General features: G+C 41.1%; 1 protein-coding gene, 1 long non-coding RNA gene and 2 pseudogenes across 34 annotated transcripts; 3 read left to right on the forward strand and 1 right to left on the reverse strand.

Annotated features, from left to right (window-relative positions):
• Positions 1–8,307: 8,307 nt before the first annotated feature.
• On the reverse strand, positions 8,308–84,661 carry LOC141419724 (uncharacterized). 33 transcript variants are annotated; one of them, XR_012444373.1, is made up of 12 exons: positions 84,539–84,661; positions 84,281–84,392; positions 84,080–84,176; positions 83,407–83,485; positions 75,253–75,352; positions 74,974–75,068; positions 73,780–73,858; positions 57,489–57,536; positions 54,469–54,503; positions 52,003–52,047; positions 43,747–43,814; positions 36,851–36,906 (listed from the first exon to the last, which is right to left on the reverse strand). XR_012444373.1 is itself a non-coding variant. In XM_074063241.1 (11 exons), exons 2-11 carry the CDS (start codon positions 84,333–84,335, stop codon positions 36,903–36,905), a joined length of 660 nt encoding a protein of 219 aa, XP_073919342.1. In that variant the 5' UTR covers positions 84,336–84,392; positions 84,539–84,661; the 3' UTR covers positions 36,161–36,902. The 33 variants fall into 33 exon arrangements, 10 of the variants coding, with proteins under 10 accessions (XP_073919342.1, XP_073919339.1, XP_073919341.1 ...); XR_012444369.1 differs by lacking the exons at positions 43,747–43,814; positions 52,003–52,047 and adding an exon at positions 8,308–26,785 and having other exon boundaries at positions 36,762–36,906; XR_012444368.1 differs by lacking the exons at positions 52,003–52,047; positions 54,469–54,503 and adding an exon at positions 40,972–41,186 and having other exon boundaries at positions 36,161–36,906; positions 43,747–43,915.
• On the forward strand, positions 34,339–35,988 carry LOC109702809 (heat shock transcription factor, Y-linked-like; annotated as a pseudogene).
• LOC141419728 (ribosomal biogenesis factor-like) lies at positions 56,288–56,583 on the forward strand (annotated as a pseudogene).
• LOC141419737 (uncharacterized) lies at positions 84,166–88,955 on the forward strand. The gene is made up of 2 exons (XR_012444399.1): positions 84,166–84,351; positions 84,561–88,955. It is a non-coding gene; the product is annotated as an uncharacterized lncRNA (long non-coding RNA).
• The last annotated feature ends 55,224 nt before the right edge of the window (positions 88,956–144,179 follow it).

A 144,179-nucleotide genomic window follows, 5' to 3' on the forward strand; every position in this document is an offset into this window, starting at 1 on the left:
AAGTAATTATGCTAGGCTTCCTTACAAGCTTTATTTTGTTCCTGCATCTCTATCCCAAATCATAAGACAAGAACTCACCCCAAAATTCTCACATACTTTCTCCTCATAATTATGCCAATGCCATCAAACCACCTGTTGTTTGCTCTGATTGTGCATCATGAGCAGTGGAGCCTTCTAATCCCAGCACTGCACTGACCCTCACCAACACTTACACCAGCAACCTTATGCTTGGGTTTGTAACTGAAAAAAACTTTGTGCTGAGTTTGTAACTGAAAAAAAAGAGCTCTCTTCTAAAATGCAGGGATGTCTTGGATAATGGGTGGTCTGTGACCAAGGTGACAGCTATACCTCAGGGCCATCTTCCTCTTCAGCAGAGCATGTGTCCTGTTGACTTTTGTATTCTGTGTGCTGATCTATGCTTGGAGGTCTTGCAGCTTCTCCATGGCAGAATGGAATTGGGGGGGCCCCTTTCTTTGTTCCTAGGATCAAGAAAATATGCTCCTCCTACTGCTGCCGCAGCCAGCTGTATTTTGGTTAGGCTCTCCACCATCTCCACATCCTCCCCTACTGCCACCCTCTCTATCTCTATCAAGCCTTTCAGTGCATTGGACCAACAGGAGGAAATGGAGATCCTGTCTCATTACAGCCTCCAGACCCTGAATGCCAGCTCAGTCCTCCCCAGCTCTGGGGTGTTGCTCAGCAGCCTGAGTATGGCCGCTCTAGCATGACCACCAATGTAGAATTCATTGCTTGCTCCTCTGGAACCCCACAGAGAGAGTCCACATTTCCTTTACTCACCATGCAGGGATACTGGCCCTGAGAACAGCTGTGACCAGGGCAACAGGCTAATAGAGCAGTAACCCTCTGGAACTCCTGGGAGACTGCAGTGGAGGTGGGTCTTCAGGGATTAACCCCTCTCAAATGCACTTAAATCACCAGTTGGGTGATGGCAAGTCCTGCAGGCTGTCACACTTGTGGTTGGCAGATGAATGCCTTCTTAGAAAAGTGGGAAGTTTCTTTAGGTACCAGTCAGCCTCTGTTTTGGAACAGGATGCTGAATGACAGTACCATGTCCAGGAAATGACACTGGTGGGTCTGCACTGAGTAAGAAACTGGAAACAGTGGGTCTCTGAACAGTAAAATTCCATGTGTCTGGTCAAATACATATTTTCTGTGTCATGTCACAGTGCAGCTAATGGCAGCCTAAACAGTGTAGAACAAGTTTGAAATGACATGGTTAGTTTTCACAGGACTGCCAAAGAGAGGGGTTGGTGCTGGTTTCAGCTTCCTGCAGTGGAATTCATCTGGACAAGAGGGCAGATAGCTGTCAAGACACTTTCAGGCTGAGAACCCTAATGGTCTTAGGGACTGTTCCCTTCTTTTGCAAAAACAAGATCCTCATGCCCAGTGGTCTTAGTTGTTGCTAAGTGATGATGGAGATTCTTGACTGCCTGTGTTCACTTCACTATGAAGCACCTTGTGGATGAGAAAAAAGGACTCTTGCTTTTCGTAGAATAAATGGATGTGGCAGTGCCTCCTGGGACCCCTTCTCATGGTTCTTGACCTAAAAGAAGTGTTCTTGTTCATGTCTGAAACAACAGCATACTGCATGTTTGTAACTTGTGTTTCCATGAGAACATGTCACCTGGGATTGATACAGATACTGACTGATGTTCCAGGATGGTACCTCATATCCACATTGTGTGAGCATGGCCTGGTGCCATGACTCCTGCATGGACTACACGTATGGATCAGACACTCTGTCATGGCCAACCAGGAAGATTCTGATGGTGAGTCCAGGTTGATAAACAACGTGAATTGCAGGAACCTTGTCTGGAAGGCATGACAGACAGATGCAGATACAGATTAAAATATCGTGCATTAGGAGAAATGAAGAATGGAGGAAAAGGAAATGGGAGAAGCATGGGGAGACAGCCCACATAAAAACTCAAGGTGGCCTGGATTCTTGATTGGAAAACACTTCTACTACCCTGACTTCCACCATGGGCAGAAAGGACATAACACCCAATGATATCCTCAAACACCCTCATCGAAAAACTCAAAATTTCCCAACCTAAAGGAAGTATTCGTGGAGCAATGTGCATGTTGTTGGCAGGGTTCAAATGTCCTCAGAGAAAGAACATTATACACCCAACTACTTGAAGTCAGGGAGTAGATAGAGCCTTTGTGGCAATATGTGTAGTGACATAGTGACAGAAGGCTCTGACTCCAGCACTTGCTGCTCACCCATATTATTCTCTATTGACTCTGAGGATGATATCATCTTCCCTAGGATAGTAGTTCAGGGGATTAAGCCACAAGTCTTTGGTGATGTTCTTGAAGGGAATGGTTGTTAGGTAAAGGAGTTGGCTCGTTATCTTGGGACTTCCCAAAGTCTCACAAGATCACATCTAGAAGCCCAACCTCAGCAATTGTATTGGAGCCTGAAATAAAGGTGGTGACAGTGTCAGAGTTCATGCACTGTTAGTTCAAATACAATCCCCAATAGGTAGGCATGCATCCAGGGAGAACTCTTTTCCTAGTAATGCTGAGATTATACTCCTCAGAAATCACAGGGTCCAAGAAGTAGGATTTGTCACAGAAGAAAAACATCACCCTTTATAAGTGGTTGGCCTGGGGCAGTTGTTCTACCTGTGAGACTAGAAAGGATGCAGGGCAGTCTTCTCCAGGTCTACTCTGTGGAGAGCTTGTATCCTGGTAGGACTCATTTCCTCTTCCCAATTCTCCATGATCAACTCCTCACCTCCAAATTTCACATAATGTTGAGCAGCAAGTCTTCAACTTGGTTGGTGACTATGGCTGACATCTCAGATTTTTCAACAGCTGCGTTTGGTCAAGGAGCCTACTGAGTGAAGGAAGGAATTCTAGAAGAAACTGAGTCAATCTGCTGAGAAAGGAGTTTGTGGGTCAGATGTGCTCCAGAACTGGTCAACAATGAAACTTTCCATCAGACACCAGATCATTGAATCACCTCAGAGCTACAGGACCTTAAGGACCAATGTTGCTATTATGTTTAACAGTAAGGGAAGCCATGTTAGGTCCAGACTCCCTCCCACTACAGGTGGTTTACTGGAAACACCACAATGCACACAAAGGACTAACAAAGGGATTGTTGTTAAACATTGTCTTTGGGTGGCTAGGACAGTTGAGTGGACTAATGATCTAACCATAGCTTATCTCCTTTAGTTGCACAGGAACTGCATTCTTTAATGACCCACAAGAAAATTTCTCCATACAGCATCCTTCCTCTTACTTTTCTACCTGATTTTCCTGTATCTAATGTAACCCTGTACACAGCAGTGCATTCTAGTTAATGCTGGAAACCTACCTCAGCAGGCTGAATAAAGCCTGTGCTGATGTGGAGCCATCTACTGATGCTCCTTCTGTGCCTCTCTTTCATCTAACATTTGGTGACAAAACCTGGGACTGATGTGTGGGTCACTTGTCAGAACTTGCAGTGGGAAGCAGTTGGCAGCAGTAGCTTGTCCCATACAAATTCCAAAACCTTGAGCAGAGACTGGTGTCATCCTCCCCTGTCCTCTGATGCTTCTCCCTCTCTTTTCATCACTTGATCTCTCCTATCTTTTTCTCTGTCTCCTTTTTTTGATGGAATGTCAGGGACCACACCCCATCCCTGGACGCCCATCCAACACCAGGCAGCCTTCAATTTGGTGAGTTTTCCCTTTTCCAGGTTTCTCTCACACTGACTCTCAGAGTCCAGGACTCTATCTCAGAAATCCCAATGCTGGACAAGAGACTCCTTCCTTACTTGGTGTACTTACCTGTTATTTTTGAAAGCCACTCAAAAAATTCAGGGGAACTCCCTCATAGGCATAGGTTGGGAGGATATTCTGGCCCTCTGATATGTCTGTCCTACTAAGTAGGACCACTGAGGACATTACTCACTGCTTTTTCCACAAAAATGGGCCAGAACTCTGGTTGTGATGGACAGTCTGCTGGGATGTCTCCTCAAAAGCCTCCAAACCATGGGTCTCACAGAAATAATTAGGCACAAAGGGCTGATTTTGTACTGCAACACAATGGGTCCTGCTATAAATTAGACAATTGTAACTATTGACAAGAACAGAACACTTTCAATTTCCAAATTCAGTGCAATCTCAAAAACTACCTCCAACATTATGGGACATGGTCTAAGGTTCCCTTCTATACAGGCCTTTGTTTAACTACACTCTAGACCCTTCACCTGTCTTTCTTGTGTTTCTTTATTATATTCTCTTCCTAAAGAAAAATCCTTCTCTGCTTTCTCCATCTTCCATTAAAAAACCCTCCTCCTCATATTCTGACTTCAATCCAGTTCTATATTAACCTTTCCCTTTCCGTCGTGTCAAAAGGTATGAAAAGAGTTGAACTCTAAAACACTTCTCTCTAAAGATCCCTTAGCCATGATGAAGGCCTCTTTCACCACTCCTACTAAGTAGCCTGTTCTTGTCTCCTCCCTGGACTGGCCATTCCAGTCAGGACAACAGAGACAGAGAAGGTTGGGGAGAAAAAAAAAGTCCTACTTGAATTACATTGTCAGTGTTCTCAGCCTCCCCATTGACTCACAGCATCCCAAGTTTAAAAACATAAATTCAGTTAAAAATCTAAATCTCAGCATATGGCTGAGGATTGGAGCTGCTTTTCTGTCCTGATCTACTAAACTTCTTGTACCTAACTCTAAACTTCTAAATCTGACTAAGCACTCTAGTAAAAATTTTTTCCTGTAAGTTTTGTCTTTTAAGTCTTGCACTTGAGATGGGCTGTTGTCTCACTGCAGACCTGTCAAGATTGGGAGATGGAACAGATCCTATCCAGGTCACTGCAGGTGGTGACCCTGGAGTGGCAAGCCTGCTGTCTTGGCCAAGGTACCACACAGTTATGGTTATGGAACCATAACCTTTAGTGATACCTATACACAGGCTACAGAACCAAGGAAAATATTTTAATTTTCTGTCTAAGCTTTTGTTTATCTCCTACAAGTGACCCATGTATTTAAAAATTGGGAAGACAGTCTTACAGATTATGGCCTTAGCTAAAAAGCAAAAGGACAGTATTCCTGGCTTCTACTATGGATTCAGTAAGGCTTTGGGATTTTGTTAATATTTAAAGACCCATTCTCGGAAATTAACTTTTTTTGGGGGGGGGGTGGCAAAAAGGTTTTTATTTCTGTTCATAGGGCTGGAGTTACACTGTGGGGACACACCAAGGCCAAAATTCAGCTGCATCTTGAAACCCTGCCTGGTGGGGGCGCTGTGACCTCGGACCAGTGACCTATCCTCTCTGGGCTTCATTTCCTCTCTCTCTTTTTTTTTTTTTTTATTCCTATGTGCATACAATGTTTAGGTGTGGTGGTTACACAAGAGACCAAAAGTAGTAGGCTCATGGTCCAAGAATGGTGTCAGGGAACAATACAACATCCTAACTGAAAACCGCCTAATGTCAAAAAGGGCAGAGAACATCGCTCAGGTGGAAGAGCGCCTGCCTAGCAAACTGGAGAAGACCCTGGGTTTTTTTGGCAGTCTCAGTACTGCCAAAAATAAATAACCTTGAATATAAATTAGTAACTCTGAATATAAATGTTCTTTATTCTCTGATTAAAATACAGAGTTTTCCTGAATTCTTCATGGCCCGTGTATCCTGGGTGCTGCACAGCCACTGCAGATGGCCTTCCCAAGGGTATGTGTCTTTTTGCCTGAATTTACTTAATTCAGTGTCTGAACAGCCCTTGATGGCTATTTCTGGAACCACTCTGACACAAAGATCTCATAGCTCCTAGACATACATTCATGGATGCTGCCTTTAACTAGGGCCTACATATCTAGAGCACATGCCTTGAAGCTGTGACTCCAGACTTGACCAACTTTCTTTTTTTGGCATTAGGTAATAGGACTAGAACATTTACAAGAGTATCTATGCAGACTGCTGTTTGTCTTGGTCAATCCAAAGAACACATGCCCTTCTAATGTATGCACTGAATGAAGGGTGCTTTATATTATACTTCCTTTTGTGTTTGACCTTGCCTGCCAGTCTGCATCCACAATTGCCTATTACATACAGGGCAAGAAGATCCACACACAGATTTTGTCCATGTTTTTCTAACTTTGTTTTCAGCCCATCACTATTCTCAGACACCTGGTTTTAGGAGACCACCCTGAGCCAACTAATATTCTTCCTCCTCCAGGATCCTCAAATCCCCCTGCCTGATTTGTTGCCATCATAACTACATTTATGTAAGGATACACTTTTGCTCAGAAGCCAGTGATGCCCTGGAACATTGCCCTTCAGGATTGACTGTGGGCCAGCTGCCTCTGTGACCATGCATTGAACCTGCTGCGATGGGCCTTCACCCAACTGAGTTCCTGCTGTCATCCTCTGCTTCTTGCTCCAATTATGTGTGTCCTCAGCCACTGTCAATATGTTCAACAATAGTACCACTTCCTATTGCACGTTATCGCCTATTCTCTCTCTATCGAAGCCTCATGAAGCTATGGAAACACCCCAGTAAACACTGGGCCCATGTTATCTCATCTGCAGAGACTCAGTCTGTACCACCCAGTCTTTAGGCCTTTGGTGTGTCCTCCCTCAATAAGGTACCTTTCCAGGACTATGAGGTCCCAGAGTTAGTGGATTGTCCAGCCACCCTATTTGCTTGTTACTGTCCATGAGGGCATGATCCAAAGCAGGAATGGCTGTGACATGACCAGGAGATGGAAACTGTAGTCTTTCAGACTTGCTATAGCAGACCAACACCCCCATGTGTGGTCAGGTATGATGTGATTTTCCTGAAGTCTCTTGGTGATGGGCAATGGTATATAGGAATTTGTGTCCTTGACTAAGGACACAAATTTGCTTCAGTCATACCTACCAGCCTCCCCTTGCAGTCACAATCAGTGAGTGTGAGATGGACATTTCCAGCTTTTGATAGAGGGTTACAGAACTTGTGTTTCAGCAAGCAGAGTAGTTGAGTTCTCTAGGGATTCTTCTGATACTCTGCCTAGTGCCTTGCATTGGGAGGATAGATGAATGGTTGTGTTTTTCAACTGGGGTGAAATCAATCATGAAGCAGAATTTTATTACTCATGTAGGAGCACATTTACTCTCTACAGGTATAACCCTAATGTAACCATGTAACACTATTCCTGAGGAATGAATTCTAGACTGCATGCCCCAAAGCCTCACTTCTTCATTTATCCCTTTAAATTTCCTTTTTGTTTTTAGGCCACTTACAATGCCATAAATTCAATTGCAGTATTTTATTTATAATTTAAATGGTCAAAATAAGGATGTTAGGAATGAACATACACTGAGGAAGTTTGAATTTAATATAAGACCAGTGATTTGAGTGCTGATTCCCCCTTAAGAATGGTGATAATTATAAAAACAACAGAGTGCATATGTACCTTCATTTTTTTGAAATCACAATCAGAAGTAGGACTTCAAATTTCCATGTTGGAGTTGAAATGTCACCTTGTGGTACTATTCTATGATGACCGTATTCAGAGTGTATATATTCTTGTGCATGTGTTGCCATTGTAGTGAGTAGTGAGTGTGCCCCTTCAGCTTCCTTTTAAATTCTCTTTCTGTCTGTGCCTTTGTTATATGTGCCTCCATGTTCTGTAGGACATGATATGTATTCATAACACTAGCACCATGTGCTTGTATTCATGCTTTTTGGCACTTGTCTGTGATTTTCCTCTTGCATGTTCATTCCAAGAGCATAAAACTCAATTTATACAGTACATGATGTAAACTGACATATCAACATCACATATTTTTGTGGGAGTATGTACTCTTCAGTCTAAGTGGGTTCCTTTCTGTTTCTCTCTCTCTCTCTCTCTCTGTGTGTGTGTGTGTGTGTGTGTGTGTGTGTGTTTGTCAGTGTTACCTAGTGATTCCCAGTACCTGAATAGTATAGATATTAATGACATCATCATCCTTTGTTACAGTGATCTTGACTTTGCATCAGCCTGTCTAAGATTGTGTTTTGTTTTTCTTGTCTGTAACTGCACAGCTCTTAGGCTTTGGATGGATATTAACAGAAGTTCCAGTGGTTGATAACTCAGAACTAACATAGACCGAGTGTGACTTCAAGTGGTTTTCATTCTTGTGACTATCATTTGTGTTTCTGTTATGACGATCAACTGAGTACATGTGCCAGTTTTCCTCAAAGAGATGTACAGATTCATTGCATTGGATAAAATTTAAAAGACTTTCTGTACCTTGTTCTAACCCCACAGTATAATTTATTTGAAAGACAATGGAATTATAGTGACTAGAACACATCTATTCTTTTAAAAATAAAATTTATTAGATACAATTTTACCAGTCAATATATACATGTAATGAGATTAGGGAGTTTAAGCAATTTCAAATGGTGAACAAAGGTAGAGAAATAGTACTACCCACTGTAAAAGAAATATTGTGCATCTAAAGTAAGTAATAGAATGTAGGTGACAGAGTCACTGTCACATAGAATAGAATATAAAGGAGATAGGTAAGTGCAAAGGATAGAATCTTTGGCATCACCAGTAACTTCTACCAGACATTTGAAGACGTATGTATATCATTTCTATAAAATTTTCTAATATGGAACTCTTATATAAGGTTAGAATCATTTTTATTCCACTGTAAGAAAAGAAATAAAATGACCAACATTTATAATAAATATTGATGAAAATCATTACCTAACATCTAGCTAAACCAATACATGGCATCCAAAAAGTGTACTTAAAATTATCAAAGTGTCCTTACTTCTGAATTTGAAAAAGGCCTCAATAGACATAAATTAATGCAATATATCATCTGAACAGCAAGAGAAGGGGAACATATGGTTACATTATTTGATGCCAAAAAATTTAACCCCATTTTAGAATAAAAGTATTTACCACAATAGGAATGGAAAGGAACTACCTCACTGGACAATCACAAACTATAAAAAAACAACTAAACCCCACAGCTAACATTATGCTCAATATATGATACTGAAAGATTTTTCTGCAAGTTAAGAAAGAAATTCTGGATATTACCCTCCACAGACAAGAGGCTTAACATTGGTGAAATGTCTGTGCTACTTAAGAGGATTCTTTAAACAGGATGCAATATTATTCAAAATCTCACTAATCTATTTTAAGAAATTATAAACAAATTATAAAATCCATTTTGAGTTCCACTAACACCATAAAACCAATCAATCATAAATATAACAAACTAGAGACCTCACAGTGTGTAATGTGAAAACACAACATGGCACTGTAATAAAGGAAACAGCTCATCACTAGCATAAATATGAATGTAGACCAGTGGGACAGAGTAGGCCAACTGTAACTACACCCCAATATATGCTTAGGTAATTTACAAATCACAGTATGTACCCCACTCAATGGAATATGACAGAACTTTGTACATATTAATGAAAGACTGGATATTCACAATTAAAAGAATAAGAATATACCACAATCTTCCACTGACAATAAAAATTAACCTAAAATTGATCAAAGATTTAACCACACATGCTGAAATAATAATTTTCATAAAGGAATGCTGGGGGAAAGCTACATGACATTGGATTTTTCTATATGTCCTTCAAAATGAAATAGAAAATCAAATTCAAGTTACTCTCTGCATCAATGCTAGTCTCAAAGTGGACATAGGGCACTCAAACTCCTTCAAGGACTCTGAGCAGGTACCTGCAGCTTTTAGACTCGTGTAAAATACAGCATCTTCTGGGCCTCAGTAGCCAATGGACAATATCTGCTACTCAACGCTAGCCTCAGGCAGTGCCCTTATTAACAGACAAATGTTCACGCATGCAGATCTAGAATTTCCCTGGCCCAAAGGCAGAAAACTGGGCATCCATAAAACTGACTTATGTTGCATCATTTACAAGGACTTTGGTCCCCCTTTGGGACTTCATATCTAAGTTATTTTGGTGTAAATCAGCTTAAAATTAGCCCACATGGCCCCTACCATCATAACCTCAAACCATGAGGTGATAATTGTGGGGGGAAAATACTATATTTTAAGAGTAGGACATGAAGAACTAAAAGCACAAGGCTTTGCGCTAACTTTAGTGACTGCCTGGTGAATGCTAAAACTGGGCAGATCCTATTGACCCCTATCCTGCCTGGTACAGAGCTTAAAGTATACCACTGGTGGCAGAGGAAGACATGCAACTCTATTCTATCAGACTTCATTTTCAACCAGAATCATCTATGGATGTTTCAGTAGTCTTAGGCTACAAGGACACTTCAAAACTAGGCAGCATTGGCATTAATCTCCTCCATTGTCGTACCTAATTTGACAGATTATGGACTCAGGGTATGTCAATGCAAGATTGCTGGCTGCAGACATGATATAATATCCTAGGCTTATCTGTGTCTGGTAATTCATGCCAGAATCAAGAAAAATCCTGCAGTAGTGATTGTATGTAGTGAATCTGAGCCTAACGTGGCCTTAAGGAGAGGACTAGGGAGAACTAGTACCTTTTCTAGGTCCTCTAACTTTCTTTCTGAGATGTACATCATCTCTGAATTTGAGGCAAACATGCAATTAGGGTGCTCTCCAGTAGCCAGGTGTAGTAGTTCATTTCTGCTATTTCTTGCTGCTCCAGAAGAGAGACAGGAAGGATCAGAGTTGAAGGCCAGCAAAAAAATCTCTGAGACCCTATTTCAACAAATAACACCTGGGCTATGCAGGAAAACTAAAGAGGTAAATCATGTACAGGTCTTCCAGGACACAAACATCAGCCCCTATATGCTTACTACATATCCAAGCTCTAGCAGGCACCTCTCACAGAGGGCAAACTCATACTTTTTTGCCAAGTCCTTCTAGAGAGAAAAGTGACTATTGTTATCAGGCTCCAAATGTATCTTTTAATAGTTTATGCTCATGGAATTATTTTTAAATGGGTTCCACTACACAGTTTATTTAACTGGATACATTTACTCCCTCTGTTTTCTACTTTATAATAATGTTTATAGTTTTAGACTTAAACAAGTACTTTTGATTTAGCTGTCACTCCTCTGTCCCGTTCTGTACTAATTTTATCACTGCCCCCAAAAAACCCAATTCCTTCAAGCTTTAAAAAAAAAAAGTTCAAACATAAAAAAATTATAAGAGGTACTTAAACTGCTTTTGCTGAAAAGCACTGACTCCTGACTTGGGTCCACAAATTAACTAAGAATAGGAAAAAACATGGCATCTCTCCACTTTGTATCTGTCTTTGCTCTGAGCAATTCTCTCTGCAATCACCTTGGAAATAATGAAGGACAAAAAATAAAATCTTCATGACAACAGACTCACACTACCCCAATAGTAGATCCTTCTCAGGATGGACCACCCCCCCCCCCCAGATACAACCCCAAAACCTCTGCCAATACAAGAACTGAAATAATGGTCAGCTGGAACACACCTGATGATCTGTGGCTGGAACTATTTAACCATGCAAACCTTTGTCCCCGCACCCAGTTTTTTGTAGGTTTACTACAGCCCGTGTCTACCCCAAAGATTCCTTGGTTTTACTTCTCAAGCTGATAACCATTGGCCCATGTGTATGTATCTGTATGTCTCACTTTTGTCTCCCAAAGGCTACATTCCTTTACACAGATCAACGCTCAAAACCATGTTGACAGTGTGCTCATACTTCGACAGAAAAATGCTGTTTTATGTCAACCAGTCTGAGGTCATTCGTGATGCCACTGATACCTCAGAAACAGGTGGCCAGTCTCTGGCAACAAGCAGCAGTTGACTGGAAACAGTGACTTGCCTGGGCTAACTGGATGCTGTGAAGACCCTCTGCTGGGACCCCCTTAATTTTTTCTGCATTCTGCTATTGGACCTAGTTTCTTGTATTTGTCCATTGGAAGGTATATATAAAGAAACACTGCAGGGGTGGGCAGTGGTGGCTCATGCCTATAGTCCTAACTACCCAGGAGGATCACAAAACCCTTCACAAAAAAAGAAAATGGGCCAGTGGAGTAGCTCAAGGTGTACGCCTTGAGATCAAGCCCCAGTAATGAAAAAAAAAATTTTTTTTCAGTCAGTTTTTATAGATGTTACTTGAGAACAGAAAAATACTAAGATAGACATTATTATAGATACAGAGAATTAAGTTTTAGTTTTACATCAGCACACTAAATTGTAACCTTAGATAAGTTTTTAGGCAGTTTTTAAATTATAGTCAACTTAAACACACACATAAAGTTGATAGTCCCCCCCCCCAGTGGTATACTGGGGTTTTACATTTAGATTTTTTAAGTTTTATCTCCCTGGTAGGTCATCTTCCCCTTTACCCTCCCCCCACCCCCCCACCCCCGACTACATTATCAGAACATGGACTTGCTTATTTCTTTCTTTGGTCTTCCTCGCTGTTACAGTAGCAAACTTTTATTGAAGGGAAAAGAAGGTATAGGTGCCACGAAAGAGAAGGCAGTGAGCTCCGGCAGATGTCACAGAATCCCAGATCTCTTTTTAAAGGGCAGTTTATAAGTTTTAAGGGCAAGGGATAGGAATAATCTGGCCAGTCTTTGCAGGAGGGATTTTGGATAACTGACAGGTACTATTCACAAGGTCTTGTTACATGACATGGCATTCTGCCTATGTGCTTATGCTAATAATTGTATGTGTGAGATGAAACCAATAGTCAAAGGTCTTAAGTGGATGGCTTTACCTGAGAGGTCAAATTGAAGACCGATTTCCCTTTACTAGGCATGCACCGTTTTCCAGTCTGAACTGGCCAAGAGCCTCCCTTGTCTTTTGGGGAACCTACTGCTGCAACGGAATTTACAATTGAAAAAGAATTTGCAGTTGCAGTGACCATTAGAGGAGATGTCCCAGGATGATACTGGGCAGGGACAAGGAGGAATTCAGCATGGAGCGAGCTTTTGCTGAGGTGTCCCGTGATGGCTTTTTTCTTTCCCTGTTACTAGCCTGCCCCAAGTTTCCCCTGTTAGACAGTGTCTCAAAAAATCTTTTCGGGGGACTGTTGAGGGAGGGGACGTATCTATCCTCTGCATCTGTTTTTGAAGCTGCCAAGGCGCTGCAGACCCTGATAGAACTTACCTATCAGGGAAATTGCACGTCTGTCTCTTTCTCTCAGGACTCATTTGGTCACCAGATGGTTCCTGACATCTGAATCTTTGCCCAGCATGCTCATGTCTGCTCATGGGGATCTCAGCCATTTGCAGAGATGAACAGATGCAACAGAACCCTGTTGCATCAAGACTTGAGCCTTAAAGGCCTTGATTCTAGAAAAGATAGATCTGGTTAGCAAGTTCAGCAGGCAAGGCCCCGACGAATAGAAGCATCAGAAGGGACCTTACCAGAGGCAACAGCTAGGATGCCCAATTCAGAATCTTAAACCATGATCCCCAGGATTTGGATAATAGTTGTCAACTTGTGGAAGCCCTGTCAGCTAACTTTTTTGCTGTCTTTCTGCTTAAACTCAGGTGATTTTACACTAAAACAACATTCTTTCTTCAGGAAGATCTACCTTTCACAACTGTGAGAGGATTTAATCTTCTCCTGTTTTGAAGAATGACAGCTGCCAGAGAGTCATTTTGACTCTGAAGCGTGACCAGTGTTTTTGCTTTTTTCTTCCAGGCTGTCGGAAAGGTCTTTGGGTAATTATCGATAATATAAGAGGGTACCTACTTCTGCAGTTATCCCCATCCCATATAGGAGAGGGATGAACTGAATGGCCCTTTTTTGTCTGGGGGACTTAAGGACTGATTATTTGGGCGCATTGTCTCCATTAGTGGACAGGTGTATCTGGCTACAGGGATGCCTGTCCAGTTAGAGGGTAAACATCGATAGGACTTAGTCCCACCCAGGAAGAAGACTCCTAACGACTATCAGAAGTTGAGCTCTGTGGAAAACATAAGAGCAAATGTATATTTATTATTCTCATTTTCCCATGTGACAAGGTTTCAGCCAAAGTAGCCCCAGTAGTTTTACTTTCCCAGTGGTGGGGGTGGGGTGGGGCGGGGCAGGAGATACATCTTTTGGTGTCCAGAGGAAGCCACTCGGGGATTGTTGCATTTGGGAAGTGACAAGTAGTCAATGATGAGTGACTCTTCACAGTTCTCCCAAGAAGAAATTACTCCCTGTGCATCTAATGCACAGAGCATGATATTTTGGCAGTCATAGTTTGCTGTTGGACTTTTTTGTGTGTATTTTGTTTAACTTATTTGTTTGTTTGGGGGACTAGTGTTTTAACTCAGGACTTTGGGCTTGGCAGGGCAGGTGCTGTTCCGGTTGAGCCATGTCTCCAGCCCCACTCGAGGCCTTTTTTGAGGTTTTTGAGATTTGGAAATTATAGAGATCATTTAGAATTACAGATTGGATAGGCTGGTCTCCTTGACATCTTGGGTAAAGGGACATATTGCTGAGGTCCCACAGTCTTTCTGGAACTGGGAGGACCGTGCACTCGCTAGAGAAAGGCACAGCCAGCAACTCTTGGCTAATTCAGGGTTTGTTTTATTTAGAAGTTGGTGTGTGATATTTAGGGTAGTTAGTTGATAGGTAGAATTAAAAGATACCGCTAAGGGATGACTTAACACCAGGTATTAGTCCCAGGAGAAAAACAGGCTGAACAGTTGAAGGAGGAGTCTTAAGAGTTTTGGGGTAAACAGGACAGTTGAATTTTGGAAGTGGGTTGGGAGAGGCCTAGGCACAGCCGGGTAAACCATATCAGAAGTATGCCTAAATGGAGAAGTCCTCGGTGTGGGACCCATTGTGTGTGGAAGAGGAGTGAACGGAATAGGCATATAAATCTCTTATGGATTTCCTGTGGTGAAGCTTCTTGGTCCCTCCAGAAGAGATGTTTTAGGCCTTCTATTGGCTTGCAGGAGTAAATGTCCTCAGGCTGTACTTGGTCAGCAGAAGGTTCCCCTGTCACTTGCTTTGCCTTGGAAAGATGAATCCTTCTATCCATTCCTTGTAGTTTGATGGCCATGGGAAAGGCCAGTATCACTGGGTAGGGACCCTTCTAATTGGGCTGGAGTTGATCAGCTGGGGTTCCTTCTTTCCAGGACTTGATCAACACCTGTTTTCCTTGTTAATTCTGAGGTCCTCCTCTTTTTTTTTTTTTTGGGCGGGGAGGAGAGGGGGCAGTAGAACCTTGTTTCTCTGTTCCTATGATTGCTTGATATGTTTCTAGGTCTTTTTTATATCTTAGAAGATTTTTCCATCAGGATCTATCACCAAGTCATTGGCGAGACATGGCCTCCCTCAGAGCATTTCAAAGGGACTTAGATGGATCTTGAAGGCCTTCCCTATCATGGAAACCACAACTTTGACCTGCCTCTTTTCCTTACTCTGTCCCTTACAGACCAGAAAAGCAGTATACATCATCTCAGCTTGGTTTTGTTATTCTGTGGTCCCAAGAACAATTTCTGAAGTATGCACCCGATATCTGGGACAGATTGAGTACTGGCCCAGGAGGGCAGCACCCTCTCTAGAGGTGGGATCATTGCTGGTGTACGTCCTAAAAGCTTCCTTCCTCTCACACTGTCATAATATGGCATAGGATAGGGCTTTCTTTCTCTTTCTGAAAAATTCTCCCTACACTGTCATAGTTTACAGGCTTAACAATCCTTGATCTCATTCCAAGAAAGATTGCCTCTAGCATGTTAGCTGTCTTTTGCATGCTCCCTGCACCACATCCCACCCGGCATGTGTTGTCCCAACTAGTAGCAGAGGTACTAGCAGTCCCGGGTTGGTGGTCCTGAGGATTTCTGGAAAATGTCTCATCTGCTTTTCTACTGATGGCAGTGAGAATTCTCTCCTTTTCTATGGGAGTGCAGCAGTTAGCCAGAGGAGCTGAGTGCCTCTCCAAGACAGAACAAAAGCCAATGTCAAGAGTTTGGGAACCAGCTACAAATTTATGTAGGCGGCTCAGAATACCTCCCCCATTTTTTTTTTCTTTTTTTTAAGTGGTGCTGGGGTTTGAACTCAGGGTCTCACAGTTGCCAGGGCAGGCACTCTACCCCTTGAGCCACTCCACCAGCCATTTTATATGTTGAGTATTCTCCAGTTGGATCTCAAATACTGTTTGTGGGGGCTGGCTTTGTACACCGATCCTCCTGAGCTTTGCCTCTGGAGTAGGTAGGATTATAGGCATGAGCCACTGGCTTCTGGCAGTATTTTTGTTTTATCAGAATAAATTAATTGTGCATAGATGTTTCATTGTTTATTTTTCATACATACTCTTGTAACCTGCCTCCTGCTTTTTAAAAACAGTATGCAGTGAGTTTCCTGTGCTGTTTTCATATATACAATGTATGTCAGTCATGTTGGCCACCAAGTAACATCTTCCTGCTCCTCTGTCTTGCTGGTTAGTCCTGTCAGAGACGCCCCCTTCTACAAGCTCATGTTCCTGTAACATCGTCATCATCACCAGTCTTAGGTCTAAATTACACATACGAGAGAAAACTTGCAATATTTGCTGTTTTAATTGGGCTCAGCATGGCGATTGCTGTTTCTGTCCTTTTTTTTTTTTTCTTGATGAGAATGATTTTGATTGGGGTGAGATGGAGTCTCACTGTCACTTTGATTTACATTTCCTTATGGCTAAGGATGTTGAACATTTCTTCATACATTCACTGGTCATTTGTATATCTTCTTTTGAGAGCGGTCTGTCCGTTTCATTTGCTCATTTATTAATTGTGTGATTCTTTTGGTGTTTAAGTTTTTTGAGCTCTTCACATGTTGTAGACATTGATGAATTGTCTGTTGAATAACTTGCAAAGATTTTCTCCCATTCTGTGGGTTGTCTCTTCATTCTGGTAATTCTTTCCTTTGTGTGGAAGCGTCTAAACTTTTGTACTATCTCTTTTTATCAAGTCATGCTTTTATTGTCTTATTTTTCAGGGCTATTAGAGTCACAGTCAGAAAGTTATTCATTGCCTATACCTAGATCTTCAAGTATTTTCCCTTTATTTTGCTAGTGATTTCAAAGTTTCAGGCCTTAATATTAAGATCATTTGATCTACTTTGAATTGATTTTTGTACAGGGTGAGTGATAGGTGTTAAGTTTCAGTCTTCTATATGTGGATGTTCAGTTGTCCCAACACCATTTATTGAAGAGGCTGTTTTTCTTTATTTTTGTTTTTGTTTTGGTTTTATCCTGAGATGTGTTTTTCACTCCTTTGTCAGAAGTCAGATGGCTGGTACTTGTGTCAGTTTATTTCTGGGTCTCTGATTTTTTTGGTCTGTGTGTCACTTTTTTTACTCAGAACTAGGGTGGTTTTTATTACTTTGGCTCTGTAGAACATTTGAAGTTGGGTAGTGTGATACCTTCAGCATTACTGTTTTTGCTCAGGATTTCTTTGGCTATTTGGGAACCTTTTATAAGTCTCTATATGAATTCCAGGATTGATTCTCCTATTTCTGTAAGGAATGACATTGGGGTTTTACTGGAATGTCCTTGACTCTGCAGATTGCGCTCAGTAGTACATCCATTTAGACAACAGTAATTCTGACAGTCCATGACTATAGGAGGTCTTTTGCATGGTGGCATCATCCACCCTGATGGGCCAAGTGGGAGGGAGGCAGGGAAAAGGGAACCGCTTGGCCTTAAGACTATTTGCTTGCTTCCGAGGGAGGAGTTTGTGGAAAATTTAACCTAGGCAACTGCTGCTTACAGGTAAATGATGAAGGAAAGGTCATAGAAGAAATCACAGACAGAAGGAGAAAAATCACCCAGGTCCCAGTCCAGACTTGGAAAGGTTTGAACCCCAGAGAATTATTTGGAGGATGGTTTTCAACTTTGGGGGGGATTCAAAACCCTCATAAGTGTTATGCTTTTGATCTTAGGGGCTTGCCTGGTTTTGCCCTGCCTGGCCCCCTGATTGTAAGGTCCGTCTCCAGCCTCATCGAGGTCACAGTTCAGAGAAAAACGGCGTCCCATGTAATTATGCTATGGAAATACAATCCCCTAAATCAAGATGATGCTCTTTGACCCTAAGTGGGTCCAAGCATCAAAGCGGGGGAATGATGTAGCAGGGAGAAGGACCAGCAGAGAAACAGACAGGCCTGTGTTCTGATAAAGTAGCAGGGGGGAAGGGATGGCACAGCAGAGAGATAAAACCAGCAGAATCCAAACGTGAAGAAGGTCATGTAACACTAGGGGTAGAAGGGCACTAGCACTTGCATAGAAACCTTGTTTTTCAATTTTATTGCCTCTATACCTTGCTTGCAAGGGTACGTAAGGTGAGAGCCCTTTGTTCTCAGGGCTCAGCCTTTGGGCACTAGTCCACTGAGTCTGTGCCGGCACAATAAAGCATGGCTTCCTTGCCTCAGAGTCCCGTGTCTCTGTTCGAGTTTCCCATAACACTCCCAAAACAAGGGCTGAGATAATGATCCAGCCCAAACACGCCTGTGACCAAACTGCTTAAGAACTATGCATACCTCTCTCTCCCCCAATCTCCAGTTTGACTATTTAAACCTATAGCTCTGTGGCAGCACCATGGCAGAGGTGGTAGAAGCTTTCTCCACCAGCCCCCATGATGAAGAGTCTGGATAAAGAAGAGACTAAATACAGAAGAGTCAAAGAGAGGACAGCACAGGAGATACAAAAGGAGGGATAGGATATCTGAAAAACAACAGTGAGTCAAAAAGGTGACAGAGAAAACAGCTTGCAGCACCTGTCCCTGCTCCCCCTGGGTGAAGGGGAAGCCAAAACCTCCAACTCAAGGTAAGCCAAGCAGCTGCTGCAACAGACTGGCCAAACTAGCTCCGGGAGAATATTTATGCCAACCTCAAATCCTAACCCCAATGTGCAGGGATATCGTGAGATACTCATTTTCCCCCTGTGCCACAGGCCAGTTGCAAAACAGGACAACCCCTTTGCTGAGTCTGCCATGTTGAGACACCTGGCTACTGAAAGGCCTTGACTTGCAGCAAGTTGAGAAACTTAAAGGAGGCTGAAATAGGGAACTAGAAAAGCCCTGCCTAGCTGCCTGAGGAAAATCTCCAAAGCAAAGCACCAAGCTTTTGCTCCAGAGAACGCAGATTATCTGAAGCTCCTTGAAGACCGGCCTCCTTGAAGAATGCCAATTCAGGAAGATTTAAAAAATCACAGATCAGAGATTGCTGGATTTCCCACCTACAATGCGCTTGTGGAATCCTGCCACCAGAGACAGAACATAACAGGCAGAAAAACTGCAAAACCTCCCAAAGGTCAGAAGCCCCATCCAATCCTGCCACAAAAGCCCCACTGAATAATAAGGTCAATTTAAAAACCAAACACACAGCCCCCACTAACCGAGAACTCCAATTAGAGTAGCTGCTTGATTGCAAGCCAGAAGCAACAAGCTCCTGACTGAGCAAATCTGAGATTTAAAACATTGTAGCCTGGCGTCATTACAGGTCTGTAAACCAGTGTCTGCTTGGCAGTCTGCCAACAGAGGCAGACAAAAAGAGAAGGATGTACTGACTTAGACTATCTGAAAATCAGCAAAAGGCACAGAAGGTGGTGGCCCTGCCCTCTCAAGCTATCTGCCCCCCAAACTCACAGAAGGAGTGGCCTTGCCACTCCACATTTCCACAGGAAGTCTCACCACCACCAGTTCCCCATCTTCAGAGGCCATGGAGACCCAAAAAACTCACAGGGCTCTTCAAGAGAATTCGCCTGGAATGGATAAATCACACTGGCTCAGCGGCACTTCCTTGATGCCCGTGCTACACCCAAAGCTACAGGTACAACTCAGCCTTTCTGAAGCTGTTTGCAAAACAACCGGGGCAAGGACAAACATGTATCTCTCCAACAAGAAACAGAAGTGGTTTTGTTTGCTTGTTTGTCTGTGTGTTTGATTCTTGTTTTGTTTTTTGTTTTGTTTTAAATTTTGTCTTTGTTTCTTTGTTTGTTTCCCTTCATCCAATCGGTACTTGTTTGGCTGTTTTTCTCTTCTCTTTTTTTAACCTTGATTTCTAATTGTTGAAATCTTTTTTTTTTTCCCTCTAGCTCTCTTTCTTTCATTTACTTTCCCTTCACGCTATCTCCCAAGCCATTCTCTATTTCCCAGTTATAAATATATAGAGCTCTCTCATACCATTATCTCTTACATCAACCTCCCCCTTCTCATCATCCCACTTCCCTACCTTCCCCACACCCAACCCCCACAAAGACTCAATTTCCAGTCCTCACACCTTTCAACCTGGTTAAAATGATCTTTCCCAGATCATTGCTCTGGGAAACAGAATTTTGCCCCCATGCAACCTTACTGGGGAGACAGATAAGGGTTCCAATTGTTCCTTACTTGTTTTATTGCTGAACTGTTAATCTTGCTACTGTGGTAGGTTCTCTACTCACCCAAGGAAGAAAAGGAGACTTAAGATCGACAGATGTGTAAAACACAGCACAGTAATTTAAACATGAAAACCCACGGAAATGTCTCAATTCCAACATCTGAATCCAAAGATAATGAACTGGACAAAATGTCAGAGAGAGAATTCAGAAGACTACTAATAAAAATTATCAGTGAGCAGAAAGAGGATTCAAATAAAGAGATAAATGAAGTTAGAAAATTGATACAAGACTTAGACAAGAAAGTCAGCAACACGGAAAAGGAATTCAGCAACAAAATGGAAATCATGGAAAATAACCAAGTAGAAATGCTAAAAATGAAAACCTCAGACAAGATCAAACAGAAGAAAGAATATTATAGGTGGAGAACTAGATCGAGGAATTACTTCATGCAAACAATCATAAAGATTAAAAAAAAAAATGACACACAAGAACTCTGGGACACAAACAAAAGACCAAACCTGAGAATTCATGGGATGGAAGAAGGAGATGAAATACAAACTAAAGGCACAGGAAACTTACTTAATGAAATCTTTAGCAGAAAATTTCCCAAAATCTATAAACGATACAGACACTGGAGGCATTTGAAAATCCAAATAGACGTGATCAGAAAAAGAACAACCCCATGATACATCATAATTAAAATGTCGATCCTAGAGAACAAAGAAAGGATATTGAAATCTTCATGAGAAAAATGACAGCTTACATACGTAAGAATCACCTGAGACCTCTCAGCACAAGCACTGAAAGTCAGGAAAGCAAGCAGCAATACAATTCAGGCTCTGAGAGAGAGTACCTGACAACCAAGAATACTTTATCCAACAAAGCTGTCCTTAAGCCTCGATGGAGAAATAAGGCTCTTCCAAGACAAGAATAACTTAGAGCAGTTCAATGTCCATCAATCCTGCATTATGAAGGACACTCAAAGGAATGATTCACATGGAAGAGAACAAGAAACAATCACAGATAAGAGGAGAGGCTAGGAAAGAATAAAACTCAAAATGGCTACTGACAAACCTGCAACAGTTAGGAAAGTAGCAAGCATGATCAACTCAACAAACAAGTAAAACCCAAACCTGAACAAAGCCAAAAGTAAAGAACAGTCAACATGACTGCAATAAAAACACAGGAATCAGTAAACAACTCTCAATCACAACCCTAAATGTAAACGGACTTAACTTTCCAATCTAAAAGACATGGATTGTCTGTTTGGATCAAAAAAGCAAGATCCAACAATTTGTTGTCTACAAGAAACACACCTCACAACCAAAGACATAAACAAAGTAAAAGGTCAGCGCAAGATTTCCCAGGCACGTGGAAACAGAAAGCAAGCAGGAGGAGGTATTCGCCTATCAGACAAAGCAGATTTTATGCATAAATCAGTCAGAAGAGATAAAGAAGATCACCACATACTAATAAAGGGAACAATCCAGCAAGAAGTTATGACAATTTTAACTACATATGCACAGAACATCAGTGCCCCCAAGTTCATAAAACAAACACCTGTGAGCTTAAAGCAACAGACAGGACCAGATACAATCACAGTCAGAGATCTCTCTTCCATGGACAGAACATCCAGACCAAAAGAAAAGGAAAAAAAAAAAAAATCAACAAACATATCCTAGAACTAAACAATACCATAGATGAAAGTGGAACTTAAAAGACATTTGTGAATTTCATTGTACACATTTGTCTCAACAGGCCATGGAACTTCCTCCAAAATAGATCACATCCTAAGTCATAAAACAAACCTCAACAAATACAAAAATAAATTTTAAACAATTCCCTGTATCCTAACAGACCATAACAGAATAAAATTAGAACCCAATAGCAAGGAAAACCACAGAAACCATTCAAATACATGGTGACTGAACAATACACTTTTGAAGGACAATGAGTCAAGAAAGAAATTCCAAGTTTCACATAAAAATGAAGACATAACTTACCAGAATCTGTGGGACACAGCCAAAGTAGCCTTCAAAGGGAAGTTTATAGCCATGAGCACCCACATCAGAAAATTAAGAGAGACCTCAGATAAATAATCTGATGATACATACACCTCTCAGATTCTTAGAAAAACAAGAGCAAGCCAATGCCAAAAGTAACAGAGAGAGACTGGTGGGTGTATTGTGTATTCATATATTAAAATGGAAGAAATGAAAACTTGTTAAAATTGTTCTAAGAAGGGGATTAGAGGGGCGAGGGAGAATGATGGCCTGGGTAAATCTAACTAAAATATATTGTAAGCACATATGTAAACATCACATCACAATGTATCCAGCTGAACAAATACAGTATATGCTAATAAAAAAATCAAAACCAGGTGCCAGTGGCCCAGGCCTGTATTGCTAGCTACTTGGGAGGACAAAAGTTCGAGGCCAGCCTGGGAAAACAGTTCCAGAGACCTCCATCTCCAAAATTACCAGAGCAAAATGGACCGGAGGTGTGGCTCACACATTAGAGTGTCTGCTTTGCAACCTCAAAGCCCTGAGTTCAAACCCCAGTTCCACCAAAAAACAGGAGTGAAGGAAATAGGGTAAATTGAAAGAAATAAAAGGGTACAAACAGGAGAAAAGGTCAAATTATAGCTATTTGCAGGTGACAAGATCCCATAACTAAAAGGTACTAAAGACTCCATCAGAAGACCCTTAGATCTGTAAGGGTCAGCAAAGTGACAGCATCCAAAATCAAATTAGAAAAATTAGCTTACACATCAATAATGAATCACTGAAAAACAAGTCATGAAAACAGTACAATTCCTAATAACCATAAATAAGTAAATGCATACATACATTTATGCATGTTTATGCCTAGGCATAAACTTAAAAACATTATCAAAGATCACTACAAGGCCAAGTACGAAGCACCAAACATAGAAACTGAAGAAGATACTAGAGAATCAAAAGACCTCTCATATTCATGGACTGGCAGAATTTCTAAAGTGTAAACAGCCATACTGATGTAACAGTCCAAGGAATACAGGTTTACTATGAAGACTGGCAGGGGAGATAAGATCCAAACCTCACCCAGATGGCCCACAGGTCACACTTTCATGGTTAACACTTCAGTTCTTGTCCCCTGCATCATACAAAGTGGGGAAGGGGTGCAGAGTGAAGGCAGGTAACCTTTGAAGTGTTTTTCCTACGTAAGGCTTCATGAATATTACTTCTATCTCATGCATACACTTATAACAGAAGTGAATTATGGGGAGGGACATGCGCAGACAGAAGTTAGTTACTGTAACATTTGGCTGTCAAACAAATCTGCTAATTACCTTAATTCCACCCAGGTTTCTCCTGCCAGCCTGATCTGAACCACGTAAAAGCCAGAGTAGCCAAGCACCATTGGCTCACACCTATAATCCTAGCTACTCAGGAGGCAGAGATCAGGAAAATTGAGGTTCAAAGCCAGCTGGAGCAAATGGTTCTCAAGACCCTGTCTTGGAAAAAACACACAGACACACACACACACAAACACACACACACACACACACACACACACAAAGGGCTTGGTGGAGTGGCTCAAGGTAAAGCCAGCTGGGGCAAATGGTTCTCAAGACCTTGTCTTGGAAAAAACACACACACACACACACACACACACACACAAAGGGCTTGGTGGAGTGGCTCAAGGTAAAGCCAGCTGGGGCAAATGGTTCTCAAGACCTTGTCTTGGAAAAAACACACACAGACACACACACACACACACACAAAGGGCTTGGTGGAGTGGCTCAAGGTAAAGCCAGCTGGGGCAAATGGTTCTCAAGACCCTGTCTTGGAAAAAACACAAACAGACACACATACACACACAGACACACACACACACACACACACACACACACACACAAAGGGCTTGGTGGAGTGGCTCAAGGTAAAGCCAGCTGGGGCAAATGGTTCTCAAGACCCTGTCTTGGAAAAAACACACACAGACACACACACAGACACACACACACACACACAGACACACAAAGGGCTTGGTGGAGTGGCTCAAGGTAAAGCCAGCTGGGGCAAATGGTTCTCAAGACCTTGTCTTGGAAAAAACACACACAGACACACACACACACACACACAAAGGGCTTGGTGGAGTGGCTCAAGGTAAAGCCAGCTGGGGCAAATGGTTCTCAAGTCCTTGTCTTGGAAAAAACACACACAGACACACACACACACACACACACACACACACACACACACACAAAGGGCTTGGTGGAGTGGCTCAAGGTAAAGCCAGCTGGGGCAAATGGTTCTCAAGACCCTGTCTTGGAAAAAACACAAACAGACACACATACACACACAGACACACACACACACACACACACACACAAAGGGCTTGGTGGAGTGGCTCAAGGTAAAGCCAGCTGGGGCAAATGGTTCTCAAGACCCTGTCTTGGAAAAAAGACACACGCGCACACACACACACACACACACACACACACACACACACACACACACACGGCTTGGTGGAATGGCTCAAGGTATAGGCCCCGAGCTCAAACACCAGTGCCGCAAAAAAAAAAAAAAAAAAGCCAGAGAGACCCCCGACCACAGTGCTCTTGAGCTGTTCTCCCTTCACAGCATTACTTTCACCTTCTGCTTTCAATAAACTTTGCTGTTTTGCCCCACACTCCTTATCTCTTGGATTAATTCTTTTTTATGACTCCATATAAGAGCCTAACATGACTCCCAGGCCCTGGTAACAACATTACTAAATATGTTCTAGAGACTCAATGCAATCCCCATCAAAATTCTAGTGACATTCTTCACAGAAATAGAAAACAATCCCAAAATTCATCTGGAAATATGAGACTGAGACGCTGAGGAGCTAAAGCAGTACTATGCACAAACAGCCCCTGCAAGAGCTATCCCAATTCCTGACTTGAAACTATAATCCAGAGCATGGTACTTGTACAAAAACAGACAAACCAATGGAATAGAAGATCCAGAAGTACATACATGCAGCTGCAGCGTGTAGCCATGACATACACTGGGAGGAAAGGGCCTCTTTAGGAAGTGGTCCTGGGAAAAGTGAATACACACACATGTAGAAGACTGAAACTAGAATTCTGTCTCTCACCCTGTGCAAAAATTGACTCAAAGTGGGTCAAAAACCACATGGTATGTAAGTACATGGAGACGTATTATTCAGCCATAAGGAAGAAAGAAATTATGTCACTGGGGGAAAGTGCATGGAACTGCAGAACATCATGTTAGCTCATAGAAGCCACACTGGAGAATAGTTACCACATGTTTCCTCTGACATGTGAATTTTTAGCAAAAGTGACACGAAATAAAAGACGGCACTGTTAGGTCTGTGGAAGGAGAAAAAGGGATTGGGAAAGTGTGGAGAGGAAAGGGAAACAAACTGATCAGCGGTGGCTCGTGCCTGTGATCCTGCCTACTCGGAAGGCTGAGATTGGGAGGGTCACTGTTTGAGGGCAGCCCTGGCAAGAGAGCTCATCTCCAAAATAACCAGAGCAAAACAGACAGAAAGTATGGCTCAAGTGGTAGAGGGCCTACTTTGCCAGCGTGAAGCCCTGACTTCAAACACCAGTCCTACCAAACAAACAATGCTGGGGCAGGAGAAGCACAAGTTCAAGGCCAGCTGGGGCTTCACAGTGAGTTCAAGGCCAGTCTGGTCATAGCATGACCCTGTCTCCTCCCTCCAAATAAAGAGTGCAAAACTTTAAAAAAGCAGAATGAATATCTGAGAAGTATAAGACAATTACACAGAGAGCAAAATCCTGTAACGGTAATAGAAGAAGGAACAGAAAGCACACACACACAAGGTTTGCAGAGAGAATTTCAATTATCAGAAACCCAGTCACAGATCAGGATGGGTACAGACCTTGGCATAACAGCTGCCAAAAGAAATGAGGAAACTGTACCTGGAAATACATTCAAAACAAACAGGAGGAAAAAACCTTAACGCAAGGCATAAAAACACTTTGCCTATAAAAAAGCATCTATGTCTTATTCTCAGGAATCACACAAGCAAGAAGACCCAGGAGCAATATAATAAATGTGCCAAGAGGGCAAATACACACTAAACTACAACTTACATCTTGTCAATTGTCCTTTCAAAGGGAAGCAGAAGTACAAGGATGATAATCTTCTAACTTTAATTTACAAATTAAAAGGAATTCTAACCAGACACTGGGCAAGAAATGCTAAAAAGACACTTGTCAGAGAGAAGGGAAAAAAATAACTTCTTAACTGATTTAAGAAATTTACCTAAACTAATAATAATAAGAATATATTCAATGATCACAGTTTATGTGCAAGTGAAATAAATGAAAGTGACACAAGGGACAGGAAGGAGGAATCAGAAATATTTTGCTACGTTAGGCACTTGCACTACACTTTTGAAGTGGTATAGTACATTTAAAAGTGAACTTAGATTAGTTGTATATGTGTATTTCAAATTTCAGGCAACCACTTTGAAAAGTTTTTCAAAGAAGTATAATTTCTGCAAAACAGAGAAATATGGTGTCATACGCAATACACCCCAGTAAAACAAAAAGGTTAAAGGAGCAGAATACAAAAATAGGGACTCAAGACAAGGTTACCAAGCTAACAAAACACAGTAACAAATAAGGTAGAAATTAATCCACGTGTATCACTTTATATCACTTTAAGTGTCCGTGCTCAAAACATGCTGCCGGAGTGACTCAACTGGTAGAGCACCTTGAGTTCAAACCCCAGTACCGCCAACAACAAAAACAAACCAAAAAGTCAAAGATTTTCTGGCTAGAAAACAGACTGCACTCTGCATGGTCTACACAAAGGACTTTACATACACTTCATATGTGCAGATCAACGATAAAACAATGGAAAAAGCTCACCGTGCTGACACAAGCTGAAGAAAGGCAGGGTAGCTCTATTAATTTCACACTGAGGAGATTTCAAGCAAAGCAAAATTGTAAAAGTTATAGAGGGGGGCATTGTATAAAAGCAATTATCCAAGTACTTCTAAGAATTCTGACATTGCTGTGCCACACAACAGAGTTTGAGGCAACCATGAAGCAAAACTGGTAGAAATGCAAGAAGAAATAGATGAAGCTGCTATTACAGGTGGCTACTTCAATATCTCTTTTTATCAGAAATGAATAGCTCCAGCAGACAGAAAATTAGGGTTGAACACACCACCACCATCAACCAACTGCATATAATTAAAACTGGTAAATTACTTCATTCAACACCAGTCCAGTACATATTCTTTCAAGCACACATGCAACATTCACCAAGAAAGACCACTTCTGGGCCATAAAACATTCATTAGTAAATTTAAAGCAACAGATATTATGAACATCCACACTCACACCACAGAAAGATTAAACCAGAAATCACTAACTGAAACCTTAAAAGGCTCAAACTATGTAAAGACTGAACAACACACTTGTGAATAGTACATAAATCAAAGAAGAAATGTCGAGAAAATAAATATTTTGATCAAAATAAAACCTAATTTATCAAAATTTGTAGGAAGTGGTGCTTACAGGGAAATTTATAGCATCAAGTACATATATTAAATACGAAACTATTAAAACCAACAACCTAAGATTCTAACCTTAGAAACACTTCTAAAGGAGTAAATCAAGTCCTAATAAATGTCAATTAGGACACAAGTCAAACTAATTTAAAAAAAAATCAGCACAGAAAGTCGGTAAAACAAAAACCTAGTCATTTGAAAAGATGGGGCTGATTAATACTAGAAATGAAAGATGCCACTACAGAGATCCCATGGCCATTAAAAAGATAGGAAGTAGCTGGGCATAGTGGCTCATGCATGTAATCTTGACTACTTCTGAGGCAGAGATGAAGAGGATCATGATTTTGAGGACACCTCAGGCCAAAAAAAAAAGTGTTAATGGAACCATCATCTCAGTCAGTAAGCCAGGTATTGTTAAGAGGTTAAGGTTGGTAGATAGGACGCAACTATCTGCTCTTTTCACTCCAAGAAGGAGACAAGTCAAGGTAATTAAGGAGAGACTATATTCTGGAGAGAGGAAGCGCTTCGGAACAAAGCACACAGGGTTGTAAGGTGAAGACTGGCAGGTTTTGAAGGTGAAGGTTTGGCACGGATCCACCCCCCGACCCCCAACCCCTTAGAAATGCCCCCCCTTTCATGGTTAACGCTTCAGTTCTTGTGGACCCCTGCGTCTGCATCCTGCAAAGTGGAAAAGGGGAGTAGCCGGCTCAAACTAGTTCTGAAGGCACGTGCCGCTCGCTGTAGCCCACCTGGCACCCTTCCTAACCTTTTAAGTGTTTTTCCCTACTTACGACTGCACGAATATTATTTGCCTCTCATGTATATACACTTAAGAGTGAATTACGGGGAGGGGCATGCGCAGTCAGAAATCAGTGCTACACCATCTGGCTGTCAATCAAATCTGCTAATCACCCTAACACCACCCACAGAACCGCCCAGGTTTCTCCCACCAGCCTGGCGCAAACCACATAAAAGCCAAGTAAGATCCCACAGGACCGTACTCTCCGGCTGTGCAGGTCCAGACGACCATTTGTCTCCTGCAGGAGTTACTTTCACGTTCAACCCTCCTTTGCCCCACACTCCCTTTTTTCTCCGATCAATCCCAATTCCAGACAAGAGCCTGACGCCACCCCCAGATTGCCGGTAACAAAAGTAACAAAAATCACATGCATCAGAGAAAATCTCCATAATGTCCAAAGTCCAACTCAACCCTCCTAGGGTGAGAAAGGGAACCAGAGACAGCCACCAGTTGAGACCCATGTGAACACAACCACCTGCCAGGGATTTAGATTCTTCACAGACACTAAGCTATGTGAGTGAGCCAGGTGAGAGCTGTGTGCTCCGCGCAACTGAAGGGCTCCAGTGGTGAACGTCGGAGCAGAGTGGGTAGCATGAATCTTAGGCAGAGTATGTCACTCCACTGCTACCTGTTGGGTACAACCCCACTCACAAATGAGAGCCATATCCACTCAGACCTCTGGACTATTCAACAGCAAAATGCTTTGTTAAAGAGAATTGATTGCCCTAGAGTGTGCCACCCAGGAGCCCCAAGGTGATCCTCCCCTCCCTCCCTGTTCCAACCAGGTTGTGAAACTCTGCTGGCACCTGAAGCTACAGGAAAAACCTCTTTCCTGGAAAAACCTCTGTCCTGGAAAAACCTGCCTGGCAGGCCAGAAGCCTCCAGAAGTGAAACCCCACCCGTCTGAACCTGTTCCCATAGCATCTATACCAAGAGAGCCTTCAGAGTGCAAATCACTAGCTAGAGGAACACCTCTAACCACAATAGGGACAGATGTTTGTGAACCAAAGATTGAAGGACAATGCTGGAATGCTGGACACTGAGACATAATCCAAGCACTATCACAACTTCTCTTCGGTGAGAAATGTAACCTTTAAAGCAAAATTTGTTTTGTTCCTTTAAAAAAAAAAATTTGTCTTCTGTCACAATTTTTTCTTATTAAGTTTCACTTTTTTTTTTTTGCTGTGTTTGTTTTTTCCCTTATTTCCAAACCATTCTTTATTTCTGTTATAACCATACTGTGCTCATCATACCATTATTTCCTATACCTAATTCCCCATCCCTATTTTTGTACTTCTCTCCTTTTCCCACCTCCATCCCTTACATTACTCAATTCCCAATTCTTCCATGTTCAACCAGTGTTAAGATTCCCAGATCATCCCTTAGGAACCAGAGTTTTGTTTGCATACAACCTAGGTAAGGGTTCCCAATTGTTTCTTGCTTACTACAGTATCTGGTTTATGCTGGTTGAGTGGCTCAAGTGGTAAAGTGCCTGCCAAGCAAGTGTGAGGCCCTGACTTCAAACCCCAGAACTGCAAAAAAACAAAAGAAACAAGAAAAATCTGAACTGTTGACCTTGTTACTGCAGTAGGTTCCCCTACCTAACTGAGGAAGTACAAGAGAAACCCAGGCCAACAGATAAGTAAACCACAGCACAGAAATTTAAATACAAAAAACTAAGCCCAAACCACTCAACAACTCAACCACTAAATCCAAGGGCAATGAACTGCATGAAATAACAGATAGGTAAGTCAGAAGTCTACTGTAAAAAAGGATTCAAATAAACAGATAAATGAAGTTAGCAAATGAATTTAAGACCTAGACAAGAAAGTCGGCAACATGGATGAGAAATTCAGCAAGGTAATGCAAATTAAAAAGAAGGAAAAAAAAAAGGGGGGGTGGGGGAAAGAAAACCAAAAACATAAGTAGAAATGTTAGAAATGAAGCCCTCCATAAATCAAATAAAAAACAGTATGAGCAGTAATATTACCAGACAAGAACAAGCAGAAGAAAGAATATCAGAGACGGAGGACTTTATCACCAAGGGGGAAAAAAAAATCATAGCAGAAAATATCCCAAATCTAGATAATAATATAGACAAAGTCCCTCATGACCAGAAAACAACAACTTCACATCATATAATTAAAATGCCAAGACTGAAGAAGAAAGCATACAGAAAGAAAGCTGCAAAGGAAAAATGGCAGCCTGCATACAAACATAAATATGTAACAATCACCTCAAAGCTGTCAGCACAAACCCTAAAAGCTGGGAAATCATGAAGTAGTATGTCGTGCTCTGAGAGAGAATTACGGCAAACTAAAAATATTATATCCAGCAATGCTATCCTTCAATTTTGATGGAGAAACAAAAACCTTCCAGGAGAAAGGATAAGCTAAAGAAGTTCATGTACACAAACCTACACTGCAGAAGACAATTAGTGAGTGTTTCACACAGTCTCCACAAACACAAGAAACCAGGAAAGAATAAAATTCAAAAGGGATATTGGTGAACCCATGAGAGCCGGGAACATATAAAGCATGTTCAACTCAGTAACACAAAATACAAACAGAAAAGGGAACCCATAAATCAATCCAAAACATACCGGGTCAACTGCTTTTTGATAATGGCACCCACAAGAGTCGATGAACCAGCTACCCAGAAGCCAGACCTCAAGAAGATCGCACCTCAGCCTTGTGCCTTACCCACCAATAAACCAGGCATGGTGGCAAACCCCTATAATCCCGACTACGTGGGAAGGTAGAGGTAGGAGCATCGTGGTCTGACGCCAGCCCTAGGCAAAAACAGGAAACCCTACTTGAAAAAACTAACACAAGTAATAATGGCTGGGAAGTTGGCTCTTAGTAGTAGCACCTGCCCAGCACGTGCAAGCCCTTAGTTCAAACCCCTCAAAAAAGAACCAATGAAGAATGTACAGTTCCAATAAATGTTCTTGGAAAAACCGGATTTCCACATGCCAAACCAATGAAAACAGACCCTACCCCAAACACAACAAAGAAAACAGAGTGGTTCAGGAGGCAGAGCGCTTGCTCTGCAAGCCTGAGTCTCTTGAGTTCAACCCCCCTAACTGCAAAAGACAAAACAAAGCAAAACTAACCAGAAACACCTAAAAGTAACAGTAACAGCCGAAAACCAAAAACACTACTAGAAGCAAACACAGGGGAAAATTTCCTTGACGCTGGCCTTGGCAATGTCTCTTGGGTATCATACCAAAAGTTCAGGCTGTAAAGCAAAAATAAACTTACTGCAACTACACCAGAACAAGTATCTGCACAGCAAAGGAAACAATCACCAATCAAAGGATGAGACAAGTGATGTGTACCCTCAGGACTACAGAAAATAAATCTGCTGTGCATTTGGGATTCATGATGACCAGATTTTTAGTTGATCTTGCTAAAAAAGAAACCAGCAACCGTGTGCTGATGCAACTACGTGCAATACTGGATGTTAGTATTATGCATCACAAAACCATCCACAATGTACCTCATATCATCCTTCAGACTGTATACCTTAACGACACACAATAAAGTTTATTGTCTTAAAGGCATCCAATTAAATACAGTAAGAATCTACACGTAGTTACTGCCTTGAAAACTATAAAATGCACATATAATATTGCACATATAATTATCAGAATCAATGCATAATCAATTACCAGTTGGATCTCAGCAGGAATAATCATCAGCATACTGGGTTCAAAGATCAGACCCTAGTGAAGCTGGTACAGAGGTGCAGAGGGTTAAGGAAAACAGGAAGGGATGGTGAGGGACTCAAGAGAACAGCAATACTGAGGAGCTCTCAACAACACCTAGGAAATACTTCTGAATCTGTGAGAACTGCATCTGTCCAGGAGGGACTATGTGCAAGGTTGAGTTCAAGGAGAGAGAAAATAGGCCTTGTTCCTCTTTCCCATTACCTTCTGATCTGCTAATGCTTCCCACTGGCACATCTTAACTGCTCAGGGAGCCTGGATGATAAATTTAGAGATCAGACACACTCGGGCACAGTGAAAGCAGAGAAGGGATTAGGACAGGAGGAAACAGCAAGGGAGAGCAACCAGAATACAACCTCAGAAGAAGACAGGAAACAAATGCTTAAACTACTCCTTACAGGTCACAGGAGCCTCACAATGTGGCCTGGGATTTGAATCTAGGACTTCTACCTCCAAGTACAGGTCCCAGCTGGACTCGACTCCTGTCTAGGAAAGAACATTCTACTGTTCTCTGTCAAACATATCCCTCTATTGGACTTTTATTCTGCAAACTAATTCTGCTTTGTTTTAACTATAAATGATTTTGTCTTTCTTTCAGGGGATTTTTGTTATTGTCGTTGTTGAGGTTGTCTGCAGGGGTAAGAGACTGAACTCAGGGCCTTGCACATAACACGCAAGCTCTCTACCATTAAGCTATAAACCCTAGGCCCAGTACCTGAAGTTTGGGGGTGGAGGCAGTACTGGAAATTGAAGTCAGAACCTCGCCCTTGCTAGGCAGGAGCTCTACCACTTGAGTCCTACCCCCAGCCCTTCAGGCTTTAGTTGTTTTTCACAGGGGGGTCTCAGGCTTTTGCCTGAGCCGGCCTGGACTGCAATCCTCCTACCTGTGGGGTAACAGGTGGATACCACCACGCCTGGTTTATCTGTCGAGGTGAGGCTCTTGCTAGCAACTTTGCCCAGGCAGGCCTCAAATCAGGTTCCGGCCAATCTCCAACTCCTGAACAGCGGGGATTACAGGCAAGAACCAACATGGCCAGCCCCTCAGCTCCCTAAAATTTTAAGGTAAAACTCACGTAATATAAAAATTACCCATTTTAAAGTGTGCGATTTAGTGGCATTTAGTATATTCACAATGATGCACAGTCATCTCCACTCTGCAATTCTTAAATATCTCCATCACCCAGTAAAAACCCCTACCCATTAAAATTTTGTTTTCTCCAACCCCGGAAGTCAGGAAACCACTGACCTGCTCTCTAGCTCTATGACCCACCATATTATGCAGCCTCTGCACAGATTGCAGTTTCAGACTGATGGTGTTTTTCCTTTCCTTCTTCTCTTTTGCAGGTACTGGGGACTTAAGTCAAGGCAAGTGCTCTATCACTTAAGCCACACACACACCGCCTCCCCCGCCCCCACCCCAGCCCTTTTTGCTTTTAGTTTTTCAGACAGCGTTTTGCACCTTTTCCTGGCACCAACCTCAGGCAAAGCCTCTGCTCTCCAGCAAAGCTGGGAGGAGAGGCCTGTGCACCACAGTAACAGAGCTTTTTAAATCATGCATTTCACTCTTTGTTTCGTTTCATTTTCCTGGTATTGTTCAATAGTCTGACCCTGTGTTCCTCATCCCAGCCTACTAAGAGTGTATGCAAGGGAGAAAATAACTTACATTTGAGGGACTGAAAAGACTGGAGAGACTGACTGACTCATCAGAAAGATTCTGTGGGAAAGAGATACTGAAAATATCTTTCTTACACACCATGTTAAGTCACCAGTCTATATTTTACTTTAAGTGGATTGATTTCACAGTGGGAAGGAACTACTAGGCTGAATGTTAGATATTAATTGCTAGGAGACAGAAGTCATCTTATGATGTCATAGCTGCTCAGCTTGGGAACCATTATGATGGATTAGGTGAGTCTGTGCAGATCTACTGGCGCAGCATTTGTGAAGCTGCAGTGTTCAAAACCATGCAGATAAGCGTAGCTAAGGAAAAATTTACTTGAGATGGCACAGGTATCTTTAGAACCTCCAGATGGTTCTCCCAAGGATGAGTCCACTGGTTCAGAGACCCCCGTCACATCTTCATTGTGTGGTCACACATCCACTGAGGACTCAGAATTAAGGTCTATTATTGAGGAAAAGGCTTTTCGGGCTCTGTCTCAGGGTTCCCTGATAAAAAGACCACATCTCACTTTTTGAGTCTCTGAACCAGATGACGACAATGACTTTCTTTCCCTGACTTTTCCCAAAAAACTTTGGAAAACAGTAAACAGTGACAAATTTAAGTCTATTTGGTGGGATGAAGATGGCACTTCTATAGTGATTAACGAGGAACTCTTTAAGAAAGAAATTTTGGAAAGAAAGGCTCCTTTCAGAATATTTGAAACTGACATTATGAAAAGTTTTGTTCGACAGCTTAATCTTTATGGATTTAGTAAAATGCGGAAAAATTTTCAAAGATCTGCTTCTCTAGCCGACTTCCTGGCAGAAGAAAAAGAAGTCTCTACCTTAAACAAGGTATTCATTTACATTTCCTCACTTACTAATTATGTACTAATTATGTGATTTTATTTTGTACATCAATTCATGATATTAATGTTAAAATCAACTTTTTCAAATTAATCTGCAAACTAAGGACACACTGAACATTAAACATTTAGGGTTTTAAGAAATTTTGCTAGCAAATTCGAACTCTGGATAAAGGCATTTATTAACGGTTGTACTGACTGTACTACAAATATACAGCATGTATATTCACTTGAAGAACGATCATATTTGAATGCCTGTTTCCCAGTAAGTATATACTAAGAGTTTCAAGTAGGTTAATGAGATTCACTGCATGGGCTGAAACTAAAATCTGTGATTTCATACAGTAGGCTTGTTATTGTCTCTTGGTTATAAAATGTCACTAAGTAACATTCTCCTTTGGTTTCAGTTACAGTTCTATCGTAACCCAAATTTTAAACAAGGCTGTCCCCAGCTTTTAGTAAGAATGAAACGAAGAGTTGGGATTAAAAATACTTCTCCAGTAACTGCTCCATTAGTTCCAGATCCCCACAAGAAGCACCTAAGAGCAAGGGGAAATGCGGATAACCATAATTCTGGTTTAGCTGACGAAGCTAGTAGAGAAAGTTTATTTTCAACCTCTACAAATTTAAGTGTGCCTCTGATAAAGAAGCCTTCTTCCAGTCACAGAATTGCTAACACAACCAACCTAAGGACAAGTGATTTTTCTCCTCCATCAATTTCAGCTAAACCATCAGAACAAAGTGTCACAGATCAGCATCCAATTTTCAATCAGTTGACCTCTTTTCATAGGCACTGACTGGGCAGCTATATACTCAGGCAAGTGCCCACATTGTGAATTTGAATTTTGTTACAACTTCTTCTTCTAAATACTACATCCTACCTAACTTAGAGAACATGTTTTCTGGACTAATGATGGTGCCTTCTACTTTCCCAATTAGATATCCTGACCTATCAACCAGTGAGGTTTCCGAGTCTAACCAGCTAACAGCAGGCAACCCACAGTACCCAGTGCCCACAATAACTGATACATCTGCTGCCTCACATTCAAAGTCAACTGATAAATATGAAGATCAAACATCTTCGTTACAGCAACAGCTTCCTAACAACAGTCTAGCAAGCGAGTAGCAGATTTTGCAGGATGAATTTCGGCTGACACATACGTAAAATGTGCCTGTAATTCTCTTATGTGAACAATAAAACTATATGTCCACCATTGTGGCTTCTCTTTCCTTATTTTTCAGAAAATTCAAGAGTAAGATGGTGTTTTATTTCAATGCAGACCACTGTACTATTCATCCTTTAACATATGATCTTCTTAGTCATTTGACAGGAAATGGGTCACACACCCGTCTAACTAAGTAGAGCTATTTTTTAAAATAAAGAAATAATGAGAGCAAAGAAAACTGCAGCGAGGAAAATTAGAGATATAAACTAGTCCGACAAGGGACTAAGGAGGGTATAAATCAGGAAGAGAATTTCACAACTGGTAGTAACAAGGGCCAGTTTCTTTGGAATGAGGCATTCCAGCTGGTTTGTGCCTTTCAGTTCCTTTCACCAGAGATGACCTTTCATGTTTTCTAATGCACTCTTTTATCATATTGGTACCCTGCTCCATCCCAGGACAAAGTTAATTCCTTGTGCCTGCACTTAACACTGTTTAGGTTCTGAGCCAAGATCCTCACATGGCTAACAAATTCTGTCAAGATCTGGCATCTCTGTACTTTGCAGCTTGTCTATCTGTTCCACCACTGCTCGTCTGGAGCTACATTCAGGCAAACTCCTTCTAGCACACCCATTCCCATCTTGTGACTTTTGTCTGTTTCCTCCCTGGGGTTAAACGCCCTCTCTCCTTTGCCCACTGTATTAGTTAGGACGTTGTGTCAGGACAACCACAGTACCTAAGAGAACAGCACTGAGAAGGAAGGGTTCATTTTGGCTCACACTTTCAGGGGATTCAGTCCATCACTGTGGCGCTGCTGTTTCTGGACCTGTGGTGAGGCACAGCATCATGGGAGCAGGGGCATGTGGCAGAGGCTTCTTCACCTAAAAGTGGACAAGAAGCAAGAGGGTGAGAAAGAGGAACCCAGGACAAGATACAGCCGCCAAGGACGTGAGCCCAGTGACCTTCTTCCTCCATCTAGACCCACCCTCCCTAAGTTTCTACCATCACCGAAAAGAGCGTCACCAGTGTACAACATAGAGGCCTGTTGAGAATGTTTCATATTCAAACGCTAACACCTACTTAAGTACTACTTTACCCTTCTCAAGACAGATACCACTTCTTCTAGGAGGTGTTTTTGGTCTACCGTGTTGGTTTCCTTGTCTGTCTTGGACACCCAGTACTGACCTAGGACAGGGCCTTCCACATTCACAAATCCCTTTTCAACGTTTACTGAATACTGACCTAAACCCCCTAAAATCTGCTCGCACTCCCCAAAATGACACACATCTCATGGCACTCAATTATTATTTTTTAATCTGTGCTCTTCCCCATGATCTTTCTTAAAACGCTAGGTCACAGTAGTGTTCAATAGAGGTGGAATGATTTTTAACTTACTGCAACTAACATAACACCTGTTTACCACTTTAAGCAACAACTACCAGGGTCTCTTTACTAGTTGTCAGTTGATTTGCAAATGATGTACACAGTAAAACTTCCAGCAGTACCACCAGAGTCTTTATACCAGCTCACTGATATGTACTGATTATTCCTGTGCTTCTTCCAAAATAAAATGTCTTTTCCATTTTCTGATGTGGCTGGCAAACCCTTTCCCTGAGAGAACCTGCTCTCTACTTACCAGTCCTTTACCTAGAGCACAGCTATAAAGCTTTGTGGATACCACCTGTACAACTTTTAAGCAGCAGCACTGAAGGCCCGGTGGAGTGGCTCAAGCAGTAACGAGCGCCTACCTAGCAAGCTTGAGGCCCCAAATTCAAACCCCAGTGCTGCCAAAAAGGAAAAAAATATATATATTTGCTGACAAAAGCAGCATCTATAGCAAAGACTGTACAACACTTCCAGTGTTATGAACCAAATCCCTAACAAGATTCATTCACTCAGTCATCTGGGATGGCTGGGGTTGGAACAGGGTATGCTTTTGGACTCCCAAAACACCTATTGCTACCATCCTTCCAAAATACATGTGTTCAAACTATACCCATGTAAGGAAAGAGTTGGAATCAGTGATCTACAGAAGGAATCCTCCTGTAGATGTCCTGACATCTCATGACACAAGACATTTTCTGCCAACATGACACTAATGTATTATCTCTAGCTCTCAGAACCTTATTTAACTTGGCTCAATAAACATTATTAAATGTGGTCATAAATGAGTGTTTCAAAGTTGAAGCTTAGTCATGAAAAACAGGTGTTATGCTATGACAGAGCAACCATTCAGGACATGTGAGGTCCTGGCTTCAATATAAGAGAATGGAAAAGAAAAAGAAAAAGGGGAATGGAACAGATTAGGTTGAACAAATAGTGAACAGTGTGACAAGAAAAAAATGATGCAAGTGTCAAATTAGATTAAGAATGTGGGATAAAATACTGTAAGGTTATGAGTAAAGTAAATGAAAAAGAATAGATAAAGTTGGCCAACTCGACTGGGCTGAGAGACGTCTACGAGATTAGTAAAACACACTTCTGAGTGTGCCTGTGGGGAGTTTCCAGAGATGGGGCAGTAAAGGGGTGGGTGGGGGAGGTGGGGGGTGGAGAGTGAACACTCCCTGAATGTACCCAGCACCAGCCAACAGGTTTCTGAGAACATGCCTTTGAAGCGTGCATCCTGTCCCAGCCCCCTTCCCCTCTGGTACTCTCTCTCTGCTTCCTAGCCACAGGAGGCACGAAGCTTGGCTCTGCCCTGATCTCCCCCCACCCTCCATACTTTCAGCCTCACCTCAGACATGCAACAATGGGGCCAGGTGACCATGGGCCAAAATCTCTGAAGCCATGAGCCAAAATAAATCTTTCTTCCTGTAAATTGTTTCTGTCAGGTACTTTGTCATAGGAGAGTCTCAATAACACACTGGGCTTGGTGGTGTCCCAACCTGGTCTGCACAGCAAGATGTTCTCTAAAAAAACATGTAATATACATAAATGGCTTATACATGTTGTTATCTATGTATCTGTGGTATACACAGTACACATATTTATATATAAATATGTGTGTGTGTGTGTGTGTGTGTGTGTAGTATGTGTATGTATATACCTATGCCTATATGTGTCTCATAAGACTCTGAAAGGTCGAGTGAACAAGTAAACCAATGAGGGAACTTAAGACCCAACTCACAACGAAGTAGGTGAGTGAATTCCCTGGGTTTTCTTTTTTGCCTCATGGAGCACAGGTGTGGTCCTTAAAAAGCTGATAGTCCCAAAATGGAGCTGGATTGGATGGCATACACCTGTAATCCAAGCACTGGAGAAGGAAGAAGCAGGAGGTTCAGGAGTCTGAAGTCAGCCTGGGATCACACTATGAGTTGGAGGCCAGCCTGTGATATGCAGGGAAAACCCTATCTCAAAAAAAAAAAAAAAAACCAAAAAGGCTGGAAGAGGTGCCTCATCCCTGTAATCCCAGCTACTGTAGAGGCACAGATTGAAGGATGCCAGTGCGAAGTCAGAGTGGGCAAAGTTAGCAAGACCCTATCTCAAAAAACAAAGTAAAAGCAAAAGGGCTGGGGCACAGTTCAAGTGGTAGAGGGCTTGCCTACCAAGTCCTGGGTTTGATCCCCAGTACTGTGAAAATAAATAAATGACATGTATGTCAGGAAGGAAAAACAAAACTGTATCTACTTGCAGATAACATAATTGCCTACTTACAAAATCTCAAACAGTCTCAAGAAACTCAACAAATGAGTCAGCTCAACAAGGTCACAGGATCAACAGACAAATACACAAAACAGTTATACTTCCACAAACAATGTAAAAACTGCAATTAAAAATAAAAATATAATACCACTGAGTGATTTTTGGCCAAGATTCAAAAGCAACACCAATGGCGGAAAGACGGTCTTCTGACAAATGGAGAGCCACCGGCAAAAAAGAAAAAGGAACCTCAATGTAAACCTCACACCTTAGAAAACAATCAAGTCAAATGAAACACGAAACCGGTGTGACGGAGTACACCCGAAATCCCAGGGAGACAAAGGCAGAAGGATCAAGAGTTTGAGGTGTGTCCAGGCGAAACTGGCAGAGACCCTTTCTCAAAAACAAAACACAAACAAAAGAGCTGGAGGTGTGACTCAAGTAGCAGAACATTCACCTGGCATGCGGGATGCCTTACATTCAATCCCCAGTACTGGGGAGGGGCCAAAGGAATACTTCTTTAAGCCAGAACATGAGTTTCAACACAAAAAATGAAGATAATGATATAAAAGTGAAAATGATGAAATATTCTTATATTTACTTACCTTTAAAGCAATCACTGCCAATTAACATTATACAAATGAAGCAAGAAACACTAATTTCTATCTTATTTTTTTCCTTATGCAGTAAGGCGAATAAAAGGTGTTAACATTGAAGACACCTATTACATAAACGACAGACTGTGTCACATGAATACACACACCTGAGCCTCAACAGAAATCGCTTCTGGAACATACCTATTTCTCTTATTAATCGCTACAAATCTAGTAATATGCATACACTGTCTGGTGGCTGTTCTCATAAATCTCAGACATGAACTATTTGCTGAACTCCTGTAATCTTCTGACTTGATTCTGACATTAAATTACACATAAATATGTTTATATGACAAAAACATCAAGAGAATTCTAAAGACATGGAAGTTCTGTCATCACCTTTGCTTTACGCCACAGATAGACTGGGAAGGTAGTTCCAACACTGCTGCAGAATTGCACATTAAACCGATTAGAAGGCTACTTAAGCTACACAGCTCACTTTATCAAAGTGCAGGAAATTTTGAACCCTGTTGTTTGTTCTACTGAGACTTTCATCCTCATTCTCTCTTGCGCTCTGTGTGTGTGTGTGTGTGTGTGTGCATGTGTTTGTGACAGAAAGAGAGAGAGAGAGAGAAAGAGAGAGAGAGAGCGTGAGTGCTAGAGCTGGGGGGACAGAGAGAGAGAGAGAGAGATACTGGGATTTGAACTCACGGCTTCCCACTTGCAAAGCAGGCTCTCTACCACTTGAGTAACACCTCTGGTCAATTTTGCTGTTTTATTTTGGAGATGGGCTCTGGAGAACTGTTTGCCAAGGCTGGCCTCAAACCTCAATTCTCCCAATCTCAGCTTCCCAAGTAGGTAGGATTACAGCCGTGAGCCACTGACACCCAGCCAGAGTATTTCATGGTCAAGGATTCCTGGTGAAGCTTAAGAAAGGTACAACAGACTGTTGAAAAAAAAAAACTTGTCTTTCCATGTAAGTTAATTGTCTAACACTATTCTACACTGTCTTTGCCATACAATCATTCCAAAGTTAACTATAAAATTTGGCATTAAAAATTCCAAGTCTGTTTTGCTTTGTTTCTGGAGACAGGGTTTCACTATGTAGCCTAGGGTGACCTCCAACTTTTGATCCTTCTGCCTCAGCCTCCCCTAAGTGCTGGTATTCCAGGCATGTGCCACCACACCCACCCCAAGTCTCCCTTATGAATGGACATACTTGGCATTAAGTAGAGGACAAATGTCACATGTGGCTACTCATCACACCTCATGATGCACACATGTGTACATCATATGCAATCTCTGTACAAATTGCAATAGCATGCATGAGTCCTACTATCCTACCTAAATAGCAATCCAATCCTAAATATCAATCCTCCACTGCTATTTGGACAGAGTCATGTTACGTAAGTCCAGGCATTCCGACCCTTCATGTGTGAATTCAAACTATGGAAGTGTTGTGAGAAACACACTGTCTTAAGGGCTCTTGCTGCTTCACAGGGATGGTGAGAGGGACACCAGACTCTACATCTGTTTTGTGGCTTTGGCATCACTCCAGGTATGTGAGCATTCAGATTACTTCTCAAGTCTCCAACAATGTTGTACAAGTTACCCAACTTCATTTTCTTTTAAAAACGTTGCTCCAGTTGTGACTAACGTGCATATACCTACGTGATCATGACTCTAAGGACACAAGGAACAATATAAACCCAGTAAGCTCCTACGTGCCCACTGCCAGTCATAAGACACCCTCAGTCCCTCCCTCCATGTATGACTCCATGAGACAAGTTTTTTGTTTTCAGTGGGGCATGAGATTTACTCGGGGCAAATGCACACAACTTCAAGTGTACCTAGTGATAATTTTTTTAAACATACTCTCTGACTGAGCCACATCCCCAAAGTCTTTACCCCAAGCGTTACTCAACCCTACCCCAAGACAAGTGCTCTGTATTCTGCCGCTGGCCATCAAGACAAGTTTGCATGTTCTGTGGTACCCCTTAGTAATGCGGACTTCTCTGGGGGTTAGCTTCCTTGCTCTAAAACACTTCAGGGATTCATTCATGTGGCTCGGTATTTAGTAGCACTTTCATCTTTTTTGCTGTCACTTCCTTTCTGCTGCCTCTTCTGATTTTCCTGTGTATCGTGAGAGCTACCTGACAGCATTCAGAACATAGCCACGTGTATAATTATGTTATCTGTGCACATAACCTCTTCATGAATACTCTTGTGCACTGGTTATCTGGTTTGTTCTTCTCCTGTAGATGTCAGGAGCTATTTATTGATGACCAATTTCTAGGAGTTTCAAGTATTTATGTGAACGTACAGCCCCTTAAAGCATGGCCTCAAGACCCTTTCCAGTGATAGATGAAGTCAAAAGTACTTCCATAATACCAAGATGCTATCTGCCCTTTTCCCCATGCTGGTATTTGCACCAACGCTACAAAAACACTTAAGTTGTGAGATTCCTGGCTTCATACAAAGCACGGGTGAAGACAGCAGCACCAAACTGTACTTACGGTCATCTGGAATCTTCACTACCGTACACCCTCTTAAATGGTAAGTAAGTCGTTAGATTAAAACCAAGTATTTCACTTAATGTTCCTGACACACAGGGAGAGCACCACGGAAAGACTGGAAGAACAATGCCACAAGCCAAGGCACCACCGGTGCTAAGAGAAAGGCTTACAACAGATCCTTCCCTACACATTCAGAGGGAAAGCATGGACCTGCCAACTCTTCATTTTAGACTTCTGATCTTTAGAACTGTGAGATAACGAGCATATTTTTAACCTTTTAAGAAAAATTTTTGTAGTCTCTGTTTCTGACAACCTTGCCAAACTAACACAAACATGACTTTGAAGCACACTGCTGGCCAACTTCTCATTCTGCTGACCCCCAGCTCAGATGTCACCCCCCACTCAGCCTTCAAGACTACCTTATCCAAAGGGGATCCCTTTGCTCTCTACCCCTATGCTGCTTTTTGTTTTGGGTTTGTTTGGTTGGTTGGTTTGGGTCTGAACTCAGGCCTTGGGCTTGCTAGGCAGGCACTCTACCACTTGAGCCACTCCGCCACCCCAACCCAACACTGTTTGACTTCTGCATAGACTTGCCACTGACACAGCCTGGCTTGCTTTAGTTGAGCTTTAATTATTTGTTATCCACAGCAAAGCTTGTACCATGTGAAGCCAGTGTCTCCATCTTTTCTGTCAGTGCTTGTCACTAGTAGTACTAAAATACATCTGTTGCAAGAACCAGACAGTCACATTTAATTTGGGCATGCATTACTCGTGTGTGTGTTCAGAAGCTTCCAGACACTCCTGGACTACCTTATTTGCTTCCTGCATCTCTTCTTCCAAGCCTCCCCTTTCTTTTCTTTCTTACCCTTGGAGGGCCTTCAGAAAGTACCTGGATTTGCTGCATGCACACAGACATGGCTCTTGCTGTGCATGACTTGCATGGGTGACAACATGGCCTGTTTGTGCTCACCTGCTAGTGAGATACAGGGAGACTGAGAGGAAATGATAAGCAACTCCCGGAAACACTTCATGTTGTCTCTGAGTTGTGGAAAACAGGGAGAATGAGATGAAATGATAAGCAACTTCAGGCAACACTTCGGATAAACATTCCTGAGACAGAATCCTCAAACAGGAGTTGACTGTGGGAACAAGGAAAAAGATTCATACAGTTGTTGATCTATTTGCTGTCCAATTAAATATTTTTATTTATGTGTAATTTACTGATTAGAAACAGGGTTTAAAGGGGAACGATTGGTTCAAGGTGACAGCGGAATGGAGAATGACCCCAGATTCTCAGACCTGAGTGTCTCTCTCTCTCTCTCTCCCCACGCCCTGCCACCCCCCCACACACACAGCCTAGAGGGAAAAGAGAGTGAGAGCTATACTGCCTTGAAAACTCAGCACACCCCATGTTTACAGTGGCACTCCCTATTCACAATACCCAAGCTGTGGAATCAACCTAGTTCCCCATCAACTGGTGAATGAATAAAGAAAACGTGGCACATAGACACAATGGAGTATTATTCAGACATAAGGAAGAGTGAAGGGACCAGACACAGTGGCTCACGCCTACTACTACTACTAGTAGCAATCCCAGCTACTTGGGAGAAAGAGATCAGGAGGAGCCTGGCTTAAGGCCAGCCTGGGCAAAGAGGTAGCAAGACCCCCACCTCAACACACACCTATACTCTCAGCTATGCAGGAGGTTGCAGGTAGGAGGATACTAGTCTGAGGATACTGGTTCCAGGCAAAAAGTTAAAAGAACTTACCTGAAAAAGAACTAAAGCAAAAATAAATTAAAAAGTCAGGGGAGACACTGGGATGTGCCTTAAGTTACAGATCTCCTGACTAGCAAGTTCAAGGCTCTGAACTTGAGTACTCCAGTGCTCCCTCTCTTTCTCTCTCTCTCTGTTTCTCCTTCCCTCTCTCCCTCTTTTTCGGTTTCCCTTCCTCTTTCCCACCCTCAGTCTGTCTCTCTCCATCTCTCCTTCCCTCCCTCTCCTCGCTCTTCCTCCCACATATCCCTCCCCCTCCTCTCCTCTCCTCTGCTTCCTCCCCCTGTCCTTCTCTCCCTCCTTCTCTGGCTCATCCTTCCTGCTCCTCTCTCCTTCACCCTCCATCTCACCTTCCCTCCCCCTTCCCCTCTTGTCTCTATTCTTCCCTCCCACCTTCTATCTCCCTCCCTCTCTACCTCTCCCTTTCCATCTCTCCTCTGGCCCCCTCATTTTCCCCCTCCCTCCTTCCTCCTCTCTCCATCACTCTCTCTCATCTTACTCCTTGTCTGTCCCTCTCCTTCCATCCCTCCCTCTCCCTGTCCCCTTTCCCACATCTGTCTCCTTCCTTCCATCCCTCCCTCTCCCTGTCCCCTTTCCCACATCTGACTCAATCCTTCCCTCTCCCCCTCCCTTTCCCCTCCCTCTCCCCTCCCTCTTTCCCTTCCTCTCTCCCCCCCTTTCTCGCCATCTGTATCCATCCCTCCCTCCCAACTTCTCACCTTCTCCCTCTCTCTCAATTCCTCTCCTTTCCTCCCCCTCCCCACTCTGTATTTCCCCCCTCTTCTCTACCTCCCTCCCTCTCTGTTACAGAGGCACTGAGCAAAAGCAGTAGGAAACCCCCATGGTGGCCGACAAACTCCAGTATTGCTAATAAATAAACAAATAAATAAATGTAAAATTATATTGTTTGCAGGAGAAATGATGGAGCTAGAACTCATCACCTGAATTGAAATAAACCAGACTGCGAATGATAAATACCACGTATTTTCTCTCATAAGCCAGGCTTGTCCTGAAGTATATTTTGTTGCTGGGCAGCCTCCTCTGTCTGTCTTCCTTCTCTCCCTCCCTCTTCTCCCCTCTCTCCCTTGTCTCTCTCTGCCTCTTGTCTTCCCTGCTGGGATGAGTTCCTGTCTTAAACTGCTCTCACCAACACCGCCTAAGCACTCTGTTGAGGCATCCCAACCCCGACGTGCACACTGTGCATGCTGGCTTACTGTGAGAAATTCCTGAGATGCATCTGCTGCTCACCAAACTCTCCAGCCCTCTGAAAGTGTACAAAAAAGCAGTCAAATCGAAGCAGTTTGTACCACCTGGGGGAAGCAATGGAGGCTACGGTTGATGCTGAGTGCCTAGCCTCATCTCATAGCTAGCTTCCCTAATCTTAGCAGAGCACAGAGCCACCATCTGGTATTTTCTCCTTGCATCCACAGCTGGATCCACCCAGACTCTCAGGTGGCTGCTTGCTACACCTGTACACGGGAGTGTTCTTTGGGGTTTGGAATGCAAAAAAAGCAGAATCTTCTGCTTTCCCCATCCAAAACGTTTGACAAAGACACCTCCTGCAATGACTTCCCCCCACTTCACCAGCAACCAAGCTGGGAAGTGTTAGCGAACCTTGCACTAGCACTGGCTTGCTCCGAGATGCGAAGACATCCCATCTTAAACCTTATGTTTTTAAACTCTGAGGACTTTTCCTGATGCTTGCTTTTTCCTTTCTTTGTGGCCCCACTTGGGGGATTTTCCCTCTTTCCTACTACTTTGCTCAGTGCTCTTGCAACAGGTACTTACAAGCTACTTTTGCTATTGCAACAGGTACTTACAAGCTACTTTGCTATTGGCGGGGAGAGGGGGGAGAATGACTCCTTTCCTGGGGTCCATAAACTAACTAAAAGCAGGAGAAAAGCTTGACATCCCTACCTCCATTTTTGTATCTGCCTTTGCTTTGAGACATTCATCTTGCAGCCACCTTAGAATCCAGAAAGGACAGCAACTTTACAAGAAGAGATGGAAGAAACTGACCCCTAGGAAAGGAAGAGACCACCTGCCAGGCAACAATGACTTGCTTATCCTGACCACACTGCTCCCCTCAAGTCACGACAGCAATAGCAACTTCTCCAGAACCCTCCCAAAAAAGATGACCAGGTCACCCCTTGTGACTGCGACTGTTTAACTATGCATGCCACATACCCCCTGCTCTAATGTTTTTTCTATTTGAACCAAAAGTTCATGTCTGTACCAGGAAAATGGGCTGAAGGGTCCCCTGCCACGTGATAAACCTCCTTTCTCTGACCTTCACCATTACTTGTCTCCTCTACTTGGTGTACTGCAGCAACTGGCTGGACCTGACACGTGGAACCTCTGGAGCTTGGGCCAGTGGTCTAAAACCCCAGTTTCACTGTTTTTTAAGGTTCATTATTTCTTTTACAAATCTAAAGCTCCATAGTTCTGGTTTCCATATGGTTTCTGTCTACCGTTTACTGTTTCCCTCCCTTGCTTTTCTAGGTCACCCAACACTCAGAGTCACAAACCTGGTGACTTTGTTTCAGATTAGACTAGCACAGGAAAGCACTGGGTGTCTCTTATCCACCATATTAACAACTGCCCTACAAGTATTTAATATATCTCAGCAAGTACAAAGCTAATCACTACAACAAAATACAAAACCCTCCCAAAACCAAAAGAAATTCTGTATATAAAGTAAGGTGAAAATGTGAACGTCTAGAGAAAAAACATAGCAGACACTACATTATACTTGCAACTGTAAAAGATTTTCACAATACGGAAAAGGAAATTATTAGTTAAGTACAAATGGGATTAACCTACCTATTACAAGAATGCAATTTCCAACATGGCTCACAATGCAAGTCCTAAATGTATCATTTTTCTATGAGGCACATCTGAAATCAAATTACTTAGCAGAGGCAAAAGGATAAAATTGGGAATAGGAATACTAGACTAAACGAGAAAAACAACAGCAATGACATGAGGTCAAGCAGAATTCAAGTCCCCTGAAAGCATTACAACAGATTTTTTTAAAAAGGTGGTTTGTTTGTTTGTTTTTAAAAAAACATGAAAGGCCACAACGCACAGTACTACTCTGACATGTATTAATACTTAGGCGAGAAATAATGTAGCAACATTTTTGTGAAGAAAAATTATGGAATATTCAGGAAGACACATAAACATACAATTTAAAACATTAATGCACTATTTTCATTGCAGACGGACTGAAGGGTAAAACTCAATCAATCTTTCAGGTTAAAGGGGCATGACAACATGGCCAGGCATGGTGTTAAACAACTGGAATCCCAGCTATGTGGGAAGTAGAAAATGGGAAGATTGAAATTCAAGGCCAGCCCAGCCGAAAAAGTTGGCAAGACCCTATATCAAAACACAAGCTAGTGCTGGGGAAAGTGACTGTTTACAGACAGAAGACTGAAACCAGACCATCTCTCACCCTGAATGAAAATCAACTCTAAATGCACAAAAGATCTCAACACTAAGACCTACAACCCTGAAACTACTACAGGAAGACTCTGGAAGATTCATATATTTGTTTTCTGACTAGGACTCCAATTGCCCAGGAAATGAGAGCAAGAATTGTCTAATGGAACTGCATCAAGTTAAAACTTTGCTGCACTTCAAAAAAAAAGAGGTACACCACAGAGTGGGAGAAAATCTTCACCAGCTATTCAACACATAAGGGATTAATACCCAGAATATATAAAGAGCTAAAAACACCAAGTAGCAAAAGAACAAATAATCCAACTTAAAAATGGGCAAATGAAACTATAGACAGCCCTCAGATGAAATTCAAATGGCTAATAAATACAGAAAGGCATGTTCATCATCCTTACTCATAAAGGAACATGCAACTCAAAACTGCACAAAGACTCCATCCGGCCCCAGCCAGATTGGCAATCATTAAGAAAAAGGCATGGCAGTGTCTCAAAATGCTAAAAAACAGCCTTACCTTATGACTCCACCATACCACTCTTGGGCATGTATCCAAAGGAGTGTAAATCACTATACAAGAGAGATACACGTTTATTGCAGCTCCCTTACAATAGCCAAAATGATGGATTCTCTGCTGAATTCTATCAGACCTTTAAAGAAGAACTGATACCAACCCTCCTTAAACTGTTCCATGAAATAGAAAGGGAGGGAAATCTGCCTAACACATCTTATGAAGCCAGTATTACCCTTATCCCAAAACCAGGCAAAGACACCTCCAAAAAGGAGAACTATAGGCCAATCTCCTTAGTGAACACTGACGCAAAAATCCTCAACAAAATAATGGCAAACCAAATTCAACAACACATCAAAAAGATTATTCACCACGACCAAGTAGGCTTCATCCCAGGAAGGCAGGGGTAGTTCAACATACGAAAATCAATAAATGTAATAAGCCACATTAATAGAAGCAAAGATAAAAACCACTTGATCATCTCAATAGATGCAGAAAAAGCCTTTGATAAGATCCAACACCATTTCATGCTAAAAGCTCTAAGAAAACGAGGACCAGAAGGGAAGTACCTCAACATTATAAAAGCGATATATGACAAACCTACAGCCAGCATTATACGTAACGGAGAAAAACTGAAACCATTCCCTCTAAAATCAGGAACCAGACAAGGATGCCCACTATCACCACTCCTATTCAACATAGTACTGGAATTCCTAGCCAGAGCAATTAGGCAAGAAGAAGGAATAAAAGGAATACAAATTGGTAAAGAAACTGTCATGATATCCCTATTTGCAGATGACATGATCCTATACCTTAAAGACCCAAAAAACTCTACTCAGAAGATTCTAGACATCATCAATAGCTATAGCAAGGTACCAGGAAATAAAATCAACATAGAAAACAAAAGATGTGAATGACCTCTACGAGGAAAACTATAAACTTCTGAAGAAAGAGATTGAGGAAGACTATAGAAAGTGGAGAGATCTCCCATGCTCATGGATTGGTAGAATCAACATAGTAAAAATGTCTATACTCCCAAAAGTAATCTACATGTTTAATGCAATTCCCATCAATATTCCAATGACATTCATTAAAGACATTGAAAAATCTACCATGACATTTACATGGAAACACAAGAGGCCACGAATAGCCAAGGCAATACTCAGTCAAAAGAACAATACTGGAGGTATCACGATACCTGACTTCAAACTATATTACAAAGCAATAACAATAAACACAGCATGGTACTGGCTCAAAAACAGACATGAAGACCAGTGGAACAGAATAGAGGACCCAGATATGAAGCCACATAACTATAACCAATTTGTCTTTGACAAAGGAGCTAAAAATACACGATGGAGAAATAGCTGCCTCTTCAACAAAAACTGCTGGGAAAACTCGTTAGCAGTCTGCAAAACACTGAAACTAGATCCATGTATATCACCCTATACCAAGATTAACTCAAAATGGATCAAGGATCTTCATATCAGACCACAAACTCTTAAGTTGATAAAGGAAAGAGTAGGAAATACTCTGGAGTTAGTAGGTATAGGTAAGACCTTTCTCAACGAAACCCCAGCAGTGCAGCAACTAAGAGATAGCATAGATAAATGGACCTCATAAAGCTAAAAAGCTTCTGTTCATCAAAAGAAATGGTCTCTAAACTGAAGAGAACACCCACAGAGTGGGAGAAAATATTTGCCAGTAACACATCAGACAAAGGACTGATAACCAGAATATATAGGGAACTTAAAAAACTAAATTCTCCCAGAACTAATGAACCAATAAAGAAAGGGGCAAGTGAACTAAACAGAACTTTCTCAGAAGAAGAAATTCAAATGGCCAGAAAACACATGAAAAAATGCTCACCATCTCTAGCAATAAAGGAAATGCAAATTAAAACCACACTAAGATTCCACCTCACCCCTGTTAGAATAGCCATCATCAGCAACACCACCAACAACAGGTGTTGGCAAGGATGCAGGGAAAAAGGAACCCTCTTACACTGCTGGTGGGAATGCAGACTAGTACAAACACTCTGGAAAAAAATTTGGAGGCTACTTAAAAAGCTGGACATCGATCTACCATTTGATCCAGCAATACCACTCTTGGGGATATACCCAAAAGACTGTGACACAGGTTACTCCAGAGGCACCTGCACACCCATGTTTATTGCGGCACTATTCACAATAGCCAAGTTATGGAAACAGCCAAGATGCCCCAGCACTGACGAATGGATTAAGAAAATGTGGTACCTATAAACACTGGAATTTTATGCAGCCATGAAGAAGAACAAAATGTTATCATTCGCTGGTAAATGGATGGAATTGGAGAACATCATTCTGAGTGAGGTTAGCCTGGCCCAAAAGACCAAATATCATATGTTCTCCCTCATATGCGGACATTAGATCAAGGGCAAACACAACAAGGGGATTGGACTTTGAGCACATGATAAAAGCGAGAGCACACAAGGGAGGGGTGAGGATAGGCAAGACACCTAAAAGATTAGCTAGCATTTGTTGCCCTTAACGCAGAGAAACTAAAGCAGATACCTTAAAAGCAACTGAGGCCAATAGGAAAAGGGGACCAGGAACTAGAGAAAAGGTGAGATCAAAAAGAATTAACCTAGAAGGTAACACACACGCACAGGAAATTAATGAGTCAACTCCCCGTATAGCTACCCTTATCTCAACCAGCAAAAAGCCTTGTTCCTTCCTATTATGGCTTATACTCTCTCTACAACAAAATTAGAAATAAGGGCAAAATAGTTTCTGCTGGGTATTGAGGAGCTGGGGGGTAGAGGAGGGGCACAGTGGGTGGTAAGGGAGGGGGTGGGGGCAGGGGGAGAAATGACCCAAGCCTTCTATGCAGACATGAATAATAAAATAATAATAATAAAAAAAGAAAACAATGCAACATGACCACTCCAAGGGTCAGCAGCTCCCCACCAATGGACACTAATGACAGTGAAGTGAATGATGTCCCAGAGAAAGAAATCAAAACAGTGATTACAAGAATGATAAACAAAATTAATGAGGACATGAATATGAACCTGGATGAAATTCCAAGACAACACACATAAACAGCTGGATGAAAAACAAGGAAGACAATGCAGGAAAAGAAAGAGGACTTCAGTAATAATATACACATCCTGACAAAAATCAAGCTGCAATCTGAAAATGAAAAGCTCAAAAATCAAAGGAAAACTTCATCATCAACTGGATCAAACTGAAGGCGGAACATCCAGCATATCACAGCTTGAAGACAGGATGCTGGAAGTAGAGAAAATAAGTCTGGTACTAATACTCAACAGTCCTTACAAGATTCATACAGAAGATTCCTTCCAACACAGACACAAGAAAAGTATTCTTATTTTAAAGCTTTAGGTAAAGAGGGGCTTGTTTATGGTTATGTCTGAGAGATTTTCACTAGAAATACAATACAGGAAATATTACTATCTTTTTTGGCCAACGTACCTGCTTACTTTGCTTCTATGACATTTTTCTCAATATATATGGACATTCTGCTCCTGGGGTTAAAAAAAAAAGAAAAAAATACCAGGACTTCAAGCAAAGACAGACAAGATTAAAACATTCAGACAAAGAAAACAGTTGAAAGGTACAAGTGGGACAGGTAAAACCTCTGGGACACCACTGAAAGAAAGACCGATCTTACAAATTGTGGGCATAGAAGGAGGAGAAGAGGCACAAGGTACAAACTAAAGGTATAGAGCACATATTCACAAAGTAACAGCAGAAACTTCACAAATCTGGGGAACAAGACAGGTCGTCTGAGTATAGGAGGCTTTTAGGATTATAAACAGACAAGTGTTTAAAAAAAAAAAAAAAGAAGAGAAAAACCACCCACAATTTCATACTACAATTAAGTCATTACTTATGTAGAAGGGAAAAATTTTGAAAGCAGCACGAGAGGCACCACATTATATATACAGGCAGACCCTTCAGAAAACAGCACATTTCTCAACAGAAGTGTTAAAAGCCCAAAGGGAATGGGATGATGCATTACAAGCCCTGAAAGGGACTACCTGCTAAGCTGTCCTGCATAAGTGAAGGAGAAATGACAAAGAAAAGCTAAAAGAGCTCACGACCACTAAGGAAGATACTTAAAGGAACCCTACACACAGATGAAAAAGAGAAATGCAGCCAAAAAACACAAGGCAGAATAAAGCTCACTGTACAAGCCGATAAGCAAATGAGCAGGAGAAAAGAATCAAATGCTACAAAACAACGAAGTGGCAGAAATGACTACGTACCTTTCAAAAGTAACTCCAAACATTAATGGTTTCAGTATTCCAATCAAAAGTCACAGACTGGTGGGTTAGATTAAAACACAAGCCCCAACCAATTGTTGCCTACAAGAAAGGCACCGCAGTGGAAAACAAACACAGCCTCAAAAGTATGGAAAAAGATATTGCAAAGCACATGGAGAACAAAGGCAAGCTGATACAACAAACTTCAAACCCAAATTACCCAGAAGGTTCATAAACGTCACTTCACACTGACAAAGGAAATGATGCATTAAAAAGAAAACAACTTGTGAAGAATTTGTTTACAAAAAAGATGCACACTGAATGTCAGTGTACCTAATTTCAAAAAACAAATACTTCTGGACATAAAAACACAGGTAAAACACAACACAGTGACAGGGTGACTTCAATATCCACTCTCATTAATATGCATGTCATGCTGACTAAAAAAAAAAAAAGAAAAAATTAGAGATCAGAATTAAATGATGCCCTAGATCATATGGACAGAACAGACATCTAGAAATATTCCACGCAGCAGCCACAGCATACATATTCTACTCAGCAGCCCATGGAAGTTTTTCCAAAATAGGTCATATTTTGGAACATAAACCAAGTCTTAACAAACACAAGAAAGCTAAAATAACATCCTGTATTTTACCAGACCACAATGCAATAAAACTACAAGTTAACAGCAAGAGAAGCTATAAAAAATATACAAACTCCTATACTTTTGAATGATCAGTCATCAAAGAAATCAAGTGAAAATGAAAACACAATTTACCAGAACTTTTGGGACACCACAGAGGCAACACTAAGATGAAACCTTATACCTCGGCGTGCCAACATTTAAAAAATTGGAGAGATCTCAAGTAAGGGACCTAACCACATATTCCAAGCTCTCAGAAAAACAAGAGCAAGAAAAACTCAAATCAGAACGTGGAAAGAAGTAATAAAATTAAGGCAGGAATTTAATGAAATGGAGATTTTTTAAATAATGCAGTCAATGCAGCAAAAGTTGAACTTTTCAGAAGATAAACTAGATAGACAAACCCGTAGCCAAACTAACCCAAAGAAGGAGAGAAATGGCCCAAATTAATAAAATTAGAAATGAAAAGGGGGACATCACAACAAATACCAACAAACTTCAGAGGATCATTAGGGAGCACACTGAAAACCTGCATTCCAGTGCACTGGAAGATATAGGAGGAATACATAAATTTTTAGAGCAATGTGACCTACCAAAATTGTACCAAGACAATATAAATCACCTTAACCAGCTCTACAGTGAACAATGAGATTGAAGTTTCTAACAAAGAAACCTAGGACTTGATGGATTTACTGCTGAGAATTATACCCAGACCATTAAAGAGGAACTAAGACCACTTCTCCTCAAGTTATTCCATAAAACAGAAAGGGAAGGAACATTACCACACTCATTCGTGAAGCCAGTGTCACCTTGATACCCACAGTGAATAAGGTCACAGCAACAACAAAGTAAGTCAGAGACCAACGTCCTTGCTGAACACAGATGCAAACCTTCTCAACAAAATACTTCCAAACGGAATACACTGTCATCAAGATGGCCTCAATCCCAGGGACGCAAGGATGGTTTTGACATACACAACTCAGTAAGAGTAATACAGCATGTAAACAGAATAAAGAACAAAAAAAAAATCATGTCACCTTAGGCTGGAGGAGTGGCTCAAGTGGTAGAGTGCCTGCCTCGCAAGCGTGAAGCCGAGTTCAAAGCCCGGTACCGAGAAAGAAAAAAAAAAAAAAGTCATCTTCAATAGGCACAGAAAAAAAATCTTTGATAAAACTCACCATGCCTCTATGATAAAAGTCCTCAACAAACTAGGAACAGAAGGAAAATACCTTAACACGATAAAGGGGTAACATCACACTAAATGGAAGAAAAGAAAAACAAACAAACAAACAACAACAACAAAAAGAAAGCATGTCCTCTCACGTTACAGGTAGGAGAGAAAGAAAGGTGCTCATTCTTCCCACTGTGGAAAGATAGTGCTTGAATTCTTAGCCAGAACAATATGGCAAGAGAAAGAAAGAGAAGGGATGAAAGTAGGAAAGATGTCTAATTATCCCTATGTGCAGATGGTATGATCCCAAATATAAGACCAAAAAGCTCTCAGTTTTTAATTAACACTTTCTGCCAAGTAGAAGGATACAAAATTCAATGCAAAAATGTCAGTAGCTTTTGCTTACACCAATAATAAATAGGCTGAGAAAACAAATCAGGAAAACAATCCCACTCACAAAAGCCTCAAAAAAATTAAATACGTAGCAATGACCCAACCTAGAAAGGGGAAAGAGCTCTACACTGAAAACTACAAAGCAGTGAGGCAAGAAATTAAAGAAGATACTAGAAAATAGAAAGAACACCCATGTTCATGGATGGGCAGACTTAATAGTGTGAAAAAGGCTACATGTCAAAATCAAGCTGCAGATTCAGTGTAATCCTTATTAAAATCACAATGTCATGCAGTATTCCCAGAAATTGAAATCAATCCTGCAATTCACATGGGAATGAAAGAGTCCAAACAGCCACCAGATCCTGAGCAAGAAGAGCGACGCTTGAGGTATCATAATACCTGACCTCAAAGTACATCACAGAGCCACAGTAACATTAACAGTATAGTACTGGCCCCAAAAGAGACACAGACCATTGGAACACACCAGAAGATCCACAAACAAGACCACACTGCCAGAGCCATCTGCTTTTCAACAAAGTTGCGCAACCCTTTGCGAAAACTGGAAAAAAAAGACAGCCTCTTCAACAAATGGTGTTGGGAAAACAGCACATCTAAAAGTGAAACAAGACCCCTCTCTCACCCTGTACAAAAAACCAACTCAAAATGAATCAAAGACTGCAATGTAAGGCTCAAAAACCTGAAACTACAATAGGAAAACACAGGAGAAATGCCTGAGCATAGGGTCATAGGCAACCCCTTCTTTTTCTTTTTTTTTTTTTTTTTTTCTTTTGGGTAGCACTGGGGTTTGAATTCAGGGCCCCATGCTTCCTAGCCAGGCACTCTTGCCTCTTGACCCACACCACCAGCCTGGCAACTACCTTCCACGTAAGACTCCAACTGCTCAGGAAATAAAAACAAGTACAGACAAATGGGACGGGCATCACATTAAAATATTCTGTACATCCAAAGAAACCATCACTTCCCGGGAGCATGCTGATGATGGTGTCACTTGGAGCCTGGGCTACTGCATGCAGGGGTTGAAGGTCTGGTGAGAGGTTAATGGAATTTTTCGGTGGTCTGGGTTAAAGCTCGCGGGGGTTAAGGGCGGACTGGGTGGGTTGTGTGCCTTTCTGACCCAGATCAATCATTTGGCTTCAGGCAGCCTTACTAGACAGCAAGCCAAGTGAACCAGCTCAAACCCACGTGCCATTCCTTGGCAGGTTCCAGGTTTTTGCTTCTATTATGAATTTTTCTATTAGGAATTTTCATAATCCTCACTCCAACTAAAGACAATGGCCAAGAACAAACTAAGAGGGCAGAAGTCCTGGAATGTAGTTCACATAGCCAGCCAAAAAAAAACTTTAAGGCTAAAAACAAAACAAAACCAGCTACCATGAATCTTAAGAAGATAAAACATTGGGAATGATGAAAAAAGTTAACAGAATGAATAAAACTTTCGTAAACATACAGAAGGAATTTGCATACTTTTCAAAAGGCCTTTTACTTGAACCTGTGCAGAAAGAGCTGATTCCTTGATAATCCACCAGTTAATGTTGATAAAGCTACAAGATTAATGGCTCAGCTGTAGTATTTCTCCTGAGAGACCAATAAATTAAACGTTTTATATAAAAAAAAAAAAAGGAAAAGAAACAATCAGGGCTGCTGGGTGTGGCTCCTGCAGCGGACTGCCTGCCTAGCGGGCCGAGTTCAAACGCCAGTACCGAGAAGAAAAAAAAAAAAAGGAGGGGGGAGGGTGGGTGGCACAGGTCCGCACAGTATCTCTAGTGTGTGCTGACTTCAATGCCTTCAGATAAATGCCCTGCAGTGGTGGAGCAGGATCATATGCTAGCTCTCTTTTTAGTTTTTTGACAAACCACCCCATGATTTCCAAAGTGGCTTCAATAATTTACACTCCCACCAAAATGTACTGGTATTACTTCCCTGGTCCCCATCCACAGCAGCGTCTGTTTTTGTTTTCCATGAAGTGAGATAAAATCCCAATCATTTTGATTTGCATATCCTTTATGACCAAGGATGTTTAACATTCCTTCTTGTATTTACTGGCAATATGTACTTCTTCTTTTGAGAACTGCCTGTTCAATACACTTGCTCATTTATTAGTCGGGTTATTTCTTGTTCTCTGTTAATGTCTTGGTGTTCTTTCTATATTCTGGATTGGATACTATTCCCTTATCCAATTAATAGCTGGCAAAAAATTTTCTCCCATTCCTTTTTGGTTTCCCTTTTTTCCAGGACTAGGCTTTGAACTCAGGACTCAGGACCTTGCACTTGCTAGGCAAGCGCTCTAACACTTGAGCCACAACCCCAGCCCTTTTGCTCATTTACTATTTTTCAGGTAGGGTCTCACGCCTTCTGGCCCAGGTGGCCTGGACGGTGATCCTCCTGCTTACACACACCTCCCACATAGCTGAGGTGACAGGCGTGCTCCTCCTTCACACTCAAGACTATTTGTTGAGATGGCATCTCACTAACCTTTTGCCACAGCTGCTCTCGAACCACAATCCTCCAGATCTTCTTTGCCTGCCAAATAAATGGTATTACAGGCATGAGCCACCGCACCCAGACTTCTCTCGTTCTTTCAGGCTGTTTCTGTAACCTCTCCCCTTTCATAGTGTTTTGGTCAAAGCTCTGTGTTGGGGTTCGTTGCTTCTTTTCTAAGTCCAAAATTCAATTAATTCTGAATTTCATCTGCATTCTGTCCACTGCCTTACTGTTGCCTTCCCTAACTTTTCCTCACCACAGTCCTCTCCCTCAACCACAAACCTGATGATTCTGTTTCAGGTTCACGGAGACACAGAAAGTCCTTTTGTTTGTTCTGGTATTTCTTGATTTCCTCTGGTCACCAGCACTGTTTCACAGCAGTGCCAATGCAGCCCTTTCTAAATCGCCCACCTTTCCTTGTAGTCACATACCTTAGGCTTTACTTCAGATTCATGGAGATGCAAGACTATGGTGCACGTCTGTCATCGCCATCTTGGAACTTTTTAAATGAAGTAAAGCTTGACAAATTGAAATGTGTATCATAATCCATATTGGCCACTAAGAAAGTAAAGCCAAAATATAGTGTTTTTAAAAAACAACAACAGCAACAACAAAATTAAGATAGTACACACATAAATTATTACAAAGAAAAAAAAACAGGAAGGAACAAAACAGATGAGACATTCGGAAAGCAAATCACAGAATGGTAAGTAGAAATCCAACTACATCAACACCACTGATGATGTGACTGGATTAAACAACGCAAAGCAAAGGCAGACTCAATTTTTAGAAAAAGAAGATACAACTATATGATAGCCATAGAGTCAAACTTTAAATTCAAAAGTCCAAACTGGACAAAATAAAAGGATAAAAAGATAAATAATGCTAATGTGAAACATAACAGAACATAATAGAACTTGAGTGAGTAGTCACACTTTATTTTATCTAAGAAAAGACATAAAAAAAGTGATTGTTTTTTTCATAATGATCAGGAAAATATAACAATTAAGAACGCACATGCACTGAACAACAAGGCCCCAAAACATATGAAGCAAAACTCAGAGAATGGAAGGGGCATAGCCACTTCGACAATAATTGTTGAGTACTTATCTGATCAACTATCAGTGACTGACAGAACACGTACAGAGAAAATTAGGAAATACATTGGGAGTAATCCAAGATGGCTGAACAGACAACCAGCACTCACCTCTTCCATCACACACACAAAACCAAACAGTCAAGGGGTACAAATGACTATACCCCTTGAGGTGAATGATCATGGCATAACTCTAGAAATCAGCAAGGGAGAGACTGGCACCTTTAAAATGGAGAGTCCTGGAACAGTTTAACAAGAGAAACAAAATACCTCATCATCTACCACCTCGATTCCACAGCCTAGGGAGAAAGGAGTCTCCCCTCTGTCAGAGAAAGTGAGTGGATGAGTGTCCCAGTAAACTCTCATCAGTGTGGATGTTCGCAGTCTCACCTACCGGAAAATTCAAATACCTCACAGGCATCAACCCACTGACATAAGTAATCTGAAGTCTACACCTCATCCTTGCCTTGAAAAGAATTTTCACGTAATTTCCCGTGAAGCCCCAGGGTGCTACACCCAGGAACCATTTTAAGAAGGAGACTACTGTCCAAATTTGGTTTGCTCCAGTAGTTTAAAAGAAAAATCCCTGCATATCCCCAGTCTCTTGTACTCCACAGACATTCCAATGCACTTGTCTGGGGGGAGGCTGCCTCACAAACCCTAGCAGCACAACAGTAATTTTAACTCCCTGGGTGTCCTGCAGTGTAGGCCACAGACATTACAACGTGGAGGGAAAAGGAGGGCACTACCCTTGAGAACCAGAAAAAATGGTGGGCTTGCCCTCTGAGACCAAGAGAATGGCCAGCTACGTGTGGATTTCTGCTGATGCTACAACTGAAGGCAGATGTAGCATCAAGACGTAGCATCAAGGAGACTGAAGGTCTCCTTGCCCCTCCCCCTGCACCACCCTCAGGTGCCAGTTCCTGACAGGACATGGTTCCCATCACTACCAACACACTTGAGCTTGTGGAGGCAGACCTGAGACCCTCTTATTGCTCTGGCTGTAGACCCACTGCTGAGTGCACAGAGCTAGAGGGGCTGAGTTCACCTACGCCTGGTTCTGTTTGAGGTCCTGCTCCCAGGTGGCCACTACCACGGTAGCAGCAGAGAATACCACAACTCCTGCTGCCACTGACCTACACAGTTCCTGCCACTGTTTCTGACCGTGGGCGGCTAACAGGACTATATGTGAACACCAGGAAGAGGGTGCTGTATTTCCTGCCACACAGGTCTCCATGCCCTATCTGGGGACCAACCCTAATGATTTGGTCATAGGAGAATCCCTGAGACTGCTATTAACCATAGTAGTGTTGCCAGTGCCACAGGCACCTGCTAATTGAAGAGCTAGCCTCAAATGTGCCTGGGGAAATTAAGGTAACATGATAGGGCTAAAACACACCCACTGTAACAGCAGCCACACAGGGTGCACCCAGACACCCATACCAACTGCTGTCTGCACCACATCTACCAGAACTGCTAGAATATCTCCTCTCCTGGATGTCGCACAGGAACAGTGGGTCTTTGAAGCTGCAGTATGTATTTGCTATGCCAAATTTCACTAATCAGGGACCAGTAAGAATCAAAGCCAACACTGCATAACAAATCAAAATCCCAAGTCATGTTTTCAGGAGAAAACCCACTCAATAGGAAGGTCAACTGGTAAAAGTAAGAAATACGGCTTATGCACCAGATGGACAAATCTCAACACAGGAATGCAAGAAACATGTAAAAATGAGATTATCAAAGTAACTCTCCAGCAACAAATATCAAGGAAACTAAAAACAAGATCCAAAGACTGTAACAAAGAATGAAACAGGAATCTTGGAAATCCATACTCCAATAAGTCAAACAGAAAAACTGCCAACAAGGAAAGAAAAAAGAGTAAAAAGAAAAGAAAGAAAAAAAGAAAGAGAGAGAGAGAGAGAGAGAGAGAGAAAAGAAAATGCTATCCTGCAATAAACAATCAAACAGCAAGATGAACAAGAGATGTCAAACAAGAATAAAAACTATTCAAATCAACTAGAAGACAATGAACAAAATGACAGCTGTAAGTCGTACCAAAAACTGTCTATGGATAAAATGCCCAAAAAGCAATTCAAAGGGGTGGCTGTGAGGGCAATCAGGCTGTGACATCTGTCACTGCACTGATCGCTAATCTGGCTGGCTAGGCAGGTGTTCCTTTCCTTCCTCAGTGCTCCATGCGTGCCTCTCCTGAAGCTACACACTTGGTCAAAGGGTCTGGCCTTCCCCAGTAGAGGAGACCCATTCTTCAGGCAAAGATACACGAGTAGCTGCACTCCACTGCTACAATCTAGAAACAAGCTCTCAAGAATTCAAATGGAAGCGAGGCACCAGTGGCTCACACCTGTAATCCCAGCTACTTGGGAGGCTGAGATCAGGAGGATCCAGGTTCAAAGCCAGCCTGGGAAAATAATCCTCGAGACACCATCTCCAGGACTCTGGCATAGACCACTAGCTTCTGAACTGCTGTGCTCCCAAGCCAAACAGCTGCAGAACAATAAAAAATAAAATATACCAAAACTGTTGTAGCTTTAGTATCAGTTTAAAAAAAAAAAAAACAAAACGAGAAAACTCTGAAGTCAAGCAAACAATGATAGCCAGAATGAAGAGACAGCCAACAAACAGCAGATCTTTCCCACTTACTCATCTGACACAGGACTGAGAAGGAATAACGCAATTAATAAGCTAGCAAGTGAACTGAATAGACAGTTCTCAAAAGAAGTACAAGTAGCGGGAGGGAGGGAGGAAGGGAGGGAAGAGAGGGGAAAAGGAGGGAAGAGAGGGGAAGGCAGGGAGGGAGGGAGGCTGGAACTTTCAATGCACTTAGCCATAAAGGAAATGCAATCAAAAAATCACACTAAACTTTCATCTCACCTCACTATGAAAATCAGAATGGAGGTCCCTGAAAAAACTAAACTAACTCACTGTGTCAATTGTTTCCTTTGCTGTGCAGAAGCTTTGAAGTTTGTTGTAAGCTCATTTGTCAATTTTTGCTTTTGTTTCCTGTGTTTTGGGTTGTTTTGTTTTTGTTTTTTTTTTCCAAAATATCACTGCCTATTCCAAGGTCCTGAAGTTATCCCCCTATGTCTTCTTCAAGTAGCTATAGAGTTCCAGGTATTACATTGAGGTCTTTCATCCGTTTAAGTTCTTTTTTTTTTTTTTTTGAGAAGATGCAGCGTACCTGTCAAATTTCAATCTGATGCATGCTGACATCCAGTTTTGCCAGCACAATTCATTGAAGAATCTCTCATCTCACCCTGTATGTTTCTGCTGTATTTATGGAGACATCTGTTGGTTGCTGGTGCAAGACTTTATCTATGTGATCCCTCTCTTCTCTTCGCTTGGTTTGTGAGGCCACTTTAATTCTAGTATCCCTGTGTTTAGCTTCCCATGTCTCTACTGGTAGATCACCTGCCTAGCCAGCATGAGTGTAAACCTTCACTCCAGTGTGGCTTGGCTCACCCCTGTGATTCTAGCTACTTGGAAGGCCAAGATCAGGACAATCATGGTTACAGGTCAGTCAGCTGGGGCAAAAAGTTCTCCAAAACTAACCGTAGCAAAATGGACTGAAGAGTGGTTCGAGCAGTAGAGAAACTGCTTTGCAAGCGTGCAAAGAACTGAGTTCGAACCCCAGGCCTACCAAAAAAATAAAAAACAAACTCCACTACTGCCAAAAAAACAGAATAAAATTATACTGTGTACAGGTAAACGGATGGAACTACCAATCATCGTGCCAAGCAAAACAACCCAGACAGGTATCACATTTTTTCTCATATGCGTAAATAGACCTAAAATAAAAAGAACAAAAACAAGGACATGAACAAAGAAGGGGGAATGTTAGGTGGTGAGGGGAACAATGTGAAGGGGAAGAGAAAAGGGTGAAGAAGGAGATAAATTATAATTGAAGTGAGAGGCTAAGAAAGCAAGATGGAATGAATTTGATCAAAGCACATTATGTGCCTATATAGAAATATCACAATGAAACCCTTTTGTACAACACACACACACACACACACGCACACGCACACACATGCACATATGATCTCTTCAAATACATAAAGAAAACCCCAAACACAAAAGGATCCACCAGGAAAAACTGGGCAGCATTCCAAAACTGCTATTCATAAACTGAGGTCACTGTGTCAATGAATGTTACTGGAGAATCAGAGCATGCTCAACATTCTTTTTTTTTTTTTTCCTCGGGGGTCGGCGGGGAAGCACTGGAAATGGAAGTCAGGGCCTCGCATGTGCTACCGCATCCTCAGTGGATGGATGGGCGATCTACCACTTGAGCCATGTCCCCAAACCTCTGTGTTAGTTACTTTTGCAATAGGCTATCACTTTCATGCCTGGGTTGACATGGACTGCCATCCTCCCATTTGTGCTCTCCCAAGTAGCTAGGATGACAGGTACGTACCACTGCACCCAGCCACTGGTTGAGATGGGGTGTCCTGAGCCTCTCATACTGGCTGTCCTCAAACCGGAATTCTCTGGCTCTCCACCTCCCAAGTAGGTAGGATTACAGGCTTCAGCCACCATGCCCACTGCATCAACACTGCTGAAGGAAGCCCCTCAAGAGTCTGGTAACTGCAACCATCCCCTGCACTGCCTGTCCCACAACACTTCTTTAAACACTGAGTAAATAATCATACTGGGGTCAACCACAGTGACAGGGAAGAGAGATAGGTAGGTTACGTGGGAAGATTAGCAGGTCTCTGAGAGGAGGAGGGAAGGGGAAAGAGGGAATTCAAGCTCTCACAAAAGAGATCAAACAATAACAAGATGCCCTTCAATGGGCTGCTGACGGATACAGTCTTGTTACTTATTAAGAGGCTGAATTTTCCAAAGTCCCAGGCCTGTCTGGGGCACATGAAAGAACAGGCTAGGTCACCCTCTCTGGACTTATTTTTGCTATTCTTCAATTCAACTGATTAATTTTCTATGCCAAGAAAACATATTGTATATGAAGGACAACTTGTACTAAGTAAGAAACACAAATCATTTCACATTCCTGCTAAGTCAAAGGCAAGTAGCAAGACTTAATCAAAAAGCAGTTTAATCACAGAAGCATCCAACAACCATGCAGAACCTACAGCCCTCCCTCCCCAAACTCTAATCTAGTCAAAGAGGCTGGGTGAGACATCATAAAGTGCACATGTAACATACAGGGCACAGACCACCTTGTCAAGGAGACAGGCTAATGCATTACAAGGTTTTGTTTACCTCGGTTTAGCATGCCTCAAGAAAAACTCACTCCCAAACCACTGTTAAAAAAAGAAAAAAAAAAAAAAGAAAGACTCAATGACTAACTCACATTGAGTGTGTTGGCTCTGTTTTTCACATGTGGCTATCAGACAGCCCTCCGATAAAAAGTCTGCGGGCAGAAAGTGTTCTCAGTACCTAGGAGAATTCGACATTCAGGTTTCACCTCATCAGCACCTACACTGGCACTGACAGTGGTCTGCATGTGCAAAGCCTGGACTGTGATACAGTTTGGCTAAATGAATTGAGTACCCTTTAAACCTCTGCACCTCCTCCACCAAATGAGAGAAAAGTCCTTTCTCCTACACGAGACACACAGAGTGAAAGGGACAGCTACATGATGAGATTGGAAAGTGAGTGTCCAATTCAACAAACGGGATGATACCCAGCAACACTTATCAATTAAACAACCTCTGCTAACGGTAGGCGAAGCACCGTTGGGGTAAAAGAAACTCCCACAAACGCTGTGTAAAAGTATCACTTAAATGTACTCTTCAAGCCAGGCGCCAGTGTCTCATGAGCTACTTTGGAGGCTGAGATTAGAAGGGTTGCGATTTGAGGCCAGTTTCAGTGGGGGGGGGGGGAACACACAAATAGTTCACTAGACCCCCCCCTCCCCCCATCTCCAAGATAACCAGAGCAAAATGGACTGGAGGTGTGGCTCCAAAAAAATTACACTCCAGGGCTGGAGCCTTGCTCAAGTTATCACAGAGCACCTATCAAGCACGAGGTCGCCATGCTCTAACCCCACTTCGGTTACAAAAACAAACAAGCAAAAATAAGTCTGTCCTCCTTCGGCAGTCTAACGGGTAAGAAGAAAGCAGGGAATTTCTGGACTCACAACAAGGCCCAAGGGGAACTGAGGGCATGGAAACTGATTTTTGCCTTTTGTAGCAAGACTATGTCCTTTCAATCTCTGTCAGCCTCTCAAAGACAGAGAAATAGAAATCAAAACCCAGGGTTCAGTTGCAAGACAAGGGAGAGGCAGAGCCACAGTTAGCTGGAGCCCAAAGCACTTTACCTTCCCAAAGCATGAACCCAAAAGAACCCTATCTTCCAATAACTTGTCACTTGGTATTCATACTGCCTGGCCAGCCCAGGGAATCTCAAAGTCTCAACCACTGTCGTCTCAGGTTGACTGAGAACCCAGGGGCCAGAAAGATGCAAAGGCGCATCTCCTAGGCAAGGCAGGAAGAATCCACTTCACCGATGGAAGGAGATAAACAATGACTATATGGTGATGAGTACCATTCACAGAAAGCACAGGGTGAGTGCGAGAAAGTTAAAGACCTTTCCCATGCACTGCATGCTGTGAAGAGCTGTTTCTGAAACCCAGAAAAACAATCATCACTTTGAATTTCAACCAAACCAAGAGGAGGAAGGCCTGATTTATCAGTTCTCTCCAACTCGCACTAGAAATTTTTCTTCATTTCAGCAATCCTACATGTTTGGTTGAAAGTCTTTGACGGGTTAACAGAGCAGCTGTGAATAACTCCATGACTAAACTGTTATAAACTGCTACTCATGGCAATATGAGAAAGATTCCTTTCCTACGTGACTGGTTCTGATTCTTCATTCGGCACATGATCGTTTCTATTGCATTTCATAATTCAGCAAAAAAGAGAGAGAGAGAGAGAGACCTTTCCTATATCTGAAGATTAGAAAAATATACTGAAAATACAAGAAGAAAAAAAGCAAAAACACATGACTGTAAATGACGACTGTTTGGGATAGGGGACCAGTGGGAATGGGGAAGACAAAGGACAGGGTGATGGGAGGTGGTTATGACTGAATGACTGAAGCACTTGACTTGCATGTATGAAAGCAGAAGGAGGAAAGTCACTGAAAACTGTGGGGGGAGAAAAGAGGGAATAAGAAAGCGGAAGAGAAGGGTGAGTGTGGTCACAGCATATTACATGCATGTATGGACATATCACAACAAAACCCCTTTGTACAACTAGTACGCACAAATAAATATTGAGCAAAGGACTTCAATACCCATTTCTCCAGAAATGATATGACATTCAAGATATCCACACCACTAACCATCACAGAACTTCTAATCAAAACCACAATGAGATGTGACCCCACACCCGTCAGGATGGCCACTGTCGACAAGAGAGTAAAATGGCAAAGTGTCCACAAGGATGAGCAGGCACTGGAACGTCTTGTGCACCCCTGGCAGGAATGTGAACTGCTACAGCCACCATGGAAGGTGACTCTGACAGTTAAAACCAGAATTACTGTAGGATCCACCAACCTGCGCTTCTGACAGAGAGCCCCAAAGAAGCCAAAGCAGGCTGTCCTTCTAGCTGCGTTAAGTCACAATAAGCCAGAGGGGGAAGCAACCCAAATGTCCACCATTAGACAAACAAACGGATAAAGAAAATGTGACATATGCGCACCATGGAGTACTATTCAGGGATGGGCTATTTCCTTCCTATGAAAGGGAAGGACATGCACGCATGACACAACATGGAGGAACCCCGAGGACGTCTGCAAAGTGAAATGAGCCAGTCACCATGGAAACAAACACTGTTCACAAGACTTTGATGCGCCTAAAAGACACAAATTCACAGAAACAACTGGATCATGGCTATCAGAGGCTGCAGAGAGAAGAAACGGGGAGCCGTTGTTAATGGGCACAGTTTCAGTTTTACATGTGCTTCTGGAGATTGATCCCACAATAACACAACTATAATTTAACTGCCCTTACCAGTACCCTTAAACAAGGAGTTAAGATTGTACGTTTATGTTATGTGTCTTTTCCCACAACTGAAGAAGTTATTTCTCAACTGTTAAAACGAACAAAGAGCTCCCAGAAGAACTTCCAGAGATTTTTTTTTTTTTTTTTTGTATCTCCCAGGTTGTTCTAAAGAAACTATTAAGAATAATGGAAATAAGTAAACACCAAGACTTTCAGTGTGAGAAAAAGAGATGGATGTTTAAAATAGACAAAGTTAAGTGGAAGAAAAAATAAACCGATTTTGTAATGTTAAACTTCCATTGGAAACTCCTTTTAATAACTAACTGAAAAATAAAATTTCATTTAACTGTAAATAGGAAGTGTAATTTGACTTAAAGAAAAATTATTATTGCCAGCCATGGCGGTGAATGTCTATACTCCCACCTACTCGGGAGACTGAAGCCAATGGGGATCACCACTTCTAAGCCAGCATGAGCAAGGGCTACACAGCAAGACCATGTCTCAAAAATAAGTAAGTATTAAATAAATAAATAGGCTGAGGATGTGGCTCAGTGTCAGAATGCTTGAGGCCCTGGTTTCCAGTCCAACACACACACATACGTACATTACATACGCAAAAGCTGAGAGAAGGGCTCATAGTATGTGTAAATAACCCCAGCCCACACGCTACCCCACGCCTCACCCCACCCCTTGCCCCCACAACACCCCCACGCCCACTTCAACATTTTTCAACTCACAGCCAGTACTGGATCACTCTTGAAACAAATGCCCAACACCAAATCATCTGAACCTGCAATACCCCAAGGTAAGCCTCTCTGAAAAGTGACCAAGTGTGTAACTCACTGCTAGATCTCACTTAAGTCTCTTCCAATCCATGCTTTCCTTTTTCTTTTTCTCCAAGTGTGACTCGAGTCTTCTCCTTGAAAAGAATACTTTCTGTGCATTGCCACTGAGAGGCCCTTTCGTGGTCATGCTGAAATCAACCAACAGGCTTAGACATCATAGCCATGACCCACCCAGTTTTAATATCCCTTCTCTCAACGTTTTGCTTAGTGGGGAGGGTTTTAAACTCTGACGCCCCTGTAAATGAGCAGCTTAAAATTTCCAGGAACAGTGACTACCAGGAGCACAGGCAGCACAGGTGCAAAGTTCCAGTGGTGAAATGACAATCACCAATCCCAGCCTGGGGAGTCTGGGATAAGACAACCAGCTTGGGCTCTTTAAAACAAAAACTTTGAGGAAGTCTTAGGTTGCAGACATCTGAAAGGACAGTACAACAACCTGTCACATGTGAGGAGGACTCTGGGCAAAATATGTTACTTGCTCAGCACCTCTGGTATGAGCAAACACTGGACAAGAAGCATCACAGGAGAGTATGGGGTGTGCAGGATGAGAAGGGAAATCTACAGAGAGATCTTTTCTTCTTTAGTTTAAGGTCACTTGGACACCATTAGACCATCACCCCAAGGAATACACCTGAAACTTACACTCAAAATGTGAAGTTTCCCTCTCAGGACAAACTGTAGGTAGGCACACTGTAGGCAACTGAACAACAGCTACAGCTCTTACACACAAAAGAGAGTGGGCTGACCGATGCTCCCCAAAGGACGACTTCACCACTACTTAGCACCCATGAGCCCGCTGCAAACCCAAGAGACCATCTGGCAACCTTCTGCCTCTCCAGAGGGAGCCGAATGTGTCTAAGGTCTCTCTAACACGAACGTACGGACAGAACAGAAATGAGCAACAGCAAGAAAGAAAGAGAGAAGGGGGAGCCAGAACAAGGAACAGAAAACTTCCCTAAATCAATCTACACTGTTGTTCACCTTGATTCAAGGCTCTGGATAACTGATGGTATGATCATCATCAATCATGAGGAGTGGGATTCTCTTGAGCCCATGGTAATCCTCCTCACTTTGCACATTTGTAACAAGTAGATGACCTACTTGTGATGCGAAAGCGAAACCACACAAAATGACCAGCCAACCACCACTTATCACTTTCAGCTGTCTGTCCTCCCCAACACACACACACACACACACACACACACACACATACACACACGAGCTGAAAATATGACATACTGGACATTCAGGAAGCTTGGCATTCTTGACATTCAGGAAGCTTGGTGGAGAGGGAAATCTTTGTGTCACAATCTGCTGGAGGAGTACTACTCAGATGAATTAGCCTCTGGTCCCTTTTCACAGGTTAAAAGCTCATCTCATGGTATCTCTAAGTGACAGCCACAGGTCACCTGCTCTATCATTTGCTTTATGGTAACACTGTTTCTGACCAACAGATCTCATCTTGGAACTCACAGAAGGCTGCTGCACAGAGCCCCAGCATCAATCTGAACTCCACCCTTGCTTAAAACGTACTTTTACCAACAGGATGGGTGAAACAGCTGCCAACAGCCACCTAGACACTTGGTTGTTCAAGCTCCTGCCCTTCCACTTGCTTTTGGGCGGCATACCCGGGTATCTATTTCCTATTTCGTCTTGTTAACTTGTCAACACTGCTGCCACTCAACAGCATGCACAACCACCCATCCATCACCCTGACATGACAGGAAACCACATGCGTGCGCATGCGCACGCCTGAAAAACTGGCAGGCTGGAACCAAAATCCCACCCCACACGCAAACCCCCCCAACCCCATCTCCACCTCCCAAGTAGATGGGAACTACAGGTGTGAGCCACCACAACCCACCCCAGAAAGCATGTTTTAGGACCTTCTAATGGCACACTCCACAATCTAAAACAAATGAAACCCATCTGTGCTGAACAACAGGCTCCCCAACAACTGTCACTGCTTAGTAGGTTCACTCTTCAATCTGCTTAAGAAATTTTTAAAGTTACCATAAGCTGCACGCTCTTAAAACTGAGCACAAACTCAGACAAGATTTTGGGTAAATGTGAAAACGGACAGAGCAGGAGGGGGATGGGGAGGGCGCCAGTGACAGTAACCCTGCTGAAGTCCTCAGACTCCAGGAGCCAGGTTTTTTGGTCAGCTCTCAGGAGCTGACCAACGTTGGCCACCTTGCTTCGTACACTGCTTCTGATCTGCACAGAAGGTTGGAAAAGTGGGATAAGTTCGGCAAAGTGGCCCCCTCTGGTATGAGAGCGCCCCAAGTGCAAATACTGGGCCTTCAGGTTTGGAGGTATAGATAGGGGACTCTTACCCCCAACAAGTTTGATGAGAGGACAGAACGAGATAAATGAATGTAAAGGACTGGGCAGAGCACTGAATGCCAGCTAATATTACCTCCACTGCCACAGATCCAACGCTGCTGTTAAGTTTGGGGGTAATAAGGCCCAACTATCAGGAAGGCGGCAATGACTACTCCCCATTGCACACACACAGAATCTGAGCCTCACTAACCCAATCAGTCAAGATAAATTTGGGATTCACCAACCTAGCGTATCTGTACTCACTTTTTTTTTTTTTTTTTTTTTTTTTGCAGTACTGGGCTTTGACCCTAGAGCCTACGCCTTGAGCCACTCCACCGGCCCTCTTCTGTGATGGGTTTTTTCGAGATAGGGCCTGGAAGAACTATTTGCTCGGCTTGGCTTCGAACCACGATCCTCCTGATCTCTGCCTCCTGAGTAGCTAGGATTACAGGCGTGAGCCACCAGCACCTGGCTCTGTGCCCACTTGAACCATGTGAAGGCCTGGCTAAGAGGTAGTTAATCTGATGAGAGAGCACTGCCTTGCACTCAAGCTCCATGCTTGTCTCCACCCATCCTCATAATCTCTTCTGTGAGTGTTCAGTTTGTTTGCCACCACTAGTTTACATCTACCACCATTAAAAATACAAAACCGAGATAATTTCCAACTCTTGCTGGTCACCAAAACTGAGCATAGCACCAAACACTGCCTCACTCCCCCTTCAGGTCTGCCTACAGCACCAACCAACTTTCCAAAAACCCTCGTCACCCTTGAAGGAGATGGAACCCAAAATAAGGAGAGATACCCAACGAGGTAGAAGAGTGTGAGATAACACAATCGAATTATGTTCTGACACAGTCAACAACAGAAAGCCATCAATCTTAATTTGCCTATCAGATGTATTTGTTGGCCAGAGACCTATTTTGGCATCAATGTACCTTGCAAGCAGATTGAAAAATTTTGGAGTGGCAGCACACACATGTAATCCCAGTGTCTGTGAGCCTAAGGCAGAAAGATCCCAAGTTTGAAGCCAGCCTGGACTATAATAGAAGGGAGATCTAGTGTGTCAAAGGAAAAAAAAAAAAAAGCAAACAAAGAGAAAACAAAAACAAAGCAAAGCAAGAAAAACTCTGCAAAGATCATGTAGTAATCCCTGAGATAAAACGATAGCTCTTGCCACCTCATTAATTTTTATGCATTACAAGTGCTCACTCTAATGAGCTACTGGTTCCTGAGCTTCTCAAACTGGAACTACTTTATAAACTGGGGGACTGACTTACTCCTTGGGGGCTGTTTCATTTTTCCTTTTGGTCTCCTAGTAGCTATTCCATAGTTAGTATGGTGAAAGGATCTCCTTTACTCCCTTTTTTCCTCTCCCCTCACACCCCCTCACCACCACCCTTCCGCCCCCCCACCCACAGCACATTCTTCAAGTAATGTGATGACAGCACTTCTTCCATGTCTGGAAAGGAGTTTCAGCTTTCTGTTTCCGTTAGTGTTATAAAAACACTAATGTTTTCCCATTGTAGTGTTATAAAAAACAGCACTCTTTAGTGCTAATGTTGTAGCTCAATGGGAGAGCGCTTGCCTAGCATGGGCAATGCCTGAGTTTTCTTCCCCAGCACTGCGGACAAAAAAGGCACTGTTTGCAAGATGGGGGGAGAAAAACACAGTCCACTTTAACTTGGAATTCCACAGAAGCTACGATCCATGTTACTGGGTCCTTCCAACTTTAAATTTCTTATGGACAGAGCATCTTCCTAAGGAAAAATTTAATCAGTAATGCCTGCAACAACTCTCTCAGTAGACTGTGCTATTCTTGTCATTAAGAAGAAAACAAGAGGGCTGGGGGAGTAGCTCACATAACAGACCACCTGCCTAACAAGCATTGAGACCTTGAGTTCAAACCCCAGTACCACCAAAAAAAAAAAATCTAACTCGCTCTCCTAATCTGACTTGTTAAATTTCTCTGCATTTCCTCAGTGCAAATGTGAAAAACTGCCAACATTACATTTCTTAACTGCATTTTGCACACTCAAACTCTGTGCAGTGAAGAGGTTAGATTCTAAGCAGAGGAGCAAAAGCCATGCACATTTTTTTGTTTTGTTTTGATGGCACTGGGGTTTGACCACAGTTCAGGGTCTCATGCTTGCTAGACAGGCACTCTTAACTGCCTGAGCTGCTCCGCCATCCCCCATGCATGTTCTGAAACTTAAAAAAAAAAAAAAAAAAAAAAAACAAGAAAGCAGCTGGACACAGGTGGCTCACACCTGTAATCCTAGCTATTCCAGAAGCAGAGATCAGGAGAATCGAGGTTCAAAGCCAGTCCCGGCAAATAGTTCCACAAGACCCTATCTCGAAAACCCTTTCACAAAAATAGGGCTGGTGGAGTAGCTCAGGTGAAGGCCCCAAGTTCAAGCCTCGATACTAAAAAAAAAAAAAAAAAAGCTCGCTCCCAGCCACTATGCTGATTGAACTCTTAAAAGAAAAGCCAGCCGGGTGCCAGTGGCTCATGCCAGCACTCTTGCCTATAATCCTAGCTACTCAGGAGGCAGAGATCAGGAGGACAGTGGTTCAAAGCCAGCCCAGGCAAACAGTTCCGGCAAATAGTTCCACGAGACCCTATCTCGAAAAACCATTCACAAAAATAGGGCGGGTGGAATGGCTCAAAGTGAGTTCAAGCCCCAGTACTGCCAAAAACAAAAATCACAAAGGAAAGAAAAGCCAGAGGTACACCCACTGAAAATTAGGATGACCAAATGCTTTCCTTTCAAAGAAAAAAGAAAACTACATCCTTCCTTTCTCCTTCCCTGCCAGTATAAATTACAACTGAACAGATTTTGGGGCACTCTTTTTTGAACCAGGTATACAAGTTCTAGAAAGACCAAACTCAACAGACAGGACTAGGTACTAGAAAATATTCAAGGTGTGGTGCTACAGCAGATAAAACACCCAAGTGGCCCTTGTTGTGGGAACACCATGGATGTGTTTACACACACTAAGACAGCCAAGACACCACCAGGTCATATAATCCTGTGGGATCACCACGTGGCCCAGCAGTGACCCAGACGTTGTTATGAAGGACCTGACTGTATGAGGTAGAAGGAGAACACGAACTCGGACACAGACAAGAAACACAGACTGCTGACCAGGGTATTGAAAGGTCTCTAAGGTTCACTGGGCAGCCAGACAGAAATACCTTAGATGACAAAAGATCATCCACCAGACAGAAATGCCTAAGATGACAAAAGGTACAGAGAGGATGACTACCTACCAAACATCAGGGTTAGGGTCAAGGTCAATACATGTGGACGAGGGTGTAACTGCCTAAATACCTGAAGACTCCACCAGTGCAAGCTGGACTCAAAATGTTAAGCTGTCCTCCTACCTACCACTCTCCCAGACTTCCATGTAGTTCACCAAGATCTAGACCTATCACTAATCTCCTCACTTCACTGCCAATTACTCAACCATGGGTCCTCGTCTTCTTTATCAACTCCCAGCTTGGTATTGTGGGAATGGGCATTGCCCTAGTTCCCACCTCTCCAGTGCTCAGCCAAAACTCCCCCTTTTCTACCATCCCCACCCCCGCCACACACACACACACACACACACACACACACCCTGCACACACACACCCTGCACGCACACACACACACACACACCCTGCACACACGCACCCTGCACACGCACCCTGCACACACGCACACACCCTGCACACACACACACACACACCCGGCACATACACACACACCCGGCACATACACACACACCCGGCACACACCCTGCACACACACACACACACACACACACACACACACACACACCCCTGTACCTGCAACCCCAGAAACACCTGATCTCCGGATCTCAGAATCTAATGACTGCCACTCAGTTGGCCTTCAACTAATACCAAGTAGTTAAACGGGGACATTCTGTCTTAAAGTCATCAGGCTTAGCTTTTCTGAGATCCCCTTTTTCAGTTCCCCCTCCCTCTTGGGGTCATTCCAATGTTGTGTCTCCCCACTAACCTATGCTAGTGCATGAGAAGGCTCTCTCGTGTGACTGAAATCCTGCACTCCAGCCTCCATGTCCCCTCAGGGAAACAACCTGCAAACACATAAGCAAAAAAACAAGCAAGAGAACAAACCACCACCTCCCTAAGTCTCTCAGCTTTGGCAAAGTGAAGCTCTCAAACCCCGGGTGGCCACCTGGCACTTCTGCTACCAGATGTAAGCCTTTAATACGGCAGCTGACCAGTTCAGTAGGGCCAGTGAGTAAATATGACACTCCAAGTATCTCCATCTCTCCCCTTTCAGAAATTCACAGAGTCTACCCACCACTGGCATTTTCTGAGATGCAAACTCTTTTAGAAAAGCAAAATGCCAGTCATCAGAGTTGAGAGTGCCTTTTAGCGCTTAGGCACAACAGGCTCCACCCTGGTGGCAGCCAAATACCCTCCAGGATTCTAGGCCTAGGTCCTACCAGCTGAAACAAAAGACTCTTGTCACGGGAGCCACCTGAGAAAACAGAAGGGACCCTGACTTAAAAGATGCTGGCAAAAGAGAAACAAACAAACAAAAAATGTCATCCACCCACCCACCCTATCTAGTGATTACCCACATTCAAAAAGACTTGGGAACTCTTATAAGGGTTCCAGTGTGTTTTCCCCTGGGGAAAGAGAGGGAGAGAATGAATTCTTGAGAAAAAGGCAAGGCAGACCAGTTAAATGAAATGGAAGCAATATCTGAAAAAATATACTGAAATTCACTCACACGATAAAGAGCACTTTAGGTGGCATTTGGTCCACTGTCAAGGCATGTAACAAAGGTTACACGTGTAAAAGACTAGGGACAGGTCAAGACCTTAAATCCAGGGAGAACAGAAGTGACTCAGGGGTCACTCCACTGGTTCACACAGAGGCATTCCCAACAGAGGAAACCTGTCCACACAGAAAGAAACCTGCCTTGGCAGTTTCCTTGACCTTGGATATTAAGTTTGGAGAGGGAAGGAGGAGGTGGCAAGTCAGGGACCATCTATCTCCCTTCAGTGCCAGGTAGCACAGTTAAGTGCCAGGCAGTACACGCTCACTGAAACCTTGTTATGAGCCCAGCAAGAAAGCATACTATCACCACCTATCGAGAAAATGGAGCCTCAGGGAAGGTTCCACAGTTTTGACTGAGGTCACAAAATTCATGAATGATGGGAGTCAGGAGTTAACTCACGTCCACCTCATTCCAGGACTGTAACCTTCTCCTATTCTGAAGCATGCTGTCCTGCAGAGGGCTACAGGAAGAGCAGTCTGTCCAGAAACAGCCTCCTATGGAAAACTCATTAGATATCTTATGTCAGTTTTAATGGACCTGTACACTTGGACTAAACAACCTAACCAACAAGCAGAGGTAGCAGACATGCCTGGGATCTGGCCTAAACAACCGCAGTAGGAAGAAGGCTGGTGCCTCAGGAAACCAGGAGGTCCATCCCACTTGACTCACATGACTTACCTTTGCCTCTTGTGCTACGATGTGGTGACGAACAAAAATGGCCCTTGGAGTCACCGAACAGGCAGACATGCTCACCTGTCTTCTTCAACACTGATGACATCTGATCGCAAACAAGCAGAATGGAGATTACTAATGCAAAGATGCTGTTTGCCTAGGCAGCAGGAGCAGGCTGAAAAGGAGAACCTTTTATTATGTTGGGAGTCACCAATATTTCAATGAAATCAACAAACCAACAACCCCTGGCCCAGTCCTCATTAATGCTGAAAAAAAGGAAGTGCTCTACCCACTTCTTATGTTCTTGTACCCTGGGCATTCCATACCGTACCCAGGTTAACGCACTTAGGAGGCTGAGGAGAACACACACAAACCTACCATGTACACCAGGAAACCCAATAAACAAACAACTCTGGCACTTGTTTAGGCAAGGCTGCCCACGCAATGGCTCGACTCCTTTACTCCCTCTGTGCTCCCACTCCTCCGATGTCCTGCCTCTGAGGTTGGGACTCTGAGAAAGAAGGGACCAAATGCAAAAACAGACTGAAGGAAGAGAGTGAGGAAGGAAGAGGACAGGAGACAGAAGAGGAAAGTCAATCTTTTCTGTCTAACTGATTGGATCCCAGGGGAAAGAGGCCTGGTCCCTCACCCCATCACCCCTTTAACCTCCACATCCCCGATAAGCCCAGCACCCCCCTGCTTTCTGGACAGGACTAGGATGGAAAGCTGTTAAAGACCACTAAAGGCCAGGCACCGGCCTTCACTCACATCTGTAATCCTAGCTGCTCAGGAGGCAGAGATCAGGAAGATCGTGGTTTGAAACCAGCCCGGGCAAATAGTTCCCCGAGACCCTGTCTCAAAAAAACTTTCACAAAAGAAGGGCTAGTGGAGTGGCTCAAGGTGAAGGTCCTGGGTTCAAACCCCAGGGCTGCAGAAAAAGAAAAAGAAACAGAGAAAGGGGAGAAAGGGAGGGAGGGAGGGAGGGAGGAAAGAAAGAAAGAAAGAAACAAACAAACAAAGACACAAAGAAAGAAACACTGAACCTGTCACTGACCTTTTCCCCCACAGGGGTATGAGCCGACACCTCTCCCTCCCCTTTCCAACCCTCCCACCAAGCCCCAAATGTGTCTTGGGTATCTGAAAATAGTCAAGTCACCACCAGACAAAATGGGAAAACAGCAGTATCCATCTTGGCAGGCAAAGATCCTCTCCTTGACCAAAATCAAGCCCCAGGGCCCTCCTCTGAGCCCGCCCTTTGACCTATTCTCCAATCCTGCCATAGGAAAACTTGAACACACACTGACCGCCTCAAACACCTCCAGATGACCCGAGCCCTCCTTAGATGGCACACCTGAGAACACTCAAGGCTGCCCAAAGAATTTATAGTTTATCCCCACCAACACTGTGGAAGACAGGACCTCTGTCTTCCAGGCTTTGTGGGAGGGTAGGAGACTAACTTTGATAACTGCCAGCCAGCTACCCTCTGGTATTTTTTTCACTTGAACCCCTTCTCTCTCTCCCTCCTTTTTCCCTTTAAAATGCTCTTACTCGTGCACTAGTTCACATTGAATTCAGTTCGAGCTGCACTCTCTTCCCTGTTGCCTCAGAACATTACTGATGAAAACCTATCTATTCCCAGTTTTAACCAGTATCTGGCTTCCTTCCTCAGTATAAACACAGAACTCTTTCCTCACCCATGAACCCAGCAAGGAATGTGACATCTATTGGAACCTTGCTGTCAATTCTAACAAAACGCCCAATATGTTATTTTCTTTACCTCACCTCCTGTCAAGGCATACCAGAGGCATACCTCCTCTTGAGGAGGAGGAACAGGAGGAGGAGGAGAAGAAAGAAGAGGAGGAGGAGCAGCAGCAGCAGCAGCAGCAGAAGCAGCAGCAACAACAGCAGCCTGTGACGACCTACCGATGGACAAGGTGCCCGTGAAAGATTAAGGGCAGATAATTTGGCCTCATAAGGTCCATCCCTTACCCAGATTCAGCAGATGACATTTCTTAGTTCAGCAGAAGTTAAGCTTAACTTAACCTGTCTTGATGAAGAGGACTACAAGAGAGCAACTAATCAATTTACAGAGGCTGTTCCATTAATTAATTTAGAGAGCCCTCAACCATGGAACTACCACTTCTCCCGCTCACATCCTAGTCCAGCCTCCCAGCCCACTTCTCTGTCACACCCTGCCCAAGTACCACTGCCACTACCACTGCTCCCCACACCTTTCCTGGCTTCCTTGAACACCTCACCATGCTCCACATCTTGGTTGTGCCTGGTGCTTCACCCACAGTAATATGTTCTAGTACTCTCTCACATTTCCACCACATAAACCCCAATAATTTTGCTGGACCACCCCAGTGACACCCACTGTGCCCTTCTCTCTTCCCTTCTTGACTGCCTGCCAGCTAAAGATATCCAACTCCACACAGTAACTAATCCTTCACCCCTGCAGCCTCTGTGCCATATACCGTCCTGTGGCTATTTGCTTCCAGTGTGTACAAAAGCCTCACACGCTCACGGTCTGCCACTATGTGGTCCTGAACTTTACTCAGGGACTCAGGCTTGTGAGGCAGGCCCTCTAGCCCTTGAGCCACACCCCCCCCCACCCAACCACCCTTTCTGAGGTACTTATATCTGAGGTAGAGTCTCACTTTATGACTGGGCTGCGCTTTATGCTTCCCTGGGTAGCAAGGATGAAAGGCGCAAGCCACAGCACCCAGCCATTGGTTGAGATGGGGGTCTCCCAAACTTTTTTTTTTTTTTATTTGGCAGTACTGGGGTTTGAATTCAGGGCCTCATGCTTGCTAGGGAGGTGGTCTACCACTTGAGCCACTCCACTAGCCCCTTTTCATATTGGGTACTCAAGATAGGGTCTGGAGAACTTTTTGCCTGGGATGTTCTCAAACTGCGATCCTCCTGGTCTCCAACTCCCTAGCTACTGCTAGGATTACAGAATTCGACCACCCTGTCCAACCCAGGAATCTCTTTCAAGGGAGACTGTTCTTAAGCCTCTCCCCTCTTAACAGAGATTCACCACCATTAGTCACACTCTACTGTAACTGCTGTGGGGGAAAGGGAGTGAATTCCACAAGGCTGAGTAACAGGATCCCACCAAGAATTCTTAAGCAGTGTGCCTTGCTGGCTTTAAAAAGCTGGGGAACAGCCCCAGCCTCCCAGAGGTAAGATTATGGTCTGGCTGCAGGGGGAACAGAAAATCACACAGACAGATCACAAACCCACGACTGCTCTCCAAGATGTCTCTGACTACTGGGACAATGGATACAGACTTCACAACAAAGAAACTTTACAACTGACTGACACCGTAAGTCAAATGGACATGACAGAGTTTTCCACCCAGCAACAGCACAGTATACATTCTTCTCAGCATCCTATGGAACCTTTTCCAAAACAGATCATATTTTAGGACACAAAGCAAGTCTTAAACAAGTAAGAAAATTAAAATAACTCCCTGCATGCTGTCTGACCACAATGCAATAAAATTAGAACTCAACAACAAAAGAAACAGCAGAAAATATCCAAAACACCTGCAGACTGAACAACAAGCTGCTCCACGATAAGTGGATGATCAAAGAAATAAGAGAGGTTATCAAAAAGTTCCTGGAATTTAATGAAAATGAAAGCACACCTATCAGAACCTATGGGACACAGCAAAGGCAGTGCTGAGGGGAAAGTTTACAGCCATGAATCCATACAGTGAAAGCAAAGAGAAAAAGGGGCTGGAGGCGTGGCTCAAGTGGCAGCATGCCTGCCTAGCAAGCACGAGCCCTGACTTCAAACCACAAGAGCTCCAAACAAAGAAAAGAACAAAAGTTCTCAAATACATGCCCTAATACTGCATCTCAAACGACCTAAACCCAAAACTAGCAGAAGGAGAGAAATAATAAAAACAAGGGCCTAAATCAAAAGATAAGTAAGATTGACAAACCCCTAGCAAATCTGACTGAAATGAGTAAGGGGAAAGACCAAATTAATAAAATTAGAAACAGAAGAGGGGAGCTCACAACAAGGAAATCCAGGGAATCGTTAGGCATTACTTTGAAAACCTGTATTCGAATAAATCAGAAAATCAAGAAGGAACAAACAAATTTCTACACACAGAGTCAGTCTGTAACAAGCAGTAAAATTAAAATAGTTTCCAAAAAAAGAGAAGTCCAGGACCTGCCGGATTCAATGCTGAATTCTACCAGACCTTTAAAGAAGAACTAATGCCAACACACTCAAACTTTTCCATGACATAGAAAGGGAAGGACCGCTGTCAAATTCATTCTATAAAACCACTATTATACTCATCCCAAAACCAGACAAGAATACACCACCACCAACAAAAACAGAGAATTATAGGCCAATCTTCTTAATGAACTTAGATGCAAAATTCCTCAATAAAATACTGACAAACAGAATTCAACAGCATATCAAAAAGACTGTACCACATTCAAGTCAGTTTCACGCAGGGGTGATTCAACATACGCAAAACACTAAACATAATGCAGCACAGCTAGGCGCCAGTGGCTCACATGTATAATCCAAACTACTCAGGAGGCAGAGATCTGGAGAATCGAAGTTCAAAGCCAGCCCGGGCAAATAGTTCTGCAAGACCCTATCACAAAAATAGGGCTGGAGGAGTAGCTCAAAGTGAAGGCCCCAGTGCTGCAAAGAAAAGAAAAGAAAAAAACCAACAGTAAAAACAGCAGCACGTTAGCAGAAGCAATGACAAAAAGCCACATGCTCATCTAAATAAACACAGAAAAAGCCTTTGGCAAAATTCAACATCCTGTCATGATACGTCAAGCCTAAAGCCAACATCGTAACTAAAGTCTGGAATGAGTCAAGGGTGTCCACTTCCTCCAGTCTTATTCTACAGAGTTTTAGAATTCCTAGCTAGAGCAGTAAGACAGGAAGAAGAAATAAAAGAAATTCCAATAGGGAAAAAATCAAACTATCCCTATTTGCAGATGACATGATCTTATACCTAAAAGACCTGGAAAACTGCACACACACACACAAAAAACCCTCCTAGACATCATAAACACCTTCAGCAAAGTAACAGGATACAAAATCAATTTACAAAAATCAATAGCCTTTCTACATACCAACAATGAACACAATGAGAAAGAATACAAGAAAACAATTCCATTTACTATAGCCTCAAAAATAAATAAATAAAATTCCTAGGAAAAAATACCTAGGAATAAAGACCTCCACAATGAAAACTATAAACCACTGAAGAAAGAAATCAGAGACTACAGAAGATGGAAAGACCTCCCATACTCATGGATTGGCAGAATCAGTACTGTGAACATGGCTGTACTACCAAAAGCAATCTAAGCAATCTACATGTTCAATGCAATCCCCATGAAAATTCCAATGACCTTCATCACAGAGATTGAAAAATCAACCCTAAAGTACATTTGGAAGCACAAAAGACCATGAACAAGCAAGGCAATGTTGAGCAAAAGGAGTAACACTGCAAGTATCACATTACCCACCTTCAAACTATACTACAGAGCCACAGCAATTAAAATGAATGAATCAATGAATCAATGAAAACACAGCATGACACTGGCACAAAAACAGACGTGAAGACCAGTGGAACAGAGAATAAGACCCAGATATCAATCCATACAGCTATGCCCATCTGATTTTTGACAAAGGTGCCCAAAACATATGATGGGCGGGGAGAAAAAAAGAAAAAAAAAAGACAGCCTCTTCAACAAATATTGCTGGGAAAACTGGGTATCTGCATGCAGAAAACTGAAATCAGATCCATGTCTTTCACCCTGTACAAGTATCAACTCAAACTGGATTAAGAACTGTAACAGAAGACCTGCAACTTTGAAATTAGTGCAGGAAAGAGCAGGGCATATGCTGTAACTAATGTGCATAGGCAATAACTTCCAAAACAAAACTCAAATGGCTCAGCAACTAAGAGAAAGGACTGACAAAAGGGACTACATGAAACTAAAAAGCTTCTGCACAATGAAAGAAATGGTCACCAGATTGAAGAAGCAGCCCACAGAATGGGAGAAAATCTTTGCCAGCTATGTATCTGAAAGAGGAATTATTAACCAGAATATACAGGGAGCTCAAAAAAACTAACCTGCTCCTCCCACCCCAAAAAATCAATGAGCCAATGAAGAAATGGGCAAATAAACTGAATGGACGTTTTTCAGAGGAAGAAGTCCAAATGGCTAAAAAACACACGAAGAAATGCTCACCATCCCTCACCACAAAGGAAATGCAAACATTAAGATTCCACTTCACTCCGGTTAGAATGGCTACCATCAAGAACACAAACAAAGCCGGCTGCCAAGTAGCTCATGCCTGTAATCCCAGCTACTCAGGAGGCACAGATCAGGAGGATCAAGATTTGAAGCCAGACCAGGAAAACAGTTCGAGACACCCTATCTTAAAAACAAAACCCATCACAAAAATAAGAGCTGATGGAGTGGCTCAAGGTGTAGGCCCTGAGTTCAAATCCTAATACCACAAAATTAAAAAAAAAAGAAATCAGATGGTGGGGAAAAGGGAAAGTCCGATAGAGAGGGAAGGTCAAAGGACAAATACAATAATTTCACGTTCTTCCATCTCGGCTGCCATACTCCACCTTTGCCTCTCATAGAAATGATACATAAACTAGTTGCCACAGAATGAGTGTTGCTATTTGCAGGCTAATAAAAGTTCTACTATAAAAACTGAAAAAAACAGAAAAAAAAAAAAAAGATACAGATTTCGAACACCTGGAATTCAAGCTGGCCTTCAAACTGTGCCAACATGAGGTCAAACAACCCATCAAATTAGTTACTAAGTGCTACCAACACCTTTACTCCTGCTCTCAAAAAAAAGAAACAAAACAGGAAAAAAAAAAAATTCAAGCCTTTTGTTTATTTTATTCTTCTACCAGAGAGGGTCTTGCTTTGACTCCCAGGTTGGCCTTGAACTCAGAACCCTCTAAATCAGCCTTGGCTTGGATTACAGATGTGTACCAGCACACCAGGCAGGACCACACCTGGCCTGGCATTTTTAGCACCTTGTTTCTCACAGAGTTTCTTCTTCTTCCTCTTTTTACACTGGCTACTTTTCATTTCAGAGTCCAAACCTTTCTTATAGCTTCAACCACTCACAGCTCCCTCGCTCCCAGTCTTAGCACACTAACCAACTTGAACTCTAGCAGGCAGCCGCTGTCCATGTTTTCCTTGTCAACGAGCAAGTGGCTACCTGGCTGCCTTCCACTGCTGCTTTTCCTTTTTTTTTTTTTTTTTTTTTTCGCGTTGAGCCACTTCACCACTCCATTTTGTGATTTTTTTTTTTTCAAGATAGGGTCTCACCAACTAGTTGCCCGGTATGGCTTCAAACCTCCAGCCTCCTGATCTCTGTCTCCTGAGAAGCTAGGATTGCAGGCACGAGCCACCACGCCCAGCTTCAGTCCTGAAAATGTAAAAAGATGCAGCAGGTGAGTCATTCTTGGGCAGCCTTTCAAAGGCAACACTGGACAAGCAGCAAAACTATCTCCCCCAGTGCAGCAGCCAGGCAGATCTCCTGGAAGTACTAACCCACAAACACCATCAAGGATCCATTCCCTTATCTACTTCCCTTTCCGCCCTCTATATAATTGCCTTCACCCTAACACCCATTCCCTTCCCACTGCCCTGCTCCCTCCCTGGCCCACCTTTATCACCAGTGGAAACTTCTCTCTCCACCTGTAGGACAATGAGCTTCAATGACAGACAGGTGGATTTTTGTGGCTGTTGGGTTTTGAAACCATTCTGTGTAGGAACAGGTCCATTAGGGTCTCTAAGAATGCCTGGGAAGCATTAGGCTTTCCATCAGTTAATTACTAAATGATGGAACACCCCAGTCGTTGGCGACAAATGTGCATCAGAGAACAGCATTCAAAGATGAGGGACAAAGAGGCACAGGGGTCCAGTTTCTGAACCGGATGCCCTAAACGTTTGTTTTCCTTAAGGCGCTTTATGAAACGAGAAAAGGTTTGTGCAAACTTTAACCTGATGCGACCCAAATGAAAAATTCACCCAATGGGTAAAGGCAAACTGGGCTCCTGGGAAGCAGCAAGCGGTCCGTAGCTCTGTTAACAGTTTACTTATGACTAAGGAGCAAATAAGCCATACTCACAAACACATCCGTCAGTTTGTCCCGCATCCAGTGCCTGGGAGCTGCAACCCACTTCAAGTGCATTGTGGGGGCCCCGGGCCTGGAAAAGGACAACGCACACTTTTGCTGAATCTCCACTCCTTTCGCGCTAAAAGAAACTGCTAACTCTTCGTTCCCAGCAGAAAGACCTTTCAGCCTCGGCCAGTTGCGACCACCCCAGCCCCCAACCTGGGACCTAAGGCTCCCGAAACAAAGCTACTTTATTTAGCCCCAACCCACACCCCCACTCCCCGGAATGGAAAGTTGTACCTTCTGCCAGAACCAGGACAAGAGAGAACCCGCCAAACTCCCAAACCTCTTAAAGACCTGGCGGCACTCCTTGGTGTTGGTCGGCAGAGCGTCCTCAGGGCTCTACACGCCAAGTCTTACGCGCCGAAAGGGGTCGAAATAAAAATAACCCTACTAAAAGACGTGCGGGGCGGCGTAGTCAAGGATGGACTGCCGTCTCAAGCCCCACGGCCTTAGAGGCCTTCCTACTCCGGTAGAGCCGCCAGCTTCTGGGGAAACGAGCCGCCAGCTCTACACTCCTCTCCGAGCTCGGCGGGTTTCAGGAAGCAGTACGAGATCCATCCTCCCTGGTCGTGAGGAGGGACATCTAGAGAAGGAAAGAACCGGGAAGGCCGAAACAACGTACCGACGCCGACGCGACCGGAACAAGAGTCGCCTGACAATGACGAAACGCTGTAGAGGAAATGAACTCCTCCTCTTCCGGTGCAGCATACCCTGCGGCCCTGAGCCAGAAGAAGTCGGATCAGCGAGAATTTGGGTTCCGGGCTTCCCCCTGTCAGAAGGCAGAGCCCAAGCAGACGAAGCCGCATATTAACTCAATACGTACAATTTGACGAGTCTGGACTCACGCATGTACCCGTGATGACAGTACCCCAATCCATCACTCCAAGTTCCTTGGTGTGCCTCTCAGTTTCGCTGTCTTCCCCCTAGCGTTATTTCTTTGTATGGGGGGGGAGGGGAAAGGGGGGGAGGAGGGTTGGTTAGGATGGAGGGGGGAAGGGGGGGTTGGTTTGGATGGAGGGGGGAGGGAAGGGGGAAGGGGGGCGGGGCGGAGCGGAGGGCGTCTGTTAGTAGACTACCTAACCTGACATCTCCCCTCTCGGCAGGTTATTAAGCAGCACCATACTGCCTGAACGTTTAAAAACAGCATTGATCTCAGGGCTGGAAGCAGTGTGCAAGTTCAAGATGGCCGGGCTGGAAAAACACCCTCCCCTCCTGCTCTCTCCCCACCCCCCCAACCCCCTACCCCGCCACCCCCACCCCTCCACACACCCACTCCTGTTTTCAACATTGTTTCACATTGTGGATGGTGCAGGATCCCGCTCTCCTCTTTTGGACTTCTGGAGTGAATGATGCCCAGACCCTTTCTGCCATTCTCAGGTCCCCCAGCCCGTTTCACAGCTGGCCTCCGCGAGGGCCACTAACCTGAACTGGGCTACTGGCTCCCAGACTGCAGCCGACAGCCGTACAATCCGCTTTCTTACTATTTCCCGCACCATTTTCCTTTCTTTTTCTCCCAAAGAAAATGTCCTGGCCTCCAGGTTGAAGAGTAGGGAATATTGCTCTCTGACTGTATCATTTTCAGAAAACGCTTAGTGAATTCCCAGATGGACTTAGGGAAATCTACCATGTCAGCGAGGCCTCAGGTGAAAGTGAATTTAAAAACTGCCTTGTAGGGCCTGCTTTCTCTGTCTGGGTTTAAATCAAGCAGCTTGTTTGTTCGCACTTTGGCAAAGGAAAACCCATTTCTGGCGTTGGCCCATGGTGTTTGCGGTCTGTTCACCAGAGCTTTTGAACAAGGGGACGCTTTCTTTTCTTCTTGAGTTTAAAGAGTTGAATGTGTCACTCCTGAAAAGACGCTTAGGTGACTGATGTCGAAACCACGTACCATCAGCAGCTCCCTGTACAAATGCCGCAGTCGTACTTCACTGCTTAACGTGAATTTGTTGGCGAATGCGTGGAAGAGCGCACTCCGTCATTTTTAAAACATTTTGGAGCTATTTATAACATAAAGGATCTGCCCCTCTCTCTTTTCCAGATTGCGTAGCAAAGATGCAGTGTGCTGCCTTTTAAAATAAGTGCATTCACTGTGCAAATTTATGGGGCACAGTGTCCAGTTGGATAGATGTTTATCCAATGACCAGATGAGGATCCCTCTCCTTAAACATCTTTTAAAACACGTTTGACTGACGTGTACTCATTGAACCTATTAATCAGTACAGTGTGGTATTTCAGTCCAGCCATACAGTAGGTACGGGTCACATCAGGGTGATTAACATTTCCACCTCTTTATGGTTACTGTGTTTGGAGACTTCCAGTGCCTCTCTTCTAGTGAGTCATAAAATATTTGACAGATTATTGTAAACTATAGCCCACCTCTGTTCTATAGGACACTAGACCTTGTTACTTCTGTCTGACTGTGTTTGGGTGCCTGTTACCCAACCTCCTGCAATCCTCCTCCCTCCACCCTTCTCAGCTTCTAATAATCTCTATTCCAATCATCCTATTTTTTCCTTAACATCCACTTATAAGGGAGAACAGTGGTGTTCACCTTCTGGCTCATCTCCCTTAACACGAAAGCCTCCATTTTGCTGTGGAGGCCAGGACTCCACTCTTTCCTTATGACTGAGTAACAAACAGTCCACTATGTAGGTATCCCACGTTTGCTTTACCCCTTCAACCAGTGAGGGACACCTAGGCTGATTCCATACCTTGGCTATTGGGAATAGTGCCTCAGTAAACATGGGCAGGTAGGTATCTCTTTGGTATGCTGGGATATGTAACCAGGGGTGGGCTGGGTGGGTCCTGTGGTAGATCTGTTTTTAGTTTCTTTGAGGAATCTCTTCTCCATAATGACTGTACTGTTTTACCTGGCTTGCTCTGTCTGAACCCCAGGTCTTTTGGTCTGGTAATTTCAAAGAATGAAAATCACAGAAAGTAAAGTAGGAGAATTTATTGAGATAGAGAAATTGCAAAGAGTAGTGTTCCCAGGGCCCCATGGGAGGGGAGCCAAGGCTAATTAGGTGTGCAGAAATGCTGCATTCTGGATGACTGTCCTGCAGTGTTCAGATTGGGGATGCCCTAGTTCTCCTCATGGCATCTTCATTCTGATCCTCACTCTAGTCCATCCTGCTTTTTCTTTTTCTTTTTCTTTTTTTTCCCCCTGTCCTTTAAGGTCACAGGGAGGCCATAATGGAGGTTTCCAGGGCCTGTTCTGTTCTAGCTTTATTGTCTAATCCTGCTAACTGCCTCACCTGCTCGCTCAGTACTACTTTACACCCCCAGCAACAGTGACTAATTCTAAAGAAAAAACTTCAAAACGGTTGAATGTATTTGTCTAGCTTGCTGGGTTTGCTTGGTTGAATGAATGAATCGTGCCATCTTTTTAGAAAGAGCTCCAGGGACTCCAAAACAAACAAGGTGTGATGGCAAATGGAACTCACCCTTAAATTAGGGTTTGAACTCAGGGTCTTACATTTGCTAGGCAGGCACTCTCTAGTACTTGAGCCCCTCTGCCAGCCAAGAGAGGTTGTTCTTTTATTTTCCCATTTGCCCATGTCAGCATTAGGCTTCATGCTTGCTAGGGAGGTGCACCACCACTTGAACCATCCCCTTGTGTTCATCCTCACTCATGATTGTCTAGATGAAAATTTTGCTAAATATTAAGCTGCAGCTTTAAGGGAAGACTATGTGTAGCATACATAAATGCAGAGCTGTCCTACTGAAGCGAGAGGGGTGTCCTCCTTTACTAGGAGTGAAAGCTCACATTGAAGGGGGACAAGAATACACCGTTGTTTCCCGGAGCACCGTGGATCTGACTCCAGCACAGCATAGAGTTGAACAGGCTACTTTCTCAAGAGAAAAGAGCTTTTTAAAATTTGTCTGACTGGGTCCCACAAAGTATAATCAACATGGTTTTAGGGTACACCATACCAACTTCCTTGTTACACATGGTAGAATGTGGATAGGTTACCACAAACCAGGTTTTCCCCTCCGTTTGCTTTTCTGGACTTGTACAAAGGCCAGAACTTGAAATAGCACACGTGCATGTACGTGCACGAATATATGCACAGTCACAATCGCACACACACCTTGGAACATGTGCTTATCTTATTTTTAACGAGTACATTTTTCACCTGTAGATTGTTTTCATCAGGAAAATGCAGAACTTACAGGCCATTTGTTCTTTCAGCAAATATTTGTGGAGTACATAGCGGTGATCAGTACTGACTCCATACTCTGTCTTATTTTCACAATCATCCTATATGTATTTAGTGTTACCCTCATTTTTTATTTGAGACAAATTAGAAAACTAAAGCAATTTGCACTAGGCCAAACAACCTATCAGCAGGGGTGGGGCGCGGGTGGAGAGCTAGAATTTGAACCGAGAAATGTGAGACTGTAAACCAACATTCTTAACCAGCACGTGACACATGGCATGTCTCCACCCGACAGGATGTTTATGGAGCGATGAAGATGAAAAATATTCAAGTCATAGAACCTCATATGCACTATTACAAAAGTCCAATAGAGAGGGATACGTTTGAAAGAGAACAGTAGAATGTTCTTTCCTAGACAGGAATCGAGTCCAGCTGGCACCTGTACTTGGAGGTAGAAGTCCTAGATTCAAATCCCAGGCCACATTGTGAGGCTCCTGTGACCTGTAAGGAGTAGTTTAAGCATTTGTTTCCTGTCTTCTTCTGAGGTTGTATTCTGGTTGCTCTCCCTTGCTGTTTCCTCCTGCCCTAATCCCTTCTCTGCTTTCACTGTGCCCGAGTGTGTCTGATCTCTAAATTTATCATCCAGGCTCCCTGAGCAGTTAAGATGGGCCAGTGGGAAGCATTAGCAGATCAGAAGGTAATGGGAAAGAGGAACAAGGCCTATTTTCTCTCTCCTTGAACTCAACCTTGCGCATAGTCCCTCCTGGACAGATGCAGTTCTCACAGATTCAGAAGCATTTTCCTAGGTGAAGTCTGTCCATCATTGTAAATATTTGCCTGTCAGTTTTGACAGACTGGGACAGCTTGATGTTTTAAAACTTGAGCCTTATGAAAATTTAAAGTCTCACTCAGATTTTCACCACTGTTTTGAAAATATGTGAAATCTGTTTTTATACTTTTTTTTTAGTATTCTGTGCAATGATATTTGAAAACTACCAAAAATTAAAAGAACTTTTATAATCTGTTCTCTTTCTGGTGTGATGTTAAGTTGCATAGATAATTAATGCATGCCCACTGAGTATGGCCCTGGTTTTGTGCTAAAACTGCTTAGATTTTATTGGTGACATATTAAATTAGTGGTTTCATTAAATAACTAAATTACAAAAAGAAATTGCTCTGCTCACTTAAAGTTGTTTTTCTCCCATTGTAATTCTCAAATTGTTTGTTTGCATGAATAATATCCTTGTGATTTTGATAGACATTGCATTCAGTATGTGCATTGCTTTAGGCAGTATTGATATTTTAACAATATTAAATTTTTTCTGATCCATGAGCATAGTATATCTTTCCACTTATTTTTGTCTTCTTTGCTTTTTGAAAAATGTGTTGTAGTTTGCAGTGTGCATGTGCATCACATACTTGGTGAAAGGTGATTTTGCTTTTGATGATGGTATAATTAAGATTGGTCCCAACATTTTCTTCCTTTGGCTGAGTGCTTATTTGTGCATAAAAATGCCATGAAGTTTTGTGTTTTTATTTTGCATCCTGACACTTTACCATATTCATTTATTAGACCCAGTAGCTTTTTGTATAGTGTTTGTGTAGTGCTTTCTGTCTATATAGTAGTTATGATATCATCTGAAAATAGAGATAATTTTGCGCTTTACTTTCTGACATGGATACTTTTCTCTAATTGCTGTGGCTCATATTTTAAGTAAGTACTGTGTTGAATAGAAGTGGTGAAAGTTGTCCTCCTTGCCTCATATCAGATCTTAGAGAAGAACCTTTGTTTGCCATTTATTACGATATTTGCCAATGATTTTAGCCCTGAGATTTTCATAAGTGGCCTCATAGTGTTGAGGAATTTGCCTTCCACACTTAAACTAGTAACGGTTTTCTTTTTAAACCAAGAAATAATTTTGATGGCTAGGCTCTGTGGTGCATATCTGTAATCCCTGCTCCTCAGGAGGTAGAGATTAAGAGATTCATAGCTTGAGGCCAGCCCCAGCAAAAAGACAGCAAGATTCCATGTCACCCAACAAGCCATATTTGTTGGCTCATATCTCTTAGCCCAGAAGAAGACATAGATAGAAGGATAGTGGTCCAAGGCCAGTCCAGACAAAGTGTGAGACCTATCTGAAAAATAACTAAAGGAAAAAACGGTGATGACTGTGGCTTTAGTAACTGCCTAATGTGAGGACCAGAGTTGAAATGCATTACTACAAAATAAAAAGGAATAACATTGACTTTTGCCAAATGCTTGTGCACATCAATTAAGACCATGTGTTTTTGTCTTTTAGTTTGTCAAGATAAATCACATTGATTGGTTTGTGTATGTTAAACCAGCCTCACATGTCAGGGATTACTTTCCTTTGATTATGAGATAATTCAATATATCATTTGCTTTTTAAAAAAGTATTTAAATACCAGTGTTCTTCACAAATATTGGTCTGTTTTCCCTTCTGTGGTGTTTATGTGAGTTATGTATCAAAATGATGGGGGTCTCATAAATTGAGGGTTAGCAAACATTTCAGCCATGTCTTTTCTGGTAGGTTTAAGTATTGGTATTAGTTCTTTAAATATGTGGCAGAATGCAATTGCAAAGCCATATGTTCCTGGACTTTTATTTCTTGGGAGATTTTTAATGATAGCACTCATTTTTCCCGATTTATTCGTATACTCATATGTGCATACATTGTTTTGGTCATTTTTTCCCCTGCCCTCCACCCCTTCTCTCTCCCCACCACCACCCTTGCTTCCAGGCAGAACCTGTTCTGCCCTTTTCTCAAATTTTGTTGAAGAGATGACATAAGCAATAATAAGAAAGAGAAAACATTTTTGCTAGTTGAGATAAGGATAGCTATATTAGAGATTCCTAGCATTGCTTCCATGAACATGTGTATTACAACCCAAATTGATTCATCTCTACCAGACCACTCTCACCTTCCTATATTGACCTCTGTTGCTCTAAGGTTACTGTATTAGCTCCTCTGCAGTAAGGACATCAAACACTTCCAAGTTTTGGGTTTCCTATCTTTCCCCATACCTCCCTTACGTGCTCTCCCCTTAACATGTGACCCAAATCCAGCCACATTGCTGCATATGCCCTAGATCTAAAGCCCACATGTGAGGGAGAGCATATGATTTTTGGTCTTCTGAGCCTGGTTAACCTCGCTCAGGATGATATTCTCCACTTCCATCCATTTCTTTGTGAATGATAAGATTTTATTTTTCTTCAAGGCTGAGTAAAATACTAATTCACAATAGTAAAACTAGCAAAACAAAAAGCAACACCCAAAGAAATCAATGTAGAGAGATGAACAAACAAACAAGAAACAGAACAAACAAACAAAAATTCCAGATTCAGGAACAATAGAATGTCAGTCTTAGTTGGAGTTCTGGTGTTACTCCTCCAGCATCCAATCCTTGTGTGGTATTTAAGCAGAAGCTCTGTTGTAGCCTCGTGAGGTGGTTGGGTTGATTTGTTTTTGTTTTTTTTCTTCAGTCTCTCAGTGGCAGCTGCTTGGTCAGCTCCTCCCTCAGTGGGGTGTGGCTATTGAGTTTGTATGTTGTCCTCAGGTTCCAGAATCAGCTCTGTAGCCCACCAGCTGTCGTGCTTTGGAGTTGGGTTTTCACTGTGCTTGATTACTGGGGGCTTGTTTCTTTGCCTCATCCCCTTTCTCTGGGGCAAGGTCAGTGATAGTCTGCAGGTCCCCTGCTCTCAGCCTATTAAGATGGTTTGCTGATTATTTTTCACATTTGCTGTGTTATTTGACTTTGACTGTTGCTCACTGGCTCAGGAGTTGAGCTTTGTGGTCTGCTACCTGCCCTATTTCAGGCAGGGGCTTATCACCCGCCTGCTTTGGGGCCTTCTGCCTTTCCAGCCTGTGTTTACTGGAAGTTTGTGTGGAGATAGGCTGCTTTCCCCTCCTCCCTTCTCTGTTGCTCCTCCAACAACTCCCTCCCTCTGTTGTGTGTTAATTTTCCGTTCCTTGTTTACAGTTCAGTTGTTTTTGTTTTGTTTTGTTTGTTTTGTTTTGCGGGGGTGGGGGTCAGTCTGCCCAGGGTGCTATGCTGGTTTATTCTAGAAGTGGCTGGGGGGAACACTTGGTGCTCACCTGTTGGTCTGCAGAATGTCTCCCAGGCAGGTTTGGAGGCAGCGTCTGGCGGTGAGGCAGCCCTCCTGTTTTGTCAGTGTAATGTGGCTTGGAGAAGCTTTCCACGGACTAGAGGTTCAGGGTGTTAAAGTTTTGATTCTCTTTGCTGCTTTCTTTCTGCCAAGTGCGGCTCCAGCATCTCAGCGAGGTTCTGGAGTCTTGGAGCTCACGCTGTCTGTTTCTGCGCCCTAGTCACCATCTTCAGAAAATCCGGGAATGCTGCTGGCCAGCACTTTTGGTGAATGTAGTTCCAAGACTTCCAGCCTCTGTAGGTATAGAAAGTGGGTGATACCAATGGATGCTCTACTGCTTCCTGGACAGTTGTTGAGAAAAGCTGAGATCTTCCAGGACTTTTGTTGTCTTCTGGAAGTCTCCCTCTAACACTCATGTTTTGGTGGTATTTCTGTTAGGACTTTCTGTTTTTTCCTGATTTAACTTTCATAGCTTTTATTTTTATGAGAACTGGTCCATTTGTGCTTATTTTGTATCCATCTTCCCTTGTCTTCCCTTTAATCCTCCCCATGGTATTCTTCTCAGTGCCTCGTAGGTTCTCTTCTATTTTCACAGATGAGAGAAACCACGCAACACTTGTCTCTCTATGCCTGGCTTGTTTTGCGTAACCTGGTGTCTTTCAGTTCCATTCATTTTCCTGCATATCAGAGTGTTTCATTCTTTATGGTTGAGTAATACTCTTTTGTGTATATACAAATGCATATGTGCATCATATAATTATGTTTTCTCCATCCATTCATTTGTCCATGGATACCTACACTGATTCCATCTTGCTTGTTGTAAGTAGTGCCTTAACAAACATGTACATGCATGTATGTCTTATATGCTGATTTCATTTGTTTTAGATATAGATCCATGGTTGATGCAGCTGTATCACACAGTAGTTCTAGTTTTTATTTTTTGAGAAACTTCCATTCTGTGCCATAGTGGCTGCACTCCTTTACATTGACACTGTGTATAAGGGTTTCTTTTTCTCTGCACTTTCACCAGCATTTTTTAAGAATGCTACGTGGGCTAAGATGGAATCTAAATGTAGTTTTAATTTGCACTTCCCTAATGGACAGAGATATTGACCACTTTCCAGACATTAATTAGTTTTTCAGAAGTTTCTGTTCAGCTCATTTGTCCATTTATTCATTGTATTTGTCTTTTTGTTGGTAAACCCTCAGAGTTGTTCATGTAGTCTGGATATTAGCCCTCTGTCAGATAAGTAGCTGGCAATTATTTTCTACCATTTTGTAGGTTGTCTTTTCATGCTGTTGAGTATTACTTAATTGTGTGAAGGTAATAATATTTGTCAGTTCTTATGTGTTTATTTGTCAAGCTATTGGAGTCCTATGCAGGATATCATAGCCTATGCCAATGCCTTGATCAAGGGCAATTTTACCTCATCCTTTCACTTGAATACTCTTAATTTTATTCTCTTGCCTGATTGTTTCTGGCTAGAATTTCATGTGCCACATCAAATAGCAAGGTGACAGTGTGGCCTTGTGGTGTTTCTGAACTTGGAGGAAATGATTTCAGCTTAACTTTTACTTGTCATATGTAATCTTTATTATGTTGAGGTCTGATTCTTCTGTACCTAATTCATTTGGGTCTTGTATCCTGGGTAGCAGGATGAGAGCTGTGAACTACCATGCCCAGCTTTTACTGGTTGAGATGGAGTCTCTCAATCAGTAGCCCATGTTGGCCTCAAACCATAATCCTCTCAGCCTCTGCCTCCCAAATAGCTAGGATTACTGGTGTGAGCTGCTAAACTCAGATTCTCTCCTCCCCCATTTCTGTAAGTAAAAATAATCTGCCACAGTTTGAGCAGGGTAGCTTTTGACCATAGCTGGACTTAATTCTTCCCAACTGAGCTGTTGGTATAGCTCCGAAGAAGAGCACCTGACTCTGGTGCCTGAGGCCCTGGGCTCAATCCCAGCACTGGAAAAAGAAAAAAACATATCAGTACAAAGAAAGAAAAGGAGAGGAATAGGAGAAGAAGAAAATAATGAGAAAGAAGAAAAAAATCAGCTTATTAAAAAAACCCACAGTAAAACATAAAAAGACAAAAGAAATAATAAAAGATAAAATTGACTGAGGGAGAAACTCCTAGAAATGTAAGTGGGGGTGGATCAGGGTGGGATAGGCTGATCAAATATCTGTGGTCTTGAAAACTTGGAAACTGCCCTGCATGGGTGAAATAGCGGGTCATAATTCTAGCTTGTTGAGGTTTCTCTCAGTTTCACTAAAATACTACACCAGGTATTCTTGCTGAACAAATTAAGGTGGAATCTAGCTCCAAGGTGAATATTTTCTCTGAAAGTTTTTAGTCTGCACACTAGAGGTGTGGTGAGATTTGTAGACAAGTGGATTTGGACACAGTGCAAGCTGCTGAGGCATATATTCTGCCAGGAGATTTTTTGATGCACAGTTGGGAGGCATGGCAAACACTGGAGCCCCAGGGAGTTCTTCTTCTCACCAGCATCTTATGGACAGAGTATGAGCCAATCCAAATGCATGTTACCTCCAGACATATTTTAATCCATGTGTCTTGAGGACATGGGAACAAAGTTTCCCAAACCATGTTAGGTCCACAGGCAGAAAGGCAACTGTACTGCTAAGATATGTTAAAGATGATTGAAGGAGCCAAGAAGTCTGCTACTCTCTGTCTTGGGCCTTCAGCTCTGTCCCCGCACACAACTGGAGTAAGCCCAGGTCACATAGGGCAGGCACAGGGTACTGCCCTTCACTTCCTCCCCATCACATCCTGCATTCCCTGCAACATAAAAATTAGTGGGTTTGTATCACACTCCCCCAAGCAAAGACTATCTCATGTGGCTGCCACCACCCCTCTCAATATGCCATGGTGCCCATCAGGACCCTGACAGAACAAAGGAGGAGTATTGAAGAGAGAAGTGCCAAGGCAAACTTACTGCAATTTCATGTGAGGCCCGTTGACAAAAACCCAAAGAGCCACAAAATCATGGAATGATATATTGCAAGCACTCAGAGTAAACAGTTGCTGATAATGATTATTATATCCAGCAAAGTTATTCTTTAAAATTGTCAGAGAAATACATACCTTCAATGAGAGAGAAGAACAGAGAAAAACGTTTGATTTAAATTAGATCCAGTTTATTGGGTTCCTCTTTATGACTCCTGGTTTAATGTCAAGAGGAGTAAGCTTTTGTCTAGTCCTAAAGGCCTAGAATTTTATACCCTATGATACTTTTTTCTAACGGGAGCTTTTAAAAACATGTCGAGATGTTACAGCATATTCAAGTCCATTATGCAATGTGGCATAAGTTTTGTATGTTGAGTTTTGGAGTTAGGAATGGTGGCACGTGCTTACAACCCTAGAACTGGGGAGGTGAAGCCAGTCTGGGCTACGCAGCAAATTTCAAACCATTCTCGGATATGTAGTGAAAGACCTTTGTCTGAAAATTTTTCTTTTTCTTTTTCACTTTCTCTAGCACCATTTGTTGAAAGTTACATTTCATCACAGAATTGTTTTTGCAACTTTGTGAAATACCAGGTTGGCAGATCTGTATCTAGGGTCTGTCTTCTGTTTCATTAACCTGTAAATATGTGCCAATGCCACACTGTCTTTATTGAGTTAGCTCTGCAATGTCTTCAAGCCTAGTAGACTGATTTCTCCATTGCTTACTTCTTCTCCAAAGTGGATTTTCCACATGAATTTTAGAATGACTGGGCTTATTTTAGCAAAAATTCTTGCTAGGATTTTGGTAACAATTTCACCAAGTACACAGAAAACACTGGGGAGAATTTACACCTTACTGCGTTAAGTTTTCTCATCCACAGAAAATCTTCTTTTCCTAACTCCTCTGATTTCTCAGTGTTTCATAGTTTTCAGAACACAGTTCCTCCTGCCCATATTTGATTAATGTTTAGCCAGTTATTTCATTTTCTTTGGAGTAGTTGTCGATGACAGTGTTTAGATTTTGGGGGTCCTGCTGACCCAGGGGTACGGGGACAATACAATACTGACCAGTTTGGATTCACATCTTGTTCTGTTCCTAGGAGACTGGCACATGTGGATCTTCAGGTCCTCATGGAGCCTGCTGACAGGTTAAGCTGGGTAGGCAAGAAGCAGAATGCTGATTGACTCTACTTAACATTGCCTTTTTTGCTGCTAGGTGAAGATGGATTCTCAGCTTGCTACTGGACTCTGATGACATTACACTGGCTAGAGCAGGGCTCCCCCCACTCAATGTGGAGGTAGAAAATTAGCTTCCCATTTGTCATTACAGGAAATCAGAGCACCCATGATCTGGAAGGATGCCCAGTGGAGGGAGAGAAAGGCTCAGCTGGTTGTGGTGGCTCACACTTAGGTCATCGGAAGGCAGAGACAAGAAGGATTGTGGTCCATGGCCAGCCTGGGCAAACAAAGTTTGCAAGACCCCATCTCAACCAAGAGCTAGGGGTGGTGCTGTGCATCTGTTATCTGAGCTAAGGTGAAAGTGTAAATAAGAGGATTTCTCTTGGTCCAGATCAGCCCATGCAGAAAGTGAGATTGCCTGAAAAATAACTTGAGTGAAAGTGCTGGAAGCATGACTCAACAGGTAGGTTGCCTGCCTAGCAAGCAAAGCCTAAGTTCAAACCCCTGTCCCAGCAAAAAAGAAAGGAAAGATTGTCTTTTAATATAGGTATGCAGAGTTGCAGTGATGGTTTTGGGGCTGGTGTTCAGCTGTAGGAGGTGAGTTATTCCCTAAAAAAATTCTCTGATGGTTGGCCATCTTTCCCTGTTCTTTGGCTGGGAGAAGGACAGGATTTCCTTGTCTATGTTCTGCTGTGGTTTTGGATTGCAGGTTCTGTAGATTGTCTGAGGAATGCGGGAGGAAATAAGGAGACCCGTGGATTCCCACAGTATCATTCTTCTAGCACTAAGGTCCCTAGACAACTTGTCAACCTCCTTCTACTTTTAGAGACTTCTTTTTCTTTTTTTACTGTTACGTCTATGTCTGTTTAGTTGTAGGGGAGTGAATGGGTATTACATTGTAATGGGAAGTCCTAGAAAGACACAGTTTGAAGAAGGCTTTTAAAAGTACTTTGAGCTGGGTGCAGAGGTTCACACGTGTTAATGGCAGGTAGTTGGCAGGCAGAGACAGAGAAGATTTCACTTGGTGGCTAGCTTGGGGAAAAAGTTAGTGAGACCCCCATCCCAACACATAAGCTGGGTGCGGTGGTGTGCACCTGTCACTCCAGCTTTGAGGGAAGCTTGGAGAGAGGCATAGTTACCGCAGTTGTGGTCCAGTGCCACCTGAGCAAAATCCTTGCTCCTCTTGACAGAGGAGAACCAAGTGACATTCGGAGGAGTGGAGAACTCAGATTTTATTTTACGACAGCTGGCTCAGACATACACCATGCCTGAGCATCTCAACAAAAGAGTCACATTTAAAAAGCAATGCAGGGCATCAGGTTACAAGGAATGTGCTCAGGTAAATTGGGGCTGGCAGTGAGCTTGAGACCTAAGGTTGTTTAGGTGAGGTCATGAGGGGAGACCTGCTTTGGAAAATTTATTTACAAGTGGAGACAAAGGAAGGCGGGAATGGGTGCTTATCTCTGCACAGTGCCCTTTATCCAGGTCCTGAACTTTTTGCATGGCTTTAATGGGCAATTCCTCATGCTTTATATCTTTGGCAGCTTACCATGTTTTATAGCCCTGTTTCAAGGCTGTCTTCCTCTTCATTCCCCCTTCTTGATGCTTTCTCCACTTGTGCACAAGCATCAACACTAGACTTTAGAAATCCCATAAGGTTCCTGTTGTCTCAAAGGCCTATATTGTGTTATGAAGAGCTGCAACTTTATCGCCTCCATCCGGGAGCTAGTAAAGTGAGTTATGGCGTTACAAGTGCATGGACCAAACACCAGTGCCAATAGAAGCATGAGGATGGGGCCAGGTAATGGAATGAGCCATGATGCCCAGTTCCACATGTTGCTCCATCTGTTCCAAGAATTTGCTAATTCCTGTCTCCTACAACTGCTGAGGCATATCTCTGACTATTTCTGGCTGACTCACATAAAAACAACACTTCTCATTTAAGAAAAGGCAAATCCCTTCCTTTTCAGCAGTGAGTAAATCCAACCCTCTCTGGTTTTGGAGGACCACTGATGCTAAGGAGTCCAGTTGGTCCGGCATAGGCTTTATGGACCTAGCCACTTGCTCTATGACATTTGTTAGCTCTGTGGATAACTGATTATAGTAGGCAGCTGACAAGGCAATTCTTCCTATGCCTGTTCCTATCCCAGCTGTTATCCCCAGTCCGATTAATAAAAGGATGAATTGGATAGCTCTCTTTGACCGTGTATGAGCCACTAAAGGCACAGGGAGGGTTTGATTATTGAACATTATGCTTATCTGGGGGGTTAGGAGTGCCCTTCCAGTTAACTGGCAAGCACTGGTAGGCAAGGGACCCACAGACAAAGAAGATTCCCGGGCTGGTGCACCACAGCCTCTCAACGGTACATCTAATGGTGGTAGTTGTAGAGGTCTGGACTTGAGCACACCGGTCAGCAGCCAGTTCCCCAACTGATTAATATCCGTTTGAATTGTAGAATAACTAGGAGCCCTCTGAAATACCTGTATGTTTTTAACTTGGGTTTTGTACTGGAAGAGTTGAGAGGATTTTCATGCTCACTCTGGTTGAGGAGGCTTACCAGGGTTGCTACATATCGGAGAGGACCTAAGGACATTCAGAGCCAGCAATCGCCCGCCAATGGTGGGTTCAGAAGATTAAGGAGGCGGTGGGTTACATTTAACAGGTTATACAGTTGAGGTTCCGAGTTAAGGTTCCCTGTTCTGGAGGGAAGCCTTAATGGGGATCGTGGTAGTGGCAGATCAGTGTCTTCTACAGGCTCATGTCTGCCTAGGTAATCACCTTTGGGTGGCCCTTCCAGTTCTGTCACTATCCTCTTAGTAAACTGATATGAGGGTGGGGGGAGGGGTAAGGTGCCCAGACATAACGAGGTTCATTTCCTCCCCGTCATTTCATCGTTCCATGCCTTTAAGGGGCCCCTGACTTTCTGCCAGCAAACTGTCTGACGTATAGTGCCCTTGTTCTTGCAGGACCCAGTTAGACCTGTCAGCTCTGCTTTATAGTAAATCAAGCCTCCCCTGGTGCATTCAGAAATTAATACGCTGCACACGGGTGACAGATATTGATAAAAGGTGAGGCATACCACAGTTTTCCCTGGAAGGAAAGCACCTTATGCAGGCTGAGCAGTCATCCTGGCCTCTCAATTGAACAACCTCAAAATGTAGCAGAGTCAGAAGGCAATAACACATCAGAGACCTCCTGCTTGAGACTGGGATCTGGACTACAGATAACACCCAACAGCAATTAGTCTTCCAACTATGAGGAGATGACAGGAGGCCAGCAGTGATCTGGCCTATGTTCCCATCCTGGGGAGCAGTGACAGCCAGTCCTAGTGCAATCAGTATTGCAACAATGCTAATCAGCAGGATGAGGTATGGGTGAGAGAGAGGGGGATACGTTTGTGTCCCGGTGGAGGAATCCTCAGACTTCCGCCGTGCATTGACCTACCAGCTTCTGGGATGTGGTTGGGGCAGGGCTGGAGATCTCTCGGGCGATGGCGTGCCACTGTGACATCCTCTGGAACCTTAATCTGAGGGGGTTACTTGAATCATGGACAGCCTGGCAGTTGTTGGGGTCTGCAGGGGCATCAGCCTTCTTAACCCAGGAGTGATGAACCCAAGGAATAATTCCTGCAACTTTAACAGCCACTGGAACTTCTAAATTACTAGATGGGACCCCTACAACTGGGCTTGAGTGGCTCCCTTTTCCAATCCTTCACCCATACCATATCCCCGGGTTGATGGGGATGGGCCCAGTTACCCTTGGAGATTGGGGCTTTTTCTAAGATTCCCGGGAAATGTGGTGTAGGGTTTTTTCCTAGGGCCTGGAGAAGTCAGGACATGTCTAGATTTCCAATGCCCAAGGTCCCCTCTGAGCCTTTATTATGGGAGGGGTTCTGCCATAGAGAATCTCCAAGGGTGAGTAGCCAGAGGGTCTAGGGTTTCAGTGGGCCCTAAACTGAACTAAAGGTAGCATGTCTATCCAGGGGGATTGTGTTTCTTGGCAGAGTTTTAAGGATTCAGTTCATGCACTGTACTTTCCCTGAACCCTGAGGCCTGTAGGCCACATGGAGTTTCCATTTTATTTTTAAAATTTTGGCCAGGCCCTGGACCATTTCTGACACTTAGGCTGGCCCATTATCTGATCTGATGGAAAAGAGAAGCCTGTACCCGGGATAATTTCTCTTAGGAGAGCCTTTATAGCCTCTCGTGCTTTTCCTGTGTGTGCAGGGTAAGCCTCAACCCCCACTGAGTAAGTACAGAGAAGAACCAAGACGCACTGGTATCCTTGACAGGGCTTGACCTCTGTGAAGTCCACTTCCAGGTCCTCAAAAGGCACGGTGCCCATTGTCTGTACCCCATGGCTTGACTTAGGCCCTTGACTGCATTGTTTTATGCACATGTAATGTATCTAGCACTCACTTGGGTGCACAGCTGGGTAGCTTGGGAATGAGATAGTATCTACCCGGTAGTTTTTCCAGGGCCATTTTCCCAAGTGTGTTAGCTCATGTTGTTGTTTTGCCAGAGGGCTGCTACAGCAACGGGGACAAAGAGTCTCTGGTCAGGCAACTTCCACCAGTCTCCCTTTTCTTTCATTCCTCTGTTATCTTTTACCCATAGTTTGTCCTCCTTGGTGCAATTTGGAGAGGGAGGCAGCTCCAGAACCAGCAGAAGTTTGCGGTTTGCTTCGGCACTTTAGAGGAGCTCAGTTCTTCTGCTGCCCTTTTTGCCCCCTGGTCTGCAGGGCAGTTTCCTCTACTAACACAGTCCATGTCCCCTTCGTGGCCTCTGCCTTCCCAGAATGCTTCCAGTAGTTGGAGAATTTCTTCTTTTTTTAAATCTCGTTTCCCCCTGCTGTCAGTAATCCTCTCACTTTGTGTATTGCTCCACGTGCATGCACGGTGGCAAAGGCATACTTAAAATCTCTATGGATGTTTACCTGCTTTCCCTTTGCATAACATAGAGCCTGGACCAAGCCCAGAGTTCATCTTGTTCTGCAGCTCAGCCTTGTGGTAGGGCTTCAGCCTGTAGGACATCATTAGCAGTGGTGACTGGGAGTCCAGCTTTTTGTTGTCCGTTCTGGACGAAGCTGCTTAAGTCTGTGAAGACTTTGAGCTCTGCATCTGAGAGGGGAACATCCATCAGGTCTGGCCTGCTAGAATAGACTTCGTCCATCACTTCTTCGCAGTGGTGATCTGGAGGCCCTTCCTCTGTTGGCAGGAAGGTGGCAGGGTTTAAAGTTCATGCAGTTTCAAGCCTCACTCAAGGATCTTCACCTAATAGTCCTTGGAATGGGCCATTCTTGAGCTGGTCAGCTATTTATGACCTTGCCATTCATTAGAGCTACTACTGTATGAGGAACTTGGATATTAACATCCTGTCCCAGGGTGAACTTGTCAGCCTCCCTGATTACTGATTAGGGTTACTGTAGCCACCAGTGCCCGGAGACATGGAGGCCGCCCTGAGGCCAAGCGCTTTGACAGTTAAGCCGCTGGCCGCTGCCATGGACCCACCATTTGGGTAAGGACATCCCGAGCTGTGTGATTTTTTCACAATCGAAGATTGAATGGTCATGTTACATCTGGCAACCCTAGTGCAGGGGCGCTGATTAACAGTCTCTTTATCTCCTTGAAAGCCTGTTCTTGGTCAGCTCCCCAGTTTAGAGGGTCCTTTCCAGAGCCTGCTGTGGCCTCATAAAGTGGTTTGGCCAGGCTTGATTATTCAGGTGTCCAGAGGCAACAGCATCCTGCCACTCCTAGAAGTTCTCGGACCTCCTTTTTGGTGTTCAGCTGAGGGCTGCAGAAGACAACCCACTTCTTCTCCAGTCCCAGGGTGCGCTGTCCCTCTAAGATGATGAATCCGAGGTATCGGACCTCCTGCTGGCAAACTTGGGCCTTTTTCCAGGAGAGTAGGGCTAGCAGTGCCTTTGTCCCCTCCCAGCATTTCTCCTGGTCAAGGCTTGCCAGGAGCAGATCGTCCATGTATTGACGCAAAGTGCCGCTTGGATTTTCTTCTGGGAAAGTTGACAAATCCGCTGCCAGAGCTTCCCCAAACAGGGTAGGTGAGCTCTTGACTCCCTGAGGCAATCTAGTCCAGGTCGTATTGCTTTTCTTCCAGTATGGGGGTGTTCCCATTCAAAGGCAAACAGAAGCTGACTAACTGGGGCTAGCAAAGGCAGAAAGAAGCCTCTTTTAGGTCCAGGCAAGTGAACCAGCTTGCTTGTGGCAGTAGAAGGCTCAGGAGAGTGCAGGGACTGGGGACTACTGGGTGCAGTGTGATAACGGTGTTGTTGACTGCCCCCAGGTTCTGGATGGGCCGGTAATCATCTCCCCCTGCCTTCTTGACGGGCAACAGTGTGGTGTTCCATGGCGATCGGCAGTGCATTAATATCCCTGCATCCTTCAGCCATGGTAGGTGGGTCTGAATTCCTAGGCGTGCTTTCCGTGGTTCTGGATACTGCCTCTGTCTGCCAGGGAGAGCCCCAGGCTTGAGTTCTACCATTATGGGCATGTTTTTGCAAGCCAGGCCATGGGGCCTGTTCTCAGCCCAGACATCAGGAAACTCCCCCAGCAGGCAGATGGGCTTTTCTAGGTCCCACTTTTCCTGGCAATGCAGTTGCCATTCATCTTCTGCAGGTATGGTTACTGCCATGATGAGGGTGTTTGTTCCCTTCATGGTAATGTTTGTAGGCTCTTCCTGGTTGAAGGTGATTTGGGCTCAGAGCTATAGCATATAAGTAGAATAAAGAACCAAATATACACATTATTTCAATAGATGTAGAAAAAAACCGTAGACAATATTCAACATACCTTCATGGTAAAGGCCCTGAATAAGAGGAAGAGTGGAATCATTCTTCAAGATAATAAAGGCTGTATATGATAGGTCACCTGGGTATTGACAAAGGTGCCATGACATACATTGGGAGGAAAAGGCCTCTTTAGTAAATCGTGCTGGGAAAAGTGAATACACACACATGTAGAAGACTGAAACTAGAATTCTGTCTCTCACCCCATGCAAAAATTGACTCAAAGTGGGTCAAAAACCACATGGTATGTAAGTACACGGAGACGTATTATTCAGCCATAAGGAAGAAAGAAATTATGTCACTGGGGGAAAGTGCATGGAACTGCAGAACATCATGTTAGGTCATAGAAGCCACACTGGAGAATAGTTATCACATTTCCTCTGACGTGAATTTTTAGCAAAAGTGACATGAAATAAAAGACGGCACTGTTAGGTCTGTGGAAGGAGAAAAAGGGATTGGGAAAGTGTGGAGAGGAAAGGGAAAGAAACTGATCAGTGGTGGCTCGTGCCTGTGATCCTGCCTACTCGGAAGGCTGAGATTGGGAGGGTCACTGTTTGAGGGCAGCCCTGGCAAGAGAGCTCATCTCCAAAATAACCAGAGCAAAACAGACAGAAAGTATGGCTCCAGTGGTAGAGGGCCTACTTTGCCAGCGTGAAGCCCTGACTTCAAATACCAGTCCTATGAAAGAAACAACCAGAGAGTGGATGACTATGAACAAAATACATTATTCTTATGTATGGAAATGTCACAATGAAACTCATTATTTTGTACAGCTAATGTACATTAATAAAAATGGCCAAAAGTAATGGTAAAACTGATACGTACTGCCATGTGGATTAACCTTGAAATACTACGCTGAGTGAAAGCTGAAAGTCCCCAAAAGTCACTTACTGGTTGGCTCCATTTATGTAAACATTCAATGCAAGTTAAGTATGTTCAGATAGAAGGATTCCTGGGGCTGGAAACATGGATTCTGCTCCGTGAGCAGTGACAGAGATATTTAGGAACCTCATAGAGGTGGTTGTACAGCAACCACTTCTATCATGAATGTACTAAATCGTTAGGTGAAATAAGCCAGATGCCCAAACAAGACCTGGGTGTTTTCTCTCGCTTGTGCAACCCAAGCAGGGCAGCAAGTCATGAAAGTAAAATGGAGACTACTAGGGAAGGGAAGGCTTTTTTAAACTGGGTATGTGTATAATTAATACACCAATGGCTATCACTGACAAAAGTACAAACATAAAAGAAGAGAGATGAGTAACCCAAGAAAAGAGATGGGCATCAGAGAAAGAAGCAAAACAAAATGTAGAATGACTTTGCTAAGCTCACTGGTACGCTGGACATAACTGAGAATCAACCTATAGGCATCAGGATAAAGCAATAGAAGCTTTCCAAAATACAAAGCACAACGAAAGAAACCAACTGGATGTGTTGGCACTTGCCTGTAATCCAGCACTCAGGATGCTGGGACAGGAGAAGCACAAGTTCAAGGCCAGCTAGGGCTTCATAGTGAGTTCAAGGTCAGTCTAGTCATAGCATGACCCTGTCTCCTTCCCCCAAATAAAGAGTGCAAAACTTTAAAAGAGCAGAATGAATATCCAAGAAGTATAGGACAACTACACAGAGAGCAAAATCCTGAAATGGTAATAGCAGAAGGAACAGAAAACACACACACGCGCACACACACACACACACACACACACACACACAGTTTGCAGAGGGAATTTCAATTAACAGAAACCAAGTCCCAGATATCAGGATGGTAGAGACTTGGCATAACTGTACCTGGAAATATATTCAAAACAGACAGAATAAAAAACCTTAACATAAGGCATAAAAACACTTTGCCTATAGAAAAGCATCTATGTCTTATTCTCAGGAATCATGCAAGCAAGAAGACCCAGAAGCAATATAATAAATGTGCCAAGAGGGAAAATACACACTAAACTACAACTTACATCTTGTCAACTGTCCTTTGAAATGGAAGCAGAAGAACAAGGATGATAGTCTTCTAATTTTAATTTACAAATTAAAAGGAATTCTAATCAGACACTGGGCAAGAAATGCTAAAAAGAAGCTTGTCAGAGAGAAGGGAAAAGGTAAGCAAAAGAGTTGCACACCAAAACAGAAAAGGACAAAGAATTAACTTCTTAACTGATTTAAGAAATTTACTTAAACTAGTAATAGTGAGAATATATGCAGTGATCATGGCTTATGTGCAAGTGAAATAAATGAAAGTGACACAAGAGACAGGAAGGAGGAATCAGAAATATTTTGTTACGTTGGATACTTGCACTACTTTTAAATGGTATAGTACATTTGAAAGTGAACTTAGATTAGTTGTATACGTGTATTTCAAATTTCAGGCAACCTCTTTGAAAAGTTTTAAAACAAGTATAATTTCTGCAAGATAGAGAAATATAGAATCACATAATTTACCCTAGTAGGAGGTTATAAGAGCAGAAGACAGAAACGGGGACATAAGAGCAGGTTACCAAGCAAACAGAAAACAGTAACAAATACAATAGAAATTAATTTATGTATAGCACTTTAAGTGTCCATGATCACAGGGGCTGCCAAAGCAGCTCAAGTGGTAGAATGCCTGCCTAGCAAATGTGAAGCCTTGCATTCAATCCCCACTACTGCCAAAACCAAAACAAAATAAAAAGTCAGAGATTTTCAGATTAAAAAACAGACTCCACTGTATGTTGCGTAAAAAAATGACTTGCCATGTTTTTACAAGTATTGATCAAAAATAAAAGAATCAAAAAATCTCACCATGCTGGTACAAATCAAAGAAAGGTAGGGAAGCTCTACTAATTTCATGAGAGATTTCAAACAAAGCAAAATTGTAAGATATAGAGAGGGGTATCATATAAGAGGAAACTGGCCAATTATACAAGTAGTTGAAAGAACTCCTAATATTGCAGTGCCAAATGACAGAGCCTGAGGCAAACATGAAGCAAAAACTAGTAGAAATGCAAGAAGAAATAGATGAAATTAGTTTTTGTCCTGTTTGACTCTAGCACTGCTTTTTTTCTTTCTTATTTGTCTTAGAGGTTTTGAGGTTTACTAAGTTGTTAGTCTTTGATTCCTTCCTATTTTTCACTTGCTTATCTACAGTGAGATTTATTCTCTCCCACACTCTCATGGTTGTGACTATCTGTCTTCCTCTTCTCTGTAAGATTCCTTTAAGAATCCTTTGCAATGGTGACTTGGTGGTCATAAATTACTTTAGTTTGTGCTTCTCTTGGTATTTATTTCTCTGTCAGTTTTAAAGAATAACTTTGCTGGATATAGTAATCACAGTAATCACCCAGAGTGCTTGAAATATATCATTCCATGCTTTCATGACTTAGTTTTTTAGCCAATAGGTCTAATGTAGTGTTGGTAAGTTTGCCTTTGGGAGTCACTTGGCACTTCTTACAGTTTTCAATAGTCTTCCTTTGTTCTGTCAGGGTCTCAGTGGGCACCATGTCATATTGACTGGGGAGGTAGCAGCCATATGAGAGATTCTCGATTTGGGGATTGACCACATTGCCAGTGTGCAGACTAAAAACCTTCAGAGAAAATATACTTTTGACAGCTAGCATTTCACCTTCATTGGTTCAGCAAGTCACCTGGCACAGCCTGCATTTTGCATGAACTCACTTGGTGAAAGCTGAGAGAAAACTCAATAAGCTACAGTCATGAGCCACTACTCCTCCCATACAGGGCACCTGGGACACTCAGAGATTAGACTGTCATATTCCATAGCATCCACCCCTGATTGCTTTTCCAAGTTAGGACGAGTTTCACTCAGTTTTCTCTTTCAATCTATTTTATCACTTATTGTTTGGGTTTTTTCTTTTGAGTTACCTTTACAATTTTATTTTTTATCTCTCATTTTTCCTTATGGTTTTATTCCTTTGTTCTCCTTTTCATTGTTTTTTCCATTGCTAGGAACTGAGACCAAGCCCACATATTCCAGAGTCGGGTATTCTCCCTCTGAGCTATCCCCACAACTCAGTTGAGAAGAATTAAGTCCACCTCTGTCCACAACCCATTCCTACTCAAACTCTAGCAGATTTTCTTCCTTAAAGAACTGGGATGATAAAAGATCCAGACTTAGGAAGAGGCTAAAGTCCCACTAGCCCACAGTATCTGCAGAAAGAAAGAAAAACAGTAGTAGCTAACACCATATCTACACTTGTGCTGTAGATTGCAGCCACGCCTGGTCAGATTGCTTACAGCTAAAAAAGAATGAAAGTGAGCACCACAGATGGGAAGATTTCAGGGCCTTCCAGAAAATTAGCAAAAATACTAGGTAAGAAAGATAGAAGTTAACTTGCACCTGGTACCAAATGGACCTAACAAATACCCACATTATTACATTCAAGAGCTGTTAAATACACATTTTACCTAATAGCACATAGAACATTCTCTAGGATAGATTATGAGTGCTCATAAGCCTAGTCTTAACAATTTTTTAGAAACGGAATTCATGGGAAGTTTGTTTTCTGACCATAATGAATCAAGTTAGAAATCAAACACAAAAACTTTAAACACCATACAAATAGATGGAAAATAAGCAGCTTAATTTTGAACAACAAAGGAATTAAATAGGAAATAAGAAAAAATAAGTTCTTCTTGATAAAACAAAAATGGAGACACTAAATATCAAAACCTATGTGATGTAGCAAAAGCACTACTAAGGAAGTCCATAGCAGTCAATGTCCAAATCAAAAAAGTACACCATAAAAAAATATTTAAAAACATGAAGGAACAGATTACCACTGCATCTCAAGATACAAGTGAAACAAGAGCGGTCTTCATCCAAAAGTAACAGAAATTAAGATCAGAGCAGGAAAAATGCAATGGAGACAAAAATATAAAAGATCATTGGAATAAAGTTCTGGTTCCTCACGAAAGGAAAATGAAGGACACGAACCTATGCTAAACGAATTAAAACACAACAAGAGAGATAACTCAAACAACATCTGAGGTAAAAAGAAGACATTCCAACAACATCATAGGAAAACACATGGACAATGCTCATCACATGCAGATTCACAGCAGTGCCACAACCAAAGAAAGATGTATTTCTTTCACCCCTCCCTCGTGCATAGTGTACAAATGCCTGTCACTAACAGGTAGGGCAAGAAAACCTTTGAGTTACTCCTGTCCCTCTACAGTACAGGCTGATGTGACACTGAGCAGTGTAAATAGACTTATTGTTGCCCCATCCTCGCGGTACTGCCAGAAGAATTCCAACAGAAAGTTTGCCTGGCCACAGATTCATACTTCAACTTGCACCCACAGGCCACTCAGCTGAAGAGGTCTAGGAGAAAAGCCCTGGGTATCACATGAGCAAAGAAGGTCCCAAGAATTTATTTGCCCAGCTCAAACCATATCCAGTTCCCATTTGTTCTGTAATGGACACAACAGTTGACTCAGGCAGAAAGGAACCCCAGGCTTTTGCCCTATTCCAGGTATGAATGATTGTGGGGTTAAAGTATCATTTCTGAGAAAAAAAAATAACCCTAAGTACTAACAGCATTTGGTGTCACCACATCTATGTGACTCTTACTGCCAGGTGACCCCCTATGTTATCTGAACATGCACTGCTGTCCTGACTGGTCTGAGTGTCAGATAGGTGGTGATGAAGTATGTAGGCCCATACCACTGTCTGGAAGACAGTTGTATCAGGTCTGCGCTACTGTTACAGACAGAGCCAGAGACTCTGACAAATAACACAGCTTATGCTAACAATGCCTAAAACCATTTAGAACATAATCAAAGCCATGAAAGCAGAAAATCTCCACACAATGTTTTCAAAACAACTCCTTCAAGTAGAGTACATAGAGCTGTGACTTATTCCTGCTTTAATGTTAAATTGCAATTTTAGACTTTCCAGGATGAAGTGGTAAAATGGAATTTCAACCAAAAGCAAGAAAATTGTCTCACAACAAAGATCCACAAATTGCAACCACAGTTGTCTTTTCAAAGAATCTTTAGACAAACCGTATCGCTAGAAGAAAAGCGTTAGAGCAGTTTTACACTCATGAAGCACAATTCTAAGCTTTAGGCAAAGTAGGGCAAAAGGATATACCCTGTAAATTCAGCAATTTCCCTTAATGTATTACTCTGAAATGTGAGTTTTGATTACTCATCAACACTGACGGTAAGTCAGCTCGTTAAATCTGCTTACTTAAGTGTTAAAAGCAGTCCTTACTCTCAAGACACATCCCACCTATGTCAGTGTTCAGAACTCCACAGAGTAAGAACTTCAAACTACACCGTGTACTTATATTTCTTATTTTACTTATTTCAGGAAATAAATAACCCGGCCTCGTATCTTCAATCTATGGTGTTGGTGTGTTTGTGATGTATGGCAAAATGGGACACAGTCAAATGCAGGTTTATTCATCTTCATAGTTGTTACCTTTGTGTTACAAAGCCATGTGAAGTTGTATTCCCTTATTTTCAGTTGTGAAAATAATTGGGAGAATGTTTTACAAACTGATCAATGACTCTGTTTCCTTAAAGACGTAGACGATTGAACTGTATGCCAGACCTCACTTTATTAGAGTTAACAAATTTATAAAAAAGCAAATCTTAAAAACAGAGACTATGATACAAATTGCTAGTCAGATGTGCCAGTATGTGTATCATATCAGTACGTGTAACAACATGCCAGTAACACAAAGTAAGAAGACCAGATGCTCAACGTGACACTTGATTATAGTTTTATTTCCGTGAGTCTTGCATCAGGAAAACAGAGACCTCTTTTATTATGAGATTGGCTCTTCACTTGTACAATGCAATTTAATTAGAGTAAAATGACATTTTTACCTAACCTATTTTGTAAAAGTAAAAGTAAATGTTTTATGTACCACTACAACCTGTCTTGTTTCAAAACTTTTCTATGTAAATACAACAGCGTAGTTATTTTCACTTTCTTTTTCCCTTAAAACCTCAAGATAACTGGTTATCACTTAGTATTCAATTTCTCCAGCTGCTAATGTTACAAACCCCAAATTGCTACCCATGCTTTTAAATTTACATTTTGAAAATGCTTTTTTTTTTGGTACAGTGGCAATGTAAATGACAAACAAGAATGTATAAAATACCGAAGTTTTAAGAATACAGATGGGTACATGCATTTCAAAAACAGATCGATATTCTTCAACTCCAAATGCAGATTTATGTTGATGAATTCTAAAAATTTATAAATTAGATTTAAAAAGTCTCCAGAGAACGTCCAGATAATTAGAACATAACGGTTCTGAAAGCGGCTAAAATCCATTCTGGTCACAAGGGAAACAACTGAGTGGTGGCATTCATTTACTAGAAATGAAGTATTGGTTTATCAGTGCACATGGTAGCATTACGTCTACGTTTTCACATGTCAGTTAACGCAACATCTTCAGTCTTCAAAGAAATATAACAAATACTTTTTAAAATGCAAACAAACCAATCTGCTTTCCTTGGCAAGCTAAATGAAGTCTTACTCTTAACAGCTGACGACCAAGATCCCGAATGTAGAACGACCCTGAGAATACTTGGGATATAACACATTGGGTTCAGCTTAGATCTGGAAGCAAGAAGAACAGGAGATGGATGAAAATAATCATTACAACATTCTACGCAATGTAAGATGCCCTTAAATTTCTATGAACATTCTGTATATCAAATTTTCCTCTATTTCTCTCTGTTGCCAGAATATCTTTCTCACTTTCAGAATGTTATATGTTATGCATAATATCCTTATATGTGTTACACACTATCCATAATATCCACAATACAACTTAGCATCTCCTTCCTGCTCTGTTTCTAGAGATTGCTTGTGTTGAGGCTGATCATACACTCTAAGGAATATATATAATTCTTTCTGAATAGAAGTATCGCTAAACCAAATTCTCTAATTTGAGTCAATCTGGTCACAGGAGCAACACTAAATCTACCCTAACTTAATTTTAATTTAGTGTAATTTAAATTTTTGCAGATGTTCAAAGCTGTAAAAAGAGAGCTGCTCTAGAAGTAGTAGAGTCCTCAGGTCTTAAACAAAAGCAGCCTTTATGAAATAGTCAAAATACCAAATTTCCTTGATAGTCCCACTTCTTTCCAATCCCTTCCCCTCTCAGCCCACTCAAAGTGTTCCAGAAGAAATAGTTGCATAGATTATATTTTCTGGAAAACATGGTTAGTGTGCCTACACTCTCATCTAGTCTATCTAATCTGTGCACACAGCTTTGTATTAACACATACAGTCTGGACAGGATCTTTAATTATCTAAAACTAAGGTCAGCTGACAAAATGTTCAGATCTGCCCTTAAACCACAACCCAATAGTGACATGATACGTCAGTCTCTTATCTCAGGAAAGTATCATTAATATTGTTTTGTCATAAGACTCCTTTGGCTTAGGGTCCCGAAAGAGAAGTGTACAAAGAAATTAGAAGAACATGTTCACTACTCATCATTCTTCCTTTTTACACTTAGATAGCTTTAAGACTTATGTAACACTGGAGTGATGTATGTTTTAAAACTTGTACATACAATTTATAAACACACACACACACAATAGTGGTACAGAATAGGGGTAGAGGGTATGCTATTTTACAGTGTAAGTAATGTAAGTGGTTTGGAATAATGTAAAAATAGAAAATAGGATGGTATGATAAACCACGTATAAACAAATGCAAGTTGTAAAATTAGCTGATGTTTACTTGAATTGAAAATTTTCAACTTCTTTGAATAGCTTGAAGATGCTCTTACAAAGACATTAGGGAATAAAATTTTAGAGATCACTGTTTTTGATCAAGGATTCTCCATGAGGTGTGAACATCAGGGTCACCTGAGACCCAACTGACTTCCCCAAATTTGCCCTGTGCATTTTTGACAAGCTCTGGTAATTATGCCACATGCAATCTTTTTTGAAAAGTTACTCTACGTATTCTAAAATTTCAACTTAGTGTCTAATCAAACACTCATTATTTTGGCTTTATACATTTTCATTACTGGGGAATTAAAAGAAGAACCTCACTGAACTGTAAGCTATACTGCCATCCCAGTTACACACACACATTCACAGTATAAGTAATGTAAATGGTTTGGAATGGGATAGTGTGTATGTGTGTGTGTGTGTGTGTGTGTGTGTGTGTGTGTGTGTGAATGGATAGGTATACATACGTTTAAGAAAATAAATATTTTTGACTTAAATATACTGCAGATACAACAATGAAGGGCTAAGGATAAAGGTGAGTGGCAGAGGGCTTGCTAAGCATTACTTATACATGTTTATGTTTACAAACATAAACATGAATATAAACACATAAGCAATTGTCATAATAAATGTGTATCAAGGAATTTCATTTAAATGTAGAACAGCAAAAGAACACTAAAAAACATAGTACTCTTGTGAGCTCACTACTTTATGCTAGGAAGAACAGCCGTTTTTCACAAATTAATCACACAGCAACTCCAAGTGAGGTTTAGGGCAACAGTGATACCTGATAAAATAACAGGATCCTGACAACATGCCTCCGTTGAAAGAAGGTTGTCAAAGGATGCTGCAATTTCAACGCTGTATCAAATAAGTCTTTTTAACACAAATATTTTGTTTCAGAAAAGGCATGAGCTCAAAACTGCTAAAATTCTTGGAAGACACTATGCTGACCCCTCTACCAGCAACGCACACACACAAAAGAAATTGTCAACGACTACCTCTTTACGTACTCTTCCTTAAAACAGCTAGGATTATGGCACGGCTTCTGCCAAAACTAATCCTGATTTTGAGAGAAAGAAATATCCCAAGGGATTATAAATCAGAGAATAAACAGCTTGTTTCTGGCTAGTTCCAAATATTCAAGTACTGAATATTCAAGCTCAGAAACATATCCTAAATTTATGTATTCAGCATAATGAAGCCAAAGGAAAATATCAGGGTAAGAAGGGGACTTTCTCCCAGATAAGACACATAATCCATAAAGAACATACACAAAACATCTGTAAGGGTCATAATACTTACATCATCAATGTCTTCATCATCATCCCCGACATCATCAAACTGGATTTCATCATCCTCTCTGGGACCAAATGTGTCCGTTTCATTGACTTTAGCTAAACATACAATAACAAAGATGCCCACTGAATAATCAAAATATTATTAAGTATTATTAAGAAAAGAAATGGGTCTGACATAAAACAATACGCATTCTTTATTTCAATTCATGCAGGTTTCTTTACCAAAAATCCCAGAGATCAAATTAATAAAAGTCCCCCAGATGATCATTCATTTAAAAATTGTTACAAAAACAAGAGCCATGTGTTCTTTTGTTCAAAAGAGTATTTTAGTAAAGCCGACAGACTCTGATTAGACTCACTGAAAACCTTCAAAATATCCTTCAGAAAGGATTTGAGAAAGGCCTAGAAATATCCTCATAGTATGCGAGTTCTCACCAGTCAGAGAGACTTAGTCAAATACCTGTAAGACATAAAAGCAAAAAGAGCTGCTAGTTTTAAAAAGGCCAATAATTTCATGAGGATCATCATTGTTAGGAAGAATCTTACTATTTTTATGATAAAATGCACTGGAATTAAAAATAAACTAGCTTGCCTGTAAAGAAAACATTGAGGCTTACAAATTCATGCATGGTCTTAGTTTAGTCTTTCCAAGTTTTCAAGTGACAATGCTTTATGTTGGCCTTTCAGAAAGAAAATAAGTATTTTTGTTTTATATACCCTGTAGATACAATCATGAATCATGAAGGGCTTGGGAATGTAACATGAGGATCCTGATGAAATTATTGGCAGTTTAAGTGTAGCAGCTCTGTTTTGGTTTTATTTCTTATGCGTAAGCATGAATTGAGTAAATCTTTCTGACTGATAAGATGTAGCTCAGTGGTTGAGTACTACATTATGTGAAGGCCCTGGGTTCTAATCCCAGCACTGCAATACAAAACCACACAACTCCTAACCATGCCAACACATAAGAGAACATTGTTCTCTATAAAAATCAAAACAAGTATCCTAATTGGTGATGCTTACATGAAAACTGCCAGTCTCTTGAGAATGGTGCAGCACACCAGCAACCCAAGCTACTCAGGAGACTGAGGCAGGGGGATCTCATCTGGGTACATAGTGAAACCCCCTATTAAAAGAAGTAACAAAATAAAGTTGCCAGCTACTTAAGAAGGTAGAGTAAGGAGGATCATATTTTGAGACCAGCCTGATCAAAAAAGTTAGCAAGACCCTATTTCAAAACAATAAACTGGGTGTGGTAGATGATTCCTATAATCCTAATTGTGAAATTAGGATGGTAGTCAGAAGCCAGCCTGAGGAAACCACAGACCCTATTTGAAAAGCAAGTGAAAGCAACTGACCTGGAGGTGTGACTTAAGAGGTAGTACACTTGACTAGTGACCCGAAGACCCTGAGTTCAAATCTACTATCAGGGGTCAGGCACAGTGGCTCACAGCTATAATCCCAGCTACTGGGAGGATTATGGTTCAATGCCAGCCCAGGCAAAAAGAAAATTGTTCAGATCACACCTCTGCAAATGAGCCAGGTCTGTGGCCCTCACTGCGTGGAAACCCATAGGTAGGAGATCACAGTCTGGGCTCATCTTGGACTAAGATATGAGACTGTATTTTTAAAAAATACCTTCAGTTCTGGAGGCATGGATCAAGTGCCTGCCTAGCATCACAGAAGTCTTGGGTTCAAAACTCAGTATTTAAAAAGGCAGGGGCAAGAGGAAGGGCATGAAGAAAAGAGAACAAAGGAGAGGGAGAAGGGGAAGGGAAAGAAAAGGAGGGAAGGAGAATGGGGAGAAAAGAAGAAGGAAGAGAAAAGAAGCCAGAGGAGGAGAAAGAAGAAAAAAAGAAAGAAGTGAAGCAAAGGGGGAAAAAAGAAGGGAGGAGAAGAAGAGAGGAAGAGGGGGAGAACAGGGAGGAGGAGAAAGAAGGAAAACAAGATAAAGGAGGAGTTGAAGTAGAAGGAGGTGGAGGAGAAGGAGAAAGTGGAGATGAGGAGGAGGAGGAGGAGAAGTAGATGGAGGAGGAGCAGTAGGAGGAGGAGGAGGAGAAGGCAGGTACGAGGACTAGGAGAAGACAGAGATGATGAGGAGGAGAAGTAGAATGTGGAGGAGAAGGAGAAGGCAGGGATGATGAGGAAGAGAATTAGAAGGAGGAGGAGAAGTAGGAGGAGGAGGAGAAGGCAGGGATGAGGAGGAGGAGGAGAAGTGAAGGAGGAGGAGGAGGAGAAGGTGGGGATGAGGAAGAGAAGGAGGAGGAGGAGGAAGAGAAGGGATGAAGAAGAGGAGGAGGAGAAGCAGGAGGAGCAGGAGAAGGAGGAGAACCCTAGTACCAAAAAAGGAGGAGAGAGTAAGAAAAAGTTTCCTAAATGGCATTCTTGGATGCTCTATATTCAAAGCTTATAAACTCACCAACTGCTCACCAAAAGAACATTTTTTAGTGATTCCTACTTAACTTTCTAAAATGCTACCATACTTAAAATTTTGTAACACACAACAGACCCAATTCTACCAAAATCCCTCATGTTATCCCTAAGGAACCATAACAGCACATGACAGCATTTGGTAACACTATAGACATTACCATGCTCTGGAAGCTCTCCGTATGCCTTCTGGCTTCTAGCTTCATTTGCATTACACTTCAAAATTACATCAGCTTTTTTATCCTTAGAAATAATTAATGTTTTAAACTGGTGAGAACAAAGTATCATTTGTTTCCTAACTCTTTTCAAGTTACACACACTAAGGAAAAACTCACTCCGTGTTTACTTACAAACTTGTGCGTCTTTCACAAACAAACAAATGCCAGGTACAAGTGGCTCATGCCTGTAACCCTACCCACTGGGGAGGCAGAGATCACAAGGATCGCAGTTTGAAGCCAGTGCTGGCAAAATAGTTCAGGAGACCCTACCTTAAAAAATCCCATCACAAAAAAGGGCTGGCGGAGTGGTTCAAGGTGTAGGCCAAGAGTTCACACCCCAGTACCACAACAAACAAACAAACACAAACAACCTTTGGGTGTAAATTAACAAAAAGAAGGGTAGGGTGCATATAACTAATAGCAATTCATAAAAGGACCTTTTACAGATTTAATCTTCATAAAAGCAGAACAGACAACCTTCCCCTTCATCTTACTTAGTAATACTTTTGATTAGAAGTCTCTTGAAGCACAAAAACTGCAATGTGAACTTTGTAAGTGAAACACAATTGAAAACTGAAAAAGAGTATAATGGGTTCTAGAAAAACATATCAGTGTGAAGTTGGGCCTGAGCTGAGTGGCTTTTGCTTCCCTCATTATTCTGTTCAGTTGATGCTTGTGTAACTATTTTCTCCCTGCATCCTGTTTCCTATCTTAATGACTTTGTATAGAATTAGTTAAAATGTTTCAGCCCTTTCCCTGGGTACTGGCCATTCCTAGATTGTAGGAAAGGTCACAATCAGAAGAGCTCTCAGGAAAATGTGAAGCAGAGACTTACTGTGACAAAATCCAGACACCTGGACCTCTAAACAACAAGCTTTCTGCACAATTGCTGCTTTCTTACCTTCACAGGTCTGGGATGCTCTGCAACCTGCAGACTAAGCTAAAACGCTCTCGCCCACATCGTAAAACCTCTCATTACTAAAGATTAAAATGCTACTCTGGCACCAGGTGACTGAGACTGAGAACATTCCCAGAAACGATGTTATACACATCTTCTCTTGGCAGCATCACGTAAGATGGCCTACCATGGGTAATTCTGCTGTCACCAGAGAACCAAGAGACAGAGTGACAAGATAATACAAAGTGCTAATGCTTCCATGTTAGCAGCTGCACAGCCAGACTTTTCATGTTTGCAACTGGTTCTTAGGATTTATTGCCAATCAGAATGATCTGTGCAGTTTCAAAATACTTAACTCCTTTCTAAGACTGAGAGTAGATGTGGGGCATACCCTCAGAAACTGAATTTTGAAAAGCTCTTTCCAATGGGTGGTTTTGGTGCAAACATCCCTGAGAAGCACAGACTTAAAATGCTCAACTTTTAAAGAACCTGACTCAGCTAGACTGGTGATTGGGCAGAAGTTCCTGTTGATGCCTTACAATTAATTGCAAAGAAATCCAAAGAGAGGCAAGTAAAATAATCATGGTGATTCACTGACCATATGAAGTGAACCAGTATTTCCAAAATTGTATGTGCAGACAAATACACAAAGATTTTATTAAAACGCACATGGGATTCAAATTTGAATGAAAAATATGTAGTTTCAAAGAAAACCTGTAACTTTCTACTTTGGAAGTTTTTATAAAAGAAAATTACTATATGATTGAGTCTATTACAACAGAGGCACAGAACAGTCATAGTGGAGGAGAATCCAATGGTTAACCAGACTCCACTTTGTCTCTCACACAGTGTCCTTTTCTGAGTTGCTCTTTCCCCCTCAGATTATTTTAATTCTGGCATTGTGGATCTGACCAAAGTCCGTCCTGTGAAGCAAAGGGAGGTTGCCACCAGAGCAGCAGCACTTCGTGTCATGAATCAGGGATGATGATTATTCAGATTATGCTCCCACCAGGAGCACTAGCTGTGCAAACACCCAAGTCTTGCCTTTGTTCTTTCCCTGCTATATGACCTCAAGGCTGTTCCTAACTCCCCTTAGACCTGTCTTCCCAGAACAAGCACACTGAAGCTTTCCCATTATATCATCAACTTCTCCAGTCTGTTTTTCTTTAGCCACCAGTTAGCTGGGCCTCACAGAGAAGGGCTATTGCTCCAAGAGAGGGGCTTGTGACAGACACCAAGACTCACTGAAATTCTCTAACGAGTTGAGAATACTGCCAAAGTCTGTCACTATCCATTCTGTCAGAAGTCTGAAAATAACCGAATGCACGTGATAATCTGAAGAGTGCTTATTGGAGAAAAATGGGAGACTGTCAGAAGACCAAGCTCTCTAGTATTTTAACCTGCCCTGTCCTAAGACTCTATTCCTATGCCTCTCATATCTGTTCCATGTAGCCATGAAAATCAGCAACGCAACAGCCACTGGAAGATGTAGAACAAGTTCTGACCTCTGTCAAAACACCACTCTCTACAGAGCTATTCCGTAGTACCCGGAAGCTCCCCCTTACAGTAAAGCTTTCCTTTATTTGAAATAATTCAAAGCTTATTTACTAGCAATATTCCACCACCCTTTGTCCAGAGGATTCAGAGAAAAATAGTCTATGCAATGCCTTTAAGCAGAGGTAACATCTGGGGAAAAAAACCCAACGAAAGAAATGTAAAAGTGTTAGAAGTCGATGTCCATAGGAGATTAGAACACCCCAGCACACTTCTGTGAATCTAGAAAGCCCGAGCAGATGCTCACAAAAGAGAAGACACTAATCTCTTACCCCTGAAAGGCCTTAATCTCAGCTCTGATTGATCTTGAGACTCTGCAAAGCATGAGATGAAAACTAGGGATGAATGGTCTGTTGATTGGCTTGGTGTATCCCAACTTGTACAAAGTCACCCTCATAGACTGGGAGGCTTACCATTGTGCGTAGTTGCTGTTGTTGGGTTTTGAGACTGTCTTGCCATGTAACTAACCCGTGAACTCAGGCTCCTACACATTCCACCTCCCAGGTACCAGGATTATTGGTGGTATCAGGACACCTGGCAGGCTTCCTGCTTCTAACAAAATCTCAACCAAAAACATGAACTGTCCACTAAAGGAACCAAGCAGTTAAGGCCACAGAATTTGCTCAGAAAAGTCACTAAGCAAAAAAGCAACAGCAACCAATTTAAGACTTGCTACATTGTATTTGACATGTTCAGTTTTCAACAATAACACCACCAAAAAGTAGGAGACCTTGAGAACACAAAGTACGGCCTCCAACAAGACAAAAAAAGAGTCACCTCAAAAAATATCTTACAGAGGCCAGAAGTTGGACATTACATCAACTACTATAAATACATTTAAAGAATTAAAGGAAAACACATCTACAAATACTGATGGGATGATGACACTGATGTCTTATAGCAGGGAGGAGGACCAGAAGAGAAACAGACAGGCTGTGTTTGGTAATGAGGCAGGGGGAAGGGATGGCAAAGCAGAGAGATAAAACACTGAAACATGAAGAAGTTCACATAGCCCTGGGGGAATGGAATAGCCAGTAAAGTCACCTGCAGCCAAATGTGGGCTGAGGTTTGCTTCTTGCTTCTGTAACCTGCTTGCAAGGGTATATAACGTGAGACCCCTTTGCTCTCAGGGGCTCAGCCCTTGGACGACACAAGTCCACTGGGTCTGTGCCGGCACAATTAAACCATTGCTTCCTGCTGAACTGCCTCAGTGTCCTGTATCTCAGCTTGAGATTCCCGCAACAGTCTCACTAAATGGAAAATGAAAATGAAAACACAGAACTTCTCCAAAGAAACAAATTCCAAACCAGGCATGGCTGTTCAAGTCTGTGTTCCTGGCTGCATGGGAGGTGGAGATCCGGGAGGATAGTGGTTCCAGGCCAGGGTAGGCAAAAAGTTCACACGACCCCCTCTCAACCAATGGCTAGGCACAGTAGCACGGGGCTGTGGTTCCGGCTGCACAGGGAGGCCCAGTAGGAGAACCACGGCCCAAGGTGGTCCCACGGCATAAAGTGGGACCCTATCTCAAAATTGGCCGATGCAGAAAAAAAAGAGCTGGCGGGGTGGCTCAAGTAGTAGTGCTGGCCTGCCTACCAAGTTCAACCTCCAGCTAAGCCAACTGCAATTAGGATAATAATAAAAGGTAAAAAACTGAATAGCTGACTTGACAGGGCCACTGTATAATGAGAAGAAACAACTGGACAAATGATCAACAAGGAAATAAGAGGACCTGAAGTGTAGGGCAGTGAGACCTAATAGATACCTACAGAAACCTGCAAAGCACAGCAATAGACACACTGGAAACTTCACAGTATCATAACTTAAAAGGGATGAGTTTCTTCTACATGAAAATCAAATGGATTTCACAAACTCACAAAGCATATGCAGTTTCAAGCTTGAGCTTACAGAGGGCTATGTATGACCACAGCTTTTGTGCTCATCCTAAATTGACAGCATATGCTTAAAGAACAGTTTGTATTTTGACCATTTGCATGCACATCACCGTGCTCCACCAGCAGGCTATCTAAAGACCATAAGGCCCAAGAGAATGGAAGAGTTGACTTATTCAGCTGCATTCCTAGAATAACAGTTTCCCAGACCATTACATTTAAAAAATGAAGACGTAAGTAATGAACTGGGTGTGGGGGGGCTCACCTACAGTGCCAGCTACACGGGAGGTTGAGGCAGGAGGATCACTTGAGTCCCGGAACCCAGGTTGATACCCTGGGCAATGCAGCAAAACTCCTTTTCCCCAGTAAAAATACATTAAGGTGGTAAGTGACTGGAACTCCACAGGATTACTAAATTTTTGTTCTACCAAGGGAGAATAGGATCAAAGTACATTGTGTGCATGTAGGGAAAAGTCATAATGAAATCCACTGAAACAAACAATAAACAAACAAACTGTGAGACAGATGTTTCTGAGGGGACTGTGGGGGACCCAAAGAGTAATGGGGTGAAGTGATCAGAGTGCACTGCATGCATATATGGAAATATCACGATGAACGACCCCCACACACATAGTACAACTGACATGCCCTAACAAGAAAGTGGGGGAAAACAAGAAAGGAAGACTCCTTTGTAAAATGAACACCACCTCCCTAGGCTGTCATTCTTTTTAGGAAATGTAATTTAGAACCGCTAAAGAAAATGGACAGTTTTGCCATTTTACCATAAGAGCAGTGAAAAACGTCAGCTTGAGCCATTATTACTTCACAGACCAGTGTTGGGGAATCGCCATCTCTTAACATCCTAGAGCATCTAACACATGGCCTTCAGATGAACGAGAACAGAAGGATCTGTGGTTTTTATCTACACCTACCAGGGATTATTTATTGCATCGTATATTTAAAATAGTAAGAGAAAAAAGCATTTTCCCACAAGACACATATACTATTAATCAACTTGGAGAATTATTCTGAACAATAAAAGAGCCATAATCTCTGACTCAAGGGTCCATAATAATGTTAAATGGCAGAATGGTGAGAGAGCCTATGGGCAGGAACTGGCCAAAGATGCCAATACTGTGATTTCAAACATTAACCACTAAGTAACAAGGACCCAGTACAAATTCAAATGAGATTTTTTTTTTTTACCTGATAGTCTCGTAGACCAACCAATATAACATCTGAGGTGTTTATCCAAACCTGTAAAAGACAATTTCCTGCATATTATTTAAAAGATATATGGTACAGAACAATGTTAGATGTGTGTCCCCACAAACTAGATCCTCAATTTCCCCACTTTGGGAAAAGCATCTGTCGAGAATTAGGTTGCAAAAGGGACAAGGTGGTGGTGCAGGCCTGTAATCCTAACTGTAAGGAATTATTTCTATTTTCTTATATTTGCTGAGGCTTGCTTTGTGCCATAGAATATGACCTATTTTGGAGAAGGTTCCACGGGCTGCTGAGAAGAATGTATATGGTGTAGAAGTTGGATGAAATGTTCTGTAGACATCAAGTAGGTTCATTTGATCTATTGTATATTTTAGATCATGGATTTCTTTATTGATTTTTTTGTTTGGATGACCTATCTATTAATGATAATGGGGTGTTAAAGTCTCCCACAACCACTGTGTTGGAGTTGATATATGCTTTTAGGTCTTTCAGGGTATGTTTGATGAAATTGGGTGTGTTGACATTGTGCATACAGGTTGATAATTATTATTTCCTTTTGGTCTATTTCCCCTTTTATTAGTATGGAATGTCCTTCTTTATCTCATTTGATCAATGCATATTTGAAGTCTACTGTGTCAGAGATATGTATTGGACTCCTGCCTGTTTTGGGGGGCCATTGGCTTGGTAAATCTTCTTCCAGCCTTTCATCCTAAGCCTATGCTTAGGATGTCAGTGAGGTGGGTCTCCTATAAGCAACAAATTATTGGATATTCCTTTTTAATCCATTTCATCAAGTGGTGCCTTTTGATGGGTGAATTAAGTCCATTAACATTAAGTGTTAGTACTGATAGGTATGTGGTGATTCCTGTCATTTAGTTGTCTTAGTTGTTTGAAGGTTTGATTGTGTATACCTAGATTGAGGTTACTCTCTACTTTCTTGCTTTTTCTTTTCCTGTGATTTGGTGCTTCCTGTCTTTCATGGTTAAGTTGGGTTTCACTTTCTGTGTGCAGAATCCCTCGAAGAATCTTTTGTAGTGGTGGTTTTGTGGTGACATTTTGTTTTTCTTTCTGCTTATCATGGAAGACTTTTACTGCTCCATTTATTTGGAATGATAGTTTTGCTGGGTAGAGTGTCCTGGGGTTGAAGTTATTTTCATTTAGTGCCCAGAAGATCTCACCCCATGCTCTTTTGCTTTTAATGTTTCTGTTGAGAAGTCTGCTGTGATTTTGATGGGTTTACCTTTGTATGTTACTTGTTTTTTCTCTCTTACAGCCTTCAATATTCTTTCCCTAGTTTCTGAACTTGTTGTTTTAATGATGATATGTTGTGGGGTAGTTCTATTTTGATCTGGTCTGTTTGGTATCCTGGAGGCCTCTTGCATCTGTATGGGAATATCTTTCTCTAGATTTGGGAAATTTTCTGTTATTATTGTGTTGAATATATTACACATTCTCTTGGCTTGCACCTCTTCTCCTTCTTCAATGCCCATAATTCTCAAGTATGGTCTTTTGATGGAGTCGGTGAGTTCTTGCATTTTCTTTTCACAGGTCTTGAGTTGTTTAATTAATAGTTCTTCAGTTTTTCCTGTAATTACCATTTCATCTTCAAGTTCTGAGATTCTGTCTTCTGTTTGTTCTATTCTGCTGGATTGGCCTTCTGTTTTATTTTGCAGTTCTGTTTTGTTCTTTTTTCTGAGGTTTTCCATATCCTGGCTGGTTTCCTCTTTAATGTTGTCTATTTCTGTCATGAGTTCATTTATCTGTTTATTCATCATGTTCTCTCTTTCACTTTGGTGTTTATACAGTGCTTCTATGGTTTCCTTTATTTCTTCTTTTGCTTTTTCAAATTCTCTATTTTTGATGTCTTGGAATTTCTTGAGTGTCTCCTGTACATTATGGTTGACCCTATCCAGTATCATCTCTATAAAATTCTCATTGAGTACCTATAGTATGTCTTCTTTTAGATTATTCTTATGTGCTTCATTGGGTTCTTTGGCATAGTTTATCTTCATTTTGTTGGAGTCTGGATCTGAGTATCTGTTTTCTTCATTCCCCTCTGGTTCCTGTACTAATTTTTTTGCTGTTGGGAAACTGGTTTCCCTGTTTTTTCTGTCTTCCTGTCATTGCCCTTAGTGTTGTTACTGTCCCTGTACTGCATGCAATTAAGTATTTTCTAGCTTGTAATAATATATTTAGAATGGAAGGGTGAGAGAAGCTGGAAAGTAAAGAAGTTAAAGAAAAAGGGAAAAACAAATAAACAAACAGTAGGAAAAAACAAAACAAAGAATCAAACAAAAACGTTTCAGAGATATAAACAGGGAGCATTTGTGTACTAATCGATAGTAAGCTGAACAGGCATTAGAGAGACAGAGAGAGGATTGAGAATCAAAAATAAAAGGAATAATGATAAGAATAAAAATAACAAGTAAGTAAATGAAACATATATTATATATATATATATATATATATAAAATAAGATAAAACAAAATGAAAAATAGAAAGTAAAAAAAAACCTCCAAGTTCAAATGCAATGAAGTTTCAGTCTTAATAATTTTGGTGTCCATCTCAGTCTCCAATCCTGGAGATGGTGCCTTAGATGTTGTTCTGTAGTTGTCTCATCAAAGGGGACACATAAAGTAGAACAACACTGCACAAAAAAATAGCCCACAAAGTGTCCCAAGTTCAAATGCAATACAATTTCAGTAAGTTTTTCAGCTTGCAGATGTAGTTCAGTTGTTTTCTCATCAAAGGTAGCGAGAGAAAAAAAAATAGTCTGCAGACAGGTCTGTGAATGGTATCTGCGGCTGTGGCTTGCCTGCCCACTGATGTCAGCCTGCTGTTGCTGCAGGCATTACTTATGCAGATCTCTCTGGGGTGAGCTTAGCAATCACCTGGCCCCACAGGCTTTGTTTACTCAGAGCTCTCCTGTGCATGAGCCACTGCTACAAGCTTTCCCCTTTCCAAGCACAGGCTTTCTCTGGCCTGTGTGTTTGTTTATAGCTCACATGGGAAGTGCATCTTCCCTCCTCTCCTGTGGAGTTTTCCTCCCTCCACCATTCTCACAAACTTTCCTGCTCCTGGTTGCTGGGCGCATACCCCCGCTCCCACCAGAGCCTCTCAGGCCAGGCCTGGCTTGTTTATTTACAGCTCTAGGAAGGATTCCCCTCACCCCCTCTTCAGTGCTCAGTATGCCACACTCTCTTTGCAACGTGTCTTTATTGTTCTTATTGCTTATTACTCAGTTTCTCTTTTTTCCCCAGGTGGAGGTCGGTCTGTCCAGGGGTCTATGCTGTTCTGGCCAGGGTTGTCTGTTTGAGTACCACTTACCACTTAGCTCATCTTGTCCACTTCTCCCAAGCCATCTGGGCACGGGCAACTGGTAGTCTGGGGGCCCTCCTGGTTTCTCCATTTAACGTGAAGTAGAGATTCTGTGCTGGCTGGAGGTATGGAGGGGTCAAAGTTTTGCCTCTTCTTGGTGGTTTTGCCTGCAAGGTGTGTCTCCAGCGTCTCTCCAAGATTTTACTATAAGAGGAACGCTTTCTGCTTTCTTCCTCTAGCTGCCATTTTGGAATTCCTCAGTTAAGTTCATCTTGAAGTTTAATCTTGCTTTTCTGTGAGTCTTTATGCATTCCCAGATTCAAGGAACAGAGAGCATTTTGGTGAATAATAAATTATCTTTAAAGAATAGGGACAAATTAAAGGCATAAGCTTTACCAACAACCACACATATCAAAACAATGAAAAAGAAGTATGAAACCAGAGGAAGAACATATTATCCCATATGTTATTGATATAAAACAGATAACTAATCATGATGAGACAAATAAAAATTTTAGAACAAGTACAAAACTATTTATATGTATAAATATATATATGTTTATTTATTTATATATAAATATGTATAGATATCTCAAATTACCTATCTGTCTCTCTGTATATATACAAGAAGGTAACATTGGTGTCTACTTGGGGGAAGTTTACAATAAAAGTCAAATAAAATAATGGGCAATAATATTAAATTTATAAAAAATAAAAATGTTAAAATACCTATATTTTTGTGAGACTGGCATTAAATAGTAAGTTTAGATTTACCAAATTATTTGTTCATGAAGAAAGGTGAAGAATAACTTCTAAAATAATAAACTTAAACATAACAATACAGTGAAAATTGAAAAGAAGTTAAAGTCAGCACCAAATAATGTAGGCAAATGAGGGAAAAAAATCAAACTTTTGCTGACAAGGAGGAAATAAATCAAAAAGCACTCAAAACACATATATCATTAATTACAACAACCACAAATTAACAAAACCCTCCATTTAAGTGATAATGCATTTTCATTTTCAATATTAAAAAATCTAGGTGTAACATGCTTGGACTGTTAAAGGGAAGATCTAGTAGGTTACAGAATGTACCAAAAGTTTTTGTGCAGCGCTATAAACAATTTAAAAACAAATATGAGAAAGATATCAATTGTTATTAATTATACATTTGAAAATACTTTAAAAGGTTTTCTTGGGTTTGAATTATCCCTCCGAACTCATATATTGTAGTCCTAACCTCCATTGCCTCAGACGGTGAAATTGTTTGAAACTAGGGTAAACTCAAATGTAATTTATGAGGTTATGATGGGGTGATAGTGGAGTAGGGTGTATGCTAATATAATGTGACTCATGTCTTCACACAATGGACAGTTTGAGACAGACTCTTCCAGATAAAATGCTATTTTAGCACCAAGGCAAAAATCAGTGGGATGCATGCATAAGCCAGTGCATTTCAGATTTCAAGCAAACCATTGGAAAGCTATAAGAAAGTCAAGGAACAAATTGTCTCTCTCAGTCCTAGAAGAAAACAATATAACTGACAGTTTTATTTCTGACTTCTGGGCTCCAGAACTGAGACAAAGAATTTCTATTATAGAGTCCACCTCCTTTGTAACACACTGTTACAGCAGCAAGCTGTAAAAGAGCCAAATTCTCTAGCTCTGCAATTACAATTACAAAAACCATTCTGCAATTACAAAAACCATTCAAGAAATGTTATAAATTTGGTAATCTCTTATAATATGTAAATGTACTTAATATATACTTTATCATCTTTTTATTGTTGTGCTGGGTGGCAATACATTGTAGCACTTACAGAAGTTCTTATAATGTATCAAATTTATCATAATTGAATTCCCTTTTTCCACCATTTCCTTCATCATTTGTCCATAACAAATAATAATAATAATAACTTCTTGACTGTAATAATAATTTTCTGTGTAATTATTGAGATAATCTATTCCTCACAATCTCTTCACATGTTCTATTTCACAGATTCATGGACACATCAACAAGGGCGTTTAGGTAAGATTAATTTAGATGTTTATTTCTTTATTTGGCAGATGTGGGTTTTGAATATAGGGCCATGCACTTCTTAGGCAAGCACCTATCTCTTGAGACATGCTATCGTCTTTATTTAATTTATTTTGGACATTGAAAGATGTTAATATCCATGAATCTCTTAAATTTCATATTTTTCTGATTTGTAAAATTTTAACAACTATATTTTCCTTAAGTTTATTCAAATATTGCACTATGGATATTTATAATATTTGAATATTTGAAGAAATTAAAAATAGATATATGATTTTAGTTTAGCACTTTTTATATTAATGAAAATGTAGATAATATAGCCAAGCCCACAATCATAATTGTCTATAGTGAAAGTAAATAATACTCAGGTTGCATTTCAGTTTCAAATAAATCCTTTAAAACTTAAAATTGTGTACATATCCTTAAAAGGAAAATTTTCTAAAAGTTCATAATTTCTAAATCATTATAGTGTGACAGAAGTCCCTCCAATAGTATATTATAATAAAATATAAAATAAATCACCAAATATAAAGTAAAATTACTTGCCTGATACCAGTAGCTCATCCTTGTAATCTTAGCTACTTGTGAGACTCAGATTAGGAAGATTGTAGTTTGAGGCCACTCTTGGCAAATAGTTAGCAAGACCCCATCTCTAAAATAGCCAGACCAAAAAAAAAAAATGAACTGAATGTGTGGCTCAAGCAGTAGAGTATCTGCTTTGGTAGCATGAAACCCTGAGTTCAAACTTTGGTCCCCATCCTCTTGTTACTTATTGTGCTAATAAACACATTCATATGAAAAGGATATAACAAATTAATTTAGTATGCAAAATACAAAATGAAATTGATTTTTTGACTACATGTGTTAATACCTTAATAATGATTTTAAGATACAGATAATATTTAAATAAAAATTTTATTGAAATGAAAATCAATAAATATATCTTCCTTCATAATGTTAAAATCAACAGTCCGTTTTTTAATAAGAAATTATTAGAGTTCCATATCTTCATAATTTTTCTAAATCAAAGTCAAGAAAGCTAACCTTCATTATGTATCAGGATGATTTCAAATGACACAAATTCATTTCCAAAAGAAGAATTAATTTCATAGGAGAGTAAGATGAATACTGTTTCTCTTCTAAGCCATAATATATTATATAAGTAGAAAACTAACAGGAAACATATCTCTTTGGAAGAAACATTGGCACCTCTTGTGCTTGGTAATGACTATATGATAGCTAGTATCAGTGGTGCCATAAAAAGTTTGTGAAATTTTTGACATAATTTTGAGTTTCTGGTTATTGTTTGATTAGTAATCCACACAGACATGAACAAATTTTACTGTCTGAAAACTCCCTTAAAACACTGCTTTTTTTTCTGCAAATAAATGTAACTCCCTGTCTTGGATTCATCCATAGTTCTGAAGTGGACAGGACTTTTACATTTACTATTTAATAATAGTTACTCTTGCAAAAGGGAAATGAAATTAGAAGGAAGGAACTTTTGCTTAAAGTACTTGATTCTAAACCATCCAACCTAAAATGGTTTCTAGAAAATTATATAGATAAAATATCATCAATAATATACTGTAGATTTTCTCATTAATTTTCCAAATTGAACTGTGATAGCTCCTTAGTAAATATCAACTAGTGAAAACATGATAAAAATTAAAAATACCCAAGGAAAGTCACTAAGATTCCATAACTAGATGACATAGAATAGAGAAAAAAATTTGAAAATTTCTGGTTTCAGCAATAAGAGAATCCTCTGACTTCCTCAGAGGAACACAAATATGTTACTGCTAATGATTCTAATATCATAAAACTGAATAATAGAATGAAATTTATTTTGAAATTAGGACTAGAACATTTACTAGAAAATGACAAACTAAATGAGGAATATAAATCAATTTAATCAAAAATTTATGTGGGTGATAAACTAAGCAATAACTATATATGTTCTTAATTATTTCTGCAAACTGAAATAAAATGTATAAATAACATAGTTGACATTGTTACAACAGATGTCACTACACAACCATTTTTCTTAAAACTAAATGTTGCACAGTTTTGAAGTACAATCTTTTAAAAAGAGTAAATACATTACTTTATTGGGAAAAACAATTTCCAGAAAGAAAAGTTCTTAACCTCAAGATTCTCAATAATTAATTATTTTCATAGACTTATTTCTCCAGAAAATTTACAGCATCCTATGCACTTTCAGGTAGATAAGCACAAAGATGAATTTACCTTATTTTTCTAATTTCTAATTTTAAAAAATGTATAGGTAATTGATAAGTGAAAACTTGACAATTTCAGGTAGTCAAACACAAAGATGAATTTACCTTATATTTTCTAATTTATTATTGTTTTAAAAATTATAGGTAATTGACAAGTGAAAAGTGTGCATATTTCTGGTATACAAGGTGATGTTTTGAAATATCTGTACATTTAAGACTACATAAATTAGGCTAAATAACATAAACATTATCTTACACATCCAGCTTTTTGTGATGAGAACACTTATAATTTTCAAATACACAATACATTGTTAGTAACTGTGGTCACCATGTTTTACAACAGATCTCTTTAACTTACTTATTTTCTCAAATTGAAAATTTGTATCCTTTTGTCAAAATTCAGTTTTCTGCCAATACAAACGTTATTAGGTGAGAAAAACTCAAAAATGAGAAATTCACACCCTTTCACTTTTTTAACTTTTCTAATTGTGGTTTTTTTCTGTTTTTAGGATTTTTCTTTTGTTGTTGTTGTGCTGCATGGAGGTACATTGTGGCATTTACATTTGTTATTACATTATGTTAAATAAATCATACTTGAATTCACCCATTCCACTTTTTTTCTTTATCCACTCTCCCCTCATTCCTGGAACAGACTCAACAGGGATTATTTTTCCATTACATACTTGTGTACACAGTATTTGTACTATATTAACCCTCCCACACCTTTTCCCAATGTGCTCTCCCTCCAATCCTCTCAGACAGAAATGAGAAAGTTCTTCCCTCCTGTTCTCTGATTTTGTAAAAGAAAAAAATTGATATTTTCGTTCATTTAATATAGCTCCATAGGAATTTTCCTTGTGACATTTCCATGTATATATGTATTGTAATCCCTATTGGTTCATCTCCTCTATTTTTCTTCACCTTTTCACTTTAATAATCAGTATGCTAACAAATCTCAAAATAAGCTTTTACTCATACCTTGAAACCTTTCCCCAACCATACGTATCTTTTACATACAACACATAGATCCTTCAGTTGGAGGGGTTCCTAGTGGGCAAAACAATTACCATGGATTTTAAATTACATTTTCATGTTTTTTAATATCCTCCTTATCATATTTTATTTACTGTGCTCTTCTAATGAAATGTGTATTTAATAATCATTTTCCGTATTTTCCCTTTAGATAGTTTTATCTAAACTACTAAGATTCCAGAACTGCAGATGTGCCTCAATGTGTAGCATCTGCTTTGCAAGTGCCAAGTTTTGAGTTCAGAGACATAGTCCTACAAAAAGTAATAAAATATTATGATTCTATTTCTTTTTAATGTTTATGTTTTTAAAATAAAGTACTATAAACCTGAGTAATACAGCTTAAATTCCAGTACTCATGCTTATGGAGCCTTTCATGGGATTTCATAGGATTTATAATAGCATATTAATTCCATTTTTGGCACATCTGGACATTGCTCATTTCTAAAATAAATTAAATTGACTTTATTTTATCATCTTATTATATTATATTGCATGTATACCTACTATTTCATTATATATTTCTTACATCTTAAAGCATCTTCAGATTCATAAATACTACTGCATTGTTCTTTTTTTGATGTTTATTTTGAAATAATTTTCAAGAATAAATTCATGTATCTATTCTTCTCCCTTTGTCTTTAACATTGTCTTCCACTCAATGTTTTACATATAAATTACATGACATTGCTTATGTTATTCATATATTCCAATAATAGCAGATGGCCTCCATTTCTTTTTGTATTTTGTTTTTAGATGTGATTCTAACTTTCAGTTGACATTCCATTAAACTTCAAATAGTTAGAAAATATCTGATCAAGTGCATGCTCATGAATGTCTGTGTACATGTGGAATTTATAATTTTACTCTTCACAAATGTAAGATTTCAGAATTCTTTGTGTTTTTCAGTACAGGTATAGTACTACATGGTGTTATGTATATTTAATAAAAAAGAAATATGGTTTAATAAACCTATTGTCATTATGTGGTGAACCTATCGATCATATACACAAACCTTTTATTTGCAGTCCTTCCTATAATTTTTATAAGCCTATCACATTTATGTTTTTAGTAATTTAAAAATTATTTGTATTTATTGTATGATTTGACATATATTCTGCCTTGAAGGTTTTCTTTCAGAAAGATCAATACCATGCTTTTTAAGGTAGGGCTTAGAAATGTATTACTTTTGAATTGTATCCAGCTTCCCTTCAAATATGGCTTTTTTTCATGTAGTTGATATATTTAATCAATTACTTTCTTGAATCTATCAATTATGTTGGTTCCCAAGTCTTAAAAGACATACTGCCTGAGAAAACACAGACCCACATTCTTTAGTTCATTAATGCACCTCTATTTTATAGCAGTAACCTATCTCCACATGATAATTATAATTAAGTGTTCCTGATATCAAACCAAGAGTATCTTTATCTGCACTCATACATACAAACTCTTTCAGAATTCCTGTTAATTTCATTGGTGTACCTTTGTCAGTTTTCTTTTTAATAAAAATCCACTCTCCCCTGAAATGTGGTTTGAGACATATTGGCTACAACAAAGAAGTTTTCTGTTGTGACTTGATTCTTAGGAAATTCTCATAACTACAAAGATTTTGGTGGGTCAATGTCCACTTTCAAATTATGTTGAAAATGAATGTATAGTGCATAAGACCTAGTCCCTATGTTGAGCATAGAGTAGAATCCAGCACATTGAGAACAATAAGCTGAAGAGTTTACTAGATTGCCCCAATCTAAAATAAGAAGACACGTCAGAGTTCAACTACCACCCAGAGTTCTATATAATTTTTCTTAAAACCCTAATTAAAGGAAAACAGGGGAAAGGAAAATCCAACTAAACTTGACCCTGGATGCATAATTCTCAATGTACAAACATGAGGCAACAAGGCAAAAACCAACTCCACCACTAAGGACTTAAGTATATAAACAACAGTGAAAAGGAAATATTAAATATTGTATTCTAAAAATTAATAGTAAAAATGATCAATATTCTCAAAGAGAAGACACATAAGCTAGTGACTGAACTCCAACAGGATGTGAATAAACAAGTATAAGAATTTAAAGAGAATTCAAACAATTAGATGAATGAAATTAAGGAGAACTTGCAGAATATGAAAGAAGAAATTAATAAAGATATAGAAGTCCTGGAAAACAACCAATTTGAAAAGAACAGCTCAAAATCCCAAATAAAAAAACTCAAAAGATAAAACACAGAAATTAAATAAAAAATGACCACGAAAGAATGTTAAGAAAATAAGAATGTAACATGCAAGACATCTGAGACATGATCAAAAGACCAAATCTATGAGTCATGGGTATAGAAGGAGAAGTGATACAAACTAAAGGCATAAATAACTTAATCAATAACATAATAGCTGAAAACTTCCCTAACCTTGAAAGGGAGGGAAATCCAGATACAAGAAGCTTACAGATTACCAAACCATCAGGACTAGAAAAGAAACACCCTCAGACATATCATAATCCAATCATTCAATATACAGAAAAAAGAAAAATTACTGAAAGCAGCAAAAGAGAAAAGACAAGTTACGTATAAAGGCAAATCCTTAAGAATATCAAAAGACTTCAACACAAACTCTAAACATAAGAAGGACATGGAAAGATATATTTAACTGTCAACCTAGACTAGCCTAATTGGAGGAGAAATGTAAACCTTCCACAACTTGTAGAAAGTAGATGATTTCATGACCACCAAGCCAGCACTACAGAAAATGCATAAAGTTCCCCTATACACAGAAGAAGAAATTTGAGTCAGCCAGGAAATTTCAAGGAGGAAAGAAAACTCCTTTAAACCAAGCAGACTGTGCAATAGGTAAGCATCAGTGAAATGAAAATTATCAAAAGCACCACACACCTCTCTCCGTACTAACATTGACTATTAATGACCTCAATTCACCAACAAAAAGGCATAGAACAGCAATTGGATTAAAAACCAAAATGTAACCATCTGTTGCTTACAAGCAATACATCTCACTGTGAAAAACAGACAGTAGCTTAAGGTGAAAGGGTGGAAAAAGATTTTCCAAGAAAATGGACCCCTAAAACAGGCAACAGTAGCTATACTTATATCTGACAAAGTGGACTTCAGATTCAAGTCAGTGAGAAGAGACAATGAATGATACTTCATAATAACAAAAGGAACAATTCACCAAGAGGAAATAATTTTTAGAATATTTGTGCCAAACATGGTTGTAGCCAACTACACTAATTAAAAAAAAGTAATGGATGTAAAAGCACAGATATAGACCCCACCACAGTGATAATGGGAGACCTCAATACCCTATTGTCACCACTATCCAGGTCGTCCAGACAAAAGATCAACAAAGAAGCATCAGAATTACTAGACATCTTAGATCAAATGGACATAATAGATATCCACAGAGAATTTCATCCAGTCATCATGTAATACACATTCTTCTCAGTAGCTAATGGAACTTTTCCCAGAATAGATCACATTCTAGAACACAATATAAGAAAGTCAAAATATTCCCCTATATCCTATCAGATCACAATTATATAAAACTAGAACTCAATAAAAAAGGAAATGATAGAAAATATTCAAACAACTGAAGACTGAACAATACATTGTTGAATGACTAGTGAGTCATCAAAACAATGAAAAAGGAAAAAAGTTCCTAGAATCTAATGAAAATGAAACTGCAACCTATCAGAACTTGTGGGACAAAGCAAAGGTCTGTTAAGGGGAAAGTTTAAAGCTATCAGGGCCTACATTTAAAAAAAAAACACAGACATCTCAAGTAAAGAACATAATTAAACTCCTCAGTTTCTACAAAAACAGGAACAACCCAAATCCAAAACTAGCAGACAGAAATAATGAAGAGCAAGGTCAAGGTTAACGAGATCAACACCAAAAATACTATACAAAGAATCAATGAAACAAAAAGTTGTGTCTTCTAAAAGATTATAAGATGACAAACTCAGCACATGTGACAAGACAGAGGAGCAAAAAGACCCAATCAATACAATCCAACAAATACTAGTGAAATTCAGAGGATCATTAGGGCATACTTTGAAAACTTATATTCAAGTAAACTGGAAGATCATGAAGAAATGGATAAGTTTATAGATGTATTTAAATTTAAACAAATGAAATATAGACCACATAAATACATATATAACAAGCAATGAGATTGAAGCAGTAATAGAATCTCTCAACAAAAAGAGCCCAGAACCTTATAGACTCACAGCTGAATTCTACCAGATCTTTAAATAAGAACTAAAACCAACAGTCCTCACAATTCTTCAGGAAATAGAAAGGGAAGGAACAATACCAAACTCATTCAGTGCAGCCAGTATTACACTCATTCCAAAACATAACAAAAATTCAAGAAGGCAAGAGATTTACAACACATACCTTAATGAATATAGATTCAAAAATTCTCAACAAAATACTGGCAAACTGAATTCAAAAACACATTTAAAAAATCGCATACCATGACTAAGTCAGTGGTCATCTCCTCATCTCAAGGATGCAGAGATGGTTCAACATATGCATATCTATATCTGTAATATAGCATAGAAACAGAAGCAAAGAGAAAAATTACATATCACCTCAATAGATGTAGAAAAAGCCCTTGAAAAAAGTTAGTGCCTTTTCATGATAAAAGCACTAAGGAAATTAGGAATAGAGGAATATTCCTCAGCCAAACTAAAGGTTATGTATCACAAACACAGAGCCACCACTACACTACAGACTATATGAAACCAATCCTTCTAAAGTCAGTAACGAGATAAGTATATACTCTTCCCCCACTCTAATTAAATACAGTCTTGGAATTCCTATCCAAAATAAGAAGACAAGAGGAAGAAAAAAGGGATCCAAATACAGAAGGAATATATCAAACAATCCCTATTTGCAGATGATATGATCCTATTCCCCAAAAGACCCAAAAAGTCCACAAAAACGATTAGAAATCATAAGAGCTTCTTGCAAACTAGCAGGATACAAGGTCATTATACAGAAATCAGTAGCCTTTCTGTATACCAACTATGAGCAGACTGAAAAGAAATTAGGGAAATAATCCTATTTATAATATTTCAAAATTAAAATACCTAGGAATAAATTTGATGAAGAAAACCGAAGACCTTTCCACTGAACACTATAAATCACAGAAGAGAGAATCCAAAAAACCAAAGAAGGCATCATAAGATAGAAATGTATCCCATGCTCATGACTCAGAATCAACGTTGGGAAAATGGCTATACCAACAAAATCAATCAATACATTCAAGGCAATCTCTATCAAAATTACAATGACATCCTTTACAGAGATAGAAAAATCAATTCTAAAGTTCATATGGAAACAGAAAAGCCATCAAATACCCAAAGTAACTGTTAGCAAAAAGTCCAATGCTCGACTTATCAAACATTGGTTAGATCACATCAACCATATCATCTCCCATGATAAGATAGAAAGGTATCCCATGCTCATGACTCAGAATCAACATTGGGAAAATGGCTATACCAACAAAATCAATCAATACATTCAAGGCAATCTCTATCAAAATTACAATGACATCCTTTACAGAGATAGAAAAATCAATTCTAAAGTTCATATGGAAACAGAAAAGCCATCAAATACCCAAAGTAACTGTTAGCAAAAAGTCCAATGCTAGACTTATCAAACATTGGTTAGATCACATCAATCATATCATCTCCCTCACTACACAACTGATGAATCAGTTAAGAAGAAGTTGTGGTGTGTTATACATATATATAAAGGAATTTTGTTCAGCAATTAGTAACATAAGGTGGTTTGAAAATAAATAGATGCAAATGGAGAACATTTTGTTATGTGAAGTAAACCAGGCTCAGAAAGACAAAGACTGCCTGTTTTCTTTCATATGTGAAACCTACATCAAAAATATAAAAATATACACAAAAACAAATATTATCATATACAAACTTTTATGTATAATAGTGGAATTACTATATGGAACTGAGTGGAGGTGAGAAAAGAAAAGAGAATGATAGTCAACAATACAGAGATATGTATGTGCAGTGGAGGTAATAATGATATGTATTGAAAGCTGTCGAATAATGGCAGTTGGGAGGAGGGCTATGGGAGGATTATAGCAAGGGTTTAACTAGTTAAAATAAAGCATACTTACAGTGGGGATACATAAAGAAACCCCTTTAAAAATTGATGTTGGAATTATTAACTAAAACAGAACAGTATAAAAGGCACAGTGTATGGAGGAGTACTTATGGGACTAGGAGGCTGAATGCAGACGATTAAGGTGAGGGAGTATGGTTGATGTGCTTCATATACATGTAGGAAATAGACTGATGAAACTTCTTGTAAATGCTTTGAATGGGGCAGGAACAAGATCGAAGGGAGCAAAGGGTGGGGGTGATCTAACCAATGTACAATGAAGATTTTTGAAATTGTCCCAAGGAAACTCTCTTGTAAAATGAATATATCCTAATAAAAAAAGAACCTATTTTAATAGAAATTACCATGACAGGATTCTCACTGCATCTCTTCTTCCCACAACTTGAGGTTCCACTCCACAGTGAATAATGTGGGTATTATTTTCTTGGGGCTGCCATAACAATGTACCATATACTTGGTGGCAAAACCAACAGAAACTTATACTAAAAGAGCTCTTGGTGATTGAATACTGAAATTAATCCTTCAAGGAAGATTTGACCCAGTACACTGTTTCTTAGCACCAATTTTGATGAACATCCTAGAAAATCTCAGTCAAAGACTAACACATTGAAACAGTGGCTCCATTTCTTCATGTTCTAATGTGTGCACTCTATTCTGAACTGTGAACTCCTAGCTGTGGTTACCCTACAAACCAACCAAGAGAGAGACTGGGGATCTCACACAGAGCAAAAAAGAAGCTAAAATCCATGACAGGACCAGCTCTACATGAAGGCAAAGAACAGATGTACAGAGAATCTCTCTAAACAGAGCACAGAAACAACATAAACAAATAAAATCATTCCATATTCATTCTTTTGCAATGTCCATATGGAATCTTCATTTTATTTGTTTTGTTTTGGTTTCAAACAAGATCCCCTATATAGGACATGACGACCTTGAAATAACGATCCTCCTGCCTCAGCCTCCTGAAGAGTGGAGGAAAGAATTCTTAAGAAATACTTTGATTAATCTGGCATATAATATAATGAGGGAGTATGATAATGACAGGATATTTACCAGATTGAACAATCCTTACACACAGAATTTCATATTCACACTCTAAGATATAAAAAGTCTATACTTTTCTCTGTTAGAACTCTATCTGTAAGTGAAAGACTTGAATATTCTTAAGGAGCACATTAGTTACCAAGGAAAATCATTTCTAACACCTGGTGCTAATAATCCTAAAGAGTTATTCTGGTAACAAAAATTAACAGACTACTCTTCAATTAGCTCAAGTCCATGTAGTTATTAGATAAAGCCCTTAGGTATTATTAATAGTGGGAGTGGGCACTGGTTCCTTCTCTAGACTAACTAGGAGAGAACCAAACAGGGTGGCCTTTCCTCTCCCTAAGATTGACCTGGTTAAACACCTCCTTTTTGTTGGGCCTAATTAGGGGATGGGGTCATGTGGATTGTGCCTTCCCCACAGATACAGACTTTCACAGTATGGTCCTTCTCTTCATTGCTGCATGTTCTGCATCAGTTTTCCTCTAAACACAGAAGACATTTCCCATCACTTGAATTGCAAGAGAGGGCCTTACTCTCCCTTGGCTTTTCTCACACTGATGCAGCCACTAGAAAATTGACATATTGTTCCTAAAGGAGGACAGTTCCTTTTTAAGTCTGAGATAAATGTCCTGCTGTAATCTTGTCTTAATTGACTAGGACTACTCAGTTCAACTTCTGAAAATGAGGTGCCTTGATCTGCTCCTGGAACTTCTTATGGTCTGGATCCCTGGTAAGGACAGAGGGAGAGTAGGGAGATAGGGTAGGAGAAAGAGATCTATGACTCCCTGCTTACCATGTGTGTTCTATCCATGTGTGAGATGTGCAATTCTTTTCTCCTAGCATGGGCATGTTAAGTTTTCATTTACAATGATGATGAAGATTCCAGAAAAATGAAAAAGACTAACACTGATGTTGAGGGATTATGTATGAGAAATCATCAGTCCTTTTTATGCTCTTCAAATATCTTTATGCTTATTCTTAGAACATGCACTAGGGGCATAAAAATATTAAAAAGAAGTAAACAACAAAAGAAAAAAAACATAAAAATGTACATACTTGCATTTCCGTCTTATTATGATTTCAGGTTCCAGAAGGGATGTTGTGTTGATGCAGACTCCACTATCCTTGCCCATCACCTCTGGAGAGCCAGTATCCATCCCCTGAGTGTCTAGTAAGAGCCTCCTGCATAGTAATGGAATGACCAATTTTCTTGATACCAACAGAATTCGGGCCAGTCTCCACAGCTACTGATATATTTGGCTTCTAAGGGTTTTCTGGGGCCCCAGACAAGTTCAGTGGCAGTGGATCAGGGACAGACTTAACAATGAAAATCAGTAGGCTGGATGCTGAAGATGTTGGAGTTTATTATTGTATGCAAAATTCACATGTTCCATCCACAGTAAAACAGCCTCAAAAAAAAACCTCCTTGCTTCATGTGGCCCAACTGCCTTTATGAGTTTTTGTCTAGTATATGCCACAGACGTTTTTCTGAGTTTGTATATGAGAAAGAGAATAGGCTGAGACCTCTGAACCAGGAGAATGTTTACTCTATCTCAGGGATGACCTGCAGCTCCTACATTCTTGAATACCATAGACAACACTCAAATGGAGAAGCTCCGAATGCCTTCAGAACAGCCAGGCATGAATAAGGGAGTACTCATCCTCATTCCCCCTACTTTATGAACATACAATGATTAACTTCATTATAACAGAAATATATAATTGAGATCAAGGGTGACACACAGGAATGAAAAGAAATACATTTTCTTTTTAATATTTGGTTAATTTAGTGTTGATTTATTTTCAGATTTTGCTTTATCCATTGCTAGTACACACACCCAACAGAACAATGTTTGTAGTTATTAAGATAGTGATTCCCTAGCCTCCACACCCTTCTCATTTCCACTTTTTCTTATCATTTATCCTTCCTCAATGTGGAAGAGGTGTAGCACTGTATACTACTATGCTCTGAGAAGCAGCTGATTTATCAATGTGTACTTTTGGTTTTCGAATTTCTGTATTGGCTTTGTCATTGTACACCAAGCAAAGATCTTGTGTCAAAAAGGCTATGAATGTTCTTAGTCATAACATGTCAAAATGAAATGCATCTTTTCTGAATTCCAAGTTGGATTTCAAAAATAAGGAATCATCCTTTCAAAATTATAGAGTATTGTAACACTTTAACTAATGTAACTTGAATGGATAAAAGAACACAAGTGGATTTTCCTTCCAGAAAAAAATCTGAGGTATGTTGGCCAAGAATAGCAAATGAAATCATGAAGGTCACATGGGAGAGGTCAACTATTGGTAAAACATCTATCCTGTAGCTCACATTTTGGATTGGGGAGGCTGTTAGAGTTGGAGTTCAGTTTCAGCCACGTGGAAACTGAGATGAATTTATTGGGAAGAATCACAGAGGGACTACATGAAACTAAAAAGCTACTGTACAATGAAGTAAATGGTCACCAAGAAAAGAATCAGCCCACAGAATGGTAGAAAATCATTGTCAGCTTTGTATCTGACAGATTAATAATCAGAATATATTACTATATTACAGTGAAGAAAAATTGGGCAAATGAGCCTAACAAAGTTTTTTTTCAAATAAGGAAGTCCAAATGGCTAAAGAACACATGATGAAGTGCTCAACATTCCTGGCTATAAAGAAAATTCTAATCAAAACAATGATAAGATTCTGCATGACTCCTGTCATGGCACTTAAAAAGAACACAAGAAAAAAAAGTTTTGGAGAGAAAGTAGGGGAAAATGAACCTCATACACTGTTGGTGGGAAGGTAAATTTGTACAACCACTATGAAAAATAGTATGAGGGTGCCTTAAAAAACTAAACATATAACTGCCATATTTCATCAATACCTGTCCTAAGGATATACCCGACATTATGTGGTTACAATAAACATACCTGAAGTAATGTAAGTCAAGTTACAATAGTATTTAGTGTAACATTATTGATAATAGATATATAAATGGCCAAGATGCCTCAAAATTGATGAATAGGTTAAGAAAATACAGTATTTTTTTTAAATGGAATTTTATTCAGTCATAAGAAAGAATGAAATTTTGTCAGTAGCAGGTAAATGAATGAAACTGGAGAACATCATCTTTAGCAATGTTTGTCAGGTTCAGAAAGCCAAAGGCCACGTGTTTTTTTTCATATGTGAAACAAAGCCCCAATACAAATACAAGCAATATTATGATAAAGAGGTTTACCAAAGGGGAGGTCAGTAATGGGAACTGAAGTGTAAAGGAAGTTAAGCAGCTGAATATATTTGATGTATTACTACACAAGAATGAATACAGATTTTTAAACCTGTTGAAATCACCATATGAGAGGAATAAGGTAGAAAGGAGGAAAACAGAAGGAATGGACCAATTCAGGTTATAACTCAGACATACATGGTGGAAATGCCACAATTAAACTCCCAGCACAACCGTCTTAAACAAACAAAAATATCTTGTTTCAAAAAACTAGAAATGGAAAACAAAACAGTTCCTGTCTGGGGGTTGGCACCAGTGGGAGGGTGAGTATTTAAGGAAAGGGTGTAAGAGATTGAATATGGTGAAAATATTATGTACTCAACTATGAAAATGGAGAAAAAATACAAGTTAAAACTGTTCCAGGAATAATGGTAGAGCAGATAAAGGGGAATGATGGAGAGGGTGAATTCAACTATGACATATTTAAGAAATTTGATAAATGTCATAATTTATCTCCCAATACAACAATAATAAAAATGAAAAATACTAAATAAACAAGTTCCAACAAAAATAATTTTTAAACCTTTTGAAATTATCATAAGAAGGGGACTAAAATAGAAAGGAAAAAGAGAAGGGATGAGCCAGTTAGTGTTATAACACATATGTACATAGAAATTTTCTGTATAGCTATTTTAAATGAACCCCAAAATGTCTTTTTTCAAAAACAAAAAACAGGGAGGTTAAAAAGGTCCTTTCTGAGTGTTTACACAAGTAGAAGGGGGCAGATATAAGGAAATGTGGTAAGAGGGTGAATATGATGACAATATTATTTACTCTTGTATGAAAATGGAAATATGGGACCTGTTGAAACTGTTCCAAGAATGGTGTTAGTAGAGATAAAGAGCAATGATGGAGCAGGTGAATATGGTAAGAACTTTTGTAAATGTCACTATGTATCTCCCAGTACAGCAATAAAAAAAGTGAATAAATAACAAAAAATTAAAAGAAAAGAAATATATAAAAAGAATCACAAGGATGAAGGGACTACTGCCTGTATTTCAATATCATGCCCTGATACAACTGCAAACTCTATGAAACTAGTGCATCATTCAGTAATTTAGGTTTGTAGTAACTCGATACTTAGTAAGTTTCTTCTCTAAATTCATGCTAGATTGTATTATACATGGTTAATGTATCTAATAGAACACAACTGTTTCTGAAAGTCGATTCTACCTCCTACATATACATAGGCGTGACTTGGGAGAGAATGGTCGTTCAGCAGAGACTATGTAGCTAAGATAAAGAGGACCAGAAGGAAAATCTGGGGCTGGGAAAATCAAGATGAGATGCAGTAGGAACTCAAAGACAGTGTCTTAGACACATATAAGGGACAATAAATACAACATTATGGGGGAAACACATAAGGATACTGAAGGTTGCTGGGCCCCAGTGACCTATAATCTTACCTACACAGGAGGTAGAGATTAGGAGCATCATGGTTTGAAGCCAGCCCAGGCAAATGGTTCTCCAGACCCTAGTTTGAAAAACCCCATCACAAAAAGGGCTGGTGGAGTGGCTCAAAGCACAGGCCCAGAATTCAAAACCTTAGGAGTGTGAGAAATAAATGTTTAATCTTTTGCTCTACATTTTTAGTTAGTCACTCAATCTGATTTCACAACGTAGACCTCAACAATTACCCTAAGGTACCACCCATCTTGCTTTTAAGGACTCTGCTTGTGTGCAGTCTGCAAAGGCAGCTCTAGCAACTATCAAAGCTTTGCTGGATTCTTTTTCACCACAAGAGTCACTCTCTCTTGACATGTCAGAATCTCTGTGAACTTTAAATTTGTCTAATTTCCAGAGGGATCAAAAATGACAGGAGAATATCAGCTCACCTACAGAGGCATATTACTTCTCTGGAATTTCGGGTCATCTAGTCCTCATTTCATCCACAGCATTCAGATATCATCATAAACTGATATTTGTGTACATTTATTTAAAAATTTTTCATCCACACGTGCCACAATGGTTGTAAGAGTGTTCACCAACAACATTGTAATTTAATCCAGAAGTTTATTGGTAACGAATTATAATATAAAGATGCATATTTTATATTATACTGCAAAAATAGCTCTAGATGAATAAAAACATACAAATGAGATAATTACTCAAAAGTTTAAAAGGAAGTAACATACTCCTAAAGACAATGAACTTGTTCTCAGCAAAATTGTGTAGTATATACATAATGAAAGTGATTTCTACATTCCAGTAATAAATATAAACAAACACATTTTTAAATATTGTACAATGAAAATAGTGTCCAAAAAATGTTTTTGATTCAATGTCTAGAGCCTTTAATATGTACTGTCATGTTACAGTAGAAATAAATTAATTTCCAAACTAAGGCAATCCTCTATTTTGACATAATTACCTATTTGAAGGTAATATATCCCCTAATGGGTACATTTAAAAATCCATTCCCTTATTTTTGTTAACTTTAAAAAATGAGTTGTAGTGAGTGCCTGCAGAGCCTGTATGGAGCACTGACCTGAGTAGTGCATGCCCATGACAAGAGAAGCATTGTTTGGCCTGGGGATACCCAATTGTACAAGTGTTGGGCTATTAGAGAGGCAACACTTGCTAACCTTCATGCTAAGGTGCTACCACCTTTGCTTCCCTTAGCTCTACCTATCTCTGTCTTACCAGTGGAAAAGTGGGAACCCCAGGGTAACATGGTGGATGATCCATCTGATGACATGTGATGTGGGCTACTTGGGCTCAAAGTTGCATGCTCAGGCAACCAAAGTGTGTGGGTTCGCAACTTTTTCAGCAAATTAAGATTCAGTGTCTGGTCTACCCCAAGGTGAACTGAAACATAAATCCCTGCTTCATGTCTGAGTTGCAATGTCACTTACAGACAAAGATTATTTTAAATATTATTAAATAATTGTTGAGTATAAACAATTATTTTATATTCATCTAGTGATTTCCATAATTTGTCCTTTTTGACACCACTAGCTAGAGGTCTTTTAAAAAGATCTATGCAAAGGAGGCTCTTACAGTGTGCAGTAGCTGGCATAGGGAAGGAAATCAGTATTCTGTTTTCAGGGTTGGGAGCAGGACAAAGCTTCAGTTTAGGAGTCTGAGGTCCAGAATCTACAATTCCCCAATGAATGTCCCTTTGCCACATCTTACATTAAAGTAAATGAAGCTGGCTGTCAGAGTTCAAGTGAAGTGAGCCAACAAAAAACCCATTTCTCGTGTTGATTTACATATAATATATAGTGTATCCTGTGCCCCTAAAAATGAGCATCCTTTACTGCTTATCAAACACTTGGAACATCTCCCTTTTCCACCTCCAACCCAAACTTGAGCTTGAAATTTTACCTTTTACCTTTCACAATTCCCTTTGCTCAGCACCATTGTCTTTATATTAACATTTGTAACATGAAGAACAACTAAGTTCATTTCTTTGAATATGTTTTCTTTGCACTTACACATTCAAGGATAGTTTTTGGTCCCTCATCTGGACAATGGGAGCACAGACTTATATAACAGGTGGCTAATGGAATTTTGTAAATGACTTTAGTGTATTTGTTCAAAGAAAATGCTATGAGTTTTCCATCTTTGTGTCATCACATCACCTTTGAATTCCAAAGTGAAAAAGTGTGGCATAAAGTGATACTCTACATATAGTTTTAGGAAAATAACCTCACCAATTTTCTCCATAGGATAGTTTCAAGTTAAAAATTATCATTTGGAGAAATTGGAACTCTATGTGTTTTTGTTAAACCGAAATGTTCAGAAAAGATGAAGAAATATGGCAGTTTGTAATATAATTTAGTTTACATGTGTGTGATCTATCAACAAGTGTTTTGAAACACATTGTTTTCAATATTTATTCCACTGATTTAATGAGTATATGAATGTCTTCCCAACAGGAGAAGCTTCTAAGGACAAAGCTCAAAGAAAATAGCTGCACTTATTTCACTTTCCTGGTATTCCATGGCTGCTGGAACTGAATCGAGCACATCCCTACCTTCTCCACCAAACACCCCCAACTGTGGTGTCTATCCTTCCTTCCTTGTTAAGTGCAATAAATCATCACCTTTGCACATATTACACAGAAAATGTAAACACAAGAATGCTTGTCTCTACTGCAAAATTGTTTTTCACTGCCCAACTGAACTTTTTGAAGTATGAAAA

Source organism: Castor canadensis, chromosome X (genome assembly GCF_047511655.1).
Source record: "Castor canadensis chromosome X, mCasCan1.hap1v2, whole genome shotgun sequence".
Classification (NCBI taxonomy): domain Eukaryota; kingdom Metazoa; phylum Chordata; class Mammalia; order Rodentia; family Castoridae; genus Castor; species Castor canadensis.

Excerpts from the sequence above, each read along its gene's own strand:
- LOC141419724 (XM_074063238.1), bottom strand. The coding sequence starts at position 84,335 with ATGGATTGGGGTACTGTCATCACGGGTACATGCGTGAGTCCAGACTCG. Across the intron at positions 75,353-83,406 it reads ACAAACTGACGGATGTGTTT|ATGTCATCAGTGTTGAAGAA; the intron begins GTGAGTATGGCT and ends GTTTGCGATCAG. Across the intron at positions 57,537-73,779 it reads CTTCTCATGCACTAGCATAG|GCAAAGAAGATCTGGAGGAT; the intron begins GTTAGTGGGGAG and ends TTTATTTGGCAG.